This window comes from Anastrepha ludens, chromosome 3 (assembly GCF_028408465.1).
Source record: "Anastrepha ludens isolate Willacy chromosome 3, idAnaLude1.1, whole genome shotgun sequence".
Taxonomy (NCBI): domain Eukaryota; kingdom Metazoa; phylum Arthropoda; class Insecta; order Diptera; family Tephritidae; genus Anastrepha; species Anastrepha ludens.
In genome coordinates, this window is record NC_071499.1 from 59068986 (window position 1) to 59213164 (window position 144179).

General features: G+C 35.2%; 1 protein-coding gene across 2 annotated transcripts; it reads left to right on the plus strand.

The window, feature by feature from the left end:
- The first annotated feature begins 16487 nt into the window (after nucleotides 1–16487).
- Nucleotides 16488–109338, plus strand: LOC128858047 (myc protein). Of its 2 annotated transcripts, none has more exons than XM_054093977.1 (3): nucleotides 16488–16787; nucleotides 60647–62064; nucleotides 107134–109338. In XM_054093977.1, the coding sequence occupies exons 2-3, from the start codon at nucleotides 60792–60794 to the stop codon at nucleotides 107979–107981; spliced, it is 2121 nt and encodes a 706-aa protein (XP_053949952.1). In that variant the 5' UTR covers nucleotides 16488–16787; nucleotides 60647–60791; the 3' UTR covers nucleotides 107982–109338. The 2 variants fall into 2 exon arrangements, with proteins under 2 accessions (XP_053949952.1, XP_053949951.1); XM_054093976.1 differs by lacking the exon at nucleotides 16488–16787 and adding an exon at nucleotides 51404–53413.
- The last annotated feature ends 34841 nt before the right edge of the window (nucleotides 109339–144179 follow it).

Here is a 144179-nt window from a genome sequence, read left to right on the forward strand (position 1 = left end):
TAACAATCCGTAAATACAAAGATTACCCATACAAAACTTCTTTCTCCGAGATTATAAAATAATTTCAGATTATAAGCATACTTTTTTCAGTACAACCCTGTATTTTCTGCGTAATCGATAATTATTCTTATGAATGCAAGGAGAAACGTTAAAGTCAGAACTAAATAAAATAGCCACCAAAAAGAAGTTTGTAGACATACAAGGCGAAGTCAAAAATAAACAAGACTGGCGTCATAAAATTGTTTTTGATGGCACCATCTTTTTAATGAGTTAGTACGTTTTTACATCCCTAGCTGACTTCCAGTGAAAGCTTGGTGACATTCGGTTCAATGGAAGCGAAGTTATTCCATCTAAAATGTCAGTATATTTGTATCATCGGTAGAAAAATGAGCTTCGAACAAAGAGCTAATATCAAATTTTGTTTTAAAATGGGTAAAACGTTTACCGAAACATTTGAATTGATGAAGAAAGTTTATGGCGATGATTGTCCGTCTTGTGCCAGAGTTCATGAGTGGTTTATAAGTTTCGGAGATGGTTGTGAGGATATAAATGACAATGAATATACGGGCCGCCTAAAATCAAGAATCGCCGAAAACTCCATCGAAATTGTTCGTAAATTTATCAAAAATTAACTGAAATCATCGTTGAAATTCATGGAATCGGAGTTGAATATCTCCAAAACATCGATTTATCGTATTTTAGCTGATCATTTGGGTCTGCGCATGTTCCATTCCGCACAAGTTAACTGAGGTCCAAAAATTGCTCAGAATTCAACATTCGAAAGACCTCATTAAAGAGGCGAAAAAAGACGATAACTTCTTCTACAACATTGTAACTGGTGATGAAACGTAGAGTTTCCAATATGAACTTGAAATTAAGCGTCAAAGTGCCGAATGGAAGGCCCCAGATGAGCTACCACCCAAAAAATCGCATTTGGAGAAGTCAAAAATCAAGTCGATGCTCATTTGTTTTTACGATACCAAGGGAATTGTCGACAAGGATTTCGTGCCAACGAGCCAAACCGTCAATGCAATTTTCTATCATGGCGTTTTGAAGCTTTTGTTGCATCGCATTCGTCGAAGCTGGCGCTTATTGCATGATAATGCACCATCTTTTCGATCCACTCTTGTGTCTGACAAGGCACTGAAATGAAAAAATCAACATTACGAATTTTTAAGGGTTAAGAATTGACATTTCAGTTGCAGTTCAAAATAGAGAAATCTCGCAATCACTTTTACCCAATTGGATGCGCCCTACAGCTCTCCTATGTGCACTTACGTCACAGCAAAGTTACATTCTTATTTCCCCGCTTGAAACTTCGTGGTATTCTATTCTAACATTCTGGGAAATCCGTACACCATATAAGGTTTAGCAATACCGAGAGAATCCCCCTATTGTTGTATTTCAGTATGCAAATTGTGGCAAACTCGCTTTTTGCTGTTCTGTTGTTTTGCTTTCTGTCTGTTTATGTTTATTTTACATTAAGTTACAACAATGTGTTACACTTTGTTTACATTTTTATTCGCAGATGCCATAAAACATGCATGAATACAAATTTGCTTATACAACTACATATGCAAACACATACCGTCTGCAAGCAAGCTTCCCTGCAGGGAAAAATACTAGTCGTTAAGTAGAATACTGCTGCGAGTTATGTGTACTACAGCAGAAGTGAAACTTTCAAGACAGACAAAGAAAGAGGGAGAGAACCGAGAGTGAATGAGAAAGAGAGAGAGAGAAAGAAAGAATATATACCTAAATAAATTCACAACATTTGCAGAGAATACAAATAGTCAAAATTTATTTACAAAAAACGGAAAAGGGTCGACCGGTGTAGGCAAACGCCGGACACAAACCGTGGCACCAACGCGCACTACTCCGAGCGTTTATTACCCGCGCAAACGCAGCGATTCCAGGACCGCAGCAACGGCACAAATTACCCCAAGGCAATACCAATAAATCCGGCGCCGGAATGGATAGCACTTTATAATACGCACAAGCACTAGCCAGGAAACGCAAATAAGCGCCAAAAAGTAGGCAGTGTTATTTCTCACTATAAATTAACAACCACAAAAAAAAAACTCAGGAAAAATAGCCTAAAGTGTATCTACGATATATGTATATAAGGTATAGCTCTCTCTCCTTTTCCTCTACGTTATATCTTTTTTCTCTCTCGCGGAACGAATATGTCCAAAACGTTGCATGGCCTTGAAATTTTACTCTCAATTCTCGTTCGTCCATCGACGCCTAAGAAGTTTCACTTCAAAAATTAATGCTCGTTAAATTTCAGATTAATATTTTGTATCCGGTTACTGCGAGTACTTCTTTACGAATAAGAAGGGAATAAAATTACTTCGATTTATCTTTCACACTAAGGCTTTTCTAATTTTTTTCATACTATTTAAACTTCTGTACACATTCACTTGTCAGTGCTACCAACTACAAAGGGCTGTGGTGCCAAACTAATGACGAAAAACAGAACGAACGGAACGAGTATTATATTGAACCAGATCTCTATCAGAATGTCAGTGCAAAATTTTTACCCAGATCGCAAGGATTGACCATTGGTTACAAATACATTGGATACATGCGCAAATGCATGGTGGCACAAAATTAATCATCTAATTTTGTTTTTGAAAAACTTTTTCACTAAAACAAAAAAAAAATGATTTTGAGTGATGGACATCTTTAGTTTGACCTTTAAGCGCTGCATTGGTTGTCTGTTGTCATACATGATTGACGTACGACGCCATTTGTAAGAATTTTATTTCTTCCGAGAGGGTGATTAATTTTGCGCCACCTTGTATAAATCCGTTCCTCTAATCTTACCGACTTTTGATGAGAGGATACATCTAAAGAGAATAAATTTCATGCAAATAATAATTAATTTATGCCTTTATTTGTTCGACTTAGATCTAGTTTTTTTTTTCAAATAGATGTGTTGAGCAGTATAATCCTCTAATCATCGTGATGCATTGATACTTCCATAGACGAGCCTTAAACTTTCTTATTAAAAAAAAAAAATCAACTAAAATTAATCATCGCTCCCACGACAGTGGAACGATCCGGATAGGGCTTTCACTCCAGTTGCATTCCCTGTACATGTAGGGAGAATATTTGAGGTACTACATCAACTACAACAACAAATTTATCATTTTACTCCTGGCATTGTTCTAGTCAAAGGCGAACTAGTATGATTTCTTCTATTAAATACCAGTACCTGAACTGAAATGTTTCTATACTAATTTAGCTTTTCACTGCAGGGTTGGCTCTGCCTTCTTTTGTGTGTGGGCAAAAAAAAAAATACAATGAATGGCTTAAAATCTGAGTGGTACTTTCTGCAGGTGTTGTTTGTGTAGTTCAGTACAAAATAAAATGAAATTCAATTAGTAAATTCTGAATAATTTTGAACTAAAAAACAAAACAAACACAAATTCTCGCCATAGATGAGAGATACGAGATACGTCAAAGGAATGGAAAAATGTAGTCGTTTTCGGTGGAATAAAGCGTCTTCGAATTAATTCATAGTAGAAATAGTAATAGTAACAGTTGAAATATATTAATAATAAGAAATGAAAATATTTTATACTACATGGCAGCATTCCTTGACTCACTTACTGTGGTCCCATGAACCTCTACGCCCCTGATGTGCGTTATTAGCAGATATCATCGCTGCCTATCCATATAATTTTAATTCCCTGATGTATTTATTAATTGTGCATAAAATTACATTTGCCCAAAAAAGAAATTAAGTTCTCCCAAGATTAGTCCGGCTGCCTGCCTTTCACTCTGCAATCGTCTACCATTGCTCTCTCTATTGCTCTATGGACACTAACGAAAGTGGGCGGCGGCAGGTGGCTATGCGCTTTGGCTTCCCCGATGACCTTCAGTCAGTAAAAACTAAGTTCGCAGACAATGCAAAGGTCATTCAACTCACTTTAATTTCTCAAAATAAGGGTAATTTTCGAATGGTTTCTGCAATTGAGTGTGTGTTGGTTTTTGTTACCCTGCAGGCGAGCGTGTGCATATGCATGTGCGTGAGTGCGTGCGTAGCAAAAGCACAACCAATAAGCTCAGATACAATTCGGTACAAATGTATGTCTGTATATTTATATGTACGTATGTGTATGTTATGACAACATACTTATGCATCTGTGCTTTTACAAATTAGAATACACACATACATACAGAGTAGATGCGTGTATGCGTATTTTTTTGTTTTTTTTTTTCTTTGAATGCATTGTGGATGTAAATACATATGCACATATTTTTCGGTTTCTGCGATAGATATATAGATAATTGCTAGCTAAAGAATTATACATACTTACATATGTATGTATGTGTTAGTTTACAGTAACTCTGCTGGATATTATTTTCCTTAATGCAGTAGCAAATTTATTTTTTCTTAAGTTCGATCAAAATATTGAAAAATATGTAAGCATTTTTAAACTTTTAAATCTGTTTGGTGTAATAATGGTTTGTTTTGGCTTAGTGTTTATTTATTTATTTCATTTTTTTTAGTTAAATCAACCCAAAATGTGCGTCATAGTGCCAAGTTATTTGTATCTTATTTAATACATTCACGAGGGCTGCTATTGGTAAAGGGTGGCTACGTCAATAAGCAAAATTGCCGTATTCGGACTGAAGAGCAATTTGAAGCCATTCAAGAAAAGCGATTGCATCCATTGACAACAACCGTGTGGTGCGGCCTAAGGACTGAAGGAATCATCAGCTCATATTTCCACAAAGACGAGGCTGGCGGCAATGTAACTGTGAATGGCGAACGCTATTGCGTCATGATAAAATACTTTTTGATGAAATTGAAGCCTGTGATCTCTATAACATTTGGTGCCAACAAATCCATACAGCCCGTGAAACAATGGATTTACTGCGTCGTCGTTTCGATTAGCAATTTATCTATCGTCTCGGACCAGTGGATAGGCCACCAAGATCGGGTGATTTCACATCTGGGCTTTCATTTGTGAGGATACGTGAAATCTAAATGCTTTGTGGATAAACCAGCTTCAATTGAGCCATTGCAAGCCAACAGTACTAAAGTTATTCACGAGATACCGACCAAAATCCTCTTGCGAGTTATTCAAAAGTGGTGTTCACGGTTTGGCCGAATTACGGAAGTTGCGGCCAACATTTGAAAGGGATTATCTTTAAAAAATACATGTCGTGAATGGTTCTACACAAAAATAATAAAGATGGCCAAATCCATTTTTTTTTCATTGTTTTATTTCTATTCAAAATACAATACCTCTAAATTGAACACCCTTTATTTCTGGCCTAACTATGGAGAAATGAGGATTTATGGTTCACGTTTTTTTTTTTTTCAAACACTCTCCGTGATGATCAATAAAGTTTTGATTTCGTTTGAACCAATATTCAAAGTACTTTGCCCAGTCGCATTTCCAGGGCATTTTTGTTTTTTTAATTGTGTAGGATCCAACGTGAACTCACTCTCTGCGCTGTGGTCAAAACTGAATGTTAAAAGGACAAAACGTCTGCTTGTATTCAACAGACTAACTACCAGCGTCCTCACAGCTGTTATGACGGGTCACTGCATTATTGGCACCTAGTAGAATGGGTGGACCTCATAATGACTTCTGCAAGACTTGTGGAGACGAAGAAGAAATTAACTCGGTACAACACCTTCTCTGTGAATGTCTTGCACTTCAAAGTAGTCGTACCAAATATCTTGGCAATTATTTCTTTGGAAACCTGGCAAATTTGCAAAATTTCTCAATGGAGGGACTAATACTCATACACTTCTCTTTTTACACGATAGATACGTTTCCCAAAAAATGTTGTAAGAAGAAAATTAGGTGAAAACAGGATCCAAAAATCATTTTAAAGTTCCCTTAAGCACTTATTTCGGGCTTACACATTTCCATTCATTATAAGAAATAAATTATTGAACGGCGAGAGCAAAACCTAGCGAGTCTCATATACTTTTCCTGAGACTAATTTAAACGCGTCGAACATTTCACTCTTATTTGCTCTATGAGATTCAAGAAGAATTCATAAAATATGAAAAGTCGTCTTAAAACAAATTCTTGGTTTGAGGAACTAAGTTAGGAGATGGAAATCAAATTAACCTTAGGCCCACCGAGTGTCTTGTCTTAGATAAGCAACCTGGCTAACCCATCCTAACCTAACGCGTCTCAACTTTTTTAGCACAAGCTGATCATGCAACATCTCATCGATGCGCGCCATGCTAATGTCCAAGGAAGTCTTAAACTCGCGGCATATGGTATGATGATCTTTTTCAATTATTTCACACACAGCATCGATCTTTCGATAGCAGAACAACTGATTTCGGACGTTCTTCCCGGAATTCGTCGGTGAGCGGAATTCGTCGACATCGTGAAAATTCAGGGTAACAATTTTTTTTCGTGCTAAAGGCTGCTGCTTGCTTGCCGTTTAATGGTTTTAGTTCATTGACGCATTCTTGTCTCCGTCGAAAATTGTGAAAAATAATTGCACGTAAATCTTTACGGTTCAATTGCATTTTTTGCCGAGATGTAGTTTTAAAGCCACTGTAAAAAACTCTATTATGGCTCACACATCAAAACGTTCTGAATGAACTTGTGGTAAAATATGTCAAACCCTCTAATGGAAGCGTCAGATGACGTCTGACAACACTAGAAGTACCCAAACCCTAAAATATTGTAATACAAGCAACCCTCGTAGACTAGGTGTCTCTTATGTTACAGTTCGCCATATTAGTGTGGAATACATTCCAGTAATTCTATCGTAAAATTACATTTGAAATATCTTAACATGAATTATTTAAAATTTGTTTGCTTCAGACCTCAACGAAATCAATTCCATTAGGGAATCAGCACCGTTCTCTTAGGTCCGTATGTTCTTAGGTATGATGTCCATTCTGATGTCCAAAAATATACATGAATTCAAATGAAATTTACTAAAATTAAAAAAAAAAATTAATATTGGTAATATCGCTGCCACCTTTGGAGTGCCTCAGGATAGCATTCTTGGTCCGTTGTTATTTGTGCATTTTTTTAATGGCATTCGTGTCTGTTTTAGCTACGCCGAATATCTGTTCTATGCAGATTATTTGAAAATTGTCTGCAGAATTTCCTGCATCTCGGATATTTCGTTGTTACAAAGCGACTTATAAATATAATCTAGTCGAATGCAGCAACACAGCAACAAATTGTCGCTAACATCAGTAAATCTTTCCGCATTTTTCCCCCTTGTTCACTCCACTCGGGGAATGTAGGGTCTCAACAAGACTCTTCCATCGTACACGGTTCTGTGCTGTTGTTTTTGCATTATCCCATGAGATGTCGGCATCTGCTAGTTCGCATCGACCTTCTCCAAGTGTTTTTTGGTTGACCGCGACCTCTGCTCCCTTGTGGGTTCCAGTCCAGTGCCATCCTCGTGATGCTATCTGGTGGTTTGTGACCTATCCATCGCCACTTTTTGCGTCTGATTTGCCTAAGAATGGGCTCCTCGTTCGTTAATCTCCACAGTGTGTCGTTACTGATGGTGTTTGGCCAGAATATTCTGCAGATGATGCGGAGGCATTTGTTGATAAAGAATTGTAGCCTCTGTGTGATGGTGTTAGAGACCAGCCATGTTTCGCTTCAGTACAACAATACGGACTTCACGCTTGAGCCGAATATTCGTAGTTTAGTGCGCCTCCCTCATACTTTAGGCATTCGCCCGAATGCTGCCCTTTGTTTAGCCTGCAGTTGACGTCTTCCTGTGGTCCACCAGAAGGTAGCAAAAGCTTTCGACGAATTCCACCGGGCATCCGTCAACCAATATCTGCCTTGCGTTATTGTGGTTAACTCCCATGACCTTGGTCTTGGCGATGTTGGCCTGCAGTCCAACAGTGCCTGCCAGCGCGACTAGTTTGTCCGCCTTCGCTTGCATGTTAGTAAGTTTGTGAGAGAGGAGGCGGATGTCATCTGGGAGTCCAAGTGCTCAAGATGTCTGGTGAAACTCCATAATCTTTCCGCATGATCTTCGCTAAAGTTATGAATTCGATTACTCTACTTATGCCATTTTAATGCTCGTCTTTCCACTGTAGAAATGAATTTTCGGATCTAGATGATGTTTTTGACTCAGAGTTCTTGTTTGTAAATCGCATTAGTTGCATTATTCCTAAGGCCTATTGCAATTTGGGGTTTCTGCGCTTGACTTAAGGATCTTTATACTTGTCGTTACATGGTTTTTGTTGTAGTATGAACTAAAAAAATTATATAAAGTATAAAGAAATTTTAAAATAAAATAAAAAATAAATAAGTAGCCAAAACTTTTGCTATCTAAATATGCTTTTTTAGAGGCTGAGAAGCTTAAATTAAAAGGTTTTTTTTTTAATATGCGTTAATTTGGATTTATTTGACAAATAATTTTGCGAATAAAATTTCAGATTTTGAGCTCTAATTTTCACCCACTATTCACAGTAAATTCAGCTGTATTTCGGTAATAAATACAAGATGACAATTTGTCGATTTTTAGTACAATTTTAACATCGATAAGTTTTTGCATCAAGATTTTGTTTGAGTTAGTTGAGTATCAATTTATTTCCCCCAACATATCCCATCAATTGATCCGAGGCATTTTATCTTTACCTCATTGATCGACATGTTGAACGCATATTTTCCATAAATAATCTTATCGAAGCCAAATAATCTAAAGTACAGTACGGCTCGAAAAAGTATATTTCTAAGTACAATTTGGAAATCTCAAATTTCATCACTGCTTTCAAGTGCTCAATCGTACCTGGTTTATCGACGTAGGTAAGTCACATCAATAAGGTAGCAGCTGTAGAGCAAAAACAACAATGGCGTACATTTTGTTGTTGCTTGAATTTCTCTTGAACTTCAAATCTTTCACGGACGTGTATTTCGCTGTTGCGTGTTGCTCCTTAGGCAATAACAAAGGTAAAAGTAAACAAAGTTAGACCACTTAGAGAGGGAATAAAATGAGAGAAAACGTAAAATCAGCTTCTTACTGCCGGTACCTTCTTGATGTATGCCTTTACCTAGGCCCGAAAATAGTCTAACCGCGTCGAATTGCAAGAAATGATTTGAATAGAATTGAGAGCTAATAAGTCGGCTTTCTCTAAAATTGCTAATTTAAAGTTTTCCGGCACCGAAAATACATCCTTTATTTAACAAAGGATCTAAAACGAAAACATTGGGTTGGGAAATAAGTTCATAGCGTTTTATTTTTTACAACGATTTCTTTGCTATTTCTATCATTTAATAGAACTCTTTCTGCTCTACGAAACTATGTAATTGTATTTTTGAGTTATTTAATTTTTTATTAGTTTTGAGGTTTAGAAATGGAATACTCAGGAGGCAAAAATCAATATTTTCGACACCTGTTCTTCTTCGCTTTACATCGAGGTCCAAAAGCTGCCGAAGCAGCCCGGAACATTTGTGAAGTGTATGAAGAAGGTGTCATAGGCGAGTCTACAGCGAGGGAATGGTTTGCAAAGTTTACAAATGGCGACTTTGATGTCGATGGCACGTCCCGCAGCAGAAGACTTTCTGAATTCGACGAAGAACTTCGCCTACCCGGTCGTGAATTGGCGAAAAAAATGAACTGCGATTATAAAACGATTCTCAATCACCTTCATTCCATGGGCTATACCGAAAAATTGGGTGCCTGGGTGCCTCAAGAGCTCAACGAAAAAAACAAAGAAAGTGGCCTTCAAATTGCTCTCAGCATCTCGCCCGCCATCGAGCAACACGCGGTCATAAACAGCGCCTTTTGTACCGAATCGTCAAGTCAAACAAAGAAAGAAGTGGGTGGCGCAGAAGATACGCCAAAGCCGAGAGTCAAGTAGGATCTTCATCCAATGAAAATCATGATATGTGCTTGGTGGGGCTGGCAGGGCATGTTGCACTGGGAAATGCTTGAAAAAAAATGCCGTGGTCATCAAGGAACTCTACATTGCCCACCTACACTGCGTATAGGAGGCTATTCGACTGAAAAAACCTGATCGAAATGGTCAAACCATCCTCCGTCACTACAACGCCAGGCCCCATGTTGCACAAGTCGTCAAAGCCGCACTCCAAGAGCTCGTATGAGTGGTCCTTCAAGAGGTGGAAGGAGGTTGTAAACAGATTAGCTTATTGATTTAATTGTTGTCCATTTTTTATTTAAATAAAAGTTTTCGGTAAAAATGCTACGAACTTATTCCCCAACCTAATTATTACGTGCAATTTTGGCTTCGTCGATTCCGTTAAGGCCAAGGCGAATTCAATAAAGGTGGTGGCAGCAAACCAACAACAATGTTTTGTACGTTTGATTGTCACAACAAAAAATTAGAAAACAAGTAGAAAGCAAAGAATTAATTCGCCTTGTTTCATTCTGTGCTGGCAGAAAGAAGAAAAAAAAATCAGCTGTTTTACCGATACCATCTTTAATAGATTCGCCTTGGTTCCGACATTTTTGATGTTAAAGAAAATGTCGAAAATGTCAAAAATGTCGGTAAAATAATGAATTTCTTTTTCCCCAACTAAAATATATGTATATACTTAATAATATTTCACGTGGAGCTCACAAGGTTGTTCCGCTTGTTATCGTATTTAGATATGTTTGTGCATAGTTTTATGGCACATTTGTATGGATGTATGTATGTATACTCTAGCACAGCTACAAAATGTTTATATTTGTGTTGCGAAAAATTTCATTGAAATATCTATATTTTAGGTTTTACAAAAATGCAACTTTCATTTATTTCCTTCTTTTCTTCCTTCAAATACGAGTGTAAGTGAATCTGATGTTTCTAATTGTCACGCAATTTTTAATGAACCTTGTGTTTGTATTTGTATTTTATCAAAAGGGCTAAAATCGAGAAAGTTCTTTTTTTTACTATTTTTTTAACCCTCCATTGGGCACACACAACCTGAAAAAAGTCTGGCCAAACGCTCGGGCCCAACCGAAGGTTTTAAAAAATGCGTCCAACGGAGGGTTAAATTCCACGCCCCTAAGGTTGCTGCCAAAAACTTATACAAAATTAAATTAAATAAAACGACTTAGTTGCTGGTACTTTTAAAAATGTATGCTTCAAGTACCGTAAATGAAAATGAAAAAAAAGAAATAAATAAAAAAAAGTGCGCGCAAACAAGCAAAAATAGAAAATAGTATTGGACCTTTGTCGCACTTTTTTCTAGAAACTATTGTTCTTTCTTAAAAACTACATCTGCAACCCTAATCGGCAACGACTCTCTGCAAAATTATTTTACCTGTTACTCTCCACACTCAAATAATTTCCATTCTTCCACTCACCGGCCTTTGCACTCGCACCAAGCCGGTATTTGTTGGTTCTTGAGTGCGTCGTCGAATTCCTGATGAGCGTCCGCTATCTCCGCTCTCAATTCTCTTTCTGTCTCACCGAGAGAGTCTTTGCGCCGCTAGAGATGCATATATTTTGTGATGTGTCGCAGAATTTGGCTTTGCACCATTATATATACGTTCATATATACATATGGATATGTATGTATATATGGCTATGTCCATATGTAAGTCTATGAGAATGTGTGATAAATTGCAAATAAATGCGTAAATACAATATCAATGGGGTTCCATTTGCCAGTGCAGAATGTAGTATTAGTGATAATGCGGCTTAAGATAAAATTGACTAGTAGTGCCGTGAGAGTCACAAGGAAATAGAAGAAGTGAATGATGTTTGCGAAAATGTAAAAATCCCTGTTAATTACATACATACATACATATTTATGTATGTATGGCATAATGTGAATTCTTTGTATGTATGTAAATATGTACATACTTGCATGGATACATATGTGTGTATGTACTTACGATTTTCATACCATTGTGAAATTCCTAGTACCGAGCGACTCACTCGTCGTAATCGTTGCAAAATTGTGAAATATACACATTTGTACCCCTGCAACCCACTGACACCTCTGCGTGATAAAATCAATTCAGTTCTATATGATACCACGAGTATTTACATTTTCATGTGCCATACAACTTGATTCTACTACTACATACTACTAATATACTTGTACAACTTCTACTACTACTACTACTACTACTACTACTACTACAACAAAAGCGTATCTCATTCTGGTAGTGTGCAAAAATGCGACACGTCAATGAAAACCGGCCGGCAGGTTTCAAGTTTTTGCTTTCTGCTTCTTCCTCTCACTGACTTTGTCTTTTTTACGTCTCTCGTCTGTTATACATACATACATACATACAAATGTACATACCCACATGCATATGATTGCTTTTGTGGTGATTTAGCAAAAACGAGAGCGCAATGAGAGCTTTTCACACCGTTGTTGTTGTTGTTGCATTCGCTTTAAAAGTTTTGTTGCTTTTTTGACAGCAACTGTACTTGCGAGCAATGGTAAATTGTATAATACAAGCAATTTTGAGCTGTTAGCGGTGGCGCTAAAATATGTTCGGCTGCTCGATTTTTAAGTTTTAATCCTAGTTTTTTATCAGTTTTTTGGATTGTAGTTACATACTTTAATGATATTATAAATAAATATATAAAATATAAATATACATACATATATAAAAAATAAAGTAGTGCATAGTTTTGACTGTTTATTTATTTATTATCCTTTTTTTTTATTAATTTTTAGTTATTTATTATTCAATTTTTTTCATAAATTTATTTATTTTGTTTATTAAATTTTAACTTTTATTTATTTTATTTCTTTTTAACATAACTTTTTTTATTAATTTTAATTGATTAATTTTTTATTTAAAAGGTGTTTTTTTTAGAGGTTAGGTTTTCAAGATGAAATAAAACTTATATAATTTAATGTTATGGCCAAGAATTTCGCTTTATTATAAAGATAAGGGTTTGCCATTATGTTTTAAAAATGATTTCGGGCAAGTGGCCGCCGCGGCTGGCTCGAATAAATTCCAGCCGTGAGGCCCAATTTTCGACCACTTTTTGCAGCAATTGGGGCCGTATGTCAGCAATAACGCGCCGAATATTCTCTTCCAAGACGTCAATCGTCTCGGGCTTATCTGCGTAGACAAGCGACTTCACATAGCCCCACAAGAAATAGTCCAGCGGTGTTATATCGCACGATCTTGGTCCATCGCCACAGGTCCACGGCAGGTCAATAAATCGATTGTTCCGTTGGCTGTATGGCATGTAGCGCCGTCTTGTTGGAACCAAAGGTCGTCCACATCTACATCGTCCAATTCAGGCACGAAAAAGTCATTAATCATGGCTCTATAGCGCTCTCCATTGACTGTAACATTATGGCCGGCTTCATTTTTAAAGAAATATGGACCAATGATTCCCTCTGCCCATAGATCACACCAAACAGTGACTTTTTGAGGATGTAACGGCGTCTCAGCAATGGCTTGTGGATTATGTTCACTCCAAATGCGACAATTTTGCTTATTGACATACCCATTCAACCAAAAGTGAGCTTCATCGCTGAACAAAATTTTCTTGTGAAAATCGGTATCGGTGGCCATCTCGTTTTGGGCCCATTCACCGAACGTGCGACGCGCTTGATGGTCATTCGGCTTCAATTCTTGCACGAGTTGGATTTTGTAAGCCCGCAAACCAAGATCCTTCCGCAAAATCTTCCCTAAAGTGGATGGGCACATCTCCAATTGCTGCGCGCGATGGCGGATGAACTCTTTCGGGTCTTCTTCGATACTCTGCTCCACAGCAGCAATAGCGTCTTCGGTGCGCACTGTACGACGTCTCTGAGGATGCGTATTATCCACTAGAGCAAACGTGGTGCGAAACCGATCCATGGTTAATCGAATTAGTGACTCTGATGGACGATTATGTCGACCGAATATTGGACGCAGCGCGCGATGCGTCGCGCGAACCGAACCATTATTTTCGTAATAAATTTGCACGATTTGCAAACGTTGTTCAGGTGTAAGTCTATTCATTATGAAATGGCAAACCAACTGAGCATAAATCAAGTGACAGCTGTCAAAAAGACCATCTACGAAAAAAGTAGTGCCAACTTAAAAACCTAACCTCTAAAAAAAACACACTTTATTTTTTTTTTTTAATTTTTGATCGATTTTTATTTATTTACCTACTTAATTTTTTTTTTATTAATTTTTATTTATTTAATTATTATATTTATTTTATTTCTTTTTAACATATAGAGGGTTTTCCAATAACTCGTGTTATTTTGAATAGGATTGCTCTATCGAGAGATGATTAACGATTTTTTATGGCCGGAATTGGATGGTATTGATCTTTTATTTTCAACAAGACGGCGCTACGTGCCACACAAGCAACGAAACCATTGACCTTTTACGGGAAAAGTTTCCGGACCGTGTTATCTCTCGAAGAGGTGATCACAATTGGCCACCGAGATCTTGTGATTTAACACCTTGTAACTTTTTACTTTTAGACCACTTGAAAGAGAAGGTCTACGCCAATAGCCCAGGGTCGATTCAATATGGAATTCAGATGGAATTCGTGAGGATATCGAGGGCATAGGGCAGCCACTTTGCAATTCGGTTATGGAAAATTTCATGAAAAGGATATTGTCCTGTAAGCGTGGTCGTGGTGGACGTTTTCCTGATATTATTTTCCACTATTAACGGCATACGTTCCTCTTTATAATGAAATAAACATACGATCATTTATATTAAAAAATAACATTTTTCTTTGAATATCAAAATAATCACCTCTGATTGAAAAACCCTTAATATTTTTTTAGTAATTTTAATTAATTAATTTATGAAAATTTTTTTTTTTTTGATTTTTCTTTATTTATTTAATTTTTTTTATTGATTTTTATTTATTTATTTTATTTCTTTTTTATTATATATATATTTTTTTAGTAATTTTAATTAATTTATCTAATTTGTTGTTGATTTTTATTTATTCAATTAATTTTTCATTGATTTTTATTTATTTATTTAATTTTTTTATTGATTTTTGTTTATTTATTTTTAACATACGTATATATTTTTTTTATTAATTTTAATTTATTTAGTTTTTATTTATTTATGTTATTTTTTTATTGAAGTTTCTTTATTAATTTTTATTATTAATTTTTAATTATTAAATTATTTATTTTTGTGTTTTTTTGTAATATAGTTTATTCCAAGACAAAAACCATATAAACTAAAGTTTCAAACTTTGCACACATTTTAAAAAAATTCAACAAATTTTCCATTTTTCTAAAATTTTTCTTCGAAAATAGTCAAATGAAGTTTATATCCCAAAAGTGAAACCAGCTCAAAAATCGCATGGGTTTTGATATTTTATTCTATTTTGTGTGCGGTCTTGGCTTTTTCTCCATATAAAAAAATTCGCGCAATCGTTATATGAAAGAAAATACATAACATCGTCAACAAAAAATAAAAATAATCAAAAATCAACCCAAATTTTGAGCCGCCTTAAACTGGCACAATCTTATGGCAAAATTTAATGGGCTAAAAAACTGCATATCCAGAGTTTTTGTAAAAATTCCGACTAGTAAGTTTTAATTCTTATGAAAATTTGTTGAAGTTTTAGTTAGTTTTTTAGTTTATAGTATGTGTATGTTTTTTGTTGTAGTATGAACTATATTTTTACAACAAAAATTATATATAAAAAATAAACGAATTATTTAAACTTTGCAATATGTCACACTGATATTATTGTGAACACAGGTGTATTGTAGGCTCAGCGTCAGTAGTAAATAATGAAATTCAAATAGACAAGTAAAGAGTTTACAATACAATAGTTGAGACATATAGAAGTTTTGATAGAAATATTGTGAATCTCGATTTTTACTTATGTATGTAGGCAAACAACATAGAGAGCTATTTTTTAAGTTAATTGAAGTTTTTGTCGTTTCCACGTAGTTGAACGTAGATGAAGTTTAAGCCTCAAAATATACAACAAGAAAAATTTGCAATAAAATGTTCTTCTCCTTTGTCAAAATAACTGTATGCTTGTTTAGCGTTCGGTGATAGACGATAAGAGCAGATTCCCATCTTTCATTTATTTGTAGTGAGAATACCAAGCCGACTTTTTTTCCCCACAAGAAAGATTGCAAAGGCTGTATTTTTGTAATCATTTTGATTCCCGATTTGAAAATAATATTTTCTTCAAATTGGTAAGAAAAGAATATATTTCAACAAAAAAAAATCCCAAAATTGAAATAAAAATTTAAGCTATTGAAATGCATAAAAAAAAAAACATTTCATTTATTTTCGCTGTAGAATATTTTACTTTTTTAGGAAAAAATTATGAACTGTACTTAGGCAGGCATTTACTTTTAAAACAGCATCATTCGATTTTTCAAATTCAATTATCAGAATAATTAGTTTTGCTTGCCGCCAAAACAGTACTGTGCGGCGTGATGATGCACATCCGTCTTATTATTCAGTAGCCATACCGCGCATTTTAAAAGTTTAATATACATTTTAATTTAATAATTGGCATTTTCATTTTCTTTTTTCTCTTTAATTTATTTTTTAATTAATTATTTTTATTTTTTATATTTATTTTGCAGATCTCCAATCAACTCTGAAGTTCAATTGCAGTGTGTATTACTGAAATTCCCTTAGCTTTACGTAAATCTTAGCATAGTGTTTAAAGAGAAAATGCTCGAAATTAAATACTATGAATTTTTTAATTTTAAAATTATATTTGATAAGCCTAAAACGCTCAGGTCCTATCTATGAAATGTGAGTACAAATGTGTAAAAATAAAAGTCTATTAAATTAAGTGCCACGATAAGTGTCTTACTAAACACCCACCGCTACATCTCGTCGAAAAGCAGCAACAGTTATCATATTAAGTAATTACCCCAAAGCTTAAGGTAAGTGGCCACTACATGCATTAAAAAACAAAACAAAAAAAAAACATTTATTTACTTTCTTCAAAGTGATTCAAGAAAGCACTCAAAAGCAATACAATGTATTTATCCACACTTCGCACACATTATTTGCTCCTCAAACATGCTTACGCTTAATCACTCTCTGCCTAAGGTCTTCCGGAATTACAGTTTGCCATTGACGGTGTGTTTCCGCAATTAGCACCCACCTACATTTTCTGTACTAAACAAGTGTGTGTAGATGTACATGTGTGTATGCAGCTATGCATGCACCGATATGTATGGATGTAAGAACAGTTTTATGCGCGAAGGCATACGCGAATATCCACTCCATCCCCTGTTCCTTTTCAATACGGCCATTGCGCTAATGAAAACAAAACTAACCTACAACAAAGTCATAGTGAACTGCAATTAGCGTTAGATTGCATTTGTACAAATACAAGAACAAACAATTTGCTATGCTACTTGGTTTGTACACACACACACACACACACACAAGTATGTGTGCATGTGTATATGTATGTTATATGTTCTCATTGAAGTGACAAAGTCAGTGTTTGTCGAATCTTTTTTTATCAACATTATCTGCGTGCTACTGCCGCCATTGCACACAAATATATACAAACATACATACATATAAAGCCAAAATTTATTTTATTTACATTAGCATATTTGTCATTTTATTATTTCCCTATAAGATAGCAGAAAACCTGTAAATACTTGTGCAAAAATGCATTATTGCCAAATCATTCTCCAATACACGCTTATGCATCCATATCAAAGCGACAAACTGCAGACTTGTCAAATATTTGCGATTTTTCATTTATCATTTTTATGGTTTTTGTTTTTTTTTTTAAGAACAATTCGAAGTACATAGTTAAGTAAGCAAAGCGTTATTAGTTGCTATTGAAGGTTTAATTGTATGCATGCCTAGATAGGGTTGCCACATTTTATTAATTTATTTTATATTACCGTCTTTATAAGAAAGCGCACATAAGTATAGATTAGCAAATTTCCAATTGAAGCATTTGAGAAAATATACCACATGAATGGTGTTTGGTAAGGAAATAGAGACTTAGTGTTGAGCCTATGGAGAGTTGTGCTCGCTCTTGGCGGGGAAACAGCGACAGAGAGCGGGAAAACAGTTCACTAAAATATTTAAACCCCTTTCTGACCCCGATTTCAATGAAATATGCACCGATTTGTAGACAGTAACTTTGTTTAGTGCAGAAATGTTAACCTCAACATATAGGAGGCGTGGCTTCTGACATGCAGACCAAAATATGAAAGCCAATAAATCTCTAAAACCAATTAAGCTAGGCAGCTGAAATTTGGCACGAATGCATACATTTTATATACCGTACTTATAGTGAAAAGCGGTAGTGATTAGAAAAGGGGGCGTGTCACCTCCCATATAAACTGAAATTTCCAAATCACTTTTCTCCGAAACCACAAAAGCTAAGATAATGAAATTTGTTACGTTTACAAAAATTGTCCATACCTGTCTTGCGGTGAAAAGTGGTAGGTATTGGAAAAACCTGAAACCTTCATATAGTTACATTGAATGAAACCTGCTACTTAAAGTGAGTGTCGTTATTAGTTGTTATCGACCACGGGTGATACTAGTGTTTATTGAGCGCTGAGCCTACAAATATTATTTAAAAATAAATCAATAAATAATTGGCGCGTACACTTCTGTTAGGTGTATCGCCGAGCTCCTCCTCCTATTTGTGGCGTGTACTTGATGCTGTTCCACAAATGGAAGTTTTATACGAGGGTAGCTGTAAAGGTTTACGTAACAGAGGTGTTAGTCCCCTCTCTCCTACCTCTCTACTCTGAGAGTAGTGCTTTATCTACAATACAATCATGAGTACTTAATTTAGACACATCTGTTTGTTAATTTTTGAGATATTGCGGGCTAAACAAGTTGATCGGAAGGTAAAAAGAATTGTGGAGAAAATTGAGTTTTGTGTCAAAATTAGGCTCCTTAATGAGCAGGGAAGATATCATAGATGATGTCGTTCCTACGACTGTCGGTTCTACGTTAGCGGAACGACCCGGATTTATATCCGACCAACGACTGTCACCATAGCAGCTAAACATTAACATCAACACGACTTTTGAGCTCTTTAAAACTTGCGCTTTATTTTACCAAAATTCAAAGTACTAAAAAACTGCGTACCCGATTTTTTTAAATTCTAATTAACTTTTTTTAAACTTGCAAAAAGTAAGTAAGAGAATCAATTATATTATAAAAAAAAACTAAAAATTAATAAAATTTAATATAAAGCAAATAAATTGTAAAAACCTGTTAGTAAAGCCATAATAAATAAATAAATAATTGGCGCGTACACTTCTGTTAGGTGTTTGGCCGAGCTCCTCCTCCTATTTGTGGTGTGCGTCTTGATGTTGTTCCACAAATGGAGGGACCTACAGTTTCAAGCCGACTCCGAACGGCAAATATTTTTATGAGGAGCTTTTTCATGGCAGAAATACACTCGGAGGCCATTGCCTGCCGAGGGGCGACCGCTATTAGAAAAATGTTTTTATTAATTTTGCTTTCACCGAGATTCGAACCAACGACCTCTCTGTGAATTCCGAATGGTAATCACGCACCAACCCATTCGGCTACGGCGGCCGCCGTTAGTAAAGCCATAGTACTGTAGTATTTATGGTAATGCAGTATACATTAGGGCGGGTCGATTTGTGGGGAGGCAAAAAAATCGTCCATTGCTCTGTGAAAATCATATTCTAGGGATCAAAATAAGAAACTTTGCCGAAAGAACCATACCTCTAAAACGAATTCTGACGTCCCCCATTTCAAAATATCACCATTTTTGGCCTTTACATGAAAAAAAAAAGCTAAATGGCTATGTTTTTTCTTTATTAAATTTTATTTATTTTATTTATAAAAATTTTATGAAAAAAAATGATGGGAATCTTAATTTTGACCTTTACGCCCTCCGTTGCTTGTCTGTTTGCTTACTGCAGCTGTCTAGTTCACAAGTGTCAAATATTTTTGGCGTACGACGCCATTTCCAAAAATTATAAATCTTCCGTGAGGACGCCACCTTGTATTGCAATGAACTTGGTACACATACGTGTATTACTTTTTGTTCAAGGTCCGTTGGTTCTAAAAATAAGCGAAATCAGTCAATAACCACGTCCACTTACCATATAACCATATTTTTCAAAACAGAAAAAAAATTTTAAATATCTCCATTATATAGGGTTATTCAATAGGTGCGCTTCAACTTTTTTCCGATAGGGAGGGCGAACGACGCAATACGTTTTATTTTTCGCTTGTCATTTGTAAACTTCATTAGTATACATTTCATCATGGAACGCTACACACTTGAGCAACGATTGCAAATCGTGCAAATTTTTTATGAAAATAATCGTTCTGTTGCTGCTACTTTAAGAGCATTACGGCCATTTTACGGTCCATTTAACAAGCCGTCCCGTTTTGGGGTTATGTGAAGTCATTGGTCTACAGTAACAAGCCGGCGACGATTTGTGAGCTCAGAGCCAATATTGAACGCGAAATTGCTGGAATTTCGGCCGATTTATGCGAAAGAGTGGTCGAAAATTGTGTTCAACGATTGGACTTCGTAAAACGTGCACGCGGGGGTCATGCAAAAGAAATCGAATTTCATACTTAAATGTATATGTTCAAACTCGATAATAAAAAAAAAATTAGTTAAAAAAGTCGAACCGTTTGTGTTTTATTAAAAAAAGTTCAAAAGTTGATGCGCTCTTACTGAAAACCCCTATACATAAAGTTTTGATTTTGTAAAAAATAATAAACCTAAAAGAATACCATAAAAAAAGAATTTTGCTAACTGGGCGGTTGCATACCCATTTTTGGGTAATTTCGTGTACCTTGAGAACAACTTAATATTAAAAAAATGTGCACGGGTATATAAAGGGTGATGAGATTGGAGGTACTCTTTCCAATAGGGTTTTTTTGACAGATCATGCGGGACAACTGTCAAACTAGATTCATCATTTTTTTTAGTAAGTATTCATAAGCATTTCGATTGTATTACAAGAATCAACGCCCTGTGAAAAGTGTTCAACGCGCGCTCAGGCCGATTTACGGTCCCTTTAAACAAGCGTTTGGTGCGGCCTGGAGGAATCATTGGCCTATATTTCTTCAAAGACGAGGTTGGCTCCAATGTAACAGTGAGTGGCGAACGCTATCGCGCCATGATAAGCAACTCTTTGATGCCGGAAATTGAGGTCCGTGATCTCCACAACATTTGGTTCCAACAATACGGCGCTACTTGCCATAGAGCCCGTGAAATAATGGATTTACTGCGTCGTCGTTTCGGTGTGGAGTGGCCACCAAAATCCACCAAAAATAACAGTGAAGTATAAATGTTTTGTGGATAAACCAGCTTCGATTGAGGTATTGGAAGCCAATATTACTAAAATTATTCACGAGCTACCGAGTCATTCAAAATTGGGGTTTACGAATGACGGAATTACGTCTCAGTTGCGACCAATATTTGAAAGGGATTATATTTAAAAAATAAGTGTCATGAATGGTTCTACACAAAAATAAAAAATGTTGCCAAATCACTTTGAATTTTTGTTGTTTTATTTCAATTTAAAATCGGTTACCTCTAAATTGAATACCCTTTACATCATATTGTGCGGTACGGACCGAATTTAGCACTTTACTTTTTATAAATAAAATTGTAGATGTACAAAAAAGTTACGTGAACAATTGTGTGCCATTAAAAGACGAGGCTTCGTGAGCTAAAAAACTCCAACAAATCGTGATTATGCGTGATTTTTTAAATTGTCTTCGAGAGAACGTGCACCAAAATAACTCATGCGCCTATTTCGGGTACATAAGACTTGTCGACAAAGGCGTTCTATGAACAGATTTGCGTTCTCAACTAAACCCACTCTTACAGAGCTGACAGCTTCTAAATTGCCTCGATTTGTGAACTTTGAATGCCATTTCGTATTTATTTTTATATTTTTTTTTTTTTTTCAAAGTCAAACGAACAATAGAGTACTGAGGAAGTATGCTTAGGGTCTAGTCAAACTAATTTACTAATTTTTTTTTTTCAATTTTCCGAATCAATTGACTGATTTTTACTGAAGAAAATCTTAGAAAAATGTGTCTACTTTCACAGTCATTCAAAATTGGGGTTTACGAATGACGGAATTACGGCGCAATTGCGGCCAACATTAATTTTTGAAAAATAAATGTCACAAATGGTATCTACACAAGAATAATAAAGGTTGTTTTTGCAGTTTTAGTTTTCATTGTTTTATTTCAATTTAAAATCCGAGACCTCTAAATTGATCACTCTTTACATACATATTGTGCGGTACGGACCGAATTTAGCACTTCTTTACTTTTTATAAATAAGCTTACTTTTTATAAATAAAATTACTTTTTATAAATTAAATATTTTTTTAATTTTTATTTTTTTTAATTTTTATTTTTTTTTTTCGATTTAAAAAAATTTTTTTTTAATTTTTTTTTAATTTTTTTTAGATTTTTTTTAATTTTTTTTCATTTTTTTTAGATTTAAAAAATTTTTTTTTTAATATAAAAATTAAATAATTTTTTTTTTATTTATTTCAAAGTCTGAACTGAACAATATAGTACTGAAGAAGTACCTGCATGCTTATGGTCTACGGATTTGTGCATACGAGTAGAATCAATTTTTTTATTTTTATTTTTTTTTTCAATTTGCCGAGTCAATTGACTGAATTTTACTGAACCAAATCGTAGAAAAATGTGTCTACTTTCACAGCTTTGACAAATGTCCCTATCGAAAGTTCTATAAGCCTAAACAACGCCCCTTACTCGATCGCATTCGAGCACTCAATAATTACACTATTTGTTTTTGTACCTACTCGTAGTATCTGTATGTTTGTATGCACTTCGGTTTTTGTTTCTGTTGTATTGCCGCGCATTTTGCTATGACTTATGGCATGTACTTGTGTAAGTAAATACTAAATAGTTTTGTTTACATTTTCGTTGCTGTTGTTCTACAATCAATATAACACCTTCCGCGTTGCTGTTGGTGTTGTACATATAATGCACTTTATTTATTATTCATTTATTCGCAATGTGCTAGCACAAACGATGTTTTTTGTTTTTTTTTTGGTTTGCTTAGAATTGGAACTGCAATTTAAGTTTTTGGCTTTTGTTTCACTTTCCCCTCTCTTCTCTATGTAAATATGGAAAACTTTAGTTCTGTTTACGACTTTCTTATTTGTTGAAATACAATTTGAGTGAGTACTGAAGAAAGGACAACCGTCGTTGGTGAGAGTGATTGTTTGTGTGTGCGGTTAGCACGAAAAACGTGAGCTAGGACTATAGTGCGGACAAACATAAATTATTAAAATCACCCGAATATCTAGAAACATTTCTTTTAATTTCAAAATATCCCAGGTGTAGCCCGATTGGGTTTTTCGTCTTTGGACGTGAATTTAACATATTTCTACTATAGCTAATGACTTGAGCTTCCTGGTGGCTTCCTAAAATGTAATTTTCTATCGATTAGTGGATATAAACATTTGAAAGGGATTCTTGAACAGGACGGAAAAAATGATTTAAAAAGTTACACCTTCGGTTGGGCGCCTCGGAGATGATGCCATCAATTTCTTTGTAAATACAAACACTGCATTCCACCAGAAATGAAAAGGCACCATTCTCGCCCAGTGCTTTCGCCATTATTTGGTTTTCATGAAAACCTTGTAAAAATCAGCAGCTACGTATCAAAAAAGAACATGGTGGTTAATTTACTTTCCACCTTTCATTGCACCCAAGATTGTGAAGACGAAACAGAAAAACCATCGCCCATTATTTATTATAATGCACACAAAGCTGACGTCGATTGCATGGATCAAATGGTCACACATTTCACATCAAAACGACCAACAAGTCGATGGAATCTTTGCTTTCTTTAGCAACAAGTTGGATAACATGGCACTGGCAACGTTTTGTATTTTTTCCCCCCAATGTATTCATATATTTTTCTCTCAAAACTAAGATTTCCATACTTCTTGAGTTTTGTTAGGTGACCATGAAAATTATTTACTTATTTTCTATGTTTATAACTTGTCGTAGGTCGATTTCTTTGCAGCCTCCTAAATTCAAATTGATGATCAGGAATCGCTTTTTGTTGTCAAGTATTGGCCTTAGTCTGTCGATTAATAATTTTTAAAATACTTTGCTCATTGCTGGCAATAAGCCTATAGGTCTACATAATGATGGAATAGTAGAATCTTTTCTTGGTTTAGGTTAGGTTTAGGTTTAAGCTACGACTTTCGCTATTTTCCATAGTCTGGTATGGATAAAATTCATACTCTTCCCCTTCCGGATCTCTTAAGATGCATCAATGAAATCATGAGATTTGTGGAAGAGTGACCTCAAACTAATTTATCCGTCTTACCACCCACTTTTTATCTTTCCTGTCTCTACTCTTTCTACTGAAATCTATCCGGAGTGCTTGGACTTGTCCAACCCCCCACAAATCTAATCTAATCTAATCTTATATACTGAGGAAGTATTGCAGCCGTAGCAGAGAGTTGTAGAAATTTCGGAGATATTGTAGTCCTTTTAAAGGCAGTTCCCTTAAGAGGATGCCGGTTATCTGATCGTAGCCTGGAGCTTTATTCTTCTTTATTTTAGTTTTAATGCATTTTTTTATGTTGTCAGTTGTAATTATTTTGGATAAGTAGTTGTTGTATCAGAAGACCTGTCAGGGTACATTTCTGTTGGATTAATTATAGTCGCATTGCTAGATGAAAAAACTTGTTCGTAGTAGTCACCTAGTATATCTGTTTTTTCTCTATTCGTCCGAGTCCAAGAGCCATCAACTTTCCGAATTGCCGGCTGATGAACAATTTTACTGAGCATTTTTCTCGTTGCTTTCCATAGCGAATAGTTTGCATCTATTGTGGGTCTCAGTTGTTGAAGATATCTTGGGATTTTGGTGTTTTCTTTAACTTAGCTTAAGCTTAAGTACCTTTTTTAGTTCCTTTGCAGCTCTGTTCAGGTTCTTTTTGTCTTCTGGTGATCGCGTCTATTGCCATCTTCTTCTCAGAGATGCCTTTGTCATTATTAATCTTTTTATTTTTGGGCAGCCATTGGAGTATAATGGTCTTGACACGGTTGGCGGACTAGATTTAATGGCTGCTGCATGTATGACATCCTTCAGGTATATTATAGAGCTTTCAGTGCTTTCAGCGTCTTTTAATGGTACATTTAAATTGAGGTTTTTTTTCATTTATATTTGCAAGGAAGTTGATGGCTTCAGAAAAAGTGTGCACGACGAAATTTTTTGACTGTTTTATCGAACACTTTGGTCCTTGCAAACATCGAAAATCATATGAATAATCCAGCTGTTATTTCTCAATTCAGTATTCGTTTGGCTACGAAATCATTTTTCAACAAACCAATTATAGATATCCCTGAGAATATTGTAGTCAACCAACCAACCGGAGCCGATACACTCACGACCAAGAGAGATTGTCGTCTTCGTCTACAAGGAGCCGAAAAGCTTCGTCGAAAAGCTTGTTTCTATTGCATTTTAGGCAAGAATCCAGTATGTCAATAGCACTCAAAAATCTCCTTGTACATGTTTTGCTTGCCTTCCACCGAATTCATAAATAAGTATCATTTCATATTTTACCATGAATTTCATTGTAACCAAAATTTTTTCTTCAACCTTTTTCGAAATGAGTCAAAGTAAAGAACAAAAGAAAAAAATCGGTTTTCACAAACCAAAATATTTCCAGCGATTTTTTTTTGCTTCTGTAGTCAGCCCAATGCATGCCAAAACCAATGAAAAGGATACTTAAAAATGAATTATAAATGTGGCGCATTTTGCCACATATTCCCATACAAATGCATGTAATTACTTAGGGGTCTGGATAGACGCGGTTGTCTAACCGAAAGTTTTAAAACAGGTGTCCAATGGAGGAATATTATTGTCGCCTTTTTTTTTTGTTATTTTACAAGCAAACTAAAAGCTTTTGTTTTGTGAAATTCGTAGGTTATATTCGGTGCCACAGTCGTGATGTTTGAGGTACGCGTTTTGATGTTATCCTACAAATGGAAGACCTTCGACCGGCAACTGGTTTTTATGAGCAACAGAAGTTATTTCTATCATTTCCTGTTTCTTGCCCACAGTGGACATCGAACTCTGGCTCAATCTCTCTCCGTATGGCAGTCGCACACAAGCCTACTTAATTTAGATTTATTGGATGTTTTGCACTTCGACTTCTTTTTTGTTTTGTGTAACCCACTCTGTTACTTCGACTGCGCTAGTTATTTACAATTTGCTTCCATGATTATTGTGCTTTACACATTTGTTGAATTTTAAATATTAAAAATTTACAACCGCCCTACCACCCCGCGCTTAGCTTACCAGCCATTTTGCCTTCGTTACATGTGCAGCCGTTGAAAAATACTTAAGAACGATAGCCAGTTCTCTCCATTTGAGACTTTTTTTTCAATAAAATCACTACAATGTTTTGCATGTTAGGTTTTATTTTATAAATTTAAAATGTTTTCAATCTGTAGCAGTCTTTTCATCAAAGAAAAACATAATTTTTTTTTTACTTCATGTACAAAAGTTAATACAATGCGAAATTCTTTCGAGAAAAATACTTGAGAACGAAGCAAAATAAGATTCAAATTATAAAAACTGCAGGCGAAAGGGAAAAGTATACATTAAAATTGTGTTGAAAAACCTTTTTGCTTTATTGTTGCTGCACAGCTCCTTTGCATTAATCCCGTGGCGATGATGGTCGATTGTGTCCGGCCCATTTTTTATGAAACTACTGCACGGCGCGGTCATGATACAGCGAAAGATTTCAGACCCATCAGCCTATCCTCCTTCATCCTCAAAACTCTCGAGCGACTGTTGGATGTATATCTCAGGGAAAAGATTACAGACTCAACGATTTCACCATCTCAACATGCCTATCTCAAAGGAAAATCCACAGAGACAGCTCTTCACGAGGTTGTAAGTGCGATTGAGAGGAGCATAGAATACAAGCAATACTCACTAGTCGCTTTTCTCGGCATAGAGGGGGCCTTCAACAATGTCACCACAAGATCCATAATTGAGGCTCTTAACATGTTAGGCATAGACACAGATCTCAACGAATGGATAGAGAACATGCTCAAAACTAGAATAATAATCGGTGAGGTAGGCAGCAGCACGATAAAACGCTCTGTCAACAGGGGAACCCCTCAGGGAGGAGTCTTATCCCCTCTACTGTGGTTACTAGTCGCCAACAACATCCTCACCAAATTTAACCAAAAGGGAATTAAAGTGGTGGCGTACGCGGACGACATAGTGCTTATGGTTTCAGGAATGTTTCCAACCACAATCAGTGAGATTATGGAAGGAGCTCTGGTATTACTCAGCAATTGGGCCACGGACTGTGGTTTAAGCGTAAACCCGAGAAAAACTGAACTGATGCTATTCACCAAGCAAACCAAGGTGCCAAACTTTAATCTCCCAAAACTAAACGGCGTCAGCCTCACGCTAACCAAACAGGCCAAATATCTAGGGGTTATCCTGGACCCCAAACTCAGCTGGAAGTCCAACGTAGAGTACAGGGTAAAGAAAGCGAACATAGCACTTTACACATGTAAGAGAATGTTGGGAAAAAAATGGGGTCTCCAACCAAAATTATCCAACTGGTCCTACACAGCCATTGTAAGGCCAATACTAACATATGCGGCACTAGTTTGGTGGCCTGCAACAGAAAGGAAATACAACAAAACTAAGCTGAACAAGATACAAAGAACAGCGTGTATCCTAACTACAGGAGCGCTTAGCACCAGTCCTACTGAAGCGCTCAATGTACTAACACATCTATTGCCATTAGATTTACACATTAAAACAATAGCTACTTGCAGCGCGGTGAGACTCAGAGACATAGGAAGCTGGACAACAAGGCCGTACGGTCACAGCAAGATCCTCCTACAGGGACCCCCGCTGCTCAAAAACGGATCAGACTACACAGTCCCCGACCTCAACTTACGGTACGTTTTCCACCGAGAGCCGAGTGGAGCAAAGGAGAGGTGATTGGAAGACACGATATCGAAATCTATACCGATGGTTCTAAGATGAACTGTGGTGTGGGAGCTGGCTTCCATTCGGAGCCACTCAACCTATCTCAATCAATTCGTCTTCCTGATTATGCCACCGTGTTCCAGGCAGAACTTTTAGCGATCAGAGAAGCATGCAAATCCCTAGAACTCTACAAGGTAGTTGGTGCAAGAGTAGCTATCTTCTCAGACAGTCAAGCAGCTATTAAAGCCTTAGACTCCAACTACATTTCATCCAAACTGGTCCTACAGTGTAGAGAGGAGCTGAAACTGCTCAGCCATTAGCTTGAAATTACCCTGATATGGGTTCCCGGTCATAGGAACATACGAGGCAATGAGATAGCAGATGAACTAGCAAGAAAGGGCTCAACACTAGACATAGCAGAGGCGGTGGCAGTTTCCACCCCACTGAACACACTAAAAGCATCTATTGCTTCACACTATCATGCTTTAGCCGAAAGAAGATGGAAGCAAATACCTACATGTATCACAACAAAAAACACATGGCCGCCATATAAAATCCAAAGGACGAATGACCTGTTAGGATGCTCTCGGCCAAACATTTCACGGATCACTGCAACCCTTACAGGACATTGGAAAGTAGGGGATCATGCAGCTCGACTCAATCTACCCTTCAATCCTATCTGTAGAAGCTGTCAAGCGGAAGGGGCGAAGGAAAGTCTGTTCCACTATTTATGTGAATGTCCGGGACTAGCCAGGGCACGACTCCGATCCTTCGGTAAGCCTTTCCTACAGCAAATTAAGGAGATCTCAGTCATCGAGATAAAGAATTTGCTCCTATTCTTGGACCTCACTAAATGGATCTGACTTGGAAAAAAAAAAAAAAAAAAAAAAAAAAAAAAAAAAAAAACACACATCATCATCATTTCACAAGATAGTGGTATTAAAACGGTGCTGGTCACTAATTAGGAGCATTTCAGCTAAGAAATGTGCAACCACCTCAACAACAACAACAACAACAACTGCACGGCGCAGTTTTCATACCATTTGTTTATGAGAAAATATTAGTAAAATAAAAAATGCTGAAAATGCTCTTCGGATATGTTTAGTTAAAGATTATGAGGATGACTTATGTTTTTTTTTCTAATTTTCTGTTGGCGTTATATAAAGGGTGATTTTTTGGCTATTATCTTTTTAAACGGTTTAAAGCAGGTTTAAACAGCTGACGCACATTTCGCGTTTTGTTTCACTCTCAAACATCTTCAGTTTGGTCTATAATTTAACCATGAATCGTCTTACAAACGAACAACGCTTGCAAATCATTGAATTTTATTATAAAAATGCGTGTTCTGTTAAGAATGTTTAACACCCACTTTTTTATCCAAAAATTGTGTTCAGCGACGAAGCTCATTTTTGGATCAATGGGTACGTAAATAAGCAGAATTGTCGATTTTGGAGTGAAGATCAGCCAGAAGAATTGCAAGAGCCACCAATGTATCCAGAAAAGGTCACAGTTTGGTGCGGTTTATGGGCTGGAGATATCATTGGACCGTACTTCTTCAAAGATGCTGCGAATCGTAACGTAACTGTGAATGGTGAGCGCTACCGTGAAATGATATCCCACTTTTTTTTGCCCAAAATTCAAAAGCTTGACTTGTATGACCTGTGGTTTCAGCAAGACGGTGCCACATGCCACACAGCACGCGTAACATTGGATTTGTTGAGTGGCGAGTTTGGTAAACATTTTATTTCACGTTCGGGTCCTGTCAATTGGTCACCCAGATCGTGCGATTTAACGCCTTTAGATTATTTTTTGTGGGGCTATGTTAAAGCTCATGTCTATTCAGACAAGCCTGCTTCAATTAACGCATTGGAAGACAGCATTAAAACATTTATATGTGAGATACCGGCCGAAACATTGGAAAGAGTATGCCAAAATTGGATAAGCGGATGGACCATTTGAAGCGCAGTCGCGGTCAACTTTTGCATGAAATAATCTTCAAACATTAAATTACAATATATGGACTGTACTATTGATTTAAATAAAAATTTCATGCATTTTTCTGAATTTTACGAGTGTTTTTTTTTTTAACTTTCCTATAGCTCTTAAAAAATCACCCTTTAGTAGAAATACGCGATGGCCCATCAATCCCAAATCAAGGGCTTAAGGATTAGGGTTAAACCTCTCCAACGTTCAATACGATCAGATTCCCATGCTGCCTTGGCCTATCCAAATAACTGCCTCAAATTTGTTATTATTCTGCTTACTGGGAGTGCATTTTTCACGTCGTTCCAAAGATGTTCTATTGGATTTAAGTCGACACTCGAAGATGCCTAATCCAGAACAGTGATCAAATTGTCGTCAAAAAACTTGTTTGTGCCACGCGAGAGTTGTACTTCGGATCATTGTCTTGTTGGAATTTCCAAATCACCGGTAAATTCTCTTCCGCAAAAGGTGGCATTATATTTTGAAGCATCTGCAAGAACTTGACCGCATCCAAATTACCTGTACCCATTATAATTCAATACGATAAATTGTCCCGACATCGCTCCCTCACCATTATTGAGCCACCCCCTTGCTGTGTGATTGGTGAGACGATCATAGGGTCGAATGCTGCCCGTTTTGGTCGCCGCTAGTACTTTCTACCTTCTGGACCAACTCTACTTACTTTCGTTTCATCGCTGAATAAAATATAACGCCACTGATTTTGAATCCAGGCTCTCGAGCTAATTGAATTCGGCGCTGTCGTTGCGATGCTGTTACCAATGGCTCCTTCCGTGCCAGTCGACCGTGAATCCCCCCTGCTCATGTCAATGGAAGCGCCACTGCTCTTTTCGTTATTGGATTTTCCAAGTGAACGAAAATTGTTCGATTGATGCCAACAGTACTCTTCTTGGGACCCTATTTTGACAACCTCACAATCATCCTATCTATCTGGCTAGCAGTCTTTCGGGCTTTCTTCCTTTTTGGGAACATTTTCTGCTGTTTTATACTCAGAAAAATATTTCAAAGCATTAAGAACCATCGTTTTTTGAAAAGTTTAATGGTGTTGAAATAGCGCTGTAGGATAATCCGGTCTTTTGCAACTCTATGATTGCTTTCGAAGAGTTGGGGTGCAATTTTTCCCTTTCGACATTATTGAATCGTTTCAACCAAAGTGAAGTGCTGTAGGAATACTCTGGATACTTTAGTTTTTACCTACTTACCAGTTCCAATATAAAACAGAAAACAATTCGCAAAATTTTGTACGAAGATCGAATCGATCTTAGGTATATTTCTCACAAAAATATCAGTGCTCCTGCTAAAACGTAAAAAATCAATGCGAACAAGAGAAAATCGGGCTGCAATCTCAGCTGTGAGTCTATAAGCAACCGAACAGCTTACCTCTAGAACCTTTGCACATGGCTCTATTACTGGGAATGCCACAGACAATTCAGACTTCAGAGGTTCCAGTTCTGAGTTTTTCAAAATCACTAAAGGCCGTTATTGAAGACGGTGGATGGCGCAAAGGCTTGGTTCCGAAGAGTAACACCATCAATGTATTCACTGATGGATCAAAAATGGAAGAGGGGTTGGTGGCGGCATATATTGTGCAGAATTAATCATCAATAAGGCATTTAAACTCCCTATTTATTGTACTGTATTTCAAGCTGAGATATTTGCTGTGAAGAAAGCAGCAGTGCTTGCATATACAGACGCAACAATTAACTGCGCTATAAACTTTTACATGGATAGCCAAGCGGCTATAAAAGCGATAAAATCATACTGTGTATCATCCAAAAATGTCCTTGAATGCAAGGAGGCAATCAAAAAGCTCGCTGGTAATCGCAGACTTTGTGTTTTTTGGGTTCCTGGGCACAAAGGCATAGAGGGAAACGAGACAGTGGATGGAATAGCTAAAGAAGGCGCGAAACTTGCAGGGGATCAAATAAGTAATACAGTACTTAGGGGTTATGATTGACTCGCGCATGACCTTCAGAGAGCACGCGGTGAAAGTCAGTACGAAAGGCGCCGTGGTTGCAAAAGCTCTAACACGGTTGCTGCCGAACATTGGGGGAGCCCAAGGTGCAAGAATAAGACTTCTAACTACTGAGACAGACTCCATCCTGTTATATGCTGCTCCGATTTGGCCCCAAGACCGAGAAATACACCTACGAGGGGCCTGACAGGTTTATAGAGTAAGTGCTTTGCGAGTAGCCTATGCATACCGGACAGTATCTGATGATGCAATTTGCGTGATTGCGGGAAAAATTCCACTGGATATCCGAGTAAGTGAACTAAGCCGTCTCTCTCCAAGGCAAGGTGCAAAACCTACAAGGGACCAAAAGTTGGCACAGCGAATGGCGTCACTTGACGAATGGCAGCGAAGATAGGATCATTCTTCTACAGGCCGCTGGACGCACGAACTTATCCCTAACCTTAACACGTGGTTACGGTGAAGACACGGAGAAGTGAATTACTTCTTCTCCCAGATGCTAAGCGGACATGGGTGCTTTCAGTATTATTTGCACAGGTTTGGTCTTTCCGTTTCAGCACTCTGCTCTACCTGCCCAGAGAATGTTGAAGACGCACGACACGAACTGTTCTACATACTGTCCAAGATTCGCAAGAGAACGTGAGGAGTTAGCCGCTATCCTTGGAAGACAGCCAAGTGAGACTAATTTAACTGGCAATACGTGCAATTCAAAACACTTCTGGGATGCTGTATGTAAGTTTTCCAAGCAATTATTGCGTACGCTGCACAAGCAAGACGAAAGGCGAACAATAGAGCTGTTTCAGTACCGGCAGCTAGAGCAAAATAATATTAACGCCCTGTGCTGCATCTGATCACACTGAACTTCCCGACAAGTGCTAAAGCTAACATGAAACAGTGTTCCAGAGGAGGCCGTCTCAGACATACCGAAAACAATTACGGACGCTTAAGTTAATGACTCACAAACATATCATACGCAGACAAGACGGCAATGCACGCGACATTACTGCATACTTTCGAAATTCCATTTACTTCTTAATGGAGTAATGGAGACACCGACGTATAACCTCCATACGTCATAGGTAGAGAACTTGGACGCAGGTTTCTTTTGTGGTTGTTATCCACAATCACGGCTCCACCCTCGATGTAGTGCAAATGCGGTTCCGCGGTGGAAGTCAGCCGAAGAGGGGAGGTCTGTTTTAGTGGGAGCGTGCCCCACATATAATTGGCGCGACGGCATAAATTGAATGTTTCTGACATTTTTATCCTCCCCTCCCACAAAATAAAAAAACAAAAAAGGGATGAAATAAGTCAGATACTTAAACCCCTGAGCACAATTCATAAAGAACTAAAGGAACGCATGAAAAGGCAAAAGACAGATGGCTTAGCCTAACCAATTGCAAAGTTGACAAAGTTGAGGACCAGTATACTAAATCGGTTATATCGTTCGATAGAAGAAACTGTAGAGCTTTAGTTGGTATACTAATAGGGCACTGCCTAGTTGCAGCACACGCGACATTAGATCATCTTTTATGCTACTGTCCGGCTCTCTCGAAAACTAGACTATGCTACCTGGGTGCTTACAGCTTTGAAAGACTAGAGTCTCTCCCTGAACTGAAGCTCTAGCGACTCCTAAAATTCGCGAACTGTGCGCGCATCTTGAGTGATGCATATTTTTGCTAAAAATAGGACTCCGATCTGGTATCGCTATGGACCAAAATGGTCTCTGCATGGCTTCGGCCAACCAGTATAAACTAACCTTCAAGTGATTGAATGAATGGGATCACAGCAAATATACTCAAGTGCAAAAACTCCGTACTCCATAAAAACATTCTCGTAAATGGCTTCTAACGCATCGTTCTTAAGTATTTTCCAACGTCCGTATGTAGCTAGTAAAAACTCAAAAAATTTACAACGTGCACTATCCGCTTACAAATTAAATATAAAAATATCTTGAACAACAAAAAGTATTGTGTAAACACACACTGATATTCGTATTGTACTCGCACTCGTCCATACAAAGTAAATTTACGCCTTTGAAATTCGCACTCTGCCTATTAAAACTATGGATGATCTTTACAAATGTACACCATCTCAAACATGTGTATGTATATGTACGTGTGTATTGCATGTATTTTTTCATCAATTATAGTTTTTATATTCATTACATTATTACGCTATTTAATCGCTTTGAGCTTCGCTGAAATGCGTTTCCATTTTCTAGTCGAATGACGAAAATCACTTGAGTAGCTTTAGTGTATCAACTGATTATAAAAACTTAAAGCTTTTCCTTTTTCTATTTCTATTTCAAGAATGTTTATTTTTAGAAGATTTTAATGAATTCATAGGGAAATGCAGATACCGACAGAAATAAATAAAATTGCAGATATTTCATTTTTCAATGTTACCCCAAAGAGATGTTTGCGATGGCTTTTGCATGAAAACTGTCCATTCACAAAAAATAAAAATAAAAAAACAAATAAATAATGAAACAATGAAACCATAAAAAGCTTTTCTTCATTTTTTGCGCAAAAGAAAAAAAAAAAAATTAAACGAACAATGAAACAAATGTCGTTTAAGTTATAGACTAAGTTTGTAGCGCTTTTATCGAAGACTTTTATTTAAACAAAAAACAATGAGTTGTTTTTTTTTTTTGTCGGGACAACTAGCAAGTGCAGCACTCAGACATTAAATTAATTAAGTCCATTGTACTATTGGATTCCCTTTTAATTTTCTTTAAATCTACCCGATCTCCGAAGAAATCTCAGTAGATCTTGTGGTGCTTCTTAACACATCAGTGCCAAAGACCTCAAACCTGATTCGAGTGAAGGGGGGGCAGACGCACAGGAAGTGGTCCGCCGTCTCATCCTCCTCTTCATATGCTGGGCAGAGTACAGTGTCTGAGATGCCAGGTTCGCCCACAGAAAGTGGCCCGTCATCAGTCCAACCAGCCGTCTGCACTCCCCTCTCCCCACAATAAGTTAATCAATTATATATTCGCCTCTTCCTACCTCTCGCCGAATTTATTGATGCCGTTTCACCAAAAATCGCCTCGTATGGTGTCAAAGAAGTTGCTGAGTCACTTTTTAAGGACCTCTTTGTTGTCAAAGGCAACTCTTCATATGGTTTGACAGGGAGCAGAAAAGTTGGTAATCGATCAGTGCAAGGTCCAGAGAATACGCCGCATGCTGAAGGACCGCCCATTCGAGCTCTTGGAGTACGGTTTTGACGGCTTGTGCAACATGGGGCCTGGCGTTGTCGTGAGGGGGTATGGTTTGACCATGTCGATCAGGTCTTTTCAGTCGAAAAGCCCTATTTCACGCGGTGTAGCTGGGCAATGTAAAGCTGCTTGCTGACCGTGGCATTTTTTTTCGCGCATTTCTCTTTAGCCCATGCTCTCCCAGTCCCACCAAAAACATATCATGGCCTTCTTTGAATGACAATCCGGCTTGACTCTCGGCTTTGGCGTATCTCCTGAAGCCAATCACTTCTTTCTTTCCTTCATATTGATGTATAGGCACCATTTCTCATCTCCGGTGACGATTCGGTACAAAAGCGTGAGATGCTGAGAAGCAATTTGAAGGTGACTTTCTTTGTTTTTTTCGTTGAGCTCTTGAGGCACACAGACTTTCAATTTTTCGGTAAATGACATGGAATGAAGGCGATTGAGAATCATTTTATGATCGCAGTTCATTTTTTCGCCAATTCACGACCGGGTTGGCGACGTTCTTCGTCGAATTCAGAAGGTCTCCTGCCGCTGCGGGAGGTGTCATCGACGACAAAGTCGTCATTTCTGAACATTGCAAACCATTCCCGTGCTGTAGACTTCGCTAGGACGGCTTCACCATAAACGTCGCAAAGGGCTGCTTCGGCAGCTTTTTGACCTCGATGAAAAGCAAAGAAAAGCAGGTGTTGAAAATGTTGATTTTTGCCTCCTGGGTATTCCATTTCTAAGCCTCAAAACTAATAAAAAATTAAATAACTCAAAAATTAACATATCGAATGAATACTTACCCTTTGACTAACAGCAAACAAATCGTTGTAAAAAAAAAAGAAAATATAAAACCGCAATGAACTTATCCCCCAACCCAATAAATCCTAAGTGTACAGAGATTGCATGTTGTTAATGTTTAACAGATTCTAATACTTAAAAGGGAAAAAATAAAATGAAGTTTCAAGTCGTAAAAAATCACCAAAGTGGCAGTTCAACTTGTAACGCATAACAAAGATTTTTCGCAAAATAAAGATTTCCAACACTCAAAATCATTTTGTTTTTCTTTAGTAAAAAAGTTATGCAAAACCAAAATTGCATGATTAATTTTGCGCCACCTTGTACATATTTTGCGAATCTCTCCTCTTACACAAAATCCTGTCGACGTCTTTGTTGATAACTTCATATTATTGCATGATTGCAATTACCACTGGCGATTTCACAATAACAAAACATTCCAAATAAAATAAAATTATCATTAAGAACTTACAAACACATGCACAAAATCAATGAATGAATGAGTCGATATGCACTTTGCCACTTTGTATGGCACCAAGTATTTCGCCACAATGCAAAACAAGAAATAATTTCAGGTGCATATGCACGAGTGGGTACGATGGGCGTCGGTATTTTTTGTGCATACTCATACCCGTATAACGGCTCTGGAATAAATCTGCTGCTAACAATTTCGTTAATTTAATTTCGTTCATTTATATGAAATTTTTTTTTTATTTTATTCGTATACAAGATCGAGAAAATTCAGTTTATATAGCTCTTATACGCCCACAATTCGTTGAAATAAAAGTTTGATATAATTTTATTACATTTTTAAAGCTTATTTGGTGGATGCATTTACAGCTGTGCTCAAAATAATAGGAGCGCACTTTTTTGTATTTAGTTTTTTTTTTTTATGTTCTTATAAAAGTATAGCGCGTTCTGCAACAAAAACCATATAACGCAAAGCTCCAAATTTGTAAAAACTTACAAAAAATTAAAAAAAAAAAATTAACAGTTGTCATACATTTTTTTAACTTTTTATTCAGAATTTTTAGAAAACTTCAAGGTATGCAGTTTTATTGCCCATTCCATTTTTGTAGAATAAATCTTTTAGCGGCTACAAGTCGGCCGGACCAGATGGCATACCTACATATAAAAAGTTTTCCAATAAGAGGTGTTATTCCCGTAAAATACCAACGGTTTCGTTGCTTGTGTGGCACGTAGCTCCGTCTTGTTGAAAATAAACGTTGTCCAGATCAAAACCATCCAATTCCGGCCATAAAAATATTAATATTTATTAATCATCTTTCGATAGCGCAATCCATTCACCGTAACTGTTGCTCCAGCTTCATTTTCGAAAAAGTAAGATGCAATGACTCCGCCGGACCATAAACCGCACCAAACAGTCACTCGTTGAGATAGAGAGGCTTTTCAACAATAACTCCTGAATTTTCTGAGCCCCAGATCCGACAATTTTGCTTGTGGACGAAGCCACCGAGGTGGAAATGGGCCTCATCACTCAAGATGATTTTTCGATGGAAATGCGGATCATTTTCATGCATTTCAACGACCCAATCCTCAAAGACACGACGTTGTCGGCCTGAGTTCTTGTATTAACTGGACTTTATAAGCCTTAAGACCCAAATCTTTATGGAAAATACGGTGTAATGACGTTTGTGGGATGCCTAATTCCAAAGAACGACGAGGAATGGACAAACCTGGGTTTTCTTCAACACTCTCGGCTACAACAGCAATGATTTCGGCTGTTCTTGAGCGACGTGCACGGGTTTTATTCTTCACATCACTAACTTGGCCCAACAGCGCGAATTTTTTCACCAATTTCTGTATTGCGGTCCGGCACGGTGCTTCACGATGCCCCAAAAATGTTCGAGTTTTAGGAACCGTCTCGTGTATCGTTCCATTTTTATCAATGGCGTAGTTTCTACTTGTCAAATATTAAAAAATGACAGCTTCAAAAGTGGCATCTACCGAAATAGCGGGCTATTCAAAATAACACATGTTATTGGAAAACCCTTTACTTATGTATATTTCATAAATATGTATACAGAGTTATACCAAAGTCGTCCTAGATACTTAAATAATATCATTTCTGATTAATTTAATTATATGACTTAACCTTTTTCGGGATATCCGATTTTAAAGATTATTTAAAAAATATATTTCTTTTGCTGTACTTTCTCTTTTTTTAAATGTTAGTTCAAGATTCCGAGCTTTTTTTTCAGTTTTTAGTTAAAAAGTTTGCCAATAAAAATCATCAATAAAATTTCAACCAAACCCTGACAGTTAAAAATTTGGCTCCTTGATAAAATTTTGCATTTACGATTTTTCACTGTTTCCTTTCTGGCAGCACTGAAAAAAAAATGTTTTTTTAATGAAAAGTGTTCTGCAAGTTATTTAAAAAACCGTTAAGACGCTTAACTCGACACATTATTTGCTAATAAAAAAACACTTGTTCACATATTTGCTAATAAATACATTAAAACTTTTATTTACCTTTCTATTTCAGAAATAAACTGAAGTGCCTTATAAAAACGAAACGACTTTTATGCTATTAGAAATAGAATGTTTAAACTTCTGTGACTGAAAGATAATCGGAAATTATTTGAATTGTCTACAGTTTTTCGTACCTTCTCTGAGGTTTCGACTAAAATGCGCTCCCTTCCGCAATACATTTTTGTTTTTTGGAAAATTTGGAGTGTTAATTGAATTTACACTACAAAATTTTATAAATTTTTTTTTGTTCTAAAATTATGTCTGCTTAGATACATATACATATATATGTGCATACACATGTTTGCATAAGTATCTTTGTATGTGTGTATGCTGCAAGGAAATATTTGCTTCCAAGTTGTTTTAATTATAAACTTAGATAAATAAGTTCACCTGGCAAAGAAACCTGTTGTAGCATTTTTTTTATGTAAATAAATAAGGAATAAGGAAAATGATTGAAAAATTATGTGAATACAGTATGGCACATATTTGCCATATTTACACTGTACAACACAAAAAAAAATTAAAGATAAAAAAAAAAAAAAAAGAAATTAAAAAATTAAAAAAAAAAAAACAAAAAATTTAAAAAATAAAAATAAATAAAAAAAATTAACCAAATTCCGACTTTGGATGGTGGTAGAGTGCACGAAAAAATTTCCGTATATCGGCGAGTAGAAAGTTTACATCTAAAGTTTGTTTTTGAAACTTGAAAGTTTTCACTCTTACGGCAAATCAGCATAGGAAACTATGTAATCCTTACATTTTAAATGTACAATGTTTTCAGCAGTTCTATGGGAAAGATAACGAAGAATATTTTTGTGGAACATTTTGACTCTCTAACCTCCCAATAGGTGGGCCTGTTTGTCTCTTTTATAGGAAAGGGCAAAAAATAATAAAACGGGCTTAAATGCAAAAAAATATTTGCTATTAAATGCTACTATAATTCTTTTAATACACCAAAGCTTAAAGGTCAACTTAAACGCCAGAAATAAGTTAATAAAACTCAAGATGTGTACGGTGACTGGCGTATGTATGTATGTACGTCTGTAAATTGAAATTTTATAAAAAAAAAATTTTAAAACATCTAATGAATTTTTTTATATATACATTTATTTTAGCACAAATCTATTCTTTTGTTTAATTATCAAGAAAAAGCTAAATAATTAACAATTCAATGCCTGTCAAAAAATCGGATATATCACATTTTTGAACTGGAGACTAGAATAGCGCACTTTTATCAATCAGCAAGGAAAACATAAAATAATTATTTCAAATTAACCCATTTGTTTATGAATTACTTACTTCAGTGATTAGTATTTTGTTGACTATCCATTATTATTTAAACCTGCTCACACCTGCGAGGTAAATTTTTGGCATCTCTTCAAAGAAATAGAGTTCCACGCTTCCTGTGCTCTTTACTATAGGTTTGTCTAGGTAGACTTTGCAGTCACGCATAGGTCAATTCGGTCCATGGCGATAACAGATGAAGTTCATGAGTTATGCATTTTGAAATAGTCCACCGGCATGGTGCCTGTTTCTATTGTGAACTTAAGGGGACATTTCCAACCCACTGCTGAGATGGCTTCGAATTGGTCAAACTGTGGCCTCCCCAAATATTTTAAGCATGCTTTAAATAACGCAGGACATCCGCAAAGGAGATGCTCTACAATTTCCTTGAGCTCCCTGCTCCCTACATTTCCTGCCTTCCTCTTTGTCTGAGATTCCTATCGTATAAGCGTACGGCTACAGGGCTATGTCCCGTCAGCAGGTCTGCCATAGTTCTACGATCTCTTCGTGTTAGTTATAGTTAAAATGGAGTACGATTGAAATAAGTGGACAGACTCTTCCATCTTGGCCTTAATTTTTTGATCATGTTTTCGTTTAGTTCGTTGTATATTGTTCTTATGGATTTTGATATTTCGTTAACAAGATCCAAGGTTAGAGATACCCAATTTTTCGCTAAATTCTCTACTATCTCGTACGCTTCAATGCTAGCTTACAACCTTTCCACTGCCTCCCTGCTCTGAAGAACGATCTTGGATGTTATACTAAACGATGTAATTGCTTTAATGGCTGCGTGACTATCTACTATGTAAAAGTTAACCTTGGAGTTGGCCTCAGTAGTAACACAGGTAGGTCTGCTGCCTGTCTAACTGCGAAAACCTCAGCCTGGAATAAACTGCAGTAGTCTGATAGCTTATACAACTTCCTTAGGTCTAGCTCTGGACAATATAGCTCAGCGCCTACTCCACTACTTATTTTAAAAGCGTCTGTAGAAAAGTTCAGTGTATTGCGTTGGGAGCTAAAGCCCTTACGCTACTATTTTTTATAATTCATTGACATTTAAATTTTTTTTTTGTCCAACCTTAATCTTAAAGTTATATCGTTCCACAGATTTTCCATGGGGTCGGGGCTTTGTGCTGGCCAATCCATGTAATTTTTTCACTGGAAAGCCAATTTTCCACCACCATGCGTGAATGCCCAATTGAGTGGCATGAACGCGCAGGAATATGGCTCCATCGTATTTTTGAGAATATCAAGATCAGCAAACTTGTGCGCATTGCCATTTATTCTATTAAACTATTCTCCATTCCGAGAAAATAATCGTCAAACTTACCTACCTATGACGCGCGATGCTTATTGATTAACTTAAAATCATCGCAGAACAGGAGAATAATTTTATCTTTGACTTTCATTTTGCTTTGATCCGTGTACTATGGACTGTTCCGAGAGGATTCTCTTTAATATTCCGACCAGAGCTCTTCGTAGTTCGGAGTTTTTCTATGCTGGTCTTTTGAAATATCTTTATGCTCCTATTAGTAGAGATTTAATTGAGTTTAATAAAATTCTAAAAATCGCCTGTGAAATTTTTGAATATTTATTATAAATATAATAGTTTAGTTGTACTTTTTTTATGCCTATTTAACCTTAAAATATGCCTACTTAGCCTATAAGAATAATTATATTCATTGGCTTAATAAATCAATAAATAAAGACATTTGTTGTATACCGGAGATTGAATTCTCGGTTTTTTTCAGGTTGAACAAAAGTTTCCATCAAGGCCAATCATAGTTTCGTCCGTAAAAAGTATCCTTTTGCAGGCATTTACGTAATCGCTTCTATGCGCATTTGCAAAAGATAAAAGTGCTTTGAATTGTTTTCCATAGTGGCGCGGTTTTTCTGCTGACATTATTTTTATTTGCTATCGCGCCGGCTGGAGGTGCAAAGTGCTGATACAAATAAATTCCATTGGGATCGATTTGCAGCTTTTGCCTTTATCTGCGGCCAAGTGGGCTAGTCGTCAGATGTCCATGTTCCTTTCGGCCGTACTCCTCGCTGAGGGCCGGGCAGATTCTAGTCTAGAGACATTCTGCTGATGTCAGTCGTAGGTTTACGGAGTGTATGGCCTATCCCTTTCCATATTCGTTCGCGTATTTGAATCTCAACTGGACTTTGTTCGCTTCGAGAAAGACGCTCGTCATCATCGTCAAATCCAATTATCTGGCCGCCATATGCGAAGTATACTCGTATCCTTTAAGCAGCGGTTAATACAAGTTTGAAGCTTTTTTGTTGTTGAAACCGCTACGGACTACATTTCGCAGCCATACTTCAGTACAGACTTCACATTCGAGTTGAAAACCCTCCCATCCAGTAAAGCAATGTGATCAGCATAATGGAGACCATCTAGATGTTTCATATTGATTGGCTTCCAGAGGATGCCTTTTCCAGGCTAAGCGTCGAGAGCATGACATGCCCATGCAATTTATTTTCCTTGAGACGTCTAGGCATATATCTGATTGATCTATTCAGGCTATTTTCCTCCATTATTTCCAGCGTTATCGCTCAAGCGGACTTCAAAGGGTCACGCTTACTTTTCTGAACGATGGCGTTGCCCTGCTGTATTGGAGTCTTTCACGCACAGGGTCTTTCGAACTCCTTATATTTTAAGCATATTTTTGTCTGTATGAATGCATTTAATGAAATTAGAAAATATTTTACGAGAACAACACATTTTTCTGCAATTTTTGCTTGTTTTGTAGAGATGCCTAAAATAATGTTCTTCTTCTTCTTTTGCCCCAAATGTTGTTGTTTTCATGTGCGCGGTAAGGTCCTCTTCCCATTTTCGTAAACAGTAGCGATTTTAAGGGAAACAATTATATTTGCAATTATAACATATAAGAATTTACCGAAAAAATTAGCTTTAATTATCTTAACCAATGGTTGAAGTAGAACTGCGCTACACACAATAATATGCATTTCGAGTGAATCGTGGTAAATCGAAACATTGAAAAAGTGCGAAATGCGACTTATTGTCCGATATTTAAGAGAAGTGATTCATAGCATAAAAATATGTACGAATCTCAGTTAATCTTCTAAGAAATAACAATTCGTATAGAGGGCACTATATCGAAGTGCTCTATTTCCCCGTCCATAGCTGTACATACATACCGTACAAATGTACATCTTACTACGTACAACGCAATGCATTTAGATTTTCACGCTTATTGCGGCTGCAGCAGCGTGAGAAATAGGTTTGTTTACAAATAAGACGACTCGTTGCTATAAAAAATAAAAATAAGTAAATACAAGAAACAAACTCCAAAAGCGCATTTGCAGATAAACAATTACATAAATTTGTTTTGTTTCTTTTCAATATTTTCGCTTTTATTTCACTTGTGATCTTTGTTGCTGGCATCAGAGAAGGTGCAACTCATGTACTAAAACTCGTGAACGACATTCGTCATGCTAAAAACCTTCTCTGGCATCGGTGCAGAGGAAAATGCAAATCAAAACAAAACGGTAATAAGCCAAACTTGTTGACGTGCAATTAGTCGGCCTGTTGGCTGCATGCCGGTAAATAAAAAAACTAAGAGAGTAGCCGGTTGGAGTGGGCATTCATTTCATGAGCTGTGGAGTGATGAGCCAAAGCTGATTATTGCGCGGAGAGAGAGAGTAAAAGAGATATTGGATAGAAGAGATATTGAGTGGTAAAATTGAGTGAAACTGGCATTTGGGTGGGCGTTTTTCTCTTTAATATTAAATCGGATAGTTTCTAGTTTCCCGCTCTCGAATATCAGTAAATTTCATTTAAAATCTAGGAAGGTAGTGTTGCTGCGCAAATGTGAACAATTTATATCTGCAAAGGTACTAAAATGGATTGATATTGGAAAAAATTTTCGGTATAAGAAGTCTGCCAGAATGAGTCCGTTGCGTCGGTTCCGGCAATGAGTTCGATTGAAATGTCTTACAAAGCACTGAGCGATGCCACAATGAAAGTATTGCCGTATATAAACGCTGTACTGTCTTGTGCTTGTCTAAATTGTTGTTGTGTCGAGCTCGTCATATGACAAACGTTGAAAGTTTCCGAGTTTTAGACCTGTCTTAATGAATCCGTCAATCCGCATTTGACGGTCAGCCGAATTGATTATTTGTATAGAGTGCACAATTGTACCTGCAGGCCTTATTTGTCCGTCCCGGCAAGATGTGTGGTCTATATAAACACATACAATCAATGACAGCTGACAGTCAAATTCGGTTCCGCTAAGGACACAACGGACTAATCCCAGCAGCGCACCGTTTCACAAGGAATAACCAAAAATTTAGTTCTATAGAACTTTTTATGCTGTTTACAACGGCATTAAAGTATTTTTGCTGATTTTTCTCTAATTGAAAATTGAGGTGAGTCTTTTATAGGGGAAAAATGCTCATTATCGTATGGGTAAAAATTGTCAACAATCAATGCAATATTTGAGCCACTTGAAATTGTACTTTGTTATTGAATGGGCTATAAAACTAACTGCATTCTTGAAAAGTGGCTAAAGATTTTCATCAGAATCTTAAAACTACAAAAACAATTTAGCATTTTGATGACAAGTTTTTTAAATTTTTCACGACTTTTGTAGAAATTTTGGAACTTGGATTTGTAAGGCTTTTGTTATACAATGAACTATAATTTTTTCTTGAAATAAGCGAAAAAAATGTAGCTTGAAAAATATTGCGAATATTGTGAATAGATAAAGTGACTTAATACTGTGAGCAGGAGTGTACGAGTATGCTGAGTATTTCAGTGTCGCTTCTGATAGGGGGAAATGTAACCTGCTAAAGTATCCGAAATGTAATTGTGCCAAATTAACGCGGGTTTCACGAGCCAGCTGAAGCTCTACGAGTGCAATAACTGAAGGGTGGACTCTGGAAGCGGAAGTTCATTGAGGTGGTGAGTGATTCCCGAAGAATATGGCTAAAGGCTTATCTGTATACTGAGAGGCCCAGTGGTTGCCGAGTGTAGCCGTGGATCGCGGCAGTGAAGACATGCAGAAGTTTCCTCACTAGCACCCTAGCCCTAACTGGGAGAATAAATGCCTCACTATTCAGACCCTGGATTAGGGAGCAGCGGGTGGCATCCCAAAGCCGTTCTGATTGCGGTATTTTGACAGGTCTGGAGCTTCATCTAGTGCGTAGCACTAGTTCCAGATAGGTTGGGACCGGCGGGTCGACTACCTTAAGGGGTTATGTACCTTGTTTTTATTTAAAAAAATATTATTATTTATTGTTGATATCGCCCCTCCCCCGATACGCCGTTTTTTTAGAAGAGGTAGCGTATGAGCAGCTCAACTGAAATCAAAAAAATTAAATGATTATTGTAGAAAAATGTTTTTTAGTGAATCTGAATGGTTTATTTACCCCAAAAAAATTTCTCGATATGAAAACCGCTTTACACCAAAAAAAACGATTTTTGAGGGGTTGAAAAATTAAAAAAAAAAAATTTATTCCAGCGATTTATGCAAATATTTATAAAAAGTGGACCATTCAGATTCACGAGATTGTAACTTCGAATAATTAAAAGTTTATGCAAATCGGTCAAATAGTTTTTGATAAGTAATGATCACTGCGACGGTAATTTTCAAAAAACACGACTTCGAGATAATCGCGCCTAAAGTATTGCGTGCACTTCTCGTTCCAAGAAAGGTCGCGCGCTTCCATGGTCTGTAACTTTCTTTCTAGTGCTCCGATCTTTATGATTTTTTAAATTTATATTTTTAAGATGATGTACTTTTAGAATATAAATTTTCGATTTTTTAATCCAACATAAGGTATATAACCCCTTAAATGTCCTCAGCAACGTTTCTTTGTATTTGTCTCAAGAGCTGCCGGTTAGCGTCTTGAGAACTTCCTTGCAATTTTAAACGTTAATCGCAATCACGGTTGTGTGCACCGAGAAGGTAGGCAAACTAACGAAAGTCACTCCTAGCAACATGGGATTATTAACAGTCGTATAGATGTATTATCGAGGTAGTATTACCTTCTTTGTCCAGGCCGTAAATAGGGTCGCCGTGGCTTTAGTGGGAGAAAGTTGGAGGCTGCTTAGAAGCGATCAAGCCTGCAGAGGTAATCGTTCACTTTGGAACACAAGCCATAGATGTCATTGCCGTACGACAATATTGGGGGCAATCATCGGCGTATGAGATCAAATAAACTTGCTCTGGTGGTTGAGGATACTTCGTAATATAGAAATTCAAAATTTAAAAGTTGATAGTTAATAGTTAATAGATGACATTCACCGAGAGACCTCAAGTAGTTCGTAGATGGTTTCAGATCCGACGCAGCACTACCGGCGAATGTGACAGCCACTATATCATTATTCCTCAACGTGCTGGACAAGGCTGACTTATACCAATGAACTAGTTTTACTCCTACCAAAGAGCCCGCGTTAATGTGGCTACGAAAGATTGCAGTTATGTTCACCGATATAAGAATAAGAATTAAAAATTGCTCAAAGGTAAAGCAGGATTCTATCAAATTCGCTGTGATCGTTGAGGAGAATGCAGGTAAAGCAAGCAGACGTCAAGGCATTAGAAGAATACATTTTAGCGCTCTTGAAATTTAGGATTTTTCTTCATTTACTTTTGGATACGCTTTAACTTATTCTTATAGTTTTTGGCTTCCACAAAATTGTTTCGTTCCTAAGGGTTTCACTAGAATCGCAACAATATTCATTATTGTTGATAGGCATGGTGCGCAACTACTTTTCGCATTGAAATACATTCAAGTAAAAGGTGCCATCATATTTACCTATCCTGCTTAAGAGAAATATGTTTGGTTGTTTGTTTGGTTACAATGGCTTTGCGTGAAGTAAACGGAAATTTGTTTTTATTAAATGTAACGGTACAGTAAACAAATATTTGTTGTGAAGCCTACTATGACTTGTTAAAAAAAGTCACTAAAAGTGATTTGATGATTTTTGCATTTTGAGCAACGTTAAGGTGGAGGAAAGGTTTTTTCAACGCTTTAATTAGTTCAGCTGCATACATACGTACATATAGGTGTGCATATGTATATGTGATTTTTTTTTGCCTTTTTTACCTAAGTTGTATATAATTGTATGATATTTACCTATTTATTTATTTATTACTAGCATCACCCAGTGGGCTTCGCACCACCATACATAAAATGTTTTTTTTTATATCGCAAGAAATTTTTCATATTAAGTTTTCTTTATAGAACTCGTAAAATGTTTAAACAGTTGAATTAGTTGATTTTTTTCATTCAACATACTTTCTAAAGATGTCACAATAGCCTTTTCTGTACTTTTTTAAAATTTGATTGTGGTGGTCACCTATATACAGGTAAGGTGAAAGAGCCGATAAAAACTTGTTATTATACTTTGATTCTTTAATTTCCATTTCAATTTTTTACGCTAAATAAATTATGCTAAAATAAATAAAGTTAAAAATGTTTTTCCAGTTCCTTGAATGCTCCAGTTTTTATTATATTTTCGCCCAAAATTAATATTAACATAATACACTTACAACCACAACAGTACAACAGAAACGCTCATACGCGGCTGTGTATTTGTTATTGTTTTTCCCATACAGGCATTTCGTATGAGAGGAAACCATTACTCACATAAAATATCATAACTCAGGAACGGCTGCACCGATTTCAATCAAACTTCACACAAACCACCTCCTTAAAGATAGAAAAGAACTCTAAAATCTTTGTGTCAATCGGTTCTGCGGTTCTTGAGTTATAAGATTACCAAGGAAATGTAATGTATAACGACAACTTGAAATAACCCAGGATCAGCAGTGTGGTTAGGAATTTCAGCTGATATAAGGCTATCGATTTGATCCGGAGTTATTTTATGTACCAGCCAAATTAGTAGATGTGCGTGCGGCAATCCCCTTTTCTGCCATTCGATGGAGTACATATGGCAACGCACCTCCCCAAATACATATAATTTCACAATTAAATCCATAATTGCTTTACATTTTTTCCGAAATGGATACTCATGTGGTTCAAACACATCCTAGGGTTATCCAGGTCCACGTTTTGGTCTATATCTCGAGACCCTAGTTACGGAGGGGCATTAAAAATACTCTATACTATAGAATCATCAGCAGCTTCCATTTGCTACCCATATTGTACAAACACATCCTAGGGTTACCCGGGTCCACGTTTTGGATTATATCTCGAGACCCTAGTCACGGAACGGTATGAAAAATACTCTATACTGTAGAAGTCATCAACAGCTCCCATTTGCTACCCATATTGTACGAACACATCCTTTAGTTATCGGGGTCCACATTTTGGGCGACATCTCGAGACCCTAGTCACGGAGCGGCATCAAAAGTACTCTATACTATAGAATCATCAGCAGCTTCCATTTGCTACCCATATTGTACAAACACATCCTAGGGTTACCCGGGTCCACGTTTTGGATTATATCTCGAGACCCTAATCACGGAACGGTATGAAAAATACTCTATACTATAGAAATCATCAACAGCTCCCATTTGCTACCCATATTGTACGAACACATCCTTAAGTTATCGGGGTCCACATTTTGGGCGATATCTCCAGACCCTAGTCACGGAGCGGCAAAAAATACTCTATACTATAGAATCATCAACAACTTCCATTTGCTACCCATATTGTACAAACACATCCTAGGGTTACCCGGGTTCACGTTTTGGCCTATTTCTCGAGACCCTGGTATCCGATTCTTAAAATTTTAAAACACAAACCATCTACTGAATAGTCCAAACAAAGCCTAAAAATTTGGTTTGGATAGGAGAGCCCGTTCTTGAGTTATAAGATTACCAAGGAAATGTAACTTCTTTTTATATAAATAGATTAAAGTCAAACCTACAACCCTAAGTTATTTTTACAATGATTGACCTTAAGAATAGTTTACATAAAAGGATTAACAGTAAAATCAAAATTAAAATGCAAATTACAGCTAGTGGTAAGGAAGTAGAAGTTGGAGGAGGTATTAGAAAAGGAAAGTAAGGTAAAAATAGTAGTAGTGGGAGTAGGGATTAATTGGAAGAGATTTAAATAATGTGTAACCATTTGAGTACAGTCAGCAATTGATATGATAGCGAAAAATTTATAGAATATAGACATTTTTCGAATATATTTACATAAGTACACTATTTTATGCTGTCCCTCCCACTCTTATTATCAATCTGCCTCACTCAGCAGGTATTTATTATTCAAAATAAGAATATAAAAGTCAAAGCGCATTTACAAGAAAGCAGCAGTAGAGCCGATACAACTTTGGTATGTTGTTGTTGTTGTTGTAGTTGTTGCTGCTGCCGTGACAGTCCTTGGCCGGATATAAATCCAAGTCGTTCCGGTTATGTAGAACCGACTGTCGTGGTATGTTCTTTGTTGTTGCTTAAAACTTCTACAATGACAAATTTGTCAGTGATACGTATTTTGTTCTTGCTGGACTCTTTAGACAACAACAAAGAAAGAGGTAAAAAAAAATCTGACAATTTAGAGAAACTATTATAGTATAGACCAACTATTTATACCTTTCCACCTCGAAGTTTAACCTTTTTAGCGTTAATTTCAAGCGATGTAAACATCGGAGAAAAATTTTCACAGTACAAAAAACAAATTAGTATCGACTGATGGTTCGCAACAGCTGAACTCTGCAAAATTCGAAAAATGGACGTAGAGCACAAGAAAACTCGCAGGAAGAACTTTGCATTTGTAATGTCAAAGAGAGAGCGGCGCGTTTCCAAGAAATCTTCGTCCAAATATTCTTTGACATAAGAAAACAAAAATATTTTTATCCAAACCAAAATATGAACGCAGGTGCTTACAAAAAGGGCCATATGTATGCATAAACATAAAACACAAAGAGGTAGTTACGATGCGTTAGAACTTGGTAGATAAGGTGTAAACATAAATATAATATACATACATAGACAGGTATATATATACCCGCCTATCAGAAAAAAAAGGATGTTGAGCAAATATTCCTTAACATTTGACTGCAATTTCTCTGTAAATACTACGAGTCATAAAACAAGATATACAGAATACCAGTCTTCACAAGCGCAAGCAAGAAAAGTTGAGTAAAACTGCCGCACATAATCGTTGGTGCGTACAGCACTTAAGGGGGCAAACAGTGTAGACTTATCAAATAATCGACTTTTTTATTGCATAAATTGTTAGTATAACTACTCAAGAATATCTGGTAAAAATTTTAAAGCGAAATTCGCATTATTCCCGATTCTATGTAAGTGCTCATAGCGCGCGTCAGTTAGAACGACGTTTTCCTCGAAACTACTTTCTTTCAACTGGTGGGCACTCTAGCTCAAAAAGTTATCGACCAATCGTTATACATTTTTTTCGGAGTATTCTTTATTCAATCCTTATTCATATGAACCTAATTCTGGGATTATATTACCATTAAAAATATTTGTTTTAAGCAAAATAGATGAAAAATTATGGTATGAAAAAATGGCATTGTGTTCAAGCGTTTCAAAGATATGCGATTTTCAATATTATTTTATCGCAATTAGGTTCATATTCTTAGAAAACATGTTGTTAACGAAAAAAAAAAAAATGTTGTTGATTACGGAGAAAAATTGCAACTTCAAGAATGCCCACCAGCAGACTCTCGGATGACGATCGTCCATGGACAACACGCTCTAACGCCACTATATCGGTCGGAAATGGTTTGAAAGAATTTTAAAGTGTACTTAAAAATATGAGTAAAATACCCTCCAAGTTTAAAAAAATTCTGATTATTCCTTCCTTGTTCAAAATATTCACGAAGAACACCAAAATTTCGGCCTCCTAAAACTGTTTCCCTCCTTAAGATTCGAGGTGTCTTGCGCGAAATGCTACACTGAAGAAGATTTTCAAGTAGTAGTCGTCACTTGGGAAGAAAAGGCATATTAAAATTTATTTCCATCATGAGTGACAAAAAACTGTAGGGCCCTCTATTAGCAAAAAAAAAAAAATAAAAAAATAATATTGTAATTGGCGCGTACAATTCTGTTAGGTGACTGGTCGAGCTGCTCCTCCTATTTTGTTGCGTGCGTCTTGATGTTATTCTACAAATGGCGGGGCCTACAGTTATAAGCCGACTCTGAACGACAAATGGTTTTTTAAGACGAACTTTTTCATGACAGAAATACACTCGGGAGTTTTGCCATTGCCTGCCGAGGGGCGAGCGCTATTAGAAAAACGTTGTTCTATCATTTTTGCCTCTCACTTAACAAAGTTAGAAGGTGACTTCGCCCCAAGTGCTCCGTTATTTGTCTTTCTAAGTTATAAAATAAAATTTATTTATTCTTCAGAGTCAACAATTGCCACTAGTTTTTGTTATTTTCGGTTGACTGCTAATCAGCCGGTTGACTGCTCCTCTTCTGGACAATTTTATTAGTAGTTGACTGACAGTCTTTAAATAAATACCACCTATGCTTCTTTAATTTTAAATTCATCGAAAAAGTTGAGCTACCGGAAAAAATGCGCCAACTTGTGTTTTCATTAATCACCAAATAAATTGCAAAAAATCGAAATATTTATTACCGTACACCACTATCGTTATTTACACAAATGTGAATATTCGCTTGTGCCGGCAAAGACTCCACTGCTCCCAAAATATCAACACTGCCATTCTTTTGCGCTCGTTTCCTTCTTTTGCTCTTGCTCTCGGGCTCGCGCTCGCGCTCGCGCTCTTTCTCTTTCACCTTCTCATTTACTCATTTGTCTAGCTGATTTGAACTAATAAAGGCGCAAAACACTCTACGAAAGTTCTTCATTCGTTCGTACGCTTTGAACCTGTTCGCCGCGTTTGTACGTCGTGTGGTTTAGCCGTCGCTGCAACAGCTGTCAACGCTATCAACATCATCGGTGGAAATTTGTTGTACGCCGTTACCAATTTTCTATCTTCTTGAGCGGCGCGCGTATTTCTGCAAATTCAATACCGTTTTGAAAGTGAAAGAGAATGGTCAGAAAATTGTAGCTGGAATCAGCAATCAGAAATCAGATTTGTTCGTTAGTCAAGAAGCAAATATTTCAATACGCGCCGCGACGTGTAGTGAATAATATATAATCAAGAGAAAAAATATTTTGTTAAAATTTTAAGGTGGCTGCATTAATGCTAAACACCATCATCTATCAACAACAGAAACTAAAATTTCTTGAGACGTTGGAAATTCGCCAACTTCATTCCGCCACACAATCTACAACGCAACGTACATTGCGCTCAAATAAAATTCACAAACGCGAAAAAAATAGCAACTTTATTCTATTTGCTTTTCAAATCAATTAATAATTAAAAATAAATAAATAACTAAATAGTAATAATTTGTGTGTAAAAATAAATTGAAATACGCACCATAATTAAAAAATTGAAAGAAATCTAATTTGGCTGATATACCGAGCTGAACACTCAACAAACAACAGCGAAAGTGAAATATATTTTCGTTGTTTTCCTGAAACTAAATATAAAGTAATAATAAAATTTCGCAGAATCCAAAGCGAGCTGCTCACTGGAGTTGCAGAATTTATTCGCACCGGTGTTACCTTGTTAAATAATTTATGTTGTCGTTCAATTTCTCATCAACACTGCAAGTGGACGATTATCCATCTCACAGGAGAAATTGTTTAAGGACTCTTTGTGAACATATTTAAAGCAGAAGAAAGTGCATTAGCCGAAATAAGGATTTATTTTTTGGTTAATTGCTTGAACTCAATTTGAAAATTAGCGAAAGTCGTGTAAGGTGCAAAAATTCGGTGAATATTTTCGCCGAAAGCATTTAAATTTTGTGCCAAGAAGTCTTAATCGTGATTGAATATTTCTGAACGACAGTTCGCGCTAGTTAGCCGTAGAAGCCCCAGAAAGAATACAAAAAGCAGTGAGCAATTGCTGTCATGCATAGAGTTGAAAACAATTCTAAATCATTAATTATCACGAAAATTCGCAATTTTGCAAATAACAAACAAAAGAAGAAACGTAGTGCAAATTTACTTTTATTGACAGATGTGTACACGAATATAAGTGGGCAAAGTATAAAAGTGAGAAAACAAATAAAATCAATAAACGCAAACGCGAGTGACTATACCGATTCTAAGCAACTTCCACCAAGAACATTTGCTGTGTCAAGCCCGTTTCAAAACATCGATATCAACTTTGTTGTTTTACTTGGTTCGAGCCCCGAGTGAGACTTTGCAAATATAAACAGCAATAAATTGGGAATACAAAACTACGATAAATAGTTGAATCAGGGAAAAACGGAAAAAAGAACCGCTACCACAAAGACGAAGTTCAAATCCAATACTAGGAACTGAAAATTCCAATAGAAGAGCCATTTGAGCTACCGCCATACGCTAGGCAAATCAGTGGTGGTTATACTCTCAGGCAGACAGTACACCACAGAGAGTCAAAGTGACATTGTAAAGGAGCAAAGTGTTTAATCGCTTCCTGTCGTCCAACCAAAGCGTACTGTTTTTTTTTTTTTTTTTAATTGTTTTTTTCTTGACGAGTGCAAAAAGGCGCGAAAGAATTTTTCGGACTATAATAATTGTATTGACAAAATTGAAAAATAAAGTTACATTTACTTGCATAAGAACTTGGCAAGTGTTCAAAGTTTCCAAGAATTATTTGGAAGTGTAAAGTTTTATAATTTAAATCTTAATTGACAAGGTGGGTCAAGGTTAAAAGGATAAAGGATAACGCTCGAAGTCGCTAAAACAAACATCCACTACTATTTGTATTTTACTGCAAAAGAAAGAACAGGCTGTCAAACCATAAATAAAGGAAAAGGTAATGGGAATTTTTTTTTGTAAAACATAATTGATATTCATAAAATCAAAGGGACTCTAAAATAACAATAAAAGCATTAGTTTATCTTGTATTTACTATGTGGAAAAATATAAAATTATTTTCTTTTATGTCAAAACTGGAATATTTACTTTCTTAGAGATTTAGTGGAGGAATAAAAACTAAAAAAAAAAGAAAAAAAAACTGTTATGATTTTATGTGTGGAAATATATACAATTATTTTCTTTTATGCCAAAACTGGAATATTTAATTTAGTTGAGATTTTGTGGATGAGTAAAAACTAACTGTTCAGGATTCCATTTATTATGAAGGGAAATATCAAATTATTTTATTTTATGCCACTACTAAAATATTTACTTTTTTAGAGATTTTGTGGAGGAATAAAAAATAGAAAAAGGAAGAATAAAAAAAACTGTTATGCATTTCATTTGCTATCTGGAAAACTAGCGAATTAGTTTATTTTATGCCAATACTGAAATTTTTAATTTCATGAAGGAATAAAAACTAGCCGTTTTCCATTTCATTTTTTTTCTAATTGAAAAGTATAAATTTATTTTATTGTTTGAAAAAACTGGAATATTTAATTACTTAGAGATTTACTGCTTTCAATTTTTATTTTTTAGTTTCAAATGTTTATTTTAATGTCTGATTTACTTTTCTTTACTTATTTATATTTTTTAATTTCATATTTGCACAAAATTCGTTTAATGTTAACTTTTTTTGTCTTTTTTTTTGTAGCAACTTTTTAAATTTGACCTGTTTTCTCTTTTTTCAGGTGCAACTTTGCAATTGAAACTTGTTTCGCTTTCAATTATCCTTTTTTTATTTTTTTTTTATTGTTTTTTTATTTTTTGTGCTATTATATTTTTTTGCTGTTCTATTTTTTTACCATTATATTTTTAATTTGAAATTTTTTGCATGATATTTTTCTTTTTCTTAATGAATGTTTTTCTTTTTTCTTTAATTTTTTTTTGTATTTTTGTAAAATTTTTTTTCGTGTTTTATTTAATTATTAGTTTTCCTTTTTTTATTTACTTTTTTTCTTCCTTTTTTACTTAATTTTTTCTTCTTTTTGTATTATTTTTCTTCTTTTTTTACTTAATTATTATTTCTTCTTTTTTATCAATTTTTTTTGTATCTTAATTTTTTCCCCCTTTCTTGTTTAATTACTTTTTTTAATTTTTTATTTATTTATTAGTTTGTTCTTTTTTGAATTTTTTTTTTCTTATTAAATGTATTTTTTCTTTTTTTTATTATTAATTTTTTCTTAAAATTTTTTTTTTTTATTAAATTTTTGTGTGTAATATTCTTTTTTTATTTTTGGTACATACAACATTTGCAACCTCTTTCCCTTCATGATCTTGTTTTTTTTATTGTATTCGTTCACTGCCTTATTTATTTCCACTTTGGTGATCCGCTCAAAATTTCTTTCCATTATTCTGCAGTGGTTAGCGGTACATTTATTTATTGCTAGCAGTGCTGATGCGCTCGAACAAATGTACCTTTTTGTACCTGTCAATACTTATAACTGCACTTGCCGTTTCTTTTTCCATTTTATTCTAACCTGTCGAGCATTTGTTATTTGCAAATGCTGCCAGATTTTTTTTTTTTTGTCGACAACAAAGTAAAGTTGTTGCGCGAAATTAATAAAAAAAAATATTATTTTTGCAACTTTGTATCCTGAAACGATAAAAAAGTGCACGAGTCATGACTTACATTTTAATAAATTAAACTTTTATTAGTAGCGGTTTTTAATTCGCGTTGTTTTAATCACGTCACGAAATCGACATTATAATTTTTTGCAATAATGCCATAATTTTTTTCTTTCGGCTGTTATTAAACACTCGCTACTCTATCAATAATTTAACGCCCTTTTTACCACAGATTTTTTTCTTTTACATACTTGCATAAGTTTTATATATATGTATGTAACGGTAATTTCGAATTTTATTAAGTTCTCTGTTATATATGTATGTATGTATGTATGTATGTATGTATGCCCGGTTGATAATGTCCATAATCTAATATCGCCCAGCACAGTCCAGGCGCGAATTTTTAGCTGAAACAACAGCAACAAACGGCAAGAAACACTGCGAATGACGTGTGTGGGATATCAATTTGCAAGTTTACTTTGGCCTGTTTATATTGTGGGCGTAACTCGCACCAATGCAATTTCTACGAATTTACAGTTACATGTAAGTTTGTAAGTTGTGGAAGCTATGATGCCGAGAGCATTGTAAAGCGAATGGGAGAGAGTGCGAAAATAGATGAATGGAATTTGCATTTGATTAAATGGATGACGCAGCGTTGCAATTTATTTTTCTTGAAAATATTAAATACATCGAGACATAAGTTTCAAAGTAAATGGCTCTTAAATAAGTACAGTGACTAATTTAATACGTTTGGATTCCGTCTAATTATATGGTACGTTTCATTCCGCTAAGCGTGGTAATAATAAATAAATAGACACGTTTATAAATGCATTTGCTTTCTTTGTGGAAAATCGTATTATATGCACATATGTACATATGTATTATAAAGTTGTGTAAAACTTAAGTGCTACCTTGAAAGTGAATGTTTCGCGTACAATTACATGAGGCAAAATAATCATTTCATACACTTCAGTACGAGTCAGGGCCACATGTAATGCACAACAGTTTAACGAGTTCCTGCATCATTTGTTATACCCATTTATTTATTTACAACTTAACTGTTTTTTGTTGCTGACGAGACTTGTACGAGACGATTTCATGCTCTATGATTTTTTTATGGGTTGTGCATAGGAAAAATGTGCAGCGCGTGTTGCACATTTTCGGACTGATTTATGGTGTGTTTTATTGGGCGCAGCGAATGAGTAGGAGTTTTATACAGCTTTTCAGTTTTATGCAATAAATATATGATTACATTTCTTAATTACATCTGGAATTAGTACGTGAAATTTACACACTAATAAAAAACTATTGCAATGGGCTACAGTTTTTCAAGTAAAAAATAAAAGTTTATATTTGTTGAGAGTTATGACAAAGAAAATTATTTGAATCAAAAAAAGGAGTGCAAATAACTGTAAATATGAAGAAAAAAGTGCATAAATTTGACTTATCCCTGTTTAGCTATCAAAATGTTTTTATTCTTGCGCGTGCGATTTAAAAATATAACAAAATAAAAAAATATTAGAAAAATTAAAAATTACTTCATTAAATAGAAACTAAGCTAAAAGTTTGCTCTATTGCAAATGCATTATTATTTATGTGCTACACATTTTTTTTTTCACACATTTCTAACTAAATACTTTCGTATGAAAAGCGTATACATTCTCCTCAATCCATTAATTTTTCATTTCTGCTGCATATAGTAAATAATATATTAATATTTATCAGTAATTAAGTATAAATAATTGAAATTCACGGGTCTTTACTGTGCACTTTTGCACTTTGCCATGCCCCAAATGCTCATAACTCGCATCAGACTGCATACCGGCCGGCAAGCTTCCGCGGTTAGCGTCATTATGCCCCACGCCAGCGCATGATATCAGTCGGTATTTATGTGAACTTTGAAGTACGTACTACGTCGTCGCTTGTGTGCGATAAATAAGGGGAATGTTTTTCTGTTTTTTTTTTTTTGCAATTATCAATTGCCTTCGAGCTGCGTTTCTGGCTGCCTTTGTTGTTCACTTGTTCATTTGCTTGCACACAATTTCTGTGCGCCTAATTAACATTAGCAAGTGTACATATTTGTTGTGGATTTGGCAATTTGTGCTTTTATAATTCCTTAGCTGTTTATTTCAATTTGAAGTCTATTGATATAATCATTAATTTCGTTTTCATTCATAAAATTTCCATAATAATTTGTTTTCTAATTCAGCAGAATTTATTGCTGCAATTTGCGTTGCATTGTTCTTGGCTTGCAGACCAACTGTAGAGAACCTGTAAATTGATGTATACAAATGTGTGTGTCACCTGTACAGTCGTATAATGAAGAATTTCGCGATTGCAATTGTGCATCAACATCGTCACATTTTTATCTATTCGATTTTATTATTATAAAATGTTTTGCGTTTTTATTTTGATCGACTTTTCTGTTTGCCTTGCGACACAGAAACATTTTGCTATTACTTCGCGTTGAAAACAAACTGTAAAAAGAATGGTTTAATCGCCTGGTGGTGTAAATAATACACTGAAAATAGAGCAACAGCAATATGTACAAGGAAAATAATTTAAAAAAAATTTTAAATAAAAATAAGTCGCAATAACTAAATACGTTTTGTGAAATTATAAGCAACCGTGCGCAGGAATTGTTGTCAGGGTTGTCACTCAGCAAAATATTACTCACAATACACAAAAATAGCGGATTCCTATTTACTTGTCCGAGGGAGCCATTCCTGCTCCGGAGGCAACAAACCCATCAAGAAAATTTAGAGCCTATGAATTTTTTCTTTTTATTTTTTTAATTTTTTTTTGTACTTTTTTTATTATTTTATTATTATTATTACTATTTTATTATAATTATTTTATTATTATTTTTTTTATTGTTTTTTTAATTTTTTATTATTTTTCTAATTTTGCTTTTATTTATTTAAATATTTTTTATGGTTTTTTATTTTTTTAGTCTTTTTTTTACTTTTTTTATTTTCTTTTAATTGTTTTTATTGTTTTTTTTTTTAATTTTAATTTTAATTTAATTTTTTTTAATTTTTTATTATTATTTTTAAAATTTTTTTATTATTATTTTTTAAATTTTTTTATTATTATTTTTTTTATTTTTTTATTATTATTTTTTTAATTTTTTTGATTTTTTTTTTAAGTTTTTTTTTTAATTTTTTATAGTTTTTTAATTTTTTTATAGTTTTTTATTTATTTTTTTTACTGCTTTTTGTATGTTTATTGTTTTTTATTTATTTTTTATTGGTTTTTTTTATTTTATTTTTTTATTATGTTTATTATGTTTATTTTATTTTTTTTATTTTTTTATTTTATTTTTTTGTTAGTTTTATTTTTTATATTTTTTTTTTATTAATCTACAGTACAAACTACCTTACAGACTAGACAAAACGCAAACAAGCCCATTTGACAGAAATATTGTCTCGGGGTACTCAAGCTTTCTGTTCGCTTCGCATTCGCTTGTGAGCAAAAAATTAGCAGTAGCAATTCCCAGATTCCACAACAATTTTTGTATCGTGAGTAGTCACTCATATTTGATTAAACGGAATTACACAGTCAATTAAATCAAAGCGGTGAAATACATATTAATTTATATTTTCTATTAAGATTTATTCGACTAACACTTTTTTGATTCATTTGCCTGATCGGCGATTAGAAAATAACGATTTGATTACTACGTTTTGTTATTTGATATACGGTGATTGGCTTGTGGCGCCACATCAATACAAAAATGCACACAAGCACATGCCTGCCCAGTATGTTATTGTCGATGCTACGATTCTGCCGTTCTAACTAATCTGATAGTGGAAATTACAAGTTGGGGGTTTTTTGCCTTTATCGCTAAGCGAATAAAAAAAAACTTGTGCATATACATATATGTTTCTTTATAATTGCTCCGTACTACCCTGCAGGTAATAAAGCTAACTGCGAACTTCCTCAAGATAAACTACATTGGAATTTATCTTGGGCGGCGATCTTCTAACATTCGCAGTAGAGTAGTTATTGTTGTGACGGCAACATGGAAAGATGCTCTACATTTTTGGAGTATGTTCTTGAACCGAAAGTCCTTGATTATATATAAATTCGACCTCATACTTTATACGAAATGTCACTTTAAGATTGTGGCACTTGAGTATTTAGATAATTTACAAAAATCTTTAATTTAAATTTAAAATCTTTTAGAGAAAAATAACCGAATCGCGATAATTGGGCGCCAGTCATATTTGAACTAACTCAGTTTGACTTTGACTGGCTATTGTTGCTATAACAATAATAACGCTCGCTGGGACTTAAGGGATTTGCAGATACAGTAAAGCAGTCACGTGTGAACTGATTTGAATTTGGATTTAATTAAAACTGAAGCAATTGATACGTTTTCCTGTAGAGTGTTTTGCACTTCGTACGCTAAATTTGCTACTTGGCTACTAGCATCTCGTGGTGGTCTTTTTCTATTCTACTATTTACAACTTGCGCATACTCACACACTCATATGTGAGGTATGCATAGTCGATAGTAAAATAATTACTCATTTACACTTACCCATTTCCTCACTTGTGGTTTTCGCAAGTGTTCTATGACAGCTCCCGCACTGCATGCATACGAACAAGTGGATTGTATGTTGTTCTCAATTATTTTTTCATGGAATTTCAATGTCGATTCACTTATAGCGCTTTCTACCACTACTTGGTTGATTTGAAAATCACTAGTATCTTATAGAGATAAGATAATTAGGCGCATAGCAGCACTGTGCCTGGTAAATATGTGGCTTTGAGTGGAGTCAGCATTCGCAGGGTAAATTTTAGAACTAAAAATAATCTTAGCATTGTTAGAAGTAATTGAAATTCTTAGTTTAGGTGTATTGCTGTGAGTGTAGCAGTACTGCTTTTTATAGCCAGTAGTTTTTTGCTTCTGAAAATATTATATTTTCAATACAAAGCTTTCGCAATTTCAAAAGCTGCTTGAAAGCTTTAGAAAAAAATATTAAACTTAGCGTATTATGTATGAAGGAAGCTTTGAAATCCCGCTATAAGTATCACAGTGAAAGCTAATCGTGAAAGCTTCAGAAGCAGAGCTTTAAGTTTGTAAAAGCTCCATGAAAGTTTAAAAAAAATCTATTAAATGTTGCTTATTTTACGGTAATATGATTGTAGCTTTGCAATTTATAACAAGAATAACAGTAAAAGCTTCAAATGTTTCAGAAGCTGTCCTGAAAGCTTTAAGAAAAACTATTTAATTTAGTAATACGTATTTTATAGACTTAAACTTAGCTTATTATTTAGTATCTAATACATGTATGGGGGGGGAATTTGAAATCTTACAACAAGAAGTGAAAGCTTAACGTGAAAGCTCCGAAATACTATTTAACTTAGAAATATGCATACATATTTGAAAGTAGCTATGAAATTTTTCAACAGGAATCACTCTTAGCGAATTTATTAGTGAAAGTTTACCACACAAGTTTTATTTTATTTGAATATTTATTTTCGTTGTCTATTTTAAAACTTTCTTGATTAGTTTATTTATTCATAAATCTTCTTTTTCCCCCATTTCTCTTCAGCATTAGCACTTACATCTCCGTTATCAAGTTTTCTACTGCAAAAGTGTATTCGCAGCAAAGCAACAAAATTCTGCCACAACGAGCGCAGGATCTAGATAATTGCGATACCGTTTTCGATTTGGAACCACTTGAAAGCGAATCGAAGATGGCCAAAATATTCAACACATACAGCTCATCGCCCATCTTGGGCAGCAGCTATCTAAGTGATCAAAGCGATGATTACTCGCTCATCCGTCCCGATCCCAGTGAGTTGTTCGAGGATCTCTTGGGCGGATGGGGCAGCACCATTTGGGGTGACATACAGAAAATGGATAGCGGCAATGATTTGCCCATTAGCGGTACACCCGATTACGTTTCGTTCAAGACCGAAATACGCAATAGCGATTGCATGTGGTCCGGACAATCGCAGACCGAGTTGAGCACATCAGCCACATCGACAGGCAGTGATTTGGCAGTAACGCGCGCTGTACCGCTCTCTGCTGTCACCGCCAAGCCGCCACAATTACCGGCGCCAACTGTGGTTGTGGCCAACAACAACAAAAGCAAAATGCAATCGATTCAAACCAACAACCAACGACAAAATATTGAAATTAAAACCGAAATTAAATTGGAACCAAGCGATGACTACGAAAAACAATTGCAACAACATAGCATACCCAATATGCGCAACGCCGCCACACCACAAACACAGTCGTCCGTGCAAAGCATGCAACATATACCGCCCGGTACTTCGCTGCTCCGCAAATCCAATGCACCACAACACCAAATACAACAACAACGCAAATTGCAAAAACACCAACAATTACAACAGAAACTCTCCACATTGCATTTGTCATGCAATAATAACAACAACAAATCGAGTACACAAAATACCAACGTTGTATCAGCCTTCGATACAATGACTTACGAGTTGCCGGACACTCCACCCTCACTAGACGATGAGGCTACCGACTTCAAACAGACCAACATCGACTTGCGCGCCTGCATGATGGGCAGCAATAATATATCGCTGAATGCGGGCATCATCGATAACATCAGCAAAGAGCTGCAGGATACGAGTAAAGATAAAATCAATACACGTCTCACCTCCGGTCATCCTGATATACATGAAGTGCTTGATGTGATAATGCGCGATGAGCATAAATTGCTGTATCCGGCTAAAATGAGCGCATCTTCCTATTGTGATTCTGATGAGGATGAGGAGAGCACAGCCAATTCCGGTTATGGTTCGGCGTCGTCAATACTCGACGGTGAGCTTTCGTATGGACGCACATCGCCAGTACCGAGTCAAGCCTCCAGTCAAACGAGTATGAGTCATCATGCCACACAAGCGCACTGTCACAGCGATCACAGTTACACACGCTGCAAAGAAGGCATCGACGATCTCTCGAATTCGGCATATACACCCTCGGATTCCGGTGAGTTGTAGACTATATAAGACAATCTGTACAAATACGACTAGAATAGAAGTAAGAAGTAAAAGTAAATGAAGCTGGTATAAGTAAATATGTAAAGAGATAATAGGGAAGGTTGGCATACGGTTAGAAAAAGAAATAATGGAAGTCTATTAGCCTAGCGGTGTCTATCTCTAACTGAGTTATCATCGCACTGCTCTACTTTGGCACAATTTCATCAGCTTGTGAAATGCTTAGTTGAAATTGGCGTGTGAATGTGGCGCCTGAGCAGTTATCCGCACTACTACGAGTATTAAAGTGGCTTAGTAGCTGCTAGAGTAACTTAATATTTCACGCTCAATCTAGGTAAAAACATACATACTTGCACATATATACACACATATTATATTCTTCATGAGTTTGTTATTATTGTTGTTTTTTGTTTTTGTTTTTTTGCATTTTTTTTGCGCAGTCATTTCAAAGTTTTTTGAACTCTCCAAAGTAGTTCACACTGTTGTTGGCGCAATTGTAGCAACGCGATTTCATTTCCACGCTACCCAAGTTTTTCACGTCCGCGCTCAAGTGTGTGTGTGCACGCTTACGTATGTGTGTACGTGTGTTTTAAATATCAGCTCGAAACAATCAGCTTACCGCCGCCCACTTTTTAACGCCCATTTACAACCAAGTGACGGCAGCAATTGCCACTTGGCGGCTGGCTGCCACGGTCGGTTGGTAGTTCGAAAAACTGGCGCCTCAGCTGGTAGGCGCGTGCAAAGCTAAAAAACAAAAAAATCAATAACAAATTACTATTAAAATGTTGGCCAACCACCCAATACACCCACACTCACAGAATGTAGTAGTTTGTTTGTATAGATTTATTTATGTAAGCGCTAGTTGGTGCACCAACACTAAATTGTGTATCCGAGGCAATGGCTCTTGCTAGGCTGGCGCTTAAACATACATACATATGTACATATTTACCTACAGTTATGGATGTACATATATACGTATATATATTTATACATAAATGCAGCATATATACATACTTGAATATGATTTGTTGCTGCGCATTTGGTCGGCTTCTTTTGTGGGCCTTTTTCTGCCGGTTTAGTGTTTTTCCTTTATTTCTATTTTTTTTATGTTCGTCACACATAGTATCATACATCATTTCCATACTTATTCTCACTAATTGTATTTTTTTTTCCTTTGTACACTTGGCGTTTTATGTAAAAATTCATTTGAAGCCTTCATTCTGCCCTCGTCGTTGTCATTGCCATATCCTTTTTATTATTACGCCCCGTCGTTGCTGTTTTTGTTGTCTGTTATCCTTTTGTTCGAGAATTTTCCTTATTTGGCGCTGCATAAAAGTACTATGATGCTGCTGTCATCAATACAAATACATGCATACATAAGCACATAGTAGAACTTGTCTGCTGGGTGTGTTCACTTGGCGCGAAAATGAGGCATGCGCACTGCCGTTTTGCAGTACACCGACTAAATTTTCGGTTGTAGAAATTTCGGTGTCTGCTTTGCATTGTACTTATGAGTAACACGCAATTATGTATGTATGTGTAGTACAGTTGGGCAGTTGCTACAAAAAATGGGGAGAAAACCAAGTGAATAGTGGCAACACCCTTTTCTCGAAATGTGAATTGATCGCTGAATTGTAGTTTAAAGAGGCCAGTGACTAAGTAAGATTTTAAGTGATTTAAGCGCACTGCTGAATATTTTTTTTTTAATTTAAAACACCGTGCGACAAATATCAACTTTTTTTGTTAGACGTAAAAAATTTCATATGCAGATTTGAAATATAATATGTAGTAATGCTGCATGCGTATTTAGTTTTCCATTTTCGCATGAATTTAATTTTATTAAAAGAAGTGTCAAAGCGGAAAACGCAAGTAGAGGTGTACGGTGCGTATACTTTATGCCATAGGAGGAAAGTTCAATTATCAATTTTTTTTTTTATAAAACAGCAAGGTGAAGGAAGTTGATTTAAATTCTGGGTTTTTCATATAAATTCCGATTTTTCTTATAAATTTTGATTTTTCATATAATTTCTGATTTTTCATGTACATTCTGATTTTTTTCATATAAAATCTGATCTTTCATATAAGTTCTCATTTTTTTCGTATGAACTCTGATTTTTCATATAAATTCTGATTTTTTTTTAATATGCATTCTGATTTTTCATATATTTTTTTTTTATTAAATTTCAAGTTTTATTGAGCTGCCTGCTCAAGCTGCAACTATGTTAGTTAACTGCTGGAATATTACATTAGAATTCAGTAATTTATTGATTTACAGGTAAAAAGTACTTAGACGAAACCAGTCGTTTTGGCGAAAGCATACAGATATGCACTTAAATGAATTATTTAAAAGGGGTAAAAATGAAATATCTACCTAAATAACTTAAAAAAAACAAGATTTCATAATTAGTTTGTTAACTAACTAAATTTCCTAATTATTTAAAAAAAAAAAAAAAAAAAAAAAAAAAAAAAAAAACACCAACAGGCAAATAAATAAAAGCTTTCGAACATCCCAATTCTAAAATCTGAAAGGTATCTAAGAAGTATTTTCTTTAATATTAATTTGGGGCTTATGAGTCAGCTCAGCTCCTGGTGTATGATTTTGAAAAAAAGGGGTACCAGCCAGGATGAATGTAGGATTATTATAATAAAAGTATTTAAATGCAAAAAGCACTGGCAGCAACCTGGTACACGCGACAATTTGATTCATTACAAAAATTTTCTAGATGACAAATTATGCTGCTACTACGCCCACCTGTTTATATTTTTGAATTTTTTTTAACTGCTGGCAGTCAAAAGGTTCGTTATTTAATTTGAATTACCTCTCGGAACTTTATTTTGTGCTCCTATTTCTTGGTAAAACTTTGTATTGTCTGCCTAAATCCTTGAAAAGAAAATGTGATGTACGTAGATCTTGAATTATCGCGCGGCACGCCAGCTTCACAATTATGCGCTTCATAACATAGGCACTTGCAAGCTGAGGGAACAGGTGAGAGTGCAAATACAAGTAGTAACTATTTATCAAGACTTCCATTGAGTGATAGTGGCCTTTGTATTTGGACAGGACCGCTCTCGTTTGGCTGTGATGCTGGATTTTTTTCTTTGCTATTTATTTTCTATCCACTCCTACTATGTACAAACGAGTTGTGTTTCTACATACTTGAAATTCTGTGCATCATTATGTTGCAAGTCTGGTGCACATGGCGGCGGTATACATGTGTTGCATCCGTAATGGGAGCAATAGTAGCAGGAAGTAAACCGTACTGAAAATAGTGGCGTTAATATTGCATTGGAGTGGGAACAGACATGCTAAGTGCATTGCACTTGTGCCAGAATTACAGACACAGGGCGCATGGTTTATCCATTGTCTGAGTTTGAACGCAAAATTGCATGCAACAGGAGTTGGTTGGTACTGTGAAAAAGTACCGCAGAAGAATAAGAATAAAATAAAAGAACAAGCAGGAAATGTTTTTATTGCCTCAATTTAATTGTTATTTGAAAATAATTGAAATAAATATTATATTAAAGAGTAAGCGTCAATTTTTTTTTCCTACTTTGGGTGGCACACATAATTTTGTTTTACTTAAATATGTAACGAGGTATTAAAAACAAAACAAAAAAATAATAATAAAAAAAAATTAGTAATAAAGCAACATTTTCTCATTTCTAAAGTCTCATTTTCATTTCTCTACACAAAAGTTGTCATATGTACATATATACATACGTCTATCAAGTTTACACGAACCCAAATCGTACACATTTCCCTTATCAACCTACATCAATACATTTTTGAGTAACTCACACTCGCCGGCAGCCGCGGAGATACCTACAAATCAAATTCAAATTGCGCGCATTTCTCGCTTATCAGATACTCACCGGCAAAAATGCATACTCCCATGCTTACAAGAGAGTGCGCGACTAACGGAATATGTTTTAAATATTCCTTTTTAAGTTTTAATAGTCTTTATTAGTCACTAAAATCAACTGCTTAAACAGAGGTGTCTACTAAAACTAAAACTTAAGAGCTAATATTACAATTGTTATGTTACAAACTTACAAACTTACTTACAGCTAGAGTAATATTTAAACTTAATAACGGAAGTTCTCTGATCTCTCTAATGATCTTACTCTTAGAAGTGAGAGAGTATGTAACTCCTCCCCCCCTTGACTTAAAAATACTCCGGGATTTTATTTGTGCCTTGGCGTTGTATTACGTTTAGTCTTTTTACTTTTCTTTATTCTAATTTTTTTTTTTTTTGTATTTATATATGTATGATTTCACATAGTTCTATGAATTTTTAGTATACCATATACATATATTTAAGGCAAATAGGCATGTATTACTACGCAATATATGAATATGTACAATGTACATAAATATTCTCTTAGTATATAACGATTTGTGTGCAAAATAGTTAAATATGGGTTACTTTAAATAAAAATAGGAATTCAACAATTATACCAGCAGTATATTTAAGGGCAGAAAAAAAAAAATTTTACTGATAAAAAAAACATTTAAATATGTAATAAAAAAAAAATTGATTCAAAGATTTTTCGTTTATCGGCTTGCACTTCGCTTAAACGGCCGTTTGATATTTGATTCGTGAACATTCGCTAATTTCATTTTTCTAAATTTTGGTTGTTCTTTGTGTCGAACATTTAAATAATTTTTGACAAAACCCTCACTTCTATTCTCTACATACTCCTCTCTTTTTTCATTTGCTTTGGATATTTTCTTTAATTTTTTTTGTTCAATTTTCTCCTTTACTTTATTCGTGTCCGCTTTGTTGTTGTGGACATTGTTGGGCGTATTTTCAATCGTTGAATGGAAAGTGTTGTTGTAAAGCTCTATTGCTTTACTTACTTGGTCTTTTATTGGCATCTTTTTTTCTAAATTTAAAACTCTGATTTTTTCAGTTATAGTGTTGTTAAGCCTTTCCACATCAGAATTGCCTGTATGGCTGTTTGGCTTCGATAAATGTAATTCTATATTTTCCTCTTTACAAAATTGTTTTACGTTAATAGAGTTAAATTCGTTATCGCAAACAATTTTTTTCATTTTACCAAAGGCCGAAATGTACAATCTTATTTTTTCTACAAGAGTAAGACTATTTCTGTCTTCAAGGAAAAAAGCTACAGCATGTTTTGAAAATTTATCTAGGAAAATAATAAACGAATGTTTGGAATTAACGTAGGTATCTATGTGTACTATTTCTCTTTTATCGGAAGGCGTTTCCGTGATATGAAATTTTTTCTTAATGGGATTTCGGTCATACTTTGATGCTGTGCAAATATCGCAATTATTTATTACTTTACTAATAATATTCTTTAAATTTGGGTGATACATTTTTCGCTTTAAACTTTCGTAATTAGGGATTATGCCTGAATGGCCAGATTCTTTAGTATGAAAAATGGATATTTGCTTTATAGCTTCTTCTTCAGTTTTTACATCTTTAGCCATGTATGAACATTTGACAAATTTTGCACTTTTACTGTTTTCAAATAATTCGATTAACTTTAACTGGACGGTATTGTAAACTGAATCACTGAGCTCACAATATATTCCTACTTTACCCGATAGCATGCTTCGCCTAACTATGTCGGATATAAAATCAGGGATATCACTTTCTTGAATATATATTCGCTTATTTCCGAGTATGTACTCTTTTTCGATTGATTTTTCTTTTAATAAAATAATTTGTGTTTTAAAGCGGTTCACAACCGTGTCTAATATGGGGAAGTGGTCATTATGATCTTCCTCTTGGGAATGTATGGTTGCCATGGTTGAAAAATTGTCATTTTCTTCACTAAGCATATTAATTTCGTTGGTGATGGAATTTATTCGGCTGAGAAAATCGGCAATTTTATTATCTTTTCCCTGAATATATTCGATTTTCGCGTCGTATTCTCCTAATTGGACTAGCCACCTTTGAAGACGTGGATTAATATCCTTACCTCTATACTTCACTTGTAACCACTTAAGCGGTTGATGATCCGTTTGCAGATCGAATTCTTTACCGAAAACATATGGCCTAAAATACTGAACCGCCCAAACTATACTAAGTAACTCTTTCTCGACCGTCGAATAATTTTTCTCATGATCATTGAGTGTCCTCGAGGCAAAGCACACAGGGTGGCCCTCCTGGGATAAAACAGCCCCAAGAGCAAAGTTACTTGCATCGGTAGTTACTTTAAACCTTTTGTTAAAATTGGGGTAGCGTAAAATAGGATGGTCTGTTATTAAAATTTTCAATTTCTCAAACGCTGAGACGTAATTTGGATCATTAGGATTAATTTTTCTTCCTTTCTTCAGATAATAAATCATCGGATACGCTACTTTCGCGTAATCTTTTACAAATTTACGGTAATAGCCGGTAATACCTAAGAATGACCTAATCTGTTTCTCAGTAGTTGGTAATTTAAGGTTTCGAATTACATCAATTTTGTTGCCATTAGGTTTCACTCCTTCATGAGTTAGGATATGGCCTAAATACTCTGTTTCTTTAGATAAAAAATTACATTTATTCACCTGTATCTTAAGACCGGCTTTTCTTAATGATTCAAATATTAGTTTCAAATTTGTTAAATGTTCTTCCAAAGAGGTACTAAAAATCAAAATATCGTCTAGGTAGACCACACATATTTTATTTATGTACTTTTGGAGAACTACATTCATTAACCTTTGGAAGGTTGATGGGGCGTTTTTAAGCCCAAATGGCATTCTGATGAACTCAAAATGTCCATGAGGGGTTGAAAACGCAGTCTTTTTCCTGTCTTCAGGCTTCACTACAATTTGATGGAAGCCTTTCGCAAGGTCCAATGTAGTGAAGTACATTGCTCTTCCCAATTTTTCTAATATACCGTCTATATTAGGAATTGGAAACTTATCGCCCACTGTATTTTCATTCAGCTTCCGATAATCGATAACAATTCGCCATTCTCTCGAACCTGTTTTATTCTCCTTCTTGGGCACAATCCACAAAGGACTGTTATACGGGGACGAAGATGGAGCTATGATATTTTGCTTAAGCATATCATTTATTTGGCGACTTATCTCTTCTTCGTGAACTTTGGGATATCGATAAATTTTCGAGTAGATGGGATTGTTAGTTTGCGTAACTATCTCGTGCTGGATACAATGAGTAGCCGTCAGACTTTCTCCTTCTTTATAAAATAAGTCTTCGTACATCAATAATAGTTTTTCGAGCTTTTCGTGCTCTTCACTGCTAAGGTGATCCAAATTTAATTTGGCAAGTATGTCAGGTTGTACTGGCTTCAGCGTACAAATACTGTGGATATCGAAAGGATATCCATGAAAAAACAATTTATTGCCGTTTATTTCTATAGAATCGTTTGCGAAATCAATTTTCGCTCTTAGTGGCCTTAGGACGTTTTGCCCAATAATGGCGTTATAATTATTATTATTTAAGTTAGCTACTTTCCAAGAAATAGTGCCAAACAGGTTAAATTCTTTAGGGAAAGGAGTGGTTATTTTATTTTTTATCTGATTGACACCGTTAATAGTTTTAAAATATAGTGCTTCCTCAAGATTCTCAATAGAAAACTGACTTAAGGTGTTTGGCCCTATAAGACTAGTCGTGGAACCAGTGTCAATCAAGCAATTAATTTTTTCACTTTGTATTGTTATTGTTATTATGGGTAATTTTGCATATCAAGGCCATCGCAAAAATTTACAGTCGTCTATATTAGCAATATCCATGGGTTCAACCCCATTATTACGATTATTCCTATTACTGGTTGAATAGTCCCTATTCCTGAACCGCGAAGAATTGCTATTATCATATAATTTACTCGTGTTTTTATGGTGTTGTTGTGCTGGACTATCTTGTTGCTTATATTGATAGTTTCTAACTTGAGCATCGCATTTTTGTAATTCACTTTTATTTACAGGAAATGTATACATATTATTAATATTTTTAAACGATTGGTTAACATTTTCTCCCTCATATTGCTGATTTAAATTCGAATTGCTTTTAATTTTTGTTTGTTGCCTTCTATGCCTAAAATCTATGCACCTGGTATCGTCCAACAGTTTTAAATTTGTGTACCTTACAATAACCTCATTCAAATTATTGTTCTCTATAATATGTGCTCTAATAGGGGCATCAATTTTTTCGAGTAAAATATCAACTAAATCTCTATTAATACTTTGAGGAGAATAAAGTGTTGACTTTTTACCATCAAACTCATATAGTTCATTTAGGTCAAATTTGGCCTTTTCAAAATAACTAAATAATTCTCTCAATGTGCTTACTTTTACCATTCTGCAACTGTTGAAAATTTCTCCATATGTTCGTCGTGGTCTGAAATGCTGCTTCAAGTGCGATTTGATAAGGTTCCAATCAGCATCATCCTCTAACTCTTGTATACTCCTGGCAGCATCACCCATAATTTTTTCGTTTTTTATAATTTCAATTCCAAAACGTGTCAAATCCACATTACTTCCACAAAGCTGTAGTACATTTTCAACGGACTTGAAAAAAGAACATACTGGTTGTGTGCCATCTAACGGTCTAATGTGACGAAATTGTTGTAAAACGTCTTTAGAACTGAGTTGAAGAAATTGATTTTGCTGTACTTCTTGTTGTCTGTACATATTTATTTGTTGTTGTTGTTCCATAATTACTGCTTGTTGTTGTTTCATAGCTAATTCCATTGCTGCTAGCCTTTGATTTAATTCGTCCATTTTCGTCATACAACTTTGTCGCCTTTTGTTCATAAACACATATGTATAGTGCTTGCAAAAGTAAATCAATTGTTTTTGTTTTTTGTTTTTGTTTTAAGAACTCAAGAGAATATTCTTCGGTTTTAAATCGCTGAGGTGTTTTGTTGTTTTTGTGTATGTTTTCTTTACTCTTTTCTACTTGCTGCTGTATCAGTTATTTTAGAAACTGTTCTTCACCTATTACCGTTAATACTTTTTCTCCAAATTTCAGAACTTTAGTCATGAAATTAAAATTGAGTTTTTTTTTTTTTTTTTTTTTTTTTTTTTCAAATTCAAATATGGAAAGATGTGTTAATAACACTCTCAGCAGTTTATGCTAATTTGCTGTGTGTGAGTTTTTTTTTTTTTTTTTTTTTTTTTTTTTTAAATTAGCACAAAAAAGTAATAAGAACAAAGTTTTTTTAAATTAGCACAAAAAAGTAATAAGAAAAAAGTTTTTCCAAAATAGGATTTCTTGCAGCTTTCGCTTTTTTTTTTTTTTCCGCACAAAACCTGTTTAATTTATGATAATTCTCAGCCGGCTTGGCTTTTCTTAGCTTTCGATGCTTTATATAATCTATTTTTTTTCCTTAAAACGGAGCGAACGGTATTATTTTCAATGTCTGAAAATTTCTGTTTTTCGACTGCGCCACTAACGGAATATGTTTTAAATATTCCTTTTTAAGTTTTAATAGTCTTTATTAGTCACTAAAATCAACTGCTTAAACAGAGGTGTCTACTAAAACTAAAACTTAAGAGCTAATATTACAATTGTTATGTTACAAACTTACAAACTTACTTACAGCTAGAGTAATATTTAAACTTAATAACGGAAGTTCTCTGATCTCTCTAATGATCTTACTCTTAGAAGTGAGAGAGTATGTAACTCGCGTGCACAGACATACATTCATACTTACATACACACAAAAGTAAGTAAATCAAATGCTGCGAGAGTCTGTAGTTTATCTAACTACATACATACTTATGCACGCGTTATCATTTGAACGTTGGCGTCGTCATCTCTGTATCGACTACGCCTACATTGTTACACCGTGGTCTTCGTGTGCAAAGCATAGTTGGAAAAAGTCTGGGTATCGCATGTTGTACATCTGCATTCGCGTAGTTAGCCAGCACATGCGCACTATTGGTTCTCCAGCAAGACCCCACCCACACTCCCTCACGCCAACACACCCAGTCGGTCAGCCAGAGCAGAGCTTTAATACTCGTATAACCGAGTGCAATTTGGCGCAGTGTGAGCTTCCTCCATGCATGCCACACAAATACATGCCGACGCGCCAACTACTCTACTAAATACTACTACTACTACCACTAACTTAGGTATACCGAACAATAATAAAAACGAGACGAAAGTAGAAAAACATTAAAATAAAATTGCAAACTGACGCGCGTATTTAGTCAGTCAGTGCATGCTGCGGCAGTGGCGGCGGAAGCTGTATTGCTTCTGACTGGGATGTTGGCTTGTTTTGCAACTCATACAATTTGTTTTTTGTTTTGCTTACATATGCATAGTACATACATATGTGAATATAAACTGTGTGCGGTAGTTGGCGCTCACTGCAAGGGCTTTGGTTGTGTGGCGCCGAAAGAGGGCGCGCATATAATTTGGCGCGTAAAATCATTCACAGAATTTGTAAGCGTACAGAAACGTAAAACTTGAAATGTTTGTGACAACATTGTTATTGTATGAGTAGTTTTATTCGATGCCTGGCATAGTGCGCGAACTATGCAGCACTCTGTGGATTGCATGCACTCATATGTGTGCTTGTATGTGTGTAAGCGCATCGAGTGCATACAAAAACTAGTATTTTGCGAGTAGTTGCGTGGAGATGTTGATGAATGCATTAGTGCAATTGTTGGTATTCGTAATTGTTTTTATTTTTGCTAAATACAAGGTCTTTCAAAAAGGGCACTGGATAATATTTTATTATATATGTATTTGTATTATATATATTTGTATTATTATTATTTGTATTTGTATTATTTATTATATATTTGTATTATTATTATTTGTGATTTGTATACTTTTGTAATTTATTTATTTTTCGTTATTGTTTTAATGCCAATTTAATTTAAATTTATTTCAAGCTATTTAATTTAATTCAATTTTATTTTATTATTTGTAATTTTTATATTGTATATTTTAATTTGTTTATTATTATTAATTTTATTATATTTCAATCTCTTTTTCTTTTGGTCGATTTAATTAAATTTTATGTTTTTGTATTTTTCTTAATTTTTATTATACTTTTTTTTCATTTCTCCTGCTAATTTATTGTTTTCATTTCATATATTTTACACATTACATTTACACATACATTTCGTATATTTCATTTTGAACGATTTTATTTAATTTTAAGCCGAGATCTTTAAATTATTGTAAATCAAATCAGTATGCACACATGTTTATATACATACATATGTACATACGCACATATATACATATGCTATAATTCCACATTCATTCATTCTCACTTACCTTTTCAATCTTGTTGCTAAGCATCAAATGTTATGCTGTCGCCAACGAGAAGGAATCTGTTGAATTAGTAGCAAGAAACACGAAACAAAAAGCTCAAATTAATAGGCAAAAAATTTCGAACAAAAACCAAACAAACTTTTCACATACACATACATACATACGTACATATGTATGTATATACATACGTACATCCATTAAATACAAATGACTTTTTACTAGTCACAGCAGCGCGTTGGCGTTGTTGTAGGTTGCCGTTGCCGCAACTTCGAACTTCATTCACCAATTTGCACTGCGCTAAATGCGCTGTCCGTCTGCCGATGACGTTTCGCTCATTGCTATTATGTTGGCGATTTCCGCTTGCTGAAATCTTCAAGCAACAGACAAAAATATTCATATGTGCCTATGCACACACACCCACCCACATATGCATGTGGTAGTACGTTCAATTGGCAGTTGGATGTTTCGCTAATTAGTGTGGAGAGTATACGCCCCAGATATTGCGCAAAAATTATTCGTATACACACACCATCTAGCACAATCACACGTACATATGCATGCATATGTATGTATGTATGTAATACATTTGTACAATTTGCAGATTTGCTTGCGTTGTCATTCACGATCGGCTGAGATTCGAGATACGCTGCGTGGTACAAGAACGACTGTGCTTTATTGTTGTATTTGTAGCAATTCATGTTTGTGTGTGTGCGTATGTGTGTACGCGAATTTCATTTATTGATGTTAATTATGGGAATTTTTTATTGCTCAACTGGTATCTACTGCTCTGCTCTACTGTCTGCGGCATTCTCATATCGACCGACTGACTCAGGAATTCTTCAAATTAAATTCGCCGAAAAAGACATTAAATGCCAAACGAGATACTCATTTTGTGTGGGTTTATGTGGATTTGTGTATGTATGGATGTATGTGTGTGTGTGTGTGTGTGTGTGTGTGTGTGCGCCTGTATCATCGCTGTCGCCGCTATGTGTAGTCTTTATGATTTTCTATTGAAATTCAATCTTTTTTGCGGACTCGCAAGTGCAGTTGTGTATGTGCGCGTGCCCGTATTTTGTGGGAGTACTTCTAAACTCGTCGTCTGCTGTTTTTTTTTTTTTTTGTATTTCTTGTAAACTGATTTAAACGTTGTTGGTGTTGTTGTTTCCGTATTTACATGCTTTGTGTACACTGCGGTTAGACTTTGTTTATATCCACGTACTGATATTTTGGCGTCTTTGTTTATTTGATTTTGCAGCTGACGACTTAATTTGGAATTAGCAAAAGTTATTTAAGGATTTTGATTCTTGCAAGCTGCGGAATTTGGTTTTATTTGCATATGCTTGCATATGGTTTAATATAAATAATACCATTTTTTGTTGTCATTACATTTTATTATTCACTTTATTTATTTTGTCTCATATTATTTTACAAAATTTTTTTTTATATTTTTTATGTTGTGTTTATAATTTTCCTTTTGTTTTTATTTGACTTATTATTTTATTATAATTGAAATTATTATCTTTGTTTTTTTTTCATTGTTTATTTGCACTTATTTTATTTCATTTTATTATTGTTTTTTTCTTATAGTTTTTCTTTTATAATTTTTTATATTGCTTTAAAATAACTTGCTTATTTACATTTAAAATTATTATCTTTGTGTTTTTATTTTCAATATTCAAATCTAAATTAATAAAATTCTTTTTGTTTTACATTTTATTGTGTATTATTCGCTCACTTTATTTCTTCTACTGTAAGTTTATTTAACATTTTTTTTATACAATTTTGTTATTTTAACTTATTTTCTATTTTTTAATTTTTTTTTTTTTTTTTATTTATTTTTTTTTTATTGTTTTTTATTTTTTTACATTGTTTTAAGTTTTTAATTTTTTTTATTATTTTTTTTGTTTTTTAATTTTTTTTTTAATTTTTTTTATTACTATTTTTTACATTTTTTATTTGTTTTTTTTTTAATTTTTTCTTAATTTTTTAATTAATTTTTTATATATTTGTTTTTGTTTTTTTATTGTTTTTAAATTTTTTGAATTTTTCTTTTTATTTTTTTATTTATTTATTTTTTTTTTTTACTTTTTTATTTATTTTTTTTTTTTATACTTTTTTTACTGTTTTTATTTAATGTAGTTTAATATTCCATTTCATTTTTATTTCGTTGCGTTTTTTTATGAATAATAATTATTGTTGTTCTTATTGTGAGTATTATTATTTATCATATCATTATTTTTCATTGCTTATTCTTAATTGACTTGAATTAAATTTTGTCTTTATATTTCAATTATTGCTGTCACAATTCTTTGCTGCGCTCTTATGCGAGTGACATTTTGTAATTAACGCATGTGAGCCGTTCACATAAATGCATATGCATCGACGATGATTCATGTCTAAAAAGTTAAGATATGCATGCATTTTTTTTCTCTTTTTTTCTCTCCTGATTACTCCTTTGAAGGGCATAAGGCCTCTACAAGTCTTCTCCAATGCACGCGGTTAGATGCTATTGCCTTAGCATTGTCGCAGCAGGCATGCTTGCATGTGTGTACGTATGTATGTATGAACAACCTGCTGACAGCAGCCTATCAACAATGTGTCAAGCAAAAGTATTTCAGAAATTATTTTCTAACGAAATCTTATCTCATTCTAAGAAACTGTCTTAAATACTTGTCTAATGACTACAATCATATTTTACGCAAATGACGTAGAGCTAATTTCACTTTTCAAAGCTTGAATATTTTAATATTTTATAGCGCGAGATGTATGTGGCCTTGAGCTCCAGTCTCCCTTCAAATCATTAATTGCGTCTTTCTGTTATCTCTATACTTATACACACACACATATATATTCTTGATGTACGATTTTTTATAGCCATATGTGTGTTGTCGCCATACGCCATACGCTTATCAAAGAAAAGACTCTTGAGAACTCAAGTGACTGGTACCTACGCGCATACATAAGTACATACAAATGTTGATATACAGAATAAAGCAGCCGGTAACAATAAGTGCTGGCATTCAGCGTTGTTGATATGAGCGCTTGACAATAGCAGCTATATGAATGGAATTCTCTAAAGTCTATAAATGATGAAATTATGTACGTGTGTATGTGTGTGTTTACTCTGGCTTTTTTTGTTGTTGTTCATATTACATTTTTCTAATTAATGCTGGTTTTCTTTGTGCACTTGACTAAGATACGAGTATTAGCCCAGCTTTTATGGCAGTTAGTAGCCAAAACTTTAATATTGAATACTAAATACAGAAATTAGTAGCAACAAAAACCCTATTAACTACGTAGGCTTGTAAAGCAATAATAAAAAAGTTCAGAAGCTTAGCGTAAATGAATTGTCGTTTAACGACATTGGGCGTATTAAGCGTAAGCCTTTACGCACGTGTAAATATCTAAATACACGCGAACTTTTATTAGTATACGTACGTACGTACGTACATATGTATGCAAATGGGTGGGAAAAAGTGACAACAAATTGTTATATTTTGTTCTTGTTACGCTCGCTACTTTTGCTGTAGTTTTCGTTTTTTTGTCGTTCTAACTATTTTGTTAGCTTGAGTTATTTATTATTTGTATTCGTTTCGATTGTAGAAATTTGTATGTATGTATGCGTATGCATGTAACAATTGCGATGCTAATGAACTCGGCGAAGGTCAACACGCAAAAGGCGTGTCAATTAACATACACTCACACAATGCACACGCAATACCACCAACAACAACCATTCAACGCCAGCAGCGAGCTTTTACATAGCAACAACAACATCAACGCTTTATTTATAGCACTAAAACGGAAAATAAAGCTGTAACAATAATAATAATAAAGCCAAATGCCGGCGAAAATGGCTTGGGGAATGGGAAAGTTATGAAAGAAAGAGATAAATTAATTATGAAAAATGTGGTAAACTCGCACAAACATTTTAATCAGGCATCGAACGTATTTGATGATAAAAGATACACGAAAAAATTGGCGCACAAAAAATGTGCATGCAGATTTTCAAGCTTACGATTGAGTCTGGCGTGCGTGTGGTAAACAACGGTTGAGAAAACAAAATATAAGAGAAAGGAAACTTTGTTGTTAATTACATTAGCTGCCACTATTTTTGGCTGCATTTTCCCAGCCATTTCCGCGTCCAAACAACTCACCTGTCTGTGGCGCGACCAAAAAAAGAACAAAACACAAAAATAAGAAAAATAACAAAAAACAAAAAAATGATAAAACTAAAAAAGTAATAAAAGAAAGTAAATACCTTAGAAACTGTTAAGTGCTTTTGTTTTTGCTGCTCGTTAATGCCTACGAAATGTTTTCCTTTTGTTTTTTGTTTTTTTTTTCAATGCAGGTAGTAAATTTTTTCGTTAGCACGTTTTGGCGCCCGCACGCAATTGCGTGTTGCGTTGAGCATTAGCCATTAAAAAAATACAGAAGTTAAACATATCTGCAAGGCAATAAAAGCCACAATCCAATACGAGTAGCAGCATAAAAATAGACGCAACTTGAATTTGATCACGAAAATGCCAATTACCTGAGTGACTTACCTGCGTTTTATTTGTGCCGGTGACATCTCAATGTGAGCTATAAAAAATGTTACATATTAATGCTACATAACTACACAGAAATATACACACACAGGCAGACACATATGCATGTACTTGCCCTAACCACTATGCAATTTCTTCGCATATACGAGTACGCCCCGTTGCAAAATTATAAACACACCACTATTTTTTTTTATAAAAATATAGTTCATGCTACAACAAAAACCATATAACAGTAAGCTTCAAACTTTATCAAAACTTTCTAATTTCAAAAAAGTTTAAAATTGCAAATATCAAAATTTCATTAAAATATCAAATATCAAAATTTCATTAAAACATTCAACTTTTTAAGCAGAATTTTGACGTAGCTAGGCTTTTTCCTGCATATAAAAAAATTGTCCCACCTACTTTGTATGGAAGAAAATATGTGCACTGCCAGCAAAAAAAAAATGTCAAAGATGAACGGTATTTTGTAGCCACTTGTCACTTGCGCTTGATTACACTCAAATTTAAAGGACTATGAAACTGCATACTACAAATTATTCTTAAATTTCTGTTTAAAAAGTTTGAATATTTTATGAAAATTTGCAAAAAGTGTGAAAAAAACGATTTATATACAGTACAATCGTGGTAGTCCGACATTTCTTAATCCGACACATTCGGTAATCCGACAACCTCATAACGTCTATGGATGCAATTGACATTATTTTATTTTGATCAGTCGTAGCAGAGCAGCAGAGGGGGATTGTGTTTTGTTTCCCGGTCACAACGTATTTGTCATTGAATATGAACGAGGCCAGTTCTCTCGCGATTTCTGACGGTGTTGATGTGATTTTTTTCTGTCTTTTCGTGTCATTAAATGGAACCTTCGGTAGTCCGGAATATTTGATAATCCGACAACGAGTCGGTCCCGTATGTGTCGGACTATCACGATTGGACTGTATGTAGTTTTTTCTGTATGAATTAAACTTTCATAAAAAATTAATAGACACCAAACAAACAAAAGCAAAATAGCCAAAACGGGCCAAAATGGCGAACATCTTAAAAAAAAAATAATAAAAAAAGTTGTTGTTTTTGTTGTTGCTGTGTTTGCTGTTGTTGTTGTTATTATTATTGTTGTACCACCATAAACATCCCCCGTGCATGCACTGGATTGACAGTCCTCGGCCGGACATACATAAATCATAGAACCGACTGTCGTGGGAACGACGCTGGCTTTAGCCTGCGTTTAGAAGAAAAACTACGCAGTTCACAACCCTTCTCACTGTCGTCGATAACATATCAGTGGATATCCAAAAATAAAAAGCCTTCAGCAACATTGTTGGAAACAGTAAACTTTTATATAATATACATAAATCGTGGGCAATCTGTGCTGCCTAGTGTTGTTGCTCTTTTTGTTAGGATTTTTATTGGTGTTTTGAAGAAATAAAAAAAAAAAAAAAATGGAAAAACAATTGCTTATGTTACATTTGCTGCGATGGCATTTCAAATTTCATTAAATTTTAATTCTTTTTTTGTCGTTGTGTTATTCTTGTGGCATTTGTGCCTAACGCAAAACCACTCGCACACATTTCCGCTGGCGTTCGCATGCCGCATACGCTTTGAATGAATTTTATTTGCACACGTGTAGCAATAAATTTTGACTTTCAAGGTCGTGCGATAATAGCAACAGCAACAGCAATATCAATAGCAAAAGCGTAAAGCGAGACAGCGAACGCGCCCAGCAAGCGAGTGGCGAAGTTGCGAGCAGCAAGTAGCTAGCAACCAACCGGCCGCAGTGATAGTCATAGCTTTAGCTGCCCGGCAACATGAGCAAAATGCATATCTATGTACATATGGATGTATGTATAATGAACGTGTTTATGCACATACATACATACGTACATGCATACGTACATATATTAATATATTCGAATATTCATATGTAGTCTTGATAGCGCGCATTTGCGCGCGTTCATACAATGTAGTCTTCTCACATCGATTACAGATACACAGTTAGCAAAAGCTTTTATTGAAGTATATTCTGGTTTATTATACATACACTTGCCTGCTAGTGTACATACACATAAATGTTTTTGCTTCCCATCCCTGCGCTGCGAATTTTTGTGTATCTATACAAAGTATTGCCGAGTGCATGCGTCAGCAACATTTTTATCGGCAGCAGCAGCAGCCACGACACTGGCTCACTCACTCTGCGACTGTTGTCAGCCTCTCCGTGGCTGCCTTAAGCTTCGTGTTCACGTAAGTGCGCATGTATTTACTTATACATACAATACATATATGTACGTATTTACATACCCGCTAGTATACTATGTCCCAGGCGCGATAGCTCTTTTTTTCCTTTTGCTTTTTTGCGTTCAAGATTTTGTTGCGTATACATACATATCATTCGCTTACTCGTTAGCCCACCCGCCAACCTCCTGTGTTGTTTTTTTTTACTTGAATATAATAGTACAAGAATTATACTACGCATTTTCTTTGCTCACTCCTCTCTGCACACACGTTATAACCCATCCCACTAACAACTGCTGCTACTCTCGTCGTCACATCTCGTTCAAACAAACTCTCGCTGCGCCCGAAAGCTCAGTTTGCTTACATACATACTTATGTACATAGTTTACAACTTGATACTGGTACTACTCGTAGTAACATTGAGTGGAGGCACTAATTTACTTGTACTCGTAGTAGTAGTAGTTATGTAGTGCCGTCTGTTACTAAGCATTCAACGACCTTTTGTTAGAGTGGCGCGGGTTTCGTTTGGCTTGGCGCGCATATCAAAAAGTTATCAGAAAATCTATTGTTTAGTTTTTGGAGAGTGGGGACGTTGCCGGTTGTACAGACGAAAAGTGAGGTGGGTAATAGTAGACGAGGGGCGTATAGTGAGTTATTAACTTTTATAGAATTTATTGAGAGCTGTAACTTCAAAACGTGCTTATTTGAGCTTGATAGCGCGGGTACGCCACTGCTACCGAGGCATATCCGACCTACTAGCTGGGAAACTTATTAAAGCTAGTGATAATCACTCATTTTATAAACCTCGATTGGTTATAAGCCATTTGAAATGAAACACTGCTTACAGATTAGCCTTTAAGAGTTAGCAGTGTGTGCTTCCAAAATATCTGTTTTTCGGTTGCGCTGTGCTAATCGTGCGAAATAGTGAGCAAATAGCGCAACTATTTTGTTTCGTGGTGGCAAACTAAGTAATTTATTCGTGTAAATAATTTCATGCATTTATTTCTTTTAAAAATACTTCAAAAAATACATAAGAGACGGAAGTTCACCAAATTTCTATATATGCCGCAGTTACGCCGCCACTGCTGTTGCTGGTTTTTAGTTTGTTTGCCCTTTTTCGGCAGCATTGCTGCGAATTCTTCGCTCCACTACTTATACTCGTACCTTCGTTGCTTACTCCACTTCCAGCCGCATGTTGCCGCAACATTTGACCATGAGCGCATTCTTGCTCTTTGTTATGCTCTTTTTGTTGCATGCTGCGCTACTCTTGTTGCCTTTGGCTGGGTCCATTGCCATCTCATTATTGTGACAACAAAAGCAAACTACAACAACAAAAACAGCAATACAGGTTGTTAACAACAAATTTGAAATGAACTCTTGTTCTTGCACAAACAAAACATAAAAAACCGTTTATGTGTCTGCCAATGGAGTTGTGTTACTCCCCTCCATCATCTAGTTGTAGTTGATCACCATTATTGGTGAGTGAGTAGCTTTGGTGTTTTGGTTTGTCGGCTGCTTGTTTGTTTCGTTTTAATCAATCGTTGGGATGGATTGCTGCTTACGTGTGGCTTGTATGTGTGTGCGAGTCGTCTGCCTCTCTGTTAGTTCCCCAAGGGGAAAGGCGCATTGATCGCTTGCTCGTGTGCGTACAAGTATGTAGTTGTAATATGTAACCAGAATGGATAGGAATAAATCGCAAATAATTCTCACTCCTGTGGTGTCTGTAGTGGCTTTTCTCATGTAATCACTGACTTCTAACCGCATGCAGCTAGGGGTAATTTGTAACGACTTGCCTGTTGCCTGCTTGCATCTGTGCCCGTTTGTGTTCTTGTGTGCTTTTGTGTTTTGCTGAAATTTAATAAAGTTGTCTCAGTTGCAGCTTTCCGGAAATTTAATTAATTTTCTATATTGTTTTAATTAAAGCAATGCGTTGTCACACTTTATTTGCAACTAATTTTCTATTGACTTCGATAGTGCTCCAGGCGGTCAATAAGAGAAAAGTGAAAGAGCGTAAAATGTAATCTATTTTACGAATTACTTATTTGTGTTTGCATTGCTAATTTAAATCACATATTTGCCAAAAGCGTCCCAAATATGTGAAAACGTGAAATTGTTGTTTAGTACTTGAATTTTTATTTGCGTTTGCCTTCCATATTATTTTGGGGTTACCCATTCAAGTAGCTGGGATTTGTTTTTTTGTTGTTGTAACTGCTGTGCAGACGCATTTGGGTGGGTCTTAATCTTAACAATGGGTGTATTGGCGAGCACACATACACACATACGATATCGCAGGCACATATAGCTACTCTTTAAGTATTTCCCCCGTTCGTTCTCTCTATTTTACTGCAACATAATACATCATTTTTATTGCATGCGTCATTCTGTCGTAGCGTATTTGCGCACATTTCAGCATCCATTGTGCTTTTTGTCTACTTCGATTGGGAGGGTTTTGGGCGCACTCCACTCTTTGTTGATGCTTGTAAAATATTGGCAGACTACTGCGTCGTCGTTATAGCTGCATATGTACGTATGTATGTAAATATTCTATTCATTTGCTCTGCGGCATACACGTAAAGTACTTAATATCCTTGCGGGACGTGCTTTTTCTTTGTTGAGTGGCTGAAAAGTTATTTATTTTTATAATACCAAAAAAAAAAAAAAATTAAGAACAAAAAATATAATATATAGGGTGCTTTTGTACTTGCCGTAAGTTTTTAACTAACTTAATGTAGCTTAAAGACGCTATTTACATACAAACGTATCCCATTTACCCGTTTTTGGGGTTACAAGCGTTCTTTTATATTAGCATACGCTTAGGCGCCGATACAGCAATCACAATTTACAATTTTCGCATTAACTACATTAAATACCTCTTATTAATTTTTTTATGTATTTAAATTTAAATTAAATTTAAATTTCTTAATTCTGATTTATATATATTTTTTAATTTTTATTCATATATTTAAAAATTTTTATTTTTTTTTTAATTTTTATTCATATATTTAAAAATTTTTATTTTTTTTTTAATTTTTTTTTAATTTATGTTTTTTTTTTGTTAATTTTATTTGAATTTTTTGTTAATTTTAACTTTGTTATTTTTTTTTTTTTAATTTTTTTTTTTTTAATTTTTTTTTTTTTTCTTAATTTTTATATATTTTTTTTATTTTTATTTTTTTCTTTAATTTGGTTTTTTTTTGTGCTTTGTCACCAAAGGAATAAAAATTTTTGTTTGAATTAGTACCGCAGCGCCCTTCAGTTACAAGCGTCTATATAGTAAACATGCGTTGGTTTGTACACACATACATACAAACATACATGCCTGCATATAAGCATGACGTCGCCACAGTAAATCATCGAAATGAGCCGCTGCTGTGATTTTTATTGCACTTATCGTCATTGCAGCAGTCAACAAGACGCCGATAAAGTCTACATTTTTTTTTCTGTGCCTATAATTTTTTTCACTCTGTTTTTTTTTTTTTTCAAAAATTGCGTCGCTTTGCAATAATTAATGTTACTCATACGCTTAGTAATGCCCATTTATAATTCATAACTTTTCTGTGTGCGTGTGTGTGTGTTTGAGTGTCTATGCCCGTCTCGAATTCCAAGCCTAATTTATTGTATGAATTCTAATAACTACATTTGCCTTAATGGAAACCAGTTTAAGCTGGCTTTTGTTGTTGGCTCTCTTGTGGGTTTGTGTGACTTGTACATGTAGAGCTATGTACATCAGCGCTACTCATGCGTGCTACACCCACCGTTGTGTTGTCACGGCTTTCCATGCACTTGTCGCCGAAACCAGTTATGTGTATATGTATGAGACACGTTTCCTCCGCCCACACGCGTGTCCAAGCGAACTGCCGCTGCATTTATGCCGTAAAAATCTTCTGTCTGGGCGCACAATGATCTTGTCGCGGCATGGCGATCGCCTCTGGAGATGATGTAATTTTTCGTGCTTGAATCAGCCTACAAGTGATTGTACATTATTGTCTGTATGGCTGTATGTTGGTGTTGTGTTTGCTTTATTTTTTTCAGCTGATTAAGTGCGCTGCGTTGCGTTTGTAATTGTTTTTCTTCTTTCGCTGTTACGATTACTTTGTGCCTGCTTGTTCTTTTGACTGGCTGTTGCTGTGTTTATTGTTTACACTGTGACTTTTTATTGCTTAGTTGTTGCGCACTTTGTTTTGGTTAGCACATTGGCCGCCTATTATATTACCTACACAAACTTTTCTCAATTCCATTATGCGTTAGCGCCAATGTTGCCGCAGATTTTGTTTTTAATGATGACACAATCGCCGCTGCTGCTTGGCGGGCACACCCAACTGTGCCACCAATCACCAAAAGTCCATTTATTTACCATATAAACACTTCATTTCATTGTAAATATTTTTCTCACTTGCTGCTTTACATTTCGTGTCATTCTTAATTCTGCGAATTTTTGCACCCTTCAAGCGTATTTGTTTGTATACAAGTACGCACACATACATACATACATGTATACATATACAATGTGTGAAACAAATTTTCCCACGATCTCTTGAGCGGCTGCATAAAAGTATGTAGACCTCACCAACAACAGCAACAGGCTGAAACTTTGCGGCGCCTAGGCGGATAGCCGCCTTACTGTCACCATATGGGGGAAATTTTTCGCTTGGGCGTGTGATTTGCAATACTACGAACGCAAAAATAAGACTGACATTTGACTTCTGCCTGTATGCGTGCGTATGTGTGCGTGCTGCTCCTGCCTTCTTTCCACCATACAAACTCGTTCATTCATTCCCGCACGAAATTCATATAGAATTTGCGCATCTTGCATTTTTCACACAACTTTACCGTCAGACTGTAAAAATAAAAATAAAATAAAAAATAATAAAACATACACAGTTGTAAAGCGTCATCTTAATCTCTGTGCATTTGTCGTTCGCTTGCGCCGCCGCCACTGCCTTTGCTGCTGCTGCTGCTGTTGCTCCCACAGTGGCAATTTCAATTCCAGTTCCAAAGTGCAAGCGCTGAGGTTACAACGCTCACTCATGCCTGCCAACCCATTTCACAATGGAGGCAATTGCGCCTGCCTCTTTGTCCGTCTGTCTGCCTTGTCTATCGTCTGTATTTCGCCGTTGCGGTTTTCTGAATGAATGAAGTTCGTATCCGCTTGAATGAAGAAAAATGCAAGTGTTGCTTTGGCTTAAGGCGAAATAAAGCGTAACAAAAAGCAAATGACGCTAATAAGACGCAAAAAAGGAAAACAAAAATGCAGCAAAAAAAAAAAACGCAAAATTAATTCAAACCAAAAGAAATGGAGTGCTAATGATCTGCAGACAAAAGCCACAACCAACATTGATTTGCTCATTCGCATACGCTGGACTACCAACACTTGCTGTCTTTCGTTTCCCTGTGTTCCTAGTCAATCTGGCTGCCTTCAACTCATTTACAGCAGCATCTTCTCTACCACTAGCCGCGCATGGCTCCAGCGCTTCATAATGGCTTGCACACCAGCAGCTGTAGCTCCAATTCAAAACAATCCGTCGTAAATCGCTGATGCAGTCAACCGAGCGCTGCGCTGCTTGCAATTAAGCCATTCGCTGCCGCGCTGCTTGCTGCACAGCAACTCCTATCCCTTTCTCCGGCTGCGGTCTGCCGCCTGTGCAGAGCCTGTGGTTGATTGCTGGTGCAATGACTGCCTGTTGCCGCAACTTTTCACTGTTATGCTGCATTTGCGTGTCTCCGTTGGGATTCTAGTATTGCTGCCGCAGCTGCTTTTTTGCAATTGTGCGATTTTATTGTTTCTCGTTTTCGTTTTTATAATTTTTATAATTTCTATGTTGTTTGAAAGTCATTTATGCGCTTCCGCTAACAAGCAGTTGCACCACACCCATCTTTGGCGCACCGCCTTCCTCCCACAGTTTTTTAACGTTTTCGCAATGCATTTTCTTTTTTTTCTTCCACAACTGTCTGTCTGTCTGTCTGCGTGACTCTGTAACGTGCTTCATGTTAGAATTGGTTAAGCTTCGCTGATCATTCTGCCTCAGGTTTGTAATATGCGCGCTACCCGCTTGCCGCTTAGCAGTAGTAAGCAATTAAAGCACAAATATTAATTTCAAATAAATTTTCAGCGCCTTAATGCAATTTTTCCATTGGCGGCTACAAAAGTCACAAAGTCTCAAAGTCTAAATATCCAAGGCTTTTTTCATCGCCTGCATTTGTAACGTTTTTCATACATAGATATGTGCATAGCTGCACAGGAAGTGGCGAATGCTTGTAACAGCTTTTTTTTAAACTTGTTTGTTGCTTTCATAATTTTTGGCAGCTGCCAAGTGTCGTTGACACACAACCGGCGCCAAATGCAGGCGGTTTCGCCTGCCTTCTCGCTTTTTACTATGCAATGCATTAAAATTGCATTCGTGGCGCATCCGTTGCCGCCTTTCCGCCAATTCTTTTTAATAATTTTTATTAATCTCTTTTTATAATTTTTTTCGCTTTTTTATTTCGTTCGCTCGCACTCGTACACGCAAGACATTTCTGCCAAACGTGCGAAAAATCGCAATTGCAATGGCGAGTGATCGCCAGTACAGCCACTCGCAGTGCCTGGTTGGCTGGCTGGCTGCTGGCAACATGTGTCTGTGCCGCTGCCTCGTCCACACGCCTGCCTTCCGCTTGTGTCGAGTACGGCATTTGCTTGAAGTATCACACATTTTGTCATATTTCACATGTGTGTGTGTAAGTGTGTGCATGCGTGTGTTTATGCTTGTATAGAATATTTCTTTAAAATTTAACCGACACCGGATAAACATGTTGCGCGCGCAAATTTCGCAAAATAAGTAAGAAAGGCGGCGAACAAAAAATGCAAATCTGCAACAAAACAGAAAAACACGACTGGCGGATGGGTTGAATGCAAAATAAATTTAAAAAAAAAAAAATATGTGCGACAAGTACACAGATGTAGCGAGGGGTAAGGGGTAATAGCCGTTCTGTCCGGCGAGGCGAATTTGCAAAACAAAAAACCGACGCCAGTTTCGTGAATGTGGATGGTGCAATATGAGTAGTCTTTTGCAGGCAAGAAGTGCTTGCCACACACATACATACTTAGTACGTAATGTAGCTGTTTGTTGGTGGAAAAAATTATAAAATTAAAAAACAAAAAAAAAAAAATAGATGCTTAGCAAAGCGTTTTAATATATTTCGAAAAAGTATTATTTTTTTGATTATGTATGAAAAATACTGTAAACGAGAAATAATAAAAAAATATGCATAGGAAAAGTAAAAAAAAATAAAAAGAATAAAAAAAAAAAATAATAATAATAAATAAATAAATAAAAATAATAATAATAAATAAATAAATAAAAATAATAATAAATAAATAAATAAAAATAATAATAAATAAATAAATAAAAAAAATAAAATAAATAATTAAAATAATAACAATAAATAAATAAAAACGAAAAAATATTATATATATAAAAAAATAATAATAAAAAATATATAAAAAAATAAAAAAAAATATATATATAAATACAAAAATAAAAATAAAGTAAAAAAAATGAAAAATAAAATAAATAAAAATTAAAAATAACGCGAAATCTATCGGCTTCTTTAATATTAAAATGCCAACTAGTGCAGCATAAAAAAGTCGAAAGTTTCGCATTAAATATTTTTCTCTCTTCTCTTTTATTCCGCCAACTTTATGTTGAATTTTTCACACAAAATTATTTACAATATTATAAGCTGAAAAAATACATTTATACATTTCTTTGGCATTTGTAATAAAAATATAATATTATGAGTCGCTCACGCTCCAGTTCAGTTATAGATGCTAGTCTTTCAAATTTTCACTTTACATTTCATTAAATTTCTCCACTATAATCCCTTAAAAACAATTTAAAATTCGTACAATTATATACATTCACTGTTTGAATTTGCACTGTAAATGCGAGAGTGCTATGTTATAGGTACTTTAACACAATTATGTTAGCTGCACAGAACTACGACTATGCGTTAAATATGTTTTCCATTTAACATTAGGCGCCTTGTGATATGCTACTCCCCGCTGTTAGATATTATATTTCACTCTCATGCGCACTCATGACTTAGTTGCTTTGTTGCATGATTCGATTTTTCAAACTTTTTCGCTTAGAAAACTTGCATCATTTCCAATTTTGCTTGCAGAATGCTGCTGTGCATTTGACGTCATTCCGTCATTCCGCTCTGCACTCGTGAGTCATTGATGTTGTCATATGCCTGTCGGTCACAAGCAGTTCACTTATGTTACGAATTTATTAGAATGTAGTCACTTGCCAACAACTGCTGCTACCGTTGTTGTTATTGTTGTTGTAGCTGTCGTTCTTAAATGCATGTCTACATGTATGCGCTAAATGTTGATCTGGGTGCAGCAGCGCGTCACTGCAACAAAGTCGGCTCACACAAACACACACACACATCGGGCAGAAATGTTATGTGTGTGTATATGTGGCTATTTTGGTGCATGGGTCGGCTGTAGTTTATTGGCCTAATTGTTTTGTAGGCATTCGACGCTTGTGTAAATTTTGCGATAAAATAATTGCACTGAGAATTAAATACTTTTCTTATTTGCATTCAGTAAGTTTTAAAATGGTTTTTGGTTAGTGACTATTTTTAACATTTTTCACTTTACAATTGTTTTGCCTGCTACGAGGGAAAGCTGAAATTATCATGCATCGTGCATGCACTTTGAGAAAACTCACGTAAATATCTATTTTTTCTGTTTTTTCCTGTTGCGGGTATCTTTGTGCGGTCTGCGCATTTCTGGAAATTATTCAATTAGCTTTGTAATGCATTGATAAACAGGTTGGCGACTATCGATATCATTTACTTGCTTCACATACAAATGCTTCCCTAAAATTCCTGTCAATTAATTATATATACATGTATATATATTTTTCTCTGATTTCCTTGCCTTATTCAGTATGTTTCACCATAATTTCCTTTAAGTGTTCAATACTTTTGACTTATGTCTTGTATTGATTTCCTGTTTAATTCAATTGCCGGCCATAGAAATTTCTTTCTCCATTTCTCCGCCAACATTTTGATTTCACCTTTGGTGTAATCACACATTCATGTTATGCACTCATTTTATTGTTAACTTCTTCTTATTTTTATTCATTTTATTTCTTCCGTATTTTTGCGCATTGCTTCTGTGCCATTCACCTTTTGTGTTTCTCGACTCTCACTAAACTGACTTCTCACCTAATATTGTATTCTTTTACGACACAAACCAATAAAACAAAAACAAAAAACAAAGAAAAAACTCCAACGCCACTGTGACATACATTTTAAGCGTGTCTTTTATAGTTTTGAAGGTCTTTTTATTCATTATTCAGCATTTCAGTTCGTCGTTCAATACTTTCCCACAAAAATTAACTGGGCAAGCATGCATGGCTGCTGTTGGATGTGTGTTCTTATCGATATTCAGCGATCTAGCGGCAAACGATCGTCAGTCGAAGCAGGTACTTATCTAGAAATCCAGATCGAACTTTCTAGACATTGGGTACTCGATAGTTGTTCGAATTAAATAAAAATCTTTAATACAAATTGTTTAAAGTGCACGAAGCGCGCATTGAACAGATCGATTTTCTTAAAGAGAGACGAAATGAAGCTATGCAGGATTGAATGTAGCATTAAAAAATTGTCAAAGCAAAATTTGAAGTACCTATATGCCTTATAATTATTATATTTTAATGGTGCAATTGAAGGTTTTTTTTTAATTCCGCTAAGCATTTAAAGCAATGAATTTCTGCATTTGAGGATAAGTTTGTCAGCGAAGAAAAATTGTCAAAAATCAAAGATATTTCGTAGTCACTTGAGACTTGTACTTTGTTAGACTAAAATTCAGTGGGCTATAAAACTGCATACACAGAAATTCGGGTTAAAAAGTTGATAATTTTGATACAATTTTGAAAAACTTTGTACAAAGTTTGAGGTTTTTTGGTAACATATATGGTTTTTGTTGTAGATGGATATATTTCAATATATATAAAAAACAAAAAAAAAAAACGAAAAATAAAAATATAAAAATAATAATAAAAAACAAAATAATAATAAAAAATCATAATAATGAAAAAAATAATAATAATAAAAAATAATGATAAAAAAAAATAATAAAAAAATAATACTAAAAAAATAGTAAAAAAATAATAATAATAAAAAAATAATAATGAAAAAAATAAGAATAAAACTAATAATAATAATAAAGAAATAATAATAAAAAAAAAAAATAATAATAATAAAAAAAAACATAATAAAAATAATAATAAAAAAAAAAATTAAAATTAAAAAAATATATATATTTTACCATGGGGTGTATATGCGAAGAAATTGTATGAATTACTGTGGTTAGGGCAAGAAGAAAGGCGTACGTACCTCTTATTGTCTTGTGTATTAATCCAGCTATCCGTGAACTATGTATTATTTATGAACTATTTGTAATTAAGTAATTAGTATTTTTTTCAATGCGAAAATATTTGTTACTATTTTTTTTTTCTATAAGACGTCATTTGCTTGCCAATATTTAGAACAAATATAGCTGTAAATTTTCTCAAAGAGTTGATATTTTTACTATTTCTGATAGAACAAATTTTGCATAAATTGTGAAGAAAAGAAGAGGGGTACATTTCAGTTCAATTTCAAAATTTCAGCTTCATCCGGCAATCCCGACTAATCATTAATTCGGTTTGGCAAGCTTTCACTGCATTTATTTTTATTATTCTGTGTATGTATGCGTGTGTGTGTGTGCGTGTTTTATGCTTTTGTTAATTTTATATATTTTATTATACATTTTTGAAATTAATCGTCCCATGCCCCTCTCATGATGCTTTCACATTTCTAACACCAACTAACCAGTTTACGAGTATTTTTTTATTAATATGCGTCATTTTATATATTCCGAATATGCATTTTTCATTTATTTCTTCTGCTTATCGAACACAAAATAAAAAAAAAAACGAAAAAAATTTAAAAAAATTATAATAAAAACTAAAATAAGTAACAATGCTGTCAAGTGCACTTTGTAGTAGTTTTCAATGTAGTCGCGCGATACTTAAAGGTTGGAATTGGAGTTCAGGTTCAACGATGTCAGCAAAGTCAGTCGATGTCGCGCTGCTATAATAAACAATAGCCACGACCGCGATCGCTTTGCACGCTCATTCATTTCGCCGCTTGCTTCCCCTTCATTGACTGTCGGATTTTTTCAATCCCCTTCTGCTGTTGCTGTTGCTGCTGCTGCTGCTGCTGTAAGAAATCTCGTCTTGCAATGAGGAACTAATGCAAAGCAAAGTTGGGAAAAAAAAAACCATAAAATACCCATATCGCGTTAACATTCGTTTTAATCTTGTTGCCAAACACATACACACAAACGCGCGCGCATAGACTTATGTGTATACGTTTTTATTGCTATTGATCTTGGCTTAATTTTTTCTCAACTCGTCGCGGCTTAGCAACACAACTCGTAGTTTAGTGTTTCGCAACAGATCCGAGTGAGTTTTTGTTCCTATGCCGCTATTGTTGCTATTGTGCACACAACCGTTTGAGAAATTGAATGCGCGCCCAGACAGCGAGACAGACAGAAGAAAGGGCGCGCGCGAGTAGGTAAGCAAGCAGCGAATTCGACTCGTTTCGATGAATTTAACAGCCGGCAAAAAAGTTGCTAGCAAATCAATATAGCAACTAGTTTCGCAGGGTAAAGCGCATTTTTATTCTGCTATTGTACGCCAGCTATTTTGCGTTTCATTTGATGACTGTCGTAATTTGTTTCAAATAATAAATAAATGCTTTTTCTTAATTTGCATTTGTTATTTCTTTCGACCCTTTCATTCAATCTGCCGCTTGCTTGGCGCTTTCTCAACCATTCGAAATTGCAATCTTTTATTGTATTTCCACTTTTATTAATTTCATTTTATATTTGTACGTAAATGTGTAAAAGTTGATTGTATTTAGTTTATTTATAGTAAGGCAGTCAGTGTTGTTGTGTAATTAATTGTTAGGTGATTGTAGAAAAACCACAATGAGCGCAATTGAATTGCATACTAATGACTTTTCTTGCAAGTATTTGTGTTGGCGAGTGTATTGCCGTTTGAGACGGCGAATTCACCCGGTACGAAATTCTTACGAACTACTTACACCGAACCAGTGCACCTCCATTGAATTCAGAATCAGAAATTGTGAATTTCTAGTGCCAATTGACCATCACATCCTCTAAGCAAACAGTTTGGGAAACAAAACTACCAGAGCATTGGTGTATCATTGATAAAGGGTTTTAAATTCGATTCTGGAGTTAGGCAAAACCAAATCATTTTTTGTTTTAGTCGAGCCTTGGCGTATTCAAAAGAATCCAAGTTTCGATTCTTGGGACAGCTAAAAATAATTTTATTATAATTTTATTATTTTTTTTAAATAATGTGTCCTTCAATTTGTACATTTACCCTTCGCCTTTAACACCGTAATACTCTGAATCCCAATACCGCGAAGGAATTGCATACTCTCCAAATAAGTAGCGACGTGGCTCGTTTCAGTCATTTTTTTCCACTAGTTTATGTTTTCCCTGCTGGGTATTAAGTTGGCAAATAAATGAATGAATGTATTCAGCAGACTCATGAAACTTCTGCGAATTCGGTGATTTTTGCGCGCACCTTTTTCTTGTTAACTGTCTATAGTAAAAAGCTAATAAACAAAGCTGTTAAATTGTAAACGTGAAAAATATTCAAAATAAAAATATTTGGCTTATAAAAATGTATTGACTTATAACGTTCACTTAGGTATAACGTGAACAAAAAAAAAAAAATTATAATACAAAAAATTTATAATACAAAAAATTTATAATAAAAAAAATGTATAATAAAAAAAATGTATAATAAAAAAAAATTAATAATACAAAAAATTAATAATAAAAAAATAATAATAAAAAAAAAATTAATTTAAAAAAAATTAATAATAATAAAAAATTTAATAAAAAAAAATATTAAAAATAAAAATTAATATTAAAAAAAAATAATAAAAAAAAATTTTGAAATTATATTAGCAATAAAAAAAATTATAAAAGTAACAATAAAAAAAATTGTAAAATTAACAATAAAAAAAATTAATAATAAAAAAAAATGTATAATAAAAAAAAATAATTAATAAAAAAAATAATTTATAAAATAAATGAATAATAAAGAAAATAAAAAATGACAAAAATAAAAAAGATTAAAAAGAAATGAAAAAGAAATTGCAATAAAAAGAATACAAAATATAACCAAAATACAAAAAAAAAAAAACTAAAAAACAAATAAAAAAGGAAATAAAGAAAAAAATTAAAATAAATAAGTAAGGAATTAAAAAAATAAGACTATTAATAAAAATTTAAGAAATAAAAATAAATGAGTAGAAAAAATGTGGCATATGTCTCGCTTCTATTATTATGTTATGTGTATAATGTTTTTTTTTTCGAATTTGTGGGAGAATTTGTGGTGCAATGATTTCTGTTATCTTGCAAATTGAGTTGTCTACAATTCCATGATGCCCTTGAGAGGCAGATGACTTTTATTTGAATCTTGTTTCCGTGCGAAAATACACTCGGAGTTTTCCCCATTACAACTTCTATCAGAAAAAAATATTTTCCTTACCAACAGTGAGTTTTTGCCTCGAATCCACCGAATGTTAGTGAACCTTGCTATATTTCTTTACAAAATGACGTTTGAATAAAAATGTATGTTTTTTTTATTACAATATAAAAAATTGTAAGTCTACTTTTTCGCATGCATGAATTTCGTGGTAAATTTGAAACTTAGATTTGTGTTACAACAAAAAAAGTGTTCCCCTCCATTCATTGCGAATTGTAATTTAAATTTTATCTATTTACCACTTTCGTCGCGAATTATGCAGACAATCATTCATTTATTCATTTATTTGTTACAAGCCATAAATAAATCGAAATTGGCAATGTCTGGCACAAGCTCGTACCGCTAATTGCCTATTTCAGAGCCGTTGCCAATTTTATTTCCACTTAAAAACGAGAAAAAAAACAGCAGCAACACTAATAAATCCAATAGAGAAAAGCTTCTTTTTACTACTGCCCTAAAATGTCCAAATAGCAACTGCATTGCCTTGGCGTGCTTTTCTTTCCAGCGCATCTTTCACTGGCGATGTTTTTTCACATGGCTCCATTTTTTCTCTCTGTATTTATAACATAACATGCCATTAAAATATTTATCTCTTAAATTGTTTTCTTCTTTGTTATTTTTGCTTTTGAAACCAGTTAACACGGCAGACATACAGTATTGTTGCATTCCTGCGGTGTAGCATCATGTCTAGCAACATTGTTTCCAGCAATAAAAAAAATGATGGTGTTTGCGTGTGTTGTGATGAGCTAAAGAAGTTCCGTAACAATGGTGCTTTTGCAGTTGTTGTAGTAGATTCTTGCGAAGCTTGCAGTTTGGTCATCGAGGAATATGATTGGTGGAGGGGGAAGCTGCCATGCAGTGGGGCACTTAAAACCGGCGTCAGTTGTTGCTAAAAGATACGACTTGAATAGAGAGTCGACAAACCAGAGTGAACACAAGCAAAAACTTCGCGCTCGCTCTCACTCTCTCTCTCTCTCTACCCCACTCCTTGGCAACGGATTTTGTTGCAACTTTTTACTTCAATTGCTCTTTTTTATTTTGCTACTTGGGAATGCCAGCAGCAGCTGCGGCGAGCAGACCACCACCATTCACTCGTTTGAAAAGTGCACATTACTGCATTTACTGGTAGAGTAGAGTAGAGTCGATTGCAGCTATTGGGGTAGAGAGATGGAGACAGGAGAATGGAACGTTGTTGGGAGGTTGCATTGGCTGACGGGTGGGCAAAACTACATATTTTTGGAGGTCGTTTGCGCGAATTGCTGTTGTAGTTTACCCCAGACCCATGGTATTTGGGTCAACGAATTGAGATTTTTAGATTACAAGCTGTAGCTGTAAGCGAGTCAGCAGCTCTCGACAGTTGCTCGAACTTGTTTGTGTGTATGTATGTGCATTTTTATGAAGTATGTAAGCAGACAGACACAAGTTGCACGTCACGCGGATTGTTGCTGAGTTGCTGTGGTGACTAGTGTTTGGTTTTTGCGATTACTGGTTGTTGGTTATTGTGTGTTGTTGTCTTTGTGCACGGTTGCTAAGTGCCATTCATTTTTGCTTGAGTTGTCTGCCAGCCAGTCAGCCAGCCAGCCAATCAGTGTAATAGATAGACGTAGCAGCAGCAGCCAGACAATCAACGCAGAGCAACATTCACTTTGCTGCAGCTGCTTTGAAGTTTCTAAGCTGCCTATTGACGGCACTCATGCACACTCATATGTACCAATGCGCATAAGTTTAGAGGCGAGCGTATGATTTATAATGTGAAATGTTAAGTGTGTAGCAGAGAAAATGACAATGCAACATATGACGGCTTGTGTGCATTGTGTTGTTTCCTTGGTATGCCGCTAAGCAGCTTTCTGTTAGCCAAGCAAATACACACAAACAGGGATGTTCGTGAAGTTGCTGCATCATCCTGCTTAAAGATGATTGCTTTGTTGTTTTGTTTCTGTAAAGAAATGTGCCTGCACAGAGCTAAAGTAACTGCAGATTCTTAGCATACTAAATGCAAGATTCTCCAATTTTTCAAGTTTAGTTTTTTATTTTAATTTTTATTTGTTTATGGCTTTTTAGTTTTTTCCCCCATTTGCGCGCACTCCTTTTTTCCTTTCATATGTTAATGAGTTTGACAGAAACGCCGCCTCGAACCAGCTATAGCAGGCAGTCGACATGACATTACTGCCGCCAATGTGGCAACAATCCCCAGCATGCCATCAAGTTGTGACTGCAACAAGCGGCATGGTGTTGGCAGCACACCATTAAAAGTCTTCGCCTATCTCACTCACCTTTAATGCGCTGATGATACTCATCTCCTGATGACGACATAATGTTTGCTATGTCGGCAATACCTTTTTCGGATCTCTTTTGACCAACGTACACATAGCATTGCAAGTTAAGATCACTTGGCGTAAGTTTGTTTGTATGTATGTATGTATGTGGCCGTAAAAATGTGGAAAATATCAATGCCTGTTGCCACGCAAACCACACAAGTTATTGGCTTGTCCGGCCGGCCGGCCGGCTGCGTTGGTGTCGCAAAAGCGTCGCAACACTCAATTTATTTTTATATTTTTTTTTGCTCGTTCTTCTTCATTTGTTCGGCATGCCACTTGTCACGCTGTACTACCTGCCGGTACGCTGACAACCTTTTTTGCCTTTTATCATTATTTTTTATTTCAAATTAATGACTTTTTCCAACTGCATTAGCCGTCGTCGTTACATCCATCCATGCATGCATATCTGCATCTTAAGGATTCCCGTTCTACAATCTTTGCCTATATTAAGTGATTCTTTTAAATGCTCAGTATTGCGCGTGCAAGTCTCCACTTGAAGATGCTGCGTTGCAGTCTTTATGCCATCAGCATTGGAGGCATTTCATTTGAAATTTTAGATATCAGCTATTTTTCTGAGAAACCACTTGAGCTGTGAATGTGCACACACATCAGTTTCTATATGCATATATACATACATATGTAGATATTTACATATTTACATATTCATGTTAATGTTAACTATAGTCATAATATGCATATGTATGTATATTGATTCCAGCTCAAGCTGGTTTTACCGATTTCAATATCACCAAGCAAAGTTGATTATAAATGTTATAATCTGCATTTAATTTAAATTTATACATATTAACTGTCTTCGCTGTTGCTAGCGATGATTGTGTCTTTGCTTCAGCTTAGTTTTCTGGCATTTGTCGCTTGCCTGTACAAAGGTACATGTACCGTGAGGCTGAGTTATACACATTTCTCTATTTCTTATATATTACTAAAATCCGCGCTAATAACATTTTACATAAATTGCAAGGGGTTATATTTGGTATAATTTGTAACTAGTCGTGTTTGGTATACTATACAACTAGTGGCCTTTGATACACTTCATAACTAGTTGCATTTACTCCACTTCATAACTAGTTGCATTTGTTATACTATATAACTAGTTGAATTTGGTCTACTTAATAACTAGTTGCATTTAGCATACTTCAGTATTCTACTCCCCATTACATTGGCACGCGAGTATGCCGCAACATACCCAAAATTGTGCTAAAATTTTTCAAAAACCTATAACTAGTGCGTAATGGCCTTCTAATAATAATAAACCCCAAATGCGATTTCACCAAAGCTTCACTCAATACATAGGAAGGCGTTCAAGTTATTTCTCCGCACCCAATTAAGTTAACATACAAACAAATTAGTCTATTTCATCACGTACGTGAAAATTGTTTCTATTTATTTAATGTTTTACTTTTGCGAAACTCTTAATTAACACTCATTCAACACGTTTTCCACACGACAAGCAAAAAATCGTAAAACTAAAAAACTAAGTGCTTAAAGTTAATTGCAGCAATTTTAATTAATTTGAATACAAAGTGCATTCATTCCTATGAGTGGCGCCACACTCAACTTATCGAGAAGCGTTAATTCTAAGAATGAATGAAACGATTAAAGATTTTTTTGCTAAGCTACAAAATTTGGACTTTTTCAATTGTAATTTAAATGCAAGTAGAAGTAAATTATTAGGCCCGGCTTCCAGTGCGCATTACAAATCGAAGTTAAGCCTTTGATTAACAAGCGCACATAGAACCCTTAACAGAGCTCCGACAACATTCAATTGTAATTTGATTACATTGGGGATATTTTGTCAGCTATTAACTAAAAGACAGATATGCGAGCTTATAAAGTTTTAAATGCCAGTTAAATTTAAGTGGTTATCGCAATGCATAGTGGAAATTCGAAAGCAAACTCACAAGTTTTCCATATACTATATAGTGCAATTATAATTTTTGTTGTCAAGAAGCACATTTCAAGAAAATATTTTTATTTTCATTTTTACAATTTTTTTTTCTACAAACTTGTACACACATTTGGCCTGTCTCTTACTTACCTGCTGCAATTAGTGGTAATTATGTGCCGCATGAATGCATATAGTAAATGACATTACACACATAACCACTGCTTACAGACCCGGCAGGGAGATAAATTAGTTGCTAAGTGGTCCGCTTTTATGGAATTCGTAACGATAGTCAGGTTGTTCGCCTTGCTTTTTTTTGTTTTTTTTTTTTTGTTTTTTTTTTTTGTTTTTTTTGGCGTTGTTATAGCAGCTTTCCCTACAAGTACGGGGAGTGCTGCATATATAGTAAATCCGGGACGTTCCGATAACGTAGCACCGTCTGTTGGTAAAGGAGTCCTCCCAGTTCGGTCTAGTCATCGGTCGTCATCATCATTCCCATGGCATCCATGGCAACCAAGGGGCCAGTAAACTATATATTCTGTCTAGTGCGCTGAACTTCACTCCTCGCCTGTTGCTGGCGTATTTTCAACTGGTGCAAATGTGGTTTCTACCAGACCAGTTTTTTCGCTTATGCTGTGTGCGCAGGAAATGTTCTCTGCATTTTCCTGCAAGGTATTTTTGCTGCTGTTCGGTTGTATTGTCTTGGAAAATTCGTAAAATATTATCGCCATATGAATGTTTGACTCATTTACACATCATAATTAATATAATTACGTAGCATTAAACTTGCTTATACAATATGCTTTATGTGTAAGTGCCGTCTGTGCGGCGACTATTTTGCCTGCTGTGAAAATAGACGTGCGCTGACATACATACATACAAGTATATCTACATATAGATTTCTCTGCCTGTATGTGCATTTTTGCTAAGCGCTTGCTAGGTAGTTGGTTGGCCCGCATATTTTATTTCTATTCGATAATGCATTAAGTGAATTAAGTAATTTAGCAGCTATAGCTGCAGTGCGTGCATGTATGTATGTGTGTATGTCAGCACATAAGCTTACATGTGAAAATGCGTGTCGCCTGGTGGCATGGTTTTTCCACCACATAGCAGTCAAGTGGTGCCGGTGTTAGTAAATTGCGAATTCCTCTGTGATTACGATCGCTAGAAAAAAGCACACAAAAAAACCAATAGCAAAAGCAACTGCGTAAACATGGCAGCAATGGTGGCAACAGATATACCAGCGTTATAAAAATGTGACAAAGAAGAAATATAAATATTAAACTCAAATTGCTACTAAAGTTTCAATTATAGTTGTATTTCGTAAAAAAAATATTTTTTTGGTTTTTTTTTTTTTTTATATATTTTTTTGTTAATTTAAAAAGGAGTTTTTTTGTATTTTCTCAAAAGCTGTTTGCTAACTTTTGCTACTGCACACCACTATCCATAGGCAATACATCAACGTCTACGCATTTTTTTGTATTAACGGTCAATAACATTTTCGGTAACAGGAGAAAAAACAAAAAAAACATGGCATAGTGAAGGAGAAATGCTGTCATATTGTACATTTGCATTTATTGTTTTATATCGTTACCTATTAATCACGAGACCTCAAAGTATACCGAATAATAGGCGACGCACACATCGCATAACTAAGGTGAATGCATGCTGGTCGGTAGTTTGATTCTGATCGGCTGATTAATCACCACCTACCTACCACCACCACCACCACCACCACCACTGCCTGCTTTTACTTACAGTTCGTGAATAGCATTACTCTACTTTTTCGCTCTTTGTTGCTCTCTTTTCTATGAAACGAAACTGTTGTGGTAGCCAAATTCGATAATCATAATTGATCGAAATTTCAATTAATCTTCCATCTGTTGCTTTTGTTACTTACTTTATTAATGCTTCATGGTGGTGTGCATAATTGCAGGGTAGGTATGTAGGTAGTTGGTGGTTAATTAGTTGAAATTGGGTTCGTGTGTAAAGATTTCGGTTCAGTTTGCCCCATTTTTTCGGATTTTTTGTTCTTAACATAGATATTTTTTATGGATTTTTTCTTGTCCTGGATGCGCTTCATACCGACTGTTTATTAATCATTATTTATGTAATCCAAATCGTTTTAGTTCTCTTGTGTGTTGTTAAAATTGATTTTGTGTGTTATAGCTGAGTATAAGCTTTTTGTGTATATGCCACGGGCGTTGAAAATTAGTATTAATGGTATTGGAAATCTGATTTCATTATAAGCGTGCGTTTACATAAATTATATTATTATTTTCTACAATTACTGAAATTACTCTACAATTAGAAATAGGTACGTGCGTGAGCATATGCATACATATAAGAAAAATATATGTATATACGAAACGAATTATTAAAAAAAAAATCATACTTTTGAGTTACCTTTTTGTAAGGATTCTAGAATTAGATGCCAGCCAAAAATTTAAAATTGATTATAAGAAAATGAGTTTTTTCAAACTGGTAGCAATTACACCAGTTTGTAACTAGTTACTTTGCAACTAGAAACAACTACACCAGTTTGTAACTAGTTACTTTGCAATCAGTTTGCCCACTTGACTGTTTAATCTAAAAACTAATTATTAACCAAATAGATTAAAGCTAAATTAGTTTGGATAAAAACAATTTCGATAAAAATTATTGGTTTTATCACACAACCAGTAACCTGGCCCTACAGGAATATCATAGAACAGCACTTTTTCTAGTGCTTATAGCGAAAAATCGCGTTAATTTTCGCTTTCAATACACACTCATGTCTTATGTGTTTGTATTTCCGGTGTCTCGCGGCTGAACACACATAATTCTTAATGTATGACATTAATTGTGTTGACATAAATTTAATAACATGGCATATGTTATATTTTGTATGCAAAAATTTGTCGATGTTAAGCTGAGAAAAAGAGCTTAACATCCTTGTTGAATGTCAGCATTAGTTTACATCCTAACACATACATACATACATATGTACGAACATTTCTTGCACATGAGGGAAAGTTATCAGCATTTTATGCACACACATACATATGTATGTAGATACATAAGTAAACATTACGGCACAAGCAGCGGAAGTATGTAGTTATGCAACTGAGAGGCTGTGCGTAAGTCTTTGCGTCTGAAACTGTAGTTACTGTAGTGTACCCTAGTTGCTTGCTAAACACAAGCGTCTTTGAACCAAACTTAGCGACAGCTGCTTTACTGTACTTTTGCTATTAACATGTTTTTGCAAAAACAAAAAACAACAGAAAAAAATACGATTCGTTGCTCGCAAAACTAACACTCTCGACCTAAAGGCCATAACTGTAATCCGCATACTTTTTTAGCACACTGCATGATGTCACCCATACGCCCAGTTTGCTGTGCTGTGTTTGTGATATAGTTTTGCCGTAATTAAATTAGCGAATATGTACATATGTACACATTTCTGAATTGTAGTTAGCAACTGATTTTGAAAAATTGCGAAAAAGGTCTTTGCTGAAATAACGCGATTGAAAAGATTTTCTACACATTTATCTTTCCGAAAATTCACTCATCAGCAGTTGATTCTGTGGAGATAAATGCCGCGAGCGTACAGTTGCTAGTTTTTAATTTTATGCGTTTACGCGCTTGACAGCACATCGCAACTAGACTCGCGTAAATATTTCAAATCTTTGCGGCGATAACGGCCAGTGAGATTGTAGAATTCTTTATAATTTGTTGGTGTGTGAATCGATTAAAGGGCGACTATACGCACGTGGGCGTGCTCTATTTAAAGAGTCAAGTTGCTTGCGTAAATTTTACGTAACACACGCACGTCACGGCCTCCTGGCGTGTATCAACGTTGCCTATGATCATACAAAAAAAAAATTTGTTTAAACAGATATTTGCGAACATAATAAATGAAAAGTAAACCGATTTTCATTTCCGCGGATTGGCACACGCAGCTACTGAAAGCAACTGGCTTTTGTATGCTTATGTAAATGCACGTCCATTTACCCTTTAGATGTGAAAATTTAAAAAAATTAAAAATTAATTATTAATTAAAAGTAAAGGAAAGCAAGAAAAAATCAGTAACCATAAGAAAAATCGAGGCAAAATTTATAACAAAATGAAAACGATAAAAATGTAATTAAAAACAGAAAAAATAGGAAATAACAAATAAAAAATACAAAAGTAAATTAAAATAAAAATTAGAAAATGAAATTACAACAAAAAATAAAAAACTAAAAATTATTAAAAATAAAAAAAGGAAATAAAAAATATAAAAAAAGGAAATAAAAAAACATAAAAAAAGGAAACAAAAAATATAAAAAACGAAATTAATACAATAAATAAAATAAAAAATGAAAATAAAATAAAAGAAGTAAAGTAAAAAAATAAAAATAGAAACAAAAACAAAAAAATTACATAAACAAAAATATAATACAATATATGTAATAGAAAAAATAAAAAAAAAAGAACAAAGCATATAATTATCATTTAATTTAAAAAATTTAAATAAAAATAAAAATGTTAAAAAAATTAATGAAATAAAATAAGTTAAAAAGAAAAATTCCAAACATTAATAGTACAAAACATTACATAACAAAATTTAAAAAAAATTTATGAAACGTCAATATTAAAAACAATCGGTGAAAACTGAATGAAATTCAGACAAGAAAATTCGAAAAAAGAAAAATTTTAAATTTATAAATAATGTAATAAGTTGTAAAAATGAAAAAAGTCTTACAAAATTTGTATACAAAATTAAAAAATTCAAGAATAATTCAAAATAACACTAAATTAAAATGAAATTAATTTCAAAAATATTGAAAAACTCTAGAGGTTATGTAAGATTAAGGCGGCTGTATGACCTAAAAAGGAAGGAAGGAAGGCAGAAAGAGGAAAGCTAAAATACCGAAAGCTAACATTTGTTTAATTATTTTGAAAATCACTGTGTGCTTATTAAAAGGTTCCACAGGGGCATAACGCAATCATATTTCATCACATATAAAGTGCGTAGCGCGTTGGTTAAGCTGAGAAGTGGAAGACATTATCTAAAAACTTGGCAAAATTTTAACAGTAATTTTTTTCCTTTAATTATGTCAAAGTAAATAGCAATTTTTAAATAGAATAAAACTCAGAAATAGTTATTTGTTATAAGTTTACCCTAAATAAATACACTTAACGTATCACATTTTCGGCTGCCAACACTATAGTGCTTAGGCTTGCTTCATTTTCCTCCCCTCATCACTCGGATTCTTTTTATTTCATTATTTCATGCCAGTTTTGCTCGTTTTACTCATTTATTATATTTCGCTACAGCACATGACTCGTTGCTTGCTCACGCGTTTGCCAGCCTGTCAGCTAAAGTCACACTCACACATACACACACACGCCACACAAGCACATATCATACTCTCATTGTCGACATCTTCACCACCACCACCATCACCACCTCATCGACATTAGCCGCAAAGTTGGCCCATTATACCCCTACGCCAAACTACCAAAGCAAAGTCAAATTGAACGAATTGAACTTAGAGTAGCGACCTACCCTGGCACGGCTTGAAAAAGTATACAAAAAGAAATACTTTCTTTCTTTCTTTTACTGCGAAAATTTTACTGTTGCTATGCGGAAAAAGATGACTTAAGTGTGTCGCTTGCTGCTGTCGACGTACATTAATAGATATTATGTTGGTATTGTTGTTGCTATTATTGTATGATTGTACGCCTGCATGTGTATATGTGTATGAATATGAAAGCATTTCGAGTCGTGTGCTGTGGCGCTCACACTCTTCATCTCAACTGAGTTCCATCTCCGAGCAGCATATCAGCTGTGTGCCGAACTCGCACCTCAGTCTCTTGTGTTCCACTGTGTACTGTGTTGACTTTGCCGTTAGCATCCATCGTTATTGGTGTAGTGTGCCGTAGCAGCATTGTTAGTGTAGTACTCGTATTAGTGTAGTGGTGGCGTAGTTTTTGGGGTCTAGCCATCATCCCACGCATGGTGGGGGCAATCGTGGGTGGGCGCTAGCTTTGGTTTTGGTAGGTGTCTGTGTGCAATTTGTTGATTTTTTTTGTGGTTTTACTGCTTGCCGAGAAGGGGTGTGTTGCTGCCGCTTGCTTGTAGTGGGTTGCCGTATATGGGTGTAGTTGTATATAAATACACATTTTTTGAGGAATCGGTATTTTTTTTTACTGCACTACGTTTTCAAAATTCTAGGTTTTTAGCATTTTAGTAGTTTGTGGGTTGTGTTTTGGAGACCGTAAGCCATGTTTTTTGTTGATTTTTAGTTTTTTATTTTATGTCTGATATTTCCACCCCTTTCATTTGTGGACTCTCTTGATAGATACTTTGTGTTTGAAATATCACCATTTTTGGTTTTGTTTGATTTTTAATTGGTAATTCCTTTCATGCATTCTAGGCTAACATACATACATACATATGTACACATATTTGTAACTAATCAAATTTGTGTTGGTTTAATGAATTTTATTCTCACATTTGACCTCTGTTGTTGTCCATATTTATTTTCTTTTCGGGTATACTTATGTAATTTAGTTTGGCCTGTAATTCGTTAACTGCTACATTGACAAAAATAACGAAAAAAAAAATCATATCCATTAACCCACTTGCAATATTTTAGCCTCAGTCTCAGCCCTTTTGTTACTATGATGTTTGACTTTTCTGCACTTTCGACGGTCCTTTAGTGCTCGACTAATCTAATTCAGCAAAGCTTTTATTAGTTGTTGACAGGCGCTTAATTTTTTTGTTTTTGCTGCAACACCATTTTCGTATGAGCACATTCAGCTTTGGGTTCTCAAACTCTGCACTGCGCTACCTACATATGGTACATTTGTTGCCTTGCCCGATTGACGCCAAAAATCGCGCAATTCAACTTTCATACATGCAACTATGAAATTGTTGCGATTATTTATTTCTTCATGCACTCAAACTTTGCAATCACATTTTATTGCTATGCTAAGAAATGTGTAGTTTGCTGGCGCCATTATTATGTCGCCAGCTAATTTTTTTTCTAACCTAAAAATTATTGAATTTTTCGGCATTTTTTATTTTTCACATTTTCCATAAAACTGCTTTTTTATGTTTTACATAGATCGAATGCCTTTTCTGCCGTTCATCCTATACAAATGTCACAAATCGCTTGGGTCTAGTGAGTTCAAATCTCACATATTGACAGTCGCAGCAAAAACGAAAAGTAAAAGAGAAAAAAAGAAAGACTAATCACATTTATTTTTAGGTTTTTGTGATTTACATCATCTTCTTCCTGTCATTTCGTAGGCTTTCACTACCATGCCGAGCAATGAAAACAAGCTAATATATTTTAAAAATACCTTTTTTCCGTATGCTAATCACGCCCACTTTCGACAGAACAGCGCAGTGATGAACAGCGTTTGCTTCCTGAAGTTTGATACCTTTCACCTACTCTTTTGCATTTTTTTTGTATTTATCTACAATACATAGATGGATATACACTTTAATCCGCATTAAAAGTATGTATGTGTGCACAGCTGGGTTCAAAATAGTAGTAGCACGGAGAATTAAGAAGTTTTAACTATTATTTTTTTGTATTTAATTTTTTATATATTGTTTTTAAACTACAGTGCATTCTGCAATAAAAACCATATAAGTAAAAGCTCCAAATCATGAAAGTTCAATACATTTCGAATACAAAAAAATTTTGAAATAAAAAAATACATATTAAAAAAAAATTGAAAATTAATAAATAAATTAAAAATTAAAAAAAAAAAATTATAAATTTAAAAATTAAAACAAAAAATTAATATTAAAAAAAACAAAAAATTAATATTAAAAAAAACAATAAACAAAATTAAAATTAAAAAAAAAAAAACAATAAACAAAATTAAAATTAAAAAAAAAAAAACAATAAACAAAATTAAAATTAAAAAAAAAAAAACAATAAAAAAAAATTAAAAAATAAAAAAAAAAATACAATATTAAGAAAAAAAAAAAAATTTAAAAAAAATATAAAAAAAAAAAAATTAAAAAAAAAAAATAAACAAAATGTATAAAAATAATAAAAAAAGTTAAAAACTAAAAAATAAAGCAAAATTAAAAACAAAAAAAAAAAAAATAGAAAAAATTTAAAACTTGGTATTTCGCCGCGTTACTTTTATTTTGCACTCAAGTGTTAGCTTTATATAACTCACTTGCCATGAGTATGCAAACAAATTGTGCTAGTGTGTGTGTGTGTGTAGAAGCTTACAATACCTTATCTGCGGCGACAGCTGACATCTGCCTGTGTGCACGGGTGGAAGAGTGTTTGCTTTCTGTCCGTGACTGCGGCGGTTGCAACATTGTTAGCTGAGCTACAGCTTAGTGACATCATACCGCGCGCTGACGTCCATAGGCGGCCCCACCCACAGCTCAGTTCGATGCCAGCCGCAGCTACAGCCGTCAGGCCGTCGTGTTGTTCAATATGTAAAGTTACTTGGCCCTAAAGCCATCGACATTTTATATTTAATGCTCCACACGCTTGTCGTCTCATCGACCATAGCTGATATATTTAGCATTCGAGTATACACTATAATAGTTTTTATGCTCGCTTTTTGCTGTGCCTGACTGAGTGGGTGGTTGGTGGTTGGCTGTCTCTTCGCGCTGATTTGTGCTTCCGCACACCTCTGCTTTTTTTTGTTTTTTTCTTCTTTATACCTCTAACGTATTGCTCCATTTAGCAAGTATTACATATAAATTCGTTGCCACATAAATTTCACCGTGTTCTGGCAACTCTACCAATGATTTCGTGCTCACAAACGTACACGTGCATGTGTCCGACCGTACGAGGGATGACGTCAAACTTCAGTTGTTGATTTATGTGTCCCTCAATTTGTTGTCGAATACGATTTTGCGCTTTTTTTTCGAGATTTATGATACTGGGTTTCAGGGGATTTGAGATGAGCTGCTGCCTTGCACCATCACTACTTGCCACCACGGCCATTAGAAGCGATTTATTATATGATTTGTAAGATGCTAACACATATTTTGAAAAATTGCCGCACGTCAATAGTAGCAAAATCATATAAGTAACAGCAGCTTTGTACAAGAGTGTGATGGGAGGAGGGGTTCAAATTCATCATTGATTATAATTTTTTTTATATTTATTTACGTTATAAGCATAACTTAGTTTTTGAATTACTCCTTCTAAAACCCTGTTTCTTATAATAAAGTTTTCCATGTTTTTCTCTCGCTATTTTCCAGATGAGGAAATCGACGTTGTATCTGTCAGTGATAAAAAGCTACCCACAAACCCCTCGGATCGTGATCGTCGCGCTATCGAACACAAAGTCGGCTACCGGTTCTCAACGGGGCGTATCGTCAAGAATCCCAATGGCATACGCACCATCCCACCACGCCGCCGCGGCTCCTACACCCTACCTTACACGCCGGCCAGCAGTAGTCCGGTCAAGTCAGTTGCTACCTCACGCTACCCTTCACCTTCCAGCACGCCGTACCAGAGCAATACCACAACCTATGCCAACAAGTTCATGCAGCAACAACAGGCCAACGCACTGAGCGTCGACGCCAACGGTCACAGTCATATAATCACTGGAACTGGCGATAAAACGCGTAAACGTCTGACCGTGCACGGTAGTGTCAATGCTGTTGATGCCAGTCGTGACTTGGATTATACGCTGCCGCCGAGCAAGAAACATCGCGGCAAGAAGTCGTTAAAGCACGGCCATCACAGTGTTAACGGCGGTGGCGGTGTGAGTGCACTAACAGTCGCTGTCGGTGGCACTGTGCGGCGTCACTACAGTCTCGACGAGAATTCCGATACCATTGAGAAACGCAATTTGCATAACGATATGGAGCGACAACGTCGCATCGGTCTCAAGAATCTTTTCGAAGAACTAAAGAAACAAATACCCAGCATTAAGGATAAGGAGCGTGCGCCCAAGGTGAATATATTGCGCGAGGCGGCGAAATTATGCGAATCGCTGACGCGCGAAAATCAGCAACTATGTGATACGAAAGAGGTGCTCAAAGAGCAAATGCGCAGACATCAAGAATATTTGGCGCGTTTGCGTAGCCTAATGAGAGATTGATAGCCGTTATGGGGCGTGCGGCCGGCCGTCGCGCAAGCGAATGGTGGTGGAGAGGATGCTGAAGGCGGCAATGATTTTTCCAATACAGTCAACGATGGTGCAGAAGTGGTGATGATTGCGGCCACGAAGAGGGGACGTCGACGGCGTATTGTGCAACAACGACGTCATCCGAAGCGTAGCAGCGGTCAGCGTGCATGGAGAGTAGAAAAGCTTTTGAAAATGTGAAATCACATTGAAATGTTGTTAGCGTTTTAGTGTATTAGGAGCAGCGCACACCTGCTGGGTGAATGCGTGAATTGTGAAAAGTAAACATTGTTATTGTAAAATATGTTTGTTTTGAGTCTGCATACAAAGCTAAAGGCGGCATTGCCGAATTAGTGCGATTACTTTTGTGCGCAAGCGCCAAAATATGCAAAGCGATAAATCGAACTAACAGAAGGCAGGCGCAGGCAGACGACAGGCTTTCATGTGCAGGAAAGTGCAAAGCGCCGCACAGTGCAGTAGTTGGAGATGATGATGAAAATGCGGTAGTAAAATTGTTACTTGAAGAAAGTTCTTGCAAAAATTTGTTTAATATTTATAACATTTAATGATGATAAACAATTCAGATCATTAATTTTAATTAGATACTACTAAACTTGCTATTATAACTATTTGCTATTAATTAATCGATTTTGTTAAAACGTAGGTGATAAGTCAACAATTTGAAACACTGAGCGCATACAAGAAGGAAAAAAAAGAAAAAACAAAAACTTAGTAATGGAAGAATTAGAATTGACGCTGAACAACAACCCTTTCTACTGAAAGCTTTTAAAATAATTGTTCTTTTTTTTTGTTTTCCTAATATGCGTGCATACTTACATACATGTATGTGTGTATATGTAAGTATGTATTTAAATTACAATTCGTAACAACTAATTGATTATTTCTGAGAGTGCTAGGGCGTGTGAGTTATTTGTGAGGGTAGCAGAAAAGGCATCCTAATGTGCGTGCTATTTTGTGCAACTCTTCACGCACTCACCCTGCTGCAAGTCCACGCACTTGAATTTGCCCTCTTTTTTGGCAAACGAAAAGCCGGCACTCTGTCTGCCCTTTGCGGCTTTAGCGTTGCAAACAAGTCCAATTTTGCTTCCATTGCAATGCCTATTAGTTAATAGTTTTTTATATAATATTTTTTTTATTGAAATTACTATATACATACATACTTACATACATTTGTACATTTTAAATTTTTGTGATATCATTTTTCTTAACCAAAACAAACAATAAACTACTTTAAGTTTTAGGGAAACAAAAAGGAAAAAAAAACAAAAAATGTGAAAAAACAACAAATAAACTAATGACTTGAACTTGAGAAGTATGAACGAAACATACAAAACTAACTGGACAAAACAAATATCCTTAAACACAAAGAGGATATAAACTAGACAGATTAAACCTAAGAGACAAAGAATTGCAAGGAATGGGACTTTGAAGCTAATTTAAAGAAGAAAAAATAAAAAGTAAACAACAAAATCTATGTATTTTAATGAAGCATATAAAGCGTTTGATGATGAGCGCAGCGGGTACAAGCAGCAGCAAAAATAACAACAAAAACAAAAACAAAGCGTACATTTACCATTTACAAAGAACGAATATAGCGGCGGCACTAAAGTGGGCAGCGGCGTTAGCGCGTGGCCAACCTGTCACTCCAGCGCTGCTGCTGCCACGCCCCGCACAATTTTATTATTTAACTAAATAATAAAATAAATGAATTGAGGTTGCCACACATTTGGTAACAAACTAATTCAGCGGCAATTTAATATTGTAGCAAAATGAATATATGTGTGTATGCAGGAAACATACATACATACATTTGAAAGTATGAAAAAAAAACATATAATAATAAACTTTTGTTTACCTTAATTTCACTTGATTTGATTTCGATCGGCTGTAAAACGAAACAAGGTGTTAAAAAGTGAAACCTTGACGCAATTCGTTGCAAAATACACACTTCAATATATACATACACACCTACACACAAACAAACTAGCACATTGCTAGCAGCGTGCAGGTTTGGCAAAATAATTAAAAATGTATAAAGCGCATTAATAAGCTAACTTTTTCATTTTTCGATAATAATGAAATGAAATGAAATGAAAAAACGAAAGATCTTTCATATTTCACAAATAATTTGGTGTTTTTTTTAATACCCACCAATAACAAAAACAGTAACTACCACAACTGCTGGAACTTGTTTACACTTATATTTTAGTAGTTTTGTAGGTCGTATTTTAGGAAGTAGAAGAAGCATAGAATAGTAGGCGTTTGAATTTTTATTTGCCTGCAAGTGCGTTACTTTTTTTTTGTTTTTTGAATTAATTTCTATAAACATTTTCAGTTGTAAGCTTTGAAGAAAATATGCATAGTTTTTTTTTTTTTTTTTTTTTCAAATAAATATATGTATATATTATAAATATATTAAACATAACTTTATATTAAATGGTACGTACATAACTATTATGCATACATACATACATACATAAAGCATATTAATTAAATTGCAAGTTGAGACAGGTCAGTTAATGGTTGTTAGGCTTAGGCGCGCTCTCGTCTCGTTTCAAATGAGCAGTAGTAGTGGTGGTGAGTTGAGGAGGAGAAATGTTGAAAACATGTAAATGCATTTGCATTGGTTGGGTGTTAGTGATTGGATGGGGTGGGGTGGGGTGGGGGTGCCTGTTCTCAACTGTTTAACTGTCGATGTAATTTTTACTCTTAAGATTTATTTACTGCACTTATAAATTAAATATAAGCACGCATACACATATACTATATATGTATATAAATACTTTATATGTGCGTGCATACATAGATTTAAAACAACATGTACGGCTAATAAGGATGTATATGATATTAAAAATACCATATAATATATATTTACATATGCATACAAACATATACATGCAAATGTACAAATGTAAATATATTTGAAATGTATAGCGCAACTGCGTATGCTGGATGCAAAGCCAGTACTGACAAAATAATAACAGCAACAACAACACGCCCTGACGCATTTTTTCGTATTTCGTAGGTAATAAACACTTACATCTATACATAGATTTGGTAGCGAGTGGTGCCTTTTGATCATAAAATATCTTATGTGCTTACACTATTGCACATATGTATGTTTGCTGTGTGTTTTTATGCCATTAGACAATGTTTCAACTTTTTGTGTGCGTAAAATAGTGGAGCAATACCACTTTTTTCTAATTAAAAAAAAGCATTTTATTTGTTTTTGTTATTTAAAAAATATATTAAAAGAATTAATAAAAAAAAACATTTTATTTGTTTTTGTTATTTAAAAAATTAGAAAAAATAAGAATAAGTATGAAAAAAAAAAATAAAAAAGGTATACAAAAATAAAAGAAAAGGTATGGAAACATAAGAAGAAAAGGGAGAAAAAAATTTTAAAATATATGAAAAAAATAAAAAAAAACAAATATAAATTAAAAAAAGCAAATACAAATTTTTTTTATAAATTTTTAAATTGTGTTTCTCCCTTTTCTTTTTATTTTTTCAGATGTTTTCTTTTTATTTTTTTATTTGGTTTTTTTAATTTTTTTATTATGTTTTTTATTTTTTCATACCTTTTCTTTTTTTTAATATATTGTATTTTTATACCTTTTTTATATTTTTTTCTATCTTTTCTTTTAATTTTTTCTTTCTTTTCTTAATTTGTTTATATCTGTTTTAAAAATATATTAAAAAATTAAAAAAAAAAAACATTTTTAATAAAAAAAAACAAATACAAATAAAAAAAAAAAAATTTTTTTTTATATATTTGTAAATTGGGGTTCTCCCCTTGTTAATTTTTTATTTGATTTTTTTTTGAATTTTTTTAATATACAATATATTTCATACAATTTCTTTTTATTTTTTATAACTTTTTTTATATTTTTTTCTATCTTTTCTTTCTTTTTATTTTTTTTATTTCTTTTTTGTTTTTTGTTTTTCTCCCTTTTCTTTTTATTTTGTCACACTTTTTCTTTTTATTTCTTTATTTGGTTTTTTTTTTTAATTTTTTTATGTAATATATTTTTTTTTTCATACATTTTCTTTCTATTTTTTTATACCTTTTTTGTCGGTTCTTTTTATTTTTTTTTTAAATTTTTATTCTATATTTTTTTCTACTTAAATCTCAAACGAAGCGCATAATGCATAATAAAGCACTGTAATAATAATGCCAACGCTCCCATCACTTCCTTCTTACTTGCTAAGCATGCCATACAATTTCCTACCACTTATTTGCTCAAATAAAAATATAAAAAAACCTCAAACCTCAAAAAAGAAGTTCGAAGAAGAACATTTTTTTTTGTTGGCCACTCGCTGCTGATGCTAATGCACTAATTTGTACATATAAATTGATACCACTAATGTCAGTGAAAATTCAAAGTTTTTTTGTTTTATAAATAAACATAATATATATATGTATATATACATACATACTTATATACAATTACATAAATCTTTATATAATATAAAACACGGTATGCAAATATATTAAAAATATAAAAATAATAATAATAAATGCAAAACTATTTTTTATGCTTATGATAATACGAATATAATTGTTTTACTAAACATACGTACATACATACATATGTATAGTAACTAATAGTACACGCCAGACGAAAAAAAATAAAGCAAAAATGCAAAAGCGAAGATGTGTATATGTAAAAGAGAAATCTCCTTTAATGAATTTCGAAATGTCAAGCAATTTCAACGCATACGAAAGAAAAACAAAAGCAAAAAGCAAAAAACAAAAACAATACAAAAAAATCCACAATAACTTCCGGTACAACAAGCAGAATACCCTGTTTTATACAACATTCATAGAAATAATTAAATACTAAACCAAACACACATATACACACACTCTCCTTATACAACAATACATAGAACCATATATTACAAAAACACACACACTGCAACACCCATACAAACACACAAAACGTGCACATAGTAAAATTATAACAAAATTATATTTTTCTACTAATGTAAGTGCCCATAGTGAATAATAGAAATATATTTTTTTTCGCGCACCATGCAAAATATGATACTAAAGTAAACAAAATTTAAGTGCGACACACACAATGGAGTGTGCACCTGCATATGCATACATATATATTTTTTTCTTAATTTTTTTGTTATATTTTTTTTATGAAACTTTAATTATATTTTACATTTTTATATTTTATAATTATAAAATAATATACATACATACATATATATGTATTTGATTTTGCATTCAACCAAGCGCTAGTTGTGAAAAATTTGCAAATTAAAAAATAAAATTAAAAAAAAAAATTTTTTATCGAGCAAACAATCCAATCCAATCGTGCTAACCAAACTAAAGTTGTTAGTAAAAAGCCACATAAAAATTGCAACATAATAAATATAAAGAAAGAAAAAACACACAACAATCAATCAGTGTTGGCGTTGAAGTCATACAACAACATCCACAATTAAGCGCAATAGCTTCGACAAAAAAAGAAATATAAATACAGCATAAACAGCATATAAATAAATACTTGTAATAATGAGTTGCATTAATTTATGGAAATAATTAAAATGGAGAGCAACCAAAATCTGAAATCCTCGCATAAACTTTTCACATTTTTTTACACACCTGAAAAGTTTAGTTTTTTGTTTTTTTTTTTTATACAACACATACAGAAAACATAAAAACATACAATATAATAAATACACTGTAAAAATAGCAAAATCTAAAAAACCGAAAACAAACAGAAAATAGAAAAGAAAAAACAAAAAACCAAAAAAAAGAGCAAACAAAATTGTTGACAAAAATATGAAAACAAGAAACTTGTAATGCAATTTTTCGCTAGTGAATATATTTGAAACTAAGTTGAATATACAATTTGAAATATACATACAAATGCATACCTAACTTATATAGTGTAACTTATCCCAGATAATATATACATACATATAGCATAATACGAAAATACCGAAAATTGATCTGTGAGTTAGAAATGCAGCATTGCTTGATAGGCATTTTAGTTGAATTTTTTGCTGAAAGAAAAATCACTACCTACTACTACATACATACATACATACTTTAGAACGAAAAACAAAGGAATCGAACGATTAAGTAATAAACAGTGAAAAAGAGTTATAAATATATATAAAAGCTGACAATAAAATGCTTGTGCATAATTTTTCTATTATTTTTTGCAATTTGCAAATACCTCAAAATTTGTGTTATCATTTCTAGATATTTTCTCACAGTGCAGTGCGTGTGCTGCGTTTACATACTATTCAAGCTGCTCTCGGCGTTGCCTGCTTTTGCTAAATTTGGGTTCAAACTACAAAGAAAAAAATGAAAACAAAAAAAAAAACACACACACAAATTCACCATACGTGAAAGCGTGAATTCGTGAATTCGTCAATTTATCAATTTGCAATTTGTTGAAATTCAATTAATTTTTATGAATTCTGTCGTTTGATTTGGATTTGCTCGCGGCTGACCTACAAACAACTAAATCATATGTGTTCAAAACTCGCTCAGTTTGTGGTATATACAATGGACTTAAATTTTATTTTCAAAATAATGCTATATTTTTTATTGGTAAACCATTCAAGGGTTTTTTTTTATTTTTATTATTATTACTATTATTAGTTATCTATGATCTATGGTTACATACATTTTCGCTTAATGATTAATTTCTTTTTTGTACTTGTTTATAATTAGCTATTAAAGCGCTTTTTTTATCGAAACAAAAATTTCTATTTGAATTCTAGTTGTATGTACAAAATATTACTTAATTGTAGGAAAAATGCAAAATACTATAAAAATTGTTTGTGAAAAAAAAATGCAAAAAAACGTGTAAATAAAAATGAACTTTTTTGAAGTTAAAAGTAAACAAAAGCACAAAAAAATAAACCATTGGCTTTATTATTTCGGAAAAGCATTAGAAATTTTGTATTTCTTTCCCTCTCTCTCTCTCTCTCTCTCTTTCTCTCTCTCTCTCTCTTTCTCTCTCTTTCTCTCTCTCTCTCTCTCTTTCTCTCTCTCTCTCTCTCTCACTTTTGTTGGTTTAGAATATTTCGCTTGATTTGCTTTTAAACTTGGTTTTTCTTCGAACTACTGGGCTTGCGTTCGTCTACTGGCGCTTAGTTGTTGGCTTCACTCTATGATTTCTACGTTGGCTTAACTTTGTTGCAACTGGCGATTTGTGTATGCAATTGAATAATAATAATTACTATTATGTGGTTGCACCTTCTGTTGGGTGAGCGAGTTGATGTTTTTTCACAAATGGAGAGGCCGGCAGTTTTATGCCGCCTCCAAACGGCAGCTGGCTTTTTATGCGGCGCTTTTTCTTGACTAAAATAGATGCGAAGGTTTTGCCAGCGGATGCCCTTGCAGTTTTACGCCGCCTCAGGACGGGAGACGATTTTTTATGAGTTTCATTTCCATGATTCAAATACACTCGGAGGTTTTTTTCATTGCCCGCCGTGGAGCCACCCCTATTGGAAAAAAAAACATAACCGTAACTATAGCAATCAGCTGTTCCGCTCAAACATATGGGCATCACTGGAAACGATTATAGATGCCGCACCATAACGCCGTAACCATAACCGTAGTTGTATGTATTTATTGAATTTTGGCATACTGGCTAATTGAGAAAAAGTGGCGAGATAGTAGTATTGGAATTTGTAGTGACAGTCAAGCTACACCGAAATCCACGCTGCACTTGCTAATCCACGCTGCTCTTCGAAGTTAGTCGGTGAATGTAAGAAAAAACTGCACAGAGTTGCAAAATGGGTGCCTGGACATTGTGGTATTACAGGGAACGAGTTAGCTGAGAAACTGGCTAACGAAGGCTCGGCAAGTGTGTCACTAGGCCCTGACCCCTTTCTGGGTGTCAATTCCGCATCGATTCAACTATGAATTGATGACTTCATGAGGTCTACCCGTAGAGGACGTTGGTCTGAGTTGAACTCGTGCAGAGTTGCCAAGTGCTTTGTGAAAGACCAGAAGAGGAAAATAGCGGCCTTTCTCCTAAAACTCAGCAGAAAGGACGTGAGAGTACTGGTGGGTGTAATCACAGAGCATAACGCCTGTGGCAGCATATGGTTTCCAAGGAGTTCGTAGACAGCCCGATATGTCTATCCTGTCTTGAGGATGATGACACTGCAGAGCATTTTCTCTGTGTCCAGAATCAGACTTAGGACATTGGGTTGCGATATACTGAGTATGGATAAAGTTCATACTCTTCCTCTTCCGGATCTCTTAAGATTCATCAGTGAATTCAAGAGATTTGTGGAAGAGTGACCTCAAACTAATTTATCCACCCACTTTTTATCTTTCCTATCTCTATTTTTTCTACTGAAATCTATCCGGGTGTAATACAATAGTCTCCTGACTGAGTGCTTGAACTTGTACAACCCCCCACAAATCTAACCTAAACCGTAATCAAGTGTGAATTACTTGACGTGTTTTTAGTATTTGCGATAAAAAATTTAATATCAAAAATGAACGACGAAGAATTAATTGACTTAGTGGAAAATTATCTATATTTTATGACAAAATGCAAATGTTGTCATCAATTCTACTTCAATATCAGCTGTTTATGGTGGCGGCATGACTAATCGACAAAAGCTGTAGTGTTGAGGCTCTAGTTATGGTTAAAGTACCAGTCTGGCACTCAGTAAGTTACATTAAAGCACCGTTCTGAAAATATTATGAGACCTCTAACAGGCAGATATCTACAGCCAGCCAGAACTGTTGGTGTAATGGAGAAGATTGATGGGATTTTGGTTGATGCACTGACTCAGGCTGTCCGTAATCGTCTAGCTGCCAAACTCGGACATTTACAGAGCAAGTGCTCAACAGTCTCCTTCTCTGAAAGGTCCCAACAGCTTTTACAATGGGGGAACTATCATAAGTTTTGAGCTGCCAAACTCGGACATTTACAGAGCAAGTGCTCAACAGTCTCCTTCTCTGAAAGGTCCCAACAGCTTCTACAATGGGGGAACTATCATAAGTTTTGAGAAAAATAACGATCTGGGAAGGACAAAGTCTGGATCGATGGTTCTAGAGATGCGGTTTAGCTCATTAAGAGCTCCTGCAGTGGGTGCAAAATTAGAATAAGTTTATTTAGCAACTTTTATTTTAAAGCTTAGGATGAAAACGCAGTGCTCTGTGAGAAATGTTAAAGTTCATCTGCTCCAGAAGAATATGACAATTGACGAGACTACAGAAAATGTCGGTAATGCCGGATGTATATTGAGTATGTCGGTGTCTATTCTGAATACGTAGGAGCTTAACCTACTGCAATATCTGGAACGTACAATAAATTGAGCCAAAGTAACGCGGGTCTCACGAGGCAGCTGGTCGCGTGCAATGGATGGTGGTTGGTCACCGATAACCGCATTCGGGGTTCGGGAATTTAGGAAGGTGGTTTTTGTTCTGTAAAATTTAATTTTTAAAGATGTACTTAGGAAAAAATGTATAGAAATTGTAGAAGAATGACTGACTAAACATTTTTCATAAAAGTTGAAAATCTTTTAGTTTGTTTTACAATGAATTTCTTAATATGATATGTCGCTTTCTATTCTTAGTGTTCTGATACTTTTTCTGGCAAGTGTAGATAGATAAATAGATAGATATATGAGATTCGCACTTCGCCCTCATGGTCTTTTGTGTCCTCTACTCATTACAGTGCCTCATTCAAGCCCAGTTCCCTTATTAAACTTAGGATAGAGCGGGTTAGATAGAGCGTATTTGCTTTTCCTCTGGCTGCAATTGGCCAAGATGTATCCGCGCTACAGCGCTGCATTTCACGAGAAGGTGCATTGGAGTCTCCTGAGATTGGTCACAGAAACGGCAAGAGTTCGTAGACTAAATCTCGATCATTTACAGATGACCTCGCAGTCTGCAGTGGCCTGTGATGATGCCCGTGAGCATTATCAGATTATCCTTGGAGAGGGTTATGAGTTTTTTAAACCTCTTTTGGTTGAACCCTCCCAGTAAAGATTTCACCTGGCGTAGCCCCATAGTTTGGCGCCAGCAAACCTCTCTTGGCCCTAGCTCTTCACTCCTGAGCTTCACCTTGATGGTGTGTTGTCCCATGGCAAGAACCGACGGACATTGTAAGTACAGTAAGTATTGATAAATGAAGCGCAATACCTCTTTAATGCCATACGAAGTCTAGAAAGGTTAAATACCACTGAAAGGAAGAGAAAAAACATTAATTGAGAGCGGACATTGATGAAAGTTCATAGGGGAAAATGCTCTAACAACAAATATCTTTTTAAATAAAATTAAAAGAAAAAAAATTATTGGTATTTTCAGACTTTATTAACTTTTCCACTAATTTGGGGTAAGATTCTGATCTTTTTCTACAAATGGACGGACTTGAAGTTTTATGTCGCTTAATAATCTGTTATATTTATTTTATGCCTATTCGGGTTTAGAAGCTTTCGTTTGCTCCTTTCAGGGACCAAAAAAACTTTGAGTAAAACACTTCTAAAATCCGCTACTTTTTCGACATTGGCGGCAAAACTATTGCGGTTTTAAATAATAACTTAAGAAATGCACAGAATAAGAATTTCAAACAAACATGGGATATAAGTGATTTTTTATTTTATTTATTTAATTGTATATTTGAACAGAAGTCGTAGTACAAACCGTATCTTTTTTTCCATATTAAGCATAGCACTATGTGCGTATTTCACGTGAAATGAGTCATATATATCCATATAAAATATGCGTGAAATTTCACAATAATTTCACGGCAAAGCTGTAGTTTGTTCGGATTGCAAAAGAGATCGCCAACAAGTTTTTTCATCCTTGTTTGAATGGCTTTTGTTATTTAAAATTTTGTGGAAACTGGAAACAATTAAATCCTAGATTACAAAAATTAAGAATAAAATCAAAACTACAGTAGTGATAAAAAAGCCGTCGTTCAAATTGAAATTATGGAAAAAATCCTAAAATTTTTATTATAAAGTAAGTTTGTCGATGTCGTTAATTTTTTATTTTACCGAAATATTCACCATCGAATAAATTTCAAAATTTCACTTTTTTTATTTTAATTTTTTTCAGTTTATTTCTTATTACAATTCCCAAAATACTTGAATCGCTTTTTATTTTACCGAAATTTTCACCATCGAATAAATCTCGAAAGTTTACTTTTTTATTTTAATTTTTTTCAGTTTATTTCTTATTATTTTCAAGTATAGAATTGAGCTAAAAAATTCAGAAAAAATGGCAATTCCCAAAATACTTGGATAGCTTTTTATTTTACCGAAATTTTCACCATCGAATAAATCTCAAAATTTTACTTTTATTTTATTTTAATTTTTTTCAGTTTATTTCTTACTATACGCAAGCCTACAAATGAGCTAAAAAATTCAGAAAAAATTACAATTCCCAAAATACTTGAATCACTTGACATGGAATCGCTCTATTAAGTTAGGTTATGTTACGATGAAGGTGTAGACGCGCCACTTAGGCCTGGAGGTCCATTGTGATACCACTAGTATGGGTTCAAGTGCCTCCTCTCTTAATGTGGTGAAACCACTTCGAGTCCTTAATAAACTTCCTCTAATTCCTAATGTGGTGAAATCATTTCGACTCGCTATGGGTATATTTTAAGACCAAATTCTGTGATATTAATGATGAAAAATGTTTTCAGGAAAGCCTCTCAAGTTATTGTCAGGTATAAGTTCTAGAGGTATCACATTCAGGAGCACCAAATCTCTACTAATATACTTTTTCAAGCATTTAATTCTAAGTCGAACTCGTAAATATTACCAAAAAAAAGGGGTCGCAAAAAAAAGTATTACCTGCTTTTGCTAAAAATTATCGCATGGCACAAAAAACACAAAATAAATAAATGAACGGATTTTATCGAATTAATAAATCGTGCACGAACAGAGAACAACTCGGACGTGCGCGAGCGAAGTAAGTTATTAATTTTTTTAACAATGCCAAAAATAACGTTTATATTTACTCACTTTTTTAGTAGTTCTAGCAAAAAAGGCAATCAAATTTACGCGCATTTCATTGTTTTGTTCAGTTATGCATGTTTTTTTTGTATTAATATTTTGTGTTTCAATAACATCAAAACTGCGGCCACTGCAAACATACAAACACAAGAGAAATAATAGCATTACACACATACACAAATTTATGTGTGTATGCAGATGTACTTGTATTGCAAGCGCTCATGCACACTTTCGCTCCTCAATTACCGCGAATAGTCGTCCAATCTCGCTCTAAATGGGGCGGTGTGGGCAGTTGAGGGTTGGTGGGCGGCAGCCGTGGGTTGTATGCTGATTGACGCGGTGACGTTCGCCTACTGGAGTAAATTACCCCTTAAAACACCGATTCGATACCGTCCATCAGCTGTAATGCTATGCATTCTAGTTCGTACAGTAAATACCGGTGTTCGGCATTCGCTTTTGTTTTGGGGCGTGCCGGCCGGCCGGCAGGCAGCTTGCCAGTTTATAGGTGAAGGTCATTTGAGTTTATGTTTTCGTTTGTATGCGCTCTTGTTTATCTCTTTTCCTTTCAATTTCAGCGCTCCCAATTGTTTCACTACTCTTTTTTAAATGTTTATTTTTTTCTATTTTTGTTTTGTATTATTTTGCAAATTATTTTCGCTCGTTTCCAATGATTTATTAGGTACTTGTGTGATGTGTTGAAAGAAGATAAAAGTTTATTGCGTTTGGACGCGATTGGACGCCAAATGCATTATTGCGTCGTTACGTAAATGTCGCCCACTCTTATAGAGTTTGTAGGTATTTTATTTATTTATTTGTAATAGAATAATAACAATAAATAACTTTACTTACAATCAAAGGCTTTCAGCTAAGAATAAGTATTTGAAGAAGGTATTTCATAATCATAGGTAATTCATAATCACAATTCGTTCCATGCCGCACATTTACTGAGAGAAATTCAAGAAAATTACTAAAGGGTGATTTTTTAAGAGCTATAGAAAAGTTTTTCAAAAACACACACGTAAATTCAGAAAAATGCATGAAATTTTTATTTAAATCGATAGTAAAGTCCATATAATTTAATGTTTGAAGATTATTTCATGCAAATGTTGACCGCGACTGCGCTTCAAATGGTCCCTCCGCTTCAATCCAATTCTGGCATACTCTTTCCAATGTTTCGGCCGGTATCTCACATATAAATGCTTTAATGTTGTCTTCCAATGCGTTAATTGAAGCAGGCTTGTCTGAATAGACATGAGCTTTAACATAGACCCACAAAAATGAATCTAAAGGCGTTATATCGCACGATCTGGGTGGCCAATTGACAGGTCCCGAACGTGAAATAAAATGTTCACCGATTTACAAGGTTTGGCCAATAACAAAATTGTAAGGTGAACTTCGGCTGCCTCGTCACAGGGGATTCGGCAGCCGAATTCTGAACGATCATTTCACGTGTATTCACACACTCGTCCCAAAGATGATAAATACCAAGTTTGCTCGTTGGTTTGGTTAAAAATAAAATTTTGAGGGGAACTTTGGATTCTAAGTCATTCGTCACAAAATTTAGCTTTAGCTTAGTGAGACATAAAACGGATGACGTCGGCATATCTGTCAAATTTGCTCAGAGCCGAGTTACAGTCTGCTAGGTCGTACATCTCTAAAAATCTTTACACCATGCACTCGTCCAATCAGTTGTTGTTTTTCACCAATAAAGCCAGCAGAGAAAATGTTCGCTCTGAAACCAGTCAGTTCACCATTGTGAGAGATTTGAGCCTGTTAAAATATGAAAACGCTGCCGAAATTCACAAAGAATTAAAAGAAAGAGGGAATGTGAATGTTTATGTAGAAACTGTGAGGAATATCTTAAGAGCTACTGACTTAAAAGGAAGAACAAAAATATGATGGCACAAATTGGTGGATATGTTGATAGCTTAGTTGAAACAATAAATTCTCAACTTGATATTGATATTATTGGCCGAAACCTTCCATTTACCGCCAGCCATATTCCCATATTCCGGCCGCCGTAGCTGAATGGGTTGGTGCGTGACTACCATTCGGAATTCACAGAGAGAATATCGGTTCGAACGTCGGTGAAGCCACCAAAATTAAGAAAAACATTTTTCTAATAGCGGTCGCCCCTCGGTAGGCAATGGCAAACCTCCGAGTGTATTTCTGCCATGAAAAAAGCTCCTCATTAAAATATCTGCCGTTCGGAGTCGGCTTGAAACTGTAGGTCCTTCCATTTGTGGAACAACATCAAGACGCACGCCACAAATAGGAGAAGGAGCTCGGCCAAACACCCAAAAAAGGTGTAAGCGCCAATTATATATATATATATATATATATTCCAAAATGACAACGTCGCAAAACAAGTTACCAGAGTTACCTCTAAATCTAACAGAACACCTTTGGATGTGCTGAAAAGACAGGTTGTGGGTCGATAGAAACTTGGCTGTTTTGTGGTCTGAGGTGAGATCGGCATGGTATGCCATTAGCACAGTAACCCGTTTCGGTAACTATTCTTGATCAAGTTCTGGATTAAGATAGTCGATTTGGCGTCAAAAAAAAAAAAAAAAAAAAAAAATTGAGTCAAATTGATCGACAATCATGACAACTGAAGTCTTTAATTCCATTGTGGCAGCAATAGTTGATTCAAAGGGTTTCTATTTCATGCCGATTGATATATCATTTCTCTCAATGAGGGGAACTCTTGTCACTTAATGCTTACAGCAACACTTTTTCTCGACCCATCCAGCACGTTTCCACTGCAGTCGGTTCAACGTTGCCGGAACGACACGGTTTATATCCGACCAAAGATTGTCACCTCAACATTATTCCTCGTGCATGTATTGCCAATGTTTATGTTGTTACAACAACGATAATAATTCAGATAATTCCTCATTATTATCGATAATTTTAAAAATTTCATACCGAAACAGGCTACAGAAGTGCGTAAAAAGCTTGTTAATAGCATGCCCCGTCAGATTCGAGCTGTTTTACCGTCGAGGCTGGTGATGGATACACAAAGTGTTGAAGTTCAAAAAATTATTATTTTTAATGAAAACAAAATATTGTTCATATGAGCTATAGTTTTCTTAGTTATGCAAGGATGATAGATTTACTATTCGCCATTAACTATGGTGAAAAACAAAATGTGAGGGGAACTTCGACTGCCAGGTTACGGCACATTTTCTCCTACCGAATTCGTACGATCATTGCACACACTCGTCCAACCAGTCGTTCTTCAGATAACAACGAGCCAACATTGCCCAAAGGCGGTGTTGAGTTTTTGACGTGATAACGTCTTATAATTCGATTTAGCCGACTGCACGCACGAAAAAATGTGTCGTTATCTTGCTCATTCGTCGTTATCTTGCTCAAGCGTCGTTACCTTGCTTGAACTGCAAGCGAGAGCGCGGAACGAACGACAAAGAGCACAATCGGCCCCCGATTGTATTTGCATATGCCTTCTTCCTGTGTGCATGGTAATGAACCATTTCTCTGGTGAGAATAGGAGATGATAGAAAAAGTAGGAAATGAAAGGGAGTGTTTCGAGTGTAAAGTGTCTTGAAAAAGGCAAATCGATGATGTTGCCTCTTAGTGTTGTTGACTTATTAACGTCTGATGCACAATCGAAATTGAAAATATCTTTCATGAATTTGATAAATGTTTCGTAATTTTTCACGTTTGTGTAAATGTAACTTGACCGATTCCATTGCGATTTTATTTACCTCCTTCTCTATATCCATACAAAATATCTATCAAACAAATAAAATTAAAATTTTGTTTTGAAAATTGCAACCATTCCATCAATATTTTCTTATGACCTTGTCACGTTAAACTATCGTCAGTTAACCGACTTTACAGACAACCTCTTTTTTTTCGTATATCACTAACACAATCTTATCGCTAGACGAAATCTGCATGATAATTTCACACATATTTACACACTCATCCAATCAGGCCGTTGTTCAGACGGTAACGAAGTGACATTGTCTTAATTTTTTTCGTATATCACTAACACATTCTTATTTTTTTTTCACAAACAACCTGATTTATTAACCCTGTTACGTCAGCTCATCAGTTGATTCAATCAAATTCGCTAAGAGCCGGCTAACGGTCTGCTAGTGGCCACACTATTAAAAATTTTTGCCCCATGCAGGTTACGGATGTCGTTAGAGAAATTTTTTATGATTATTAAATTAAAAAAAATGATTTTGAGGGACAGAAATCTTTATTTTGAACATTGTGCGCTTCATTCTTTGATTGTTTGTGCACTGCAGCTGAGGTGATTCATTTTGCGCATTTCTATTATGTGGCATTGTTGTTCTGTTCATTGGGAAAGAGCTTTTGCCAGAGATCCTGGCTAGTTTCGCCTCCTCAGATTAGCTCGCTCCTAAATAGGTGTTCAGCAGCTACGTAGAGAACACTTGGGGGCAACCCGTGAGTTGCTTGAATCGTATGCAGAAGAAATGTCCTGGCCACTGTCAAGTGAATGGCGATCAGACGCCTTCCGCACTTGCGTGGGCTTCGATATCCTCCGTTTGTGTTGTAGGATAAATTTAAAGTTTACTTGATTGCATTTTTACTTTTAATTACAGTCTAATCTCTATGTATATATATGTATGTATGTATGTATAAATAAAATATTTTGGATGGTAATGGTAAAAATAATTTTGGATAACATTTAATACATAGAATGAAAACAGAAAGTACAAATAGAATTTATGCGTTGCAATGAAAAATATTAAAATTAGAATAAACAAAAGCGATCATCTCAAAACGAAAATTTGTGGTAAATATTTGCAAATGTGCTATATTACTAAAAATAAAATACGAGTAAATGAAAACTAAAAAATAGAAGAAAAAATTAAAAAAAAATATGCTTATAAAAAGTGCAAGAAAAATTCAAACATAACAAAAATTCATACATATAAACAATTTAAGTACTCAACACATGCAAATAATGGCCGGAAGGTAGAGTTCTTAAAAAAAGAAAGAAAACGAATGAGAGAGTTAATTTTTTGAATCTAAGTATACAAGATATTTTTAACAAGTAAAAGTAGCAGGAATTGAAACATGGGAAGCGAACAAAATTTTGTAAAGCTGCAATTGCGTACGTTTACACACACACTATTAGTCACACAGACATATGTGCATATGTATGTAAATAGAGAATTGCGATTATTGCGCAAATATGTATGGATGTATATATTTTCTAATTATCGATATGTATTTAGTGTAAGAAATGCATTTAATAATATAACCAGTACACACATACATACGTATGTAAAGGGTTTTTCAGTAAGAGCGCTTCAACTTTTGAACTTTTTTGAATAAAACATAAACGGTTTGACTTTTTTAACTAATTTTTTTTTATTATCGAGTTTGAACATATACATTTAAGTATGAAATTCGATTTCTTTTGCATGACCACCGCGTGCACGTTTTACGAAGTCCAATCGTTGAACCCAATTTTCGACCACTCTTTTGCATAAATCGGCCGAAATTCCAGCAATTTCGCGTTCAATATTGGCTCTGAGCTCACAAATCGTCGCCGGCTTGTTACTGTAGACCAATGACTTCACATAACCCCAAAGAAAATAGTCTAGAGGCGTCAAATCACACGAGCGCGGCGGCCATTCGACCGGTCCATTTCTGGAAATAATGCGCTCATCGAACTTACTCTTCAACAAATCAATTGTAGGGTGTGCTGTGTGGCTTGTGGCCCCGTCCTGTTGAAACCACATGTCGTCTAAGTCCATACCATTCAATTGCGGCCAAAAATAATCGTTTATCATGTCGCGGTATCGATTTCCATTCACAGTAACGTGGCGATCGTTCTCGTCAACGAAAAAATATGGGCCAATTACGCCGCCGGCATGTAAACCGCACCAAACAGTGATTTTTTCGGGATGCAACGGTGCCTCATGAATCACGTGTGGATTGCTTTCTGCCCAGTAACGCATATTTTGCTTGTTGACAAAGCCATTGACCCAAAAGTGAGCTTCATCACTGAAGATGATTTTTTGGAAAAAATGCTCTTAAAGTAGCAGCAACAGAACGATTATTTTCATAAAAAATTTGCACGATTTGCAATCGTTGCTCAAGTGTGTAGCGTTCCATGATGAAATGTATACTAATAAAGTTTACAAATGACAAGCGAAAAATAAAAAATATTGCGTCGTTCGCCCTCCCTATCGGGAAAAAGTTGAAGCGCACCTATTGCGCCCATAAGGGTGCATCGCTCTCCATACAAAAATAAAAATATCGCTACTGTTTCACGAAAATATTTCCAGAAAAATATCAAGATTTATGTGAATTGCACCGAATTAAAAATATCTCCAAAAATTCGAGTTTTTCATATTAAAAAAAAGTTAGTTTCCACGACATCTGGGATGATAGAAGAGTTTGGCTTAAAAAGTTTGCAAAAAATATTTAAAAATTTTATCAGCAGATTTAAAATAATGATATACATATGTCGAAAAAAGAAACGTGAATAAGTTAGTAATTTTAATTTTCTATAAATCTACTCGACCTCCGAAGAAATCTGAGTAGATCTTGTGGTGCCAAGGCGCCAAGGTGGTCACTTCTTAACACATCAGTGCCAAAGATTTCAAGCCTGGTGGTGCATTCATCTTTTACATGTGGCATCTTTCCAAGGAGAGTACAATTTCCACTTTACAGGAGTTGATGTTTCAGTTGCCATACTCGTATGTGGACCACCTTGACAGGTCTTCCTGCATGCTTTGCATGGAATCACAGTACAGACGGAAACTTGACTCTGTACGCGATGGCAACTTACCCGACGTAGGCGGCCACTTTACCTGCTGATTTTTTAATAGTAATTGTTTTCTTAAACTAAAAATCGTTTAGTATTTGTGGCTCTTTTTAGTCTTTTAGTTTAAAGTTTTTAGTGGCTTATTGATTTAATTCGGTATAAATTTGAGCTACAGCTTAGAGACGGATTTTTGCTTAGAAAATATTTGTAAATAAAATAATTATTCTTAGTGTTTTGTCATTTTGATCTAGTTAACTGTATATATTGTAAATATATTTATTATAAACACACATTTACACACATAAGTATATATACTGATACTCAGAGGTTTTCCTAAACAAATACAGGTGCATTAAAACATGGATTTGAGTGAGTAAAGGATGAATAGCAAAGTAGAGTTTAATAGGAAAAGTCAGCAACAACGCATTATAATACGGAAAACAAAATCTAATAATAAGGGCCGAGTACGCATTTGCAAAACAAAAAATAATAATAATAAATTAAAAACCTTCTAAGTATAAAACATAAAATATATGCTAGATATTTCGATAGGCACAACGAGTGCTATTTTCATTATACTTTGGCGCTACGTTTGTGACATTTTCTCGAAAAAGTTTATATGCCTGTTATATCTGTTCAATTTAGAACCATTTTTCCTACAAAAAGATGTTGATTTTTACAATTCAGAGATGCATCTTGATTAAACCAATCAGATAGAGGTCCCACAAAAATATTTTCCCTGTAAATTTTACCGCCTTTTAGTTAAGCAAAAATGCTGAAATATTTTGAAGGTTAATTTATATAAGTAGAATTAAATAAATTTATGAATTAAAAAATTTATAATAAGAATGGCACATAGTAAAATATCTAACGGGTGTTTTTTTGGCTGCAAGATAACTATCGATATCGCTAACTATGATTTGACAGATGAGAATGGCAAATTGTGTTGACATTTCTGTTCAGTAAGGTTTGGGACAGGACTAGCTACCTCTGCCACTGTCTCTTTTCTTTCCTATCTCTTTCTCTGATGCTTTTCTTCTTCCTTCCTTGACTATCTACCCTCTTTCCAGAACTCTAAATACAATGGGCTTTTTAGCCTGAGTGTTTTAGGAGGCACCAAATCACTTGGTGCTCTTTGGCTCGACCAATTCAAATTTCAAGTTTTAATTTCAAGGTTTGGCAAGTCACCATGAAACGTTTAACTCCAGAACAACGATTCTAAATTGTGTAAATTTACTGTCGAAAAAAAAAATCTGTTAGCAAAGTTCGTAGAGCACTGGCGCCATCATGGATCCTTATTAAATGAAGAAGGAGCTGCCGTTTGTAAAAATTTTCAATCTCCTCTCGAGTTTTGAACTGAAAATGAGATGGTAGTCTACCAGAGTAACGTTTGGTGAATACGGAGTGTGGGACAAAGTTCCCTTCTGAGTGAAAAATATCACTTCCAGGGCTATGCTTGCCGCTTAGGTCACGGATCGACCCGGTGAAGGTTTCTCTGTAAGGGTTTCATAGCCTGCCAAAAAAGGTCCGAAACCACTTTTGAACTGTAAGTTAACTAGTAGTAAACTCTTCGAACGCTCCACATATTTTTCTGGCTGTTTCGGCATCTATTGTACCCAATTTGAAACTGCACCCAATCTAGAAACTGCAGTAGATATAGTCATGTTGTTGTTGAAGCAGTTCACTAGGCCCCTATCGTCATCGTCTAACTCTTCTAACGGTATGCCCAGTGCACGCGCTCTTTCGACAGGTTGGGCCCAGAGGGAAAGGGGTGTTATTGGGTGAGTGTATTTAAGAGGAAATGTGAATAAGTGGTTAATATCTTCACATCTCGGACATAGTATATTGAGCATGTCGGGATCGATTCTGGATAAATAGGAGTTTAACCTGCTACAATATCCAGACCGTAATTGAGCCAAAGTTACGCATTTCTCACGAAGCTCTTCATCTGGTCACAGCGACATTCGAGGATGCGACTGTGAGGCGGATGAGTTGGCCGGACATGGGACCTGTGAGGTGGTTTTCGGAGGGGGATTGATATACCCTTGCCTCCAACTCAACGAGCGCTGGGCAGAAACTTGTAAGGTCGCGAAATCCTTCAGGCCATGTGCGGTTCGGAGGCGTGCGAGCGATCTTATTAGGTTGACAAATCTGAACTCTTGAACTTCATGTGTTTTTTCACAGACACTATCCGCGAAGTATGCATGCTGTAAGACTTGGAATTACCTCTAGTCGTTATTGCGTCAGCTGCATGGGAGATGAGGTGGCCTCATTTCAGCATCTTCTCTGTAGTGGCCCTGCTCTCGCAGGGCTAAGATTTAGGCATCTTTTGCCTCTAACTTCTTTACTATGCCTGCTGACATAGCAGCCCTTGGTATTAAATATTTGTTGGACTTCATGAGCAACATAAAGCGGTTAACACATATGCAAAACAGCCAACATTTATGAGCCGCGCCTACCTAAACCCACTAAAACTATTGATGACGAAATGAGTGATGGAAATCTTTATTTTGCCTTTTAGGTGCTCCATTGCTTGCCTGTTTTTTGTATACTGCAGCTTTCTAATTCACAAGTGTCAAGTATGATTGTCGTACGATGCTATTTGCAAAATGATTAATCTTCCGATAAATAATAATAAATAAATAATTGGCGCGTACTCTTCTGTTAGGTGTTTGGCCGAGCTCCTCCTCTTATTTGTGGTGTGCATCTTGATGTTGTTCCATAAATCTTCCGATAGGGTGACTAATTTTGCGCCACCTTTTAGTATAACAAATGAAAAATTGGTTTCATAATAACTTTTTATAGGGAAAGGAAATTTTTGGCTTCTCAAACACCGCCGATGCCGATGCCTGTCAGTTGTTAACAAAAACTTACATTCTTACAAATAAAAATATAATAATAAAGAAGAAATTCAAGTCTATATTTTTGTTGAATGTAACTTACATATTTACATGCATACATAAGTCTATATGTGTGTGTATTTTATGGTTTATCCTAACGCAAATTTATTCTGTGCAACCATTTATTTCTAGCTAAGTTCCTGCTCTTCTGCGTGTCTAATGAATTATGAATTCATCATTTACTCGTAGCAAAGTTTTGTTTTTGATATCAGATATTTGTTGATATTGATTTCGTTTGACGTTAATAAATGCGAATTGAAGTTGTTAATTAATTTGGCCGAAAGTTCTTTGCATTTTGTTTTTGGTGAGTTTTGTTTTGGAAATCGATAAGGCCAAGCAGGTTGGTTTCGAACTCAAAACTCAGCTGCGCAATTTATTGCAATAAATATTTTATGATTACTGGTAAACTTTGTGAATAATATTATAAGACAGCAATGCAAATATGTAACAACAAAGTATTATAAAATATGAAGGCAAATATGATAATACACAAATGAATTATACAACTTTGACATATTGCATTTGGAAAATGGTTATGAATCAAAAACAAAAACAAAAAAACATTGAATGAAATAGAAAGAAACGAAATAAAAATAAAACAGGCAAACCATAGAAATATGTGCGTTTCTTTTGGATTGGGTGGGGTTAATGGCAATTTAACTGCTCCCAAGAAAAAAATGGTTTGTCCATTGAGTGCAATGTGTCTGTGAGGTAATGCGGCTCAATATATCTATACAAGGTTTCCACGACAGTCGGTTCTACGTTACCGAAACGACCCGGATTAATATCCGACCAAGGACTGCCACTCCAGCAGCATTCCTCGTATGTAAGTATGGGGAACGTTTATGCTGCTACAACAACAACAACAACATCAATACAAGGCCAAGTCCAAAATACATAAGACAGAGGTAAAATAGAGACGCTCCTGTCGTTTGTTCTGATACCTTCGAGTTTATTTCTTTAAAACAGTTTCGCCCTCTGGCCTGGTGTTAAATACAATTATAAAAAATCGACGGGAGCGCGACAAAATCGATATCTCGGAGTTGTGGTCCTAACAGGACGACGCTGCATGCTGTACAAGCGGCGCAACGTCCGAAATTGTTTGGGAGAAAATTGACGCCTTGGACATCTCACGTCGAGCTATAATCAATTGACTGCTGCGATTATGTGACGTAACACAATTGACTATTTTCGCTGAGCCTAACTCAGGTCTTTGGCTTACGCTACAAAACCAACTACTTTGCACGAGGCCTGTCTAATGCGCTGAAACTCACAGCTCGAGGTGGCATTTGAATGGTGTTTTATTCTATATACTCGCATAATGGCATGAATATCACCAGAACTAATTTGATATCTACGCCGTTGTTGTCTTCCTAGCATGGATTTCGTTACCTGTAGTTCTCATCTGGTCATTCATATATAGTTAAATATGTGTAACGTGCGGGATGCATTCTCAGCTTGGTTGCAGAAATGGGCAACATAAACAGGAAGCCCTTGGCAGGCGTTCAAAACCTTGGCTAATGCTCCACAACGTTTTGCCATACGGAGAAAGGAGGAGGAAAAAGTTTTTGCATCGGCTTTTGTTTCAGTCTGAATTAAATTTTGCAACTAATTTTTCGGAACACACACGCAGCGACAAAGCAGCATTTTCGAAAGATGCATTTTTCACCGGTTGAGTAGATCTATAATACTTCGCAGGCAAGTATACCTGTATGTATGTATGTATGTATGAGCATGGTACATAGGCATGTGAAATCAGTTGTTTACTTGGCAAATTTCTAATTGCATGCCTGCAGGGCAGAGAAAAAATTAAGAACCATCTGCTTAACGCTTGACGGGATGTCCTTAGGCAGAGCGTTTCCTAGCAAATGGATAAGAATTTGAGTAAGTAGGCACTTAAGATCATACATACATATGTACATACATAAGTGCACAAATTTAATGATGCCAGCACTCAAAGAGCAAACGTAAGAGTGTTGCTACATGTTTTTATGTCCAGATCGGCTGATAACAGGCTGGTTGGTGATTTTCAAGGAACAATACTTTGCGAGTTGTAATAGCACGGGATAAAGGAAAACGCTTAAGTATAAGGTGTTCCATTCAAAACTCTTACTTTGAAATTTGAAAATAAACGCCGTGCTGATTCGAAAAGTCCTCACATTTTAATTCTCATAAAAAGTGTGGTGCCATGGAGGATATGAAGGCAACGCAACATCCGATTCTTGTGCATTTATTTCTTTTGGCGAAATTTTCAATGACACTTGGCGCATAATTATTATTATTATCATTAGTGACGTGTTCTAATTAAAGATAATTTACAAAAATAATAAAATTAGTAACTTAACCTATCTATAAAACCTTTCCAGTCCTCTTTATTACGAGCCATGTATCGCAATTCGCTAAACGATTTGGATGCTGCATTATTAACTGTACCCTCCACGTAGTTTTTGGACGGTCTCTGCTCTTGTACCGGTCGGCTTCCACTCTATGGGCGAATGTGCAATGTTGTTTTCGTCTATTTTTGGCCGATCCACCCGTATTTCCTCGATTTAGTGTTGTTATCTATGCATTTTTGTTTCGTGATTTTCCATAGCCTTTGATTTGAAATCGTTCGTGGCCATAAAATTCTCATTATTCTCCGTAAGCAGCGATTGACCAAACATTGTATCTTTTGTATAATGGTATATAGGTGTTAAAAATGTTCAATTTTCTCGTTCGATTAATTGTGGGGGATTTCCATACTCTCGAAAGAGAAGCGTAAGCTCGCTTACCCTTGCTTAGGCGATTACAGTAGATTCTGTTTTTATGCGGTATATACGTTCCGCAAGAAACAGCATAAAAAAAGCTATCAATTCTATAGTAAAACTATAGATACGTTTCAAAAGTGCTAAGAACCGCATAAATCTGAAATAATGTAATGAAATCGCATAAAAAAGGGTACTAGTCCCATATTACAACTATAGATACGTTCCATAGACCGCATGGATCTGAAATAATTAAATAAAACCGCATAAACAAAAAATTGTATTTTTGCAAATTATATCTTTATTTAAGAAACGTCAGAATCGAAAAATAAATTTACATAGTCAGAAATAGAATCAGACAATACCCGCATGTTGCGCATTCGTTTAGGATTTGGCGTAAAATCACTTTCGTCACTTGAGGAAATGTACACGTCTGATCTAGATGGTGATGCAGGCGGTTCCATACTTGTCGGGTTAGCATTTCTGATGTAATCTGTGATGAGTTTTTGCTTAGCTGGTTTAGAATCTTGTTACAATTCCCGATAGGTTGACAAGCATTTTTTAATTTTTTTAAAAACCGCACTATTTCAAAACCGCATTAAAACAGAATCTACTGTATTTACTCGCACATCCGTCGGGGTAGCCCTTTCAGGCGTAAGAGCTGCCTAGGTACTCAAATTCTTCCACATCATATAGAGTGTCGTTATCGATAAAGAAAAGTTGCACATTTTGAGTATTAGAGCGCATAGTTTTCGATTTTTGTATATTGATTTTTAGGTTAACTTTGTGTGATCAGTGGAAATGATGCTTAACGTGCTTTGTGGCTAGCAGGCAACAAAACTATGTCATCCGCGTAAGCTAGACTTCCAAGCTTCTCATTTAGTTTCCACGGTATACCACATTTGCCGAAATCACAACATTCGCACATCATAACGAGAGCTACTATAAATAAAAGCGGAGAAAGAGCGCATCCCTGCTTATCACCGGAACCTGTGTGAAAGGGTTGGCTCAGCTATCCGACATTGAGTACCCTGCTGGTAGCTCCGTTGTATGAGCTATTTATTATCTTGGCTAGTTTTGGAGGGATACCGCGAGCGCCCAGTGCGGCCCATATCGCATTTCTGCTAAGCGCATCAAAGGCTTTAACACATAGATAATAAAACACATGCATAGCGTAGCGTTGAACTCGGCAGACTGTTCAATGATAATGCGCATTCTGATGATGTGATCGATACACCAGTGATTACGTCGAAAGTCGACTTGATTGTTTCCAATGGTGGCATCAAGTGCGTCGACAATTCGGGAAAGAATAACGAGATTAAGAATTTTAGTTACGACTGGTAGGATCGATATTCCGCACCAGTCGGAACATTTCTGTTTGTTACCGTTAGCGCGTATTACTGGCTTAATTTTGTAAAAGACGCATCGAAAATCATCATCCTATTCAGAAATTGTTCTCGGATGTTGGACTCTTCGAAAAGCGCGAACCAACGGCGTTTACGACGTTTTCGAGTTTTCGTTGCCTAAAATTCTTGCAGTTTCAATAGTCAAATTTTATATGACAGCTTTCAAGTAGAAAAAATGGTGCGAAATTAAAAACAAAAAACGGTTCTAAAGAGACATCCAATATTTTTAATAGCCGAAGGCCTTAGCAGCTAGTGTTTGATCCTTTTTTTCTTACCTTTTAAGTGGAATAATTATTTATAATTATTACTCTTTTCAATAAATAAATAAAAATAAATATTTTCAACTCCAAGTAATGTCTTTGAAAGTGTATTGGAATATTTTTCAAACGTAGACCAATCATAGAAATTTTTATCATAAGAAGTATGAACAAAAATCTACAAACTTACGAACATATGTAAAAGGTGGGGCAAAATTAATCACCCTATCAAGAATTTATAATTTTTGTAAATGCCGTCGTATATCAATCATATCTGATAAAATAAAGATTTGAGCAAAAAAAAATTTCTATAGTAAAAAAGTTATTTATAAACAAAATTGGATGATTAATTTTGCGCCACCCTGTAGTTGTGGAAAATACATCATTACTGTTGCACTTTTTGGCAATCATCTCCAGCATCTCTATTTATTTCTTGTATTTGTTGCATTTCCAAGAATTACCCAAATTTTATGCGCAAGGAAATACATTAATTCTATTCTTGTATGTATGTATGTATATGTGCATACAAGTAAACACTAAACACATATATGAACACTCATACATACATAGCATATGCAGATACCCTGCAGGAACATTAAGATAGTGAGCAACTACACCAATGAGATTTTCTCGTTCTCATCCTCACATTCTCATTCTGGTTACACCGTTAGGTAGCCGTTCGTTTGGGCACCATTTACAAAAAATTGGCTTTCGATTAATCGCGGCTTTTAATGCACGTTTAGGACCGTTTTGAAAAACTGGATTGAAAATCTGATTTTTCACTTTATCGAAAAAAAAACCAAAATATAAAAAAAAACCAAAATATAAGAAAAAAATCGTTGTCGAACTACCATAAATTGAATTTTCCTTTTTAATTTGTATTGTAAAGGCTCTTTCAAAATTGATGCCTAGATACCAGTAAGGAACAATTCCTAGAAGGTTCCGTTTTTACGTCTTTTTTGGCATTTGGCAAGTAGATGTACAATTTTAAATGATAGAACTACGTCTTAAAATGATTGAAGCTTATTATGAAAATGGTTGATCTTTAAGAACAAAATATCGCGAAATTTGTGATTTTTTTGGTGGAAATAATCATCCGAAAGAGCTGACTATTCAAAGGTTGGTGGAACAATTCTAAGAAACTGGCGCTGTCGAGGATAGAAAAAGGACTGGCAGACCAAAAACTGGACGTTGTGTTGAGAATATTGCTGCTGTAGTTCAAAGTCTTGATGAGCAACCTTTAACATCGATATTGCGACGTTCCCAACAAAATAGGCATAAATGATGTAATTTTTCACTTTTGTTTTAAAATACTATATAGGCGCATCTATTAAAAGACCCTTTAAAAAAAATTTGCGATTTTACAGATTTCACGGAACGTGTGAATTTCTTTTAAAGGACCTTAGACTTTCAAAAAGGATAGCGTTTAAAAAAATGTAATAAATGACCTACAGAGATTTGAATAAAACAGACAATAGGGTAAGTGGAAAACTGCTATTATTATTTTATTTATATATTGTAGATTATATACATATATTTTCTTCTTCTTGATTGGCGCGATAACAGCGAACGCGATTTTGGCCGAGCTTAACAAAGCGCGCCAATCGTTTCCTTCTCGACTTAACCGGCGCCAGTTGGACACATCAAGTGAAGTCAAATCTCAGTCCACCTGATCTTTACAATGCAGTGGAACCCTTCCTCTTCCTCCGCTACCACTAGCTGGTACCACATAGAATACTTTTAGAGCCGAGGCGCTTGACCCAGCGGGCTACATGACCCAGCCAACGAAGCTGCTGAATCTCTATTCGCTGCATCACTTACGATACTCGCCGTCACCAACGTGCAAAGACTCAAAAATCTTTCGTATAATCTTTCTCTCAAACACTCCAAGTGATGCCCCATCGGATATTGTCATCGTCCAAGCTTCTTCGCCATACGTTAAGACGGGCTTGATGAGAACCTTTTAAAGTGTTAGTTTTGTTCGTATTGAGCAACGTCATCTTGCATAGCCGAATAGTTTTGCGCAGATATCAAATTCAGACATCGTGGCATATAAACATTTTTGGGTCATCGTGAAGCACCTTGTCGGACCGCAATACAGAAATTGGTGAAAAAATTCGAGCTTTTGGGACAAGTTAGTGATGTGAAGAATAAAACCCGTGCACGTCGCTCAAAAACAGCCGAAAATATTGTTGTTGTAGCCGAAAGTGTTGAAGAAAACCCAGGTTTGTCCATTCCTCGTCGTTCTTTGGAATTAGGCATTCCACAAATGTCATTACACCGTAGTTTGCATAAAGATTTGGGTCTTAAGGCTTATAAAGTTCAGTTAACACAAGAACTTAAGCCGGCCGATCATCAACAACGTCGTGTCTTTGTTGATTGGATCGTTGAAATGCATGAAAATGAACCGGAATTCCATCGAAAAATCATCTTGAGTGATGAGGCCCATTTCCAATTCAGTGGCTTCGTCAACAAGCAAAATTGTCGGATCTGGGGCTCAGAAAATCCAAGAGTTTTTGTTGAAAAGCCTCTCCATCATCAATGTGTGACTGTTTGATGCAGCTTATGGTCCGTCGGAGTCATTGGACCTTACTTTTTCGAAAATGAGGCTGGAGCAACAGTTACGGCGAATGGACTGCGCTATCGAGAGATGATTAACGATTTTTATGGCCGGAATCTGATGGTATTGATCTGGACAACGTTTATTTTTAACAAGACGGCGCTACGTGCCACACAAACAACGAAACCATTGATCTTTTAGGGGAATAACACCTCTTATTGGAAAACCCTTTAGATGACTCCTTTTCGTACTGTCGAATGCAGCTTTGAAGTCGACGAAATGGTGTGTGTCGATTCTCCTTTCATGGGTATTTTCCAAGACTCAGCTATTTGTGAATATCTTGATGCATGCACTTTACCTTAGCTCCTCGCTGCCATGTCTGAATAGCTCAGCCGGCAGTCCGTCGGCTCCCGCCGCTTTGTTGTTCTTTAGCTTCGTTATCGCTATTCTCACCTAGTCATGGTCGGGTAGCGGAACGACAGTCGTCAACGATTGGGGAATCGGGTTCTTCACATTATCTGTGACAAGCGCAGCTGTCTCTGTTTAACTGAATCCATTACTATTATTTTTTTTTAAACATTATTCTTATTGAAACTTTAAGATCCTTTATAGAGCACGCAAATACTTATAGGCAAGACGCTTACCCTCTTTACATCCTGAAGTAATGAAGGTAGAGGTTGGTTTGGGTTGCTGATAATGCGCATAAGAATTCAAAAAATATATTTTTTTAAAGGATTTGAATGAAAATTGTTCAGGGTATTGAAGAACAAAAGTTTTAAAGGACTTTTTCCAGGTGTTTTACTAGAAGATAATTGACGAAAAAAATTTTTAAATTGTGTGCACTGCCTACTTTCAATTTATAACCATATGCGTCTTGATGTTGCTCCACAAATGGATACCCATATTTCCATAAAAAAATATATTATGAAATTATACCTTGTGTAGTTTTAGATTTACATCATATTTTAAAACAACTATCTTTGTTGAAACTTTAAGGTCACTTAAACAAAATTCAGGCAATTGAAGTCTTTTTCGTGTTTTAAATACTACAAACGCCATTCCTTAAGAGTATATACTTATGTACGAGTATGTCTATGCGAGTACAGTCGAACTTACTAGTGTCAATCTAACTTGCTACCAGTTTGCCTTGCAGCTGAAGTAAATCATCTGCTATCCTTTTCCAATGCTCGCAACTGGTATTTTTAATATGACGCTGCCCTACGAAGTGCCAATTGCCAGCCTCTACAACTGCTTCCTATTGGTTAATGAAATAGCCAGGCTCTGCATTCAGCATTCTATTTGTTACTGAACTAGTTCATAATAGACGAGAACGTTTCTAGTGCAATTTGTGCCGAAAATTATCAGTTATGGACGAGTTGTAAAAATAGATAAAATAAAAATTTCCATAGACTTTTGTTATAAATTAAAACACCACAGAAAATTGTTTCTTATCTTTAATCCTTTACTGCATAAATTAATAAAGCGTTGGAAAAAAAATTGGTTCACGGTGTAAATAGCTGGATTTAATTATCAATAAGAAATTAAAAGAAAAATAATGAATACGTTTTATACTTTCGATATTTTTTACGCAACCACGTATAAAAATTAGTGGTCAAGTATAGAAAACAGTTAAAAAGTGGAAAAATTATTATTCGTCGCGAGCGATGAATATATCGACTCCATGAAATTTTTTTTTTTGTAAAAAAGTACTTAAGTGAAAATGAATTACTCACACTTCAATTGCACAAAAGCGAGGTTATTTCGAAATGTCAAAAAATCATAGTGAATTTTTTTTGCATTTTATTTTTGCTAAATATATATTTAATGGATTAAAATAGTTTGAAATATTTCATAATACTTAATTTGAAAATCAAATTGAATCAAAATGGCAATATCATATACGGGCCCATATGCGGTAAAGTTTTAATTTCATTTTTCGATTTTATTTGTTAAAAATTACACAATTCAAGAAATTTATATATATATATATATATATTATATATATATATATTTATATATTTAAATTCCCTATAGAATTCCATTTTGATTTGACATTTTATTTAAATACTCTGTTGTCTTATAATTAGTTTGTCTTTGTCTGTTTGTCGGGCAATCCTTGAAGTCTTGATAAGCTGGATTTTTGAGATTCATTGCAAAATTTACATATTCATGATTGTCTAATTCTTAGTCCGTGCATTCTTACCCAAGGATCCAAATAACAGTTATCACATACTTCAAAAAAAAAAGGCAAGTACGAAATATTTTTATAGAAAAAAAAACTGTAGATGCTATTGAGTTCCCAGCAACTCCTCTACAAGAATCCTGCAAGCCTTTCTTATCTAACATTTCGAAAAAAGTCCAATAAAAACTGTTAAGATAGATAAATAGATTTGAGGTTTGCATCTCGATATCCTGGTTTTTTGTGCCCTCTACGCATCACATTACCTCATCCAAACCAATTTCTTTTATTAAATTAAAGATAGAGCTGGGTTAGGCTGAGCGAGCAATTGGCCGAGATGTCTCAACCTTTTCCGCGCTACAGCGCCACATTCAAGAATAAGTTGTAAAAGTTGCGCCGACTGCGTGCGACTGCACGAAAATAGCGTCGGGCCTTGACATTGATGGCCTGTGCGCCAATGTAAACGACTATCTCACCTGCCTTTCTCGCTTCTTTACAGCAAGGACCTACAACTTTCACCCACGAAGTCCACGCCGACGCTCTTCACCATCTAGACAAAGGAGGTCAAACTGCAAATTAAGGTAAAAGTCGACGGCACACCAATTCCGACTGTTAACAACTCCAAAATCTTGGGAGTTACCTTCGACAGTTTGCTCTCCTTCTCAGCGCATACAACCGCTATTGCCACTTAAGTCCAAAAGCGCAACAAGGTCCTCAAATCCCTTGCCGGCAGCACTTGGGGTAAAGATAAAGATATGTTGCTATCGACATTTAAGGTTTTAAACTATGCTGCGCCTGTCTGGTCGCCTGGAACCAGTGAATCGCAGTGGACGAAGCTACACTACAGACTTGTCAAAACACTGCCATTAGGACTGCTACATGATGTCTCCTTATGTCTCCACTTCAACATCTCCCTGTAAAGGAGCATAATAAACTGCTCCTGTTGGGGTGTTATCGCAGGTCCCACCCATGCAGACATCTGCTTGAGCCTGAGCCGCCTCCCAGGCTCGTCAGGAGGCACCTTCTCAATTACGCGGACGAGAATCAGGACAAAATAGACCGGTAATTAAAGGACAGTGTACAGACAGAAAATTAACGACATTCATCGGGGGACTCTTACCACCTTCTTAAGCTCCCGACCCTCGAATGCCGTCATCGGAGTCCAACCCCCACCCATTGCAGACGAAGAGCTCCAACTTCCCCGAAACTCCTACCTATCCAGAATCGACCCCCCGCACGAGACTAACCACTTTTTCACATGCCCTGTCAAACCCACTCATCTAACACCCCTTTCCCTCTGGACCCAACCTGTCGAAACAGCAAGTTTCCTGGGCCTACCGTTATATGAACTAGACGAAGACGACCGGTGATTTACATTACACTGACAGGACAAAGTTATAGCACTAACAACAACATAAGACGTATTGGAGTCTCCGGGGATTGGTCGCAGCAACGACAAGAGTCAGTGGATCATCCCCCGCAGATGAATGCGCTATCTTCAATGGCCTGTTATTGAGTTTCCTAAACGCCTTTTGATTTTGAAACTGGTATATTTCTATTCCCTCTCGGACTAGTATGATTTTTTCCATTAAATACCAGTCAATGCATTGCAATGTTTGGCCTTTCTTTGCAGGGTACTTACGTATACCTACGTATGCATACTTTCGTAATTGAAATATGTTGTCAGCTGCCTACTTTTCCTCCTTACCCATTTCTTCTTTCTATTCTTGGTCAAAAATTATTATTTTTTGTTTAAATTGCAGAATTACTTTTCTTATGCAGCCTTGCCTTTGTGTTTGATTTCGCAACGGCTGTATTGCTTACCTGCTCTTTCACCCCCTATCGATGTTCTAAATCTCTTTACTTTGTTGGTTAACAAAACAACTACAGTAGGCAAACATCCTGCTTTGCGTGGTGCATTCTCTCAAAACTCCTACTTTGTTAATTAAATTAGGTGGTATGTGACAAATGAAAATTGTTTTTTTTTTTTAATCAGTTATTTTTATTAGTCAGAAGCTGAGCTGGTAGGTGATGTGATGCTTTAATTTAGTGGTTTAGTGGTAACTGTTTAATGGTAACTGCTTAATTGTATGATGAATTATTTTAGGTAATTTAAGCTGATTATTTTGAAGTGAAAAAATTCAGTCTTAAATTGATGCCAATGCATACAGATATGCATCGCAAAGCCGCTCATTGTGCACAGTTTAATTATTTTATAAGTCGCATATACTTGTAAGAGACAACATACATAGAGCAACGGACCTTTGCGATTTCCTTTTGGATGCCAAGTAGTTGAACAAAACAGTAGCTTGATTAATTAAAGGAACCCTCAGTTGAAGTGAATCGCCGCCACCCGGCATTCATAAGTGAAAGTTAATCCTCTGGGTGAGAGTTTGAGATCTCTCCGTATTAGGTATGCGATGAAAAATTTGATGTTAAATCGAAACCGTAAACGCACGACAATTTATTTTACATGTATATACGTACAAGTACACATATGTACGAGGGCGGGTCAATAAGTCCGTGATTTTTTGTATTTCTGACCTCTTTACTGAAAAAGAAATACTGCTCCTATCAACACGCATCTGTCAGTTGACTCCTGTCAAAATTTGAACGTGTTGCATCAGTTAGTTTGTGTTTTACAGCTACCCTTATCAGAGTACCCAGTAATTCACAGTCGAGCACAAACGCAATCGTGTAACAACTTCACAGAAAGGTATGGCGTTATTTAATCGCAACATGGAGGAGTTTTTGCGCCGTTTTGTAACCGTGGACGAAACATGGATCCATCACCACACACCAGAGACCAAACAACAGTCGAAACAGAGGGTTTCTAAGGGTGAATCGGCTTAATAAGCACACAAAAAACAGTTTTTTCCATTTTCTCCTCAAATTACTGGGTAGTCTGATAAAGGTAGCTGTAAAACACAAACTAACTGACGCAGCACGTTCAAATTTTGACAGGAGTCAACTGACAGATGCGTGTTGATAGGAGCAGTATTTCTTTTTCAGTAAAGAGGTCAAAAAATCACGGACTTATTGACCCGCCCTCGTACATATACAGCCACTCCCATCTTATTTGATATAGATACCCTTTTTTTTTGGAAAGTGTTCTCTAATTCATAAAATTTTGCGAAATGCTTTATTTCACTTCTGAACATAAAATATAAAAAGAGTCCAATTATCTCATTGTAATGCTCAAAAAACAAAAAAACATAAAAAGATTTCACGTTGCACCTTAAATGATACAGTTAAAAACCAACAACTATTTACTCTAATTTTTAAAAATTTTAAGGTATTTAGGACTTTGTTGGGCATCCTTTATTATCAATTACAGTCTATGAAGTCTATGTGGCATGGAGTACCCCAGGTGCCGAATATGTTGATTTTTGCCTCCTGGGTATTCCATTTCTAAGCTTCAAAACCAGCAAAAAATTAAATAACTCAAAAATATAATACAATTAACATAGTTTTGTAGAGCAGAAAGAGTTCTATCGAATGAATACTTACCCTTTGCCAAACAACAAACAAATCGTTGTAAAATAAAAGAAAATAAAAAACACGCTATAAACTTATTCCCCAACCCTATATTTGTGACTTGTGCATAGGGTTGCTATCTTGATAACAGCGAAATTCACCTTCAATTTGTAATTTTCTAGCGCTTTGATCCAAATTTTCTTGCAGAAGTTTTAAATAAACGTATTTGTTTATTGTTTCTCCGATAAAGGTCAAATTTCCTCACTTGATGACATGCAGGCCCAACCCACAACGTTGCCATCTTCGTGTTTTATAGTAGTTTTCCAATTTGGGGGTTTGAGCTCCATATTGGCCTTGTGCTATATAAAAGGTTTCCCATCTGGTCAAAATAAGTTTACCTGGTCTTTAAAAAGTACGGTCATCTAAAATGTTGGAGTTCTGTTGGTCACGCGAAAACTGCAATCTCTTACTTTTATTTCTTGCACTTATGAAAGGTTTATTACGGGTTATTCTGCCATTTAAATTTTCTTTTCTCAGTACTCTTCGAACAGTTCCTGAATGGCAAGTCTTACTTAAATCCTTTTTGGTCATTTCAGTTAACTTTGGAGCTCTTGAAGCTGAATTTTTCTTCGCTAGGCGCACTATTATTATTATTAATTGGCTGTTTGTGTACTGCGATCTGAAGAGATCTATTGTGCAGCCATCTAGCCTACTCAAACCGTTTTAGGCTGTTATTAAATCCTACTAACTGCTGTAGACCTAATTTCTACCAGGAGGTTTGGATCTATAGCCCCATTTCTCAGGTAATTTAGTCTGCGTGGTGCCAGTGCTGGGCAATCGCATAGAACGTGTTCTGCTGTTTCTTGTGCCTCTTTGCAGAGTCTACAGGGATCGTTTTCTATCACACCTATCGTTTTCATGTGATAATAAAGTTTAGAGTGTGCTGTTAGTAGTTCAGTGTAAAGTTGTATATACTTTCTGTTTAGGTTAAATATTGCTTCTGCCTTCATTTACCCCGCAGAAAGGTTCAGGACCTATGAAGGGAGTGTTCGCCCCCTTTTTCGCTAAAGTGTCCGCAATTTGATAACCCTCGTGCCCCTCATGTCCCAGACCCACATCAAGGTAAGAAAGTTTCTTGATGCTAGGATCTTGAGGATTTTAAAACATTCCCAGACCAACCTTGATTGGATTGAGAAGCTATCCAGCGATTGCGATTTTAGAGCTGCTTGACTGTCAGAGAAAATGTTAATATTGGCACCGCGCGTGCCTCTACGTAGACATTCTCTGGCACACAGCTCTAAGGCGTGGACGCCCTCCTGGAAAATAGAAATGGTTTTTCCCATTACAATTGCTTTTCTAGAATGTCGTCCGACGATTCCAGCCTTGACGTTATCGTCTTCTATTCTGGACCCATCAGTAAACAACACCTGTGCGCCCTGTTTTAAGAATATTTCATTGTTTCTCCACGCTGAGCGGTCACTAATGACCACTTTGAATTTCTTGGAGAATTCTAGTTTCCTTTTCATCTTATGAAGCCTTAGAGCTGCACTTATTGCCATTTCTTTGGCTACAAGATATATGTAGTGGAATGAGTCCAGTGACCATTCCTAAAGCCGCTGTGGGGCATATTCGCATTGCTCCCGTAACGCTCAGACAGGCTATTCTGTATTCCTTGTTAAGTGTTATCTGAGTTTCAGTTTGGTTTAGTTTCTACTTTTGGCCACCATACCAGAGAGGCATAGGGGATCATTGGCACTATTATTGTCTTATAAGACCTTGCCATTATCTTTGGCCGCATACCCCATGTTTTACCGTAAAGCCTTGGGCATACGTATATTGCTCTCAAGGCTTTCTTTTTGATGTACGATAAGTGATTTTTTCA

Excerpts from the sequence above, each read along its gene's own strand:
- LOC128858047 (XM_054093977.1), top strand. The coding sequence starts at position 60,792 with ATGGCCAAAATATTCAACACATACAGCTCATCGCCCATCTTGGGCAGC. Across the intron at positions 62,065-107,133 it reads ATATACACCCTCGGATTCCG|ATGAGGAAATCGACGTTGTA; the intron begins GTGAGTTGTAGA and ends GCTATTTTCCAG.